The sequence below is a fragment of the Atractosteus spatula genome, chromosome 4, assembly GCF_055471065.1.
Source record: "Atractosteus spatula isolate fAtrSpa1 chromosome 4, fAtrSpa1.hap1, whole genome shotgun sequence".
Taxonomy (NCBI): domain Eukaryota; kingdom Metazoa; phylum Chordata; class Actinopteri; order Semionotiformes; family Lepisosteidae; genus Atractosteus; species Atractosteus spatula.
This window is the reverse complement of record NC_142709.1, coordinates 1,810,112-1,953,274: the sequence shown is the minus strand read 5'-3', so window position 1 is coordinate 1,953,274 and position 143,163 is coordinate 1,810,112. Positions and strand designations below refer to the sequence as shown.

At 40.3% G+C, this 143,163-nt stretch overlaps 1 protein-coding gene across 1 annotated transcript; it reads right to left on the bottom strand.

Moving 5' to 3' along the window:
- Window positions 1–21,472: 21,472 nt before the first annotated feature.
- On the bottom strand, window positions 21,473–128,027 carry igsf3 (immunoglobulin superfamily, member 3). The gene is made up of 9 exons (XM_088913438.1): window positions 126,396–128,027; window positions 108,705–109,082; window positions 70,124–70,537; window positions 66,357–66,743; window positions 62,914–63,315; window positions 58,340–58,744; window positions 28,117–28,524; window positions 26,026–26,448; window positions 21,473–25,340 (listed from the first exon to the last, which is right to left on the bottom strand). Exons 1-9 carry the CDS (start codon window positions 126,451–126,453, stop codon window positions 25,090–25,092), a joined length of 3,126 nt encoding a protein of 1,041 aa, XP_088769564.1. The 5' UTR covers window positions 126,454–128,027; the 3' UTR covers window positions 21,473–25,089.
- Between the last annotated feature and the right edge of the window lie 15,136 nt (window positions 128,028–143,163).

The window sequence follows — 143,163 nt, the reverse complement described above, 5'->3', positions numbered from 1 at the left end:
TTCTGGAGATGGACGCAGGAAGCGGGTCTCCACACAGCTGTCCAGAAATCTGGTGCTTTTTGCTCCCGAGTGGGGCGCCTCTTTGTCTCAGAGCTTTGTTGGACGGGAATGTTTACAATTAAAAATCGAGTTTAACCATCGTGTCTTTTACAAATCTACACAAGCACCAGAAAAGCATTCAAACTACCAGGAGCTGTGAGGGTGCAAAGCTAAAAACTAAGTAACCATAACCCACAGTGGCTCTGTGGCTCAGGATCTGCGCCTGTGGCTGGTAGATTGCTGGTTCAAATCCTGCAGCTGGCAGAGGAATCCTACTCCATTGGGCCCCTGAGCAAGGCCCTTAACCCCAACTGCTCCAGGGGCGCTGTACAATAGCTGACCCTGCGCTCTGACCCCTAGTTTCTCTCCCTGCCTGTGTGTCTCATGGAGAGCAAGCTGGGGTCTGTGAAAATACAAATTCCTATTGCAAGAAATTGTATATGGCCAATAAAGTGATCTTACCCACTAACTCTATGGTTTAAGAAATCCATTGTCAGTATAAATCATGAAATGAATATTCAGTGACTGACATTTCGGTTGACATTTTGACTGGAGGATTTAAATAGCATTCAGAAGCAGCCAGGAAAATGGCACAATACATTCCATGTTAGTAAATATTAAATTTTGCATTTAGGTAAGATAAATATGGGATTATTACACCGTGGGAGATGCAGAATTAGAAAGCACACAGTGGGGAAAAAGGATTTAAGGTGTGAGGGAGACTCGTCACTCACAGCACGTAATAATCTAGCAGAATGAACAGTCCAGTCTCGGCTGTGGCAACATTGGGAACAACAGGCTGGAGACGGCTCACAGGCTCCCTGAGAGTCTTACTGCCCTTTTCATTCCAGCAGGGGGTGCTGTCACAGAGCAGGGAAAGCTAGGGAGGAAGAGACAGAGAGAGCACTGGTCTCTCCAGGTCTCAATGCCCTGCTCGACAACCCTGCACGGGATGACCAATCTGTCAACTACCCGAAGTAGTGTCTTGGGATCCGCTGTCCCACAGCCTTCGCCTGCCTGGAGAAGGAATCACGGACAGTCTCGGCACGCTCTTGCTGTCTGGTGCATGCAGGATTCTGGGTAGTCCGCACCGACTCTCTGTCTGGAGTCCGTTTTCGGTTCCCTTGCGGCCCTCTCTGGAAGGTGCACGCATGACAGCGGTACCTGGCAGCTCACAGCCCATAAGGGGCCTCCAGCCGCGTTGTCCCGTGTGACTCAGGGTGCTGGCAGATGTCCTCGGTGGGGCTCAGGCAGCAGGGTCCCATGGCTTGTGTAAGTGGTGCTGTACGTCAGCCCTCTGTCAGTCCAGTGCTCTGCGTTGTCTCTGGCTTCTGTGGGAGGAGAACTGTGCGAGGCTCGACCTCTGGGACGATAAAGGCCACCTCATCTGTATCCCAGCTACTCTGCATCAGCTCTGTCTGGGCAGCAGTCGTTCCACTGTGTTCCTAGTTCTGTCTGTCACCCGTGGTGGAGCATCTCATGGCTAACACCAATTTAACAAATGCTTCGGTTTTCTCATGCTCAAGGTGATGACCTACAGGCTTGCTGACAGTTTTATAGTCCTCTTCATTAAAGTGGGGCATGTTTGTCACCGAACAGGTACAGGTAGGAAGACAGGGAGAGTGCCGTACTCCTCTGGACTCGGAGGAGGGGAAAGAGAGAGCAGGGAGAGTGGATGGCTGTGGGAAAGGATGAACCTTGGGTACGAGATCACATGGGAAATTCTGCACTCATTTCTGGAATCCACGTTACAAAATAAATCAAGACACCTTGGAGAAAGTTCAAAGAAAAACAAGAGTCATTTTGGATTTACAGAGAGGAGTTTATTCTTTTTCTGTGTCGATACAAGACATTGGTCTGTACTAGGATTGGAAAATACTTTTTGCACAGAAATCAGTGGTTCCTTTTAACTCACATCATTGACGTCATTGTTTCCTGCTACTAAGGTGGTCTGTAAAAGGGGAATCCACAGTGCAGGTTCTTGACAGGAGCAGAGGTCTTGTAGGAGTGACCTTTAGAACTACACACTACATGCAGTTTGTGCCATTCAGCTTCTTTCTTTTCTTCCCAGTGCACACAGCCCAGGAAGCATGGTTAGCTTTGTATTAAATAAGACATCCTCAAAACCCAACAAAAGCTATTTGCTTATTCATAGTCTCTCACTATGTGGTGTTCTATAATAATAATACCAACAGGCAAACAAGGTGGCCAGCTATATCCACTGGACAATGTGCAAGCATCTGGGGGTACCAGTGCCTCACAGTGCTCTATGAGCACGTACCCGAAAAGGTTGTCAACACCACCGATATCACCATCATGTGGGACGTGCCTATAGTCACAGACTGAAAAATACCAGTGAACCGTCCTGACATTGTGCTGCATGAGAAGAAAGCGAAAACAGGCCTGCTGATCGATATCGCCATTCCAGACGACTCGAACATCATGATGAAAGAAATTGAGAAGCTGAGTAAATACAAGGACTTGGAAATTGAGATCAGCAGGATGTGGAATGTGAAGCCGAGAGCTGTGCCAGTCATAGTTGGAGCACTAGGGACACTCAAAAAGGGATTTGATCATAACCTTTTGTTGCTCCCAGGCCCTCCATCAGCAGGCGAAGTGCAGAAGATCGCACTAATGGGCACTGCACACATGCTTCATGAGGTGCTGGAGTGAATCACTTCGATCTCTTGTTGAGATCTGGATTTACAAGATACTGCCAAAAAATATCCAGTGAGAGGAAGAAGACATTATAATAATAACAACAACAATAATAATAATACAAAATAATAATAATAATAAAGGAATTAACTCCTTGATTATATCACATCATGCTACATATACATGTGTTATTTTACATGTACATGCATGTAATACATCAAACATGATATACTGTACATGTAAGATACAGAAATGCATTACTGCATACAGTACGTACAGCCTTACCATTTAACAGTAGGAGGGACTTTCTAGATGAATATTTTGGTGCAAATATAAAGAATTAACATCATGTTTCCTGAATCTCAGTTCTTCTTTGCTGTGCGTAACAACCACTTACTGTACATTACTTAACTTTCTCAAGATCTCTGAAAGGCTATTTTAATATGTTAACTACAGTGGATGTTATCTGGATAGAAATTTCCTTTACTTGAAAGGCTTGAACTTGAACTAAATTGAAGGAAAAATGTTTCAAGCATTATTGAGAATGAGATAAACCAAATGAATGAATTTACCTGTTGCATTTCTGTTTAATAACGTATCACTGCATCTGTAAAAAAATGATATTATTTTAAAAACATCGGGAGCACTTAAATTAACTAGGGATAAGATACATTTTTTTTAATCCTCATTTTGTAATGGATCTTTAAAAGACTGGATTATGTCAGTTGCTTAAAGCTAGAAGTTAAACATACATATAATAAGATATGCATATATTGTATATTAAATTCCTTTTCCAATATATGCCCCTGTTATACAAGCACTGCAGATATAGGTTTGTAATTTTTACGTACAACTAAGAATTAGGCTTAGAAGTCATTGTGCTGATGGTGCAGATAATTCTGTAGACTGTAAACCAATTATGTGATAATTGACCTGAGCATTACCAACTAGTCTTCACACATAGCTATTGGCATAATGAGCTTGTATTCTTAATGAGGATAAAAGAAGATACAGTATTTTAATTTACAGAAGATCATTGTTCTTTTCTAAATTAACAGCTCTAGGTGGTCTTTTTCTAAATTAACAGCTGTAGGATATTATACCATAACTTTACCTTTACATTTTTATCTTAATAATAAAGGTTTGAACTCATAATATTGCTTAATGCTTTGAACATTGAGAAATACAAAAATGACTGCAAATGCAATGTTCTCTGTAGTGTCTTTAAACGTTTTCTACCTGATGAGTACGACTGTGATCTAATTTATAATGGCACATGCAGTGAGTGAAGCTGATACATGTGAATCTGTCCATGACTGTAAACATAATGTGATTAATTTCTTTTTATCTGTAATCATAAAAATCAAGTGGTAATAAATCCAAAATTAAATTGTAAGCTATACCGAGCATCAAAATAACCTTATCACTGTTGATACTTGCATTTTCTTTAAAAAAAAAAATAAAGTGTATAATTCCAGACTGACCTTAATGTGCATAATCAAGTGACTTTTCCTGTTGCAAGAATACTAAATCACCTCATTAGTGAGAAAGGTGTTTGGGAAAGCTAATGAAGCGGTTGACACGACACTAGGTGGAGGTCAAGGAAGAAGAGCACAGAAATGAGATGAGATGTCTGGTGTATTGAGAGAACAACAGCTCAGTACACTGGGGGCTGAACAGTGGCCAATTGCCAAACAGTAGTTCATGGATCTGAAACTATTAAAATTGGGCCTTTTTATTTATTTATTCTTCAATAAATCATTATATGAATATGAAAAGCTGAAACCTACTCAGTAGCTGTGACAGCTTACAAGCTGTATGGATATAGTATGTATCAAATATTGTACATCCCATTTTGCTTCAGTACGTGCTATTTGTTCCACATTCTGTAAGACCTTGTAACACAAGCATAGCTTCAGCAAGAATACAAAAGTGAATGGATTACAGAATTAAACTGGTATGCACAACATTTTAAGACAAGAAAATAAGCAAGGGGCAAGCACCCACCACCCTAATTTCACAATGTAAAATTGGTGACGCAGTGGTGCCACCGCCCTCCTGCTCCCTGGTCCCGGATTGAACTCCAGACTGGGGTGTGCTCTGTGTGGACATTACATGCTCTCCCCGTCTCTGCGTCAGCCTTCTCCAAAAGTCAAAAGTCATGCTGTCCAGGTTAGCGCCTCTAAACGGCCGTCCCTGTGAGTTCATGTGCACCCCGAGATGCAGTTCCGAGGGTTTAGCAAGGGGTCAGGTTCAGGGTCACAGGGACCCTCCAAGGATAAGGCAGTTCTTGTAAATAGATGGATGGTAATATTGTTACAAATGGGGGTTACAACAATGGTGAAAATCAGGAACTGACAAAGCGGCTTAGTTAGTAACTAAAATAATCGTAACTCCAGGAATATACCCTAGAGGTTGGTATAAATACAGGCACACACCTTCTCTGTTCTCTGACACAGATTTCAAGAAAAGAGTAATAATTCAGGCACACCTGGTTAAACAAATATTCATTAACAATGACAATACAAGCACTACAGGCAACAGAAACATACAGCGCAACAGTTGCTCTGTGTTTACAGTATGTACAGACAGGGTGTTTCAGAAACCCAAGTCTAGACCACCCAGAAAACCACCCCAGACTGCCACCAAGTGTTCGACTCTTAAACAACGCTAACAGAAGCCAAAGGAAGATACAGTCTTCTGTTAAACCTCTCTCTCTGCAAATGTAGATGTCACAAAATAAATGGGAGCCTATTTCCCTGTCCTAAAAATGCACCCACCAAGCAGGAAACCAAAGTTCCCTAAAAACATGGCACAAAAGGCAAGCTCTCTTTAGCAAGGTTCACATACTGTACTTAGCTCCAGTTGGACCCTTGGGAAATATCATTATTACCTATTGTGTTTAGATTGTACCAGATACAGTTTAATACAATTCAAAATATTACACTGCATTCATTTTCCACAACAAATGTACAATATCTACAGAATCTTATTTATAGGTTTTGGACCTATTCTTTGCTGACCCTGTACTTCATAACTATCTTTATGTTTCTATCCTAAATATGACAGAATACATGTCTACTCACTTCTTTGCTTGGTTTGATTCCCAGTGAAATAGCGAGTCCCAGTGAGTCTCGTTATTCTACCTGCTCTGTAGCTGTTGCCACACTATTAGCCAGATGACTAATTCATCTAATTGGAGGCAATATGCCTCACCCACCTTCCCTTCTCCACTGTCTCAGAGATCTACAGTAGTTCAATATAAACTGGAAAAAAATAAATGTATATTCCTGATATATTTTGCAGGAAACCCTTTTTAAGCTACAGTATATTGACTGTCTCAAACCCCCATTACATCAATAACGACTGTTTCCTTAGTATAATCAGAACAGCCAGAACATACAGATCTGCATCCATGATATGATATGATTTGATATGACTCTCTCAAAGTCGTTGTTTCTCTTGTGTCTCTTTGGGACTTCCTTTTCCTTTAATGTTATGTTTTCTATATCATGTTAGAATTGCATGTTTTCATGCTGCCTATTTTGTGTATGAATAGAAAATGTAAAGGAACTAATGGGATCTCTGTGCAATTTCAGCTCCAAGCTGGTTAACAAAGCAGTGGGCAGGATCCCCAATTAAAGCCAGTGAGAGATGCATTTGCCTCTTCTGACTGCTAGATTGCAACAGATAATTGCAATATACAGAGCCTGGCAGCTTCATCAGGAGGATAGACAGTTACTTATTTTGCTCTGGACAAACTACATGTTGCCAGAATTAACATGAGATAAAAATGAGCCAATTTTTTGGAATATAGCCCCAAGCAATGTCCTGAAATATGTTTATTTTTTATTAACTATATACCTCTAACAGTTCTCACCTATGCCACCTTATTACCAGCCTTATTCCAGCTATGTAAACAGTGAAGAGAAGAAAGGAACCAAGTCCATCCATTCTTATAAAAAAAGGGTCATAGAAACTGTTCTGCCTCTGAATGTGCTAACCTGGGTTTTATGATCCTGTTCTCGGAAAGGAATTCTTTAATGACTCATGAGTTTAATTAGAGAAACAATTGGTAAGGTTTCCCACACTAGTAGTGACTGGTGTAGAGTAGGTAGATAATACTACATCCTCCTGTAGTTGAAGATGATAAATTAGTATAACGGGCAGCACAGTGGTGGAGAGGTTAGAGTTGCTGCGTCACAGCCCTCAGGCTCTGTATTCAGTTCTGGACCTGGCCTGCCCTGAGCAGTATGTTCACCCTGTCTTTACAGGTATGTTGGTTTTTGCCAGGTGCTCTGATTTCCTCCCACAATCCAAAGACATACTTCCTCCCCCCTCTACCCCAGCAACACTGGCCCTGGTGTGAGTGTGTATACCTGTGCCTTTATTACTGCAAATGACATATTTTGTGTTCTTAAAATCAGATACAACACAACAATACATTTCACTGTTATGTAAATGAGCAGGGTAATGGCTGAGAATGCCATTTTGTTTAGTAATTATTTTATAAATAACATATGATATGATGCTTAACTTAGAAAGCATTTAAAAATCTAATTTAATTAGCTAGGTTAAATGGATAAGAGTATCTTTAAGTTGTTACCCAGTCATTTATCATCAAGAGTTGTATTTAATATCAACAGTTGTTGCCTGCAGGCACGTAATGAATTTAACAGTGACCTCTGTGCCCAAAGGCTTTTTTTCTACAGACTGTGTCACGTGTGAATGTCTTCTTTAGAGATACTGTACCAAGTTTGTTTGCAAAGCGTTTATTTAAAATCCCAAAGCACTGCAGAGATAAATATAACTAGGAGAAACTTACACACATGGAAGAAGTTTGCAGGCAATAAACAAACATACTTTGATCTCATCTTTGAAAGTGGTAATGTGTGAATCACACACAAATATGTGTAAAATATCAAAACCTCTGAAACTGGTGTTTTTTAAAGATAATCTCCTGAATAAACAAGGTTGGAACCTAAGTATAGCTCTGTACCTTTAAAAACAGAATTATAATCAGAATTATACAGTATATGACGTTCTATACTCTAGAACTTCAACTTTGGATTTTAAGAAATTATTTTTATCATTTTAGTTGGAGGCAAAATACCAAAACATGCTTTGAAAAGGGAGAAGATAGGAAACCTTTCAAAACTTACTGGCCAAAATGTTCAAAACACTTGAAGTATTGTTTCTGAAGATTTCTGCATATGAATTAAACCTTACTGCTGCCATTGCCCTAATCAAATCTCCAGGTCCAGGCCCTGGAACGGCTGTACTGCGAGGTTAGGTTTGTGTGATGGGAAGATCGAAATACTGTAATAAATGGGATATTGTATATGAAACAAACTGCCAAGACTGACACTGTTACTTATTTTAATTCCCTGGGTCACACTCCTTTGACATAATGAGTTTGTTGGGTAGAGTGAGGATGCAGGAGCATGGTATCTTTTTACTGTCTGGTTTTGCTGAGCCTGTTGTTGACATTAGAGGTGATCTGCAACCACTAAGAAGGGCAGAACTGAGATCAATGACACTCAAAGCTCCAGTTGGAAAGAAATGCAATACTGTAAACTAATGAGCAGAACATTTTGCTATTTGAGCTTCTACACGGAATGTGGTTTAGGCAGCAGTTCTGTATCTTATCAAGGAACAAAGGTGATGTAGACTGTCTCCTAACAGGCTTTAGACTAGCTAAGTCAACAGTGTAGAAAAAAAATAGCCCCGTGTACCTGAAGATTCCTATGAACAGAGGTGGAGTATCCAATATTTCTTTTTATGTTTATGAATCTAAGTGCTTTATATGATAACCCCTAACCTTTGTCAAGTAAAGCTGTGCTAGTCACATACTTTGATGTCTGGACGGTGACAACACTGAGAGTTAAAATTTAATTTAAAACACAAATTCAGTTTATATGGAATTAATAAGGAAACGGAGATGCAGGGTACAGTAGATGTGCTTCGCTGAACAGATTGAATGTTTTGCTTCATTAATTTCGCTAACTTCTCCACCCCCAATCACAGTTTTCAATTACGGAAATTGATCATGGCTGCGCCAGTTCATTGTGCTCTTACCTTCTAATTCACAGAGCATCTACAAGTTAATGAACACTGATAAGATGTTTGAATGAATCAATCCTACAGGCAATAACAGCTGAGGCTGCCACAGAATTCAGAATAGCAATGAGCGAAGAAGTGAAGTGCCATTTTAAATTTCAGAGCGTTGTCAGAAAGCCACTGATTCCTGGTGAGGGTGGTGGCACCCTGGAGCCCGTTCCTGAAACACAAGACGTGGGGCGCTCAGACACGAGAAGAACATGCAAACTCCACATGGAAGGTTCTCCTGTCAGGTGCTACACCCACGACCCAAGAGCTGTGGGCCTTAATGCCATGACCCGCTGCCAATATTTAAATATATACAGTACATCAAAACAAATCTCAGTAATGCAGTATAATACATACTGTACATTTAATACAAACACAGACATATATAATAGTCACAGAAGCTGACCTCTTGTTCTCCTTATTGGCATGTTAATTAAATCAGGTTTTCATTATCCAACACTCTCATTAAGCCCCCAGTGAGAAGCATACAACACATCAGGCACTTCAAAAGAACATTTTGGAATTCATGTTAAGCACCACAACAGGCATTTTGGTGGGAAAGGATTCAGTAAGTTCAGTTGTCCTGGTTCATGCCATCATTATTTTAATTATGTAAGCATGGGGAAAAGAAGAACATTTTAATAATGTGACACATTATATTTCTATTTGTCCCTTGGCTAAAACCCTGAAATTTGCTAAACTGAAAATGTAAAATCCATATGGAAAAAGATATAACAAACTCTGAACGGTAATTTTTCTCATGGTACAGTTTCAGCAGCTCTGTATGATTTTTTCACCATCCTGTCTACCCTTTTAAGTGTTTCTTAGGGCAAATTAAGCTCGCATGCCTTTATGAGATTTTTGTCTGAGCAAGTGTAATAAGTGTTCATTACTTGAACTGGGTAATTGGACTGAAATGTGAGGATCAGTGTAGCCGAGATGTAAAGGGAGCTTGGAATTAACAAAAGGTGTGTACCCAGAAGCCCTCTGTAGGCAGATAAAAGGCTCATTATGCTCCTGGATTAAGGCTGGCATGAGTGGCTCATAATAGTTCTCTCCCAGTTTCAGATACAGTAACAGACTATGTTCCAGGATTAGCGGACATTAAATTAAATTAATCATGCATTTGGAAAAACTTCAATGCTTTTAAAGAGGTTGCATAAAGTATGGACATACGATTTACAGCAGATGTTTGAATCAATCATACTAGGGAATCCTTTGAAAAATTTTATCGGGTGTGAAGCCTTTTTTCCCAGGCCTGCGTACAATAAAATAAAACTAAAATACACCTCATCTCTCAGCCATTGTGTTTAAAATATGAAGAATTAAATAATATCTTTCAATTAATTGATCTGTGGTGTGAGAATTAATAGAAGAGACATTTTCACGAAATGCTAAACATCCTGTTGGCACAGTGGCCAGCCCTGCTGCCTCACAGCGCTGGGGCCCTGGACCCCCAGTTCCTGGAGTGCTGTCTGTGGGGAGTTCGTATGTTCTCCCCAAGTCTGTCTGGGTGCTCCACATATCTCCCAGAGTCCACAGACACACCAGTGGGCTAACCGGCTTCTGGGAAGATCAGCGCCGTGAGTGTGTGTGTGTTTGTGTCTGTATACCGTGTGTGAGTACCCTGTGATGGACTAGTCCCAGCCAGCTTGAACCCTGCCTTAAGCCTATGACTTGCCAGGAGCAGCTCTGGCTCCCCCATAATTGATTGAAGGGGTTAGAAAATGGATGGATGTGTAATATCTGTTTTGCAGGAAGAGAAAAACACATCAGTGCAATTTGAGTGAAGTGCAGATACTGTATATAGTGCAGAGATGAACACTTGCCTGTAGGTCTAACTCAGATACGTCTGATTGGCTTGTGCAGTAGAACTCAGTAGAACTGAGAATATAACCTTCTAAATTACATGGATAATTCAATTAGTCCAGCTCTTAATTATAATCTTTCTGAAAGAATCATAAAGAAAATCATAACAGATACATGTCTCTTGGAGACAATTAAAATGTTTAGGAGCTTTGATGTTTTTACCTGTTGTGTAGCTTATTACAAGAATAAATGTAACAATACCTTTTAACATCGGAGCCGCTAGCTAAATTGATGGTTTCACTGAGCGTTCCGATGTTCTCTTCAATTAAGGAAAACAATTTCCATCCTGTAATTACCCCCAGTAAATGTGGGTTTTCTCACAGACAGGGGGGTGGTAAAAAACATGGTTGAAGGTTTTTGAACTGCATCCCCAAGACATTTTTCCTACACTTATATTTTTGTTTGATGTTGTACTGCACTTTTAAGGCAGGAGAATATTCTATCCCGGTATGGTTTGGTACTGACTTTTCAGTAGCTTTTAATCACTTCCATTTTCCATTTATTCATCACTAAACTGTATATTTTTAAAACACACCAGAAAAACCACAAGCAACTGTCAGTATTTTAAAAGCAAATAAACCCTTGGGAATTATGCACTATGTTCTAATATGCACTAACCATAGTAATGGAAATGTTATACATAAAAACATTTGTTTTTCAAATTGATTGAAATCCAATCAATTGACTGTGCTAATGCATACTTTTGATTGACTAGAAAATTGTTTTCATTCTTTTTTCAAAACTAAATTAGACTTGCATCAGGTCTCCTCATAATCTTACCAGTTCCAGACTAAAAACGATCAGTCCTTCCAGGCTGTCAGTGCAAGACAGTGCAGGACAGTGCAGGGCAGTGCAGGGCAGTCCATTAGGCCTGAGAACATACAGTATCTGGTCACTGGTCTCTGGGACGACTGCTGAGCAATAATATCTTTTTTTTCACATGGTGACCGAATTGTGCACTGTACTCTATTTGTCTTACATTGTACACATTGTACAATTTTAAAACCACTTCCCTTAATTTAATTTCTGTGCTTTTAACTAAGACCTGTGAAAGCTAAATAGGTTTAGAATTTCTGCAATCTAGCAGGGATCTGGGGTCTCTTTAAATCATCAAAAGTTTAAGATTAGTAGAGGAGTTTCCTAACATTTTATTTGCTTTCCCACATTGCCTAGAGAAGATGTGAATGATGTATCAACGTAAAGTCCTACTGTATGTCTTTTTCAAAAGTAGCCCCTTTAAGTTCCACGTCTACTCTTTTGAATGATGGAAACTCTTGGCTAGTTTCCAGATCACTGAGATAAATTAAGAAGAACAGTCTTCTTAGTGTCACGTCCACCAGCAACCGTATTCTATCCTGCAAGCGGCCTCTCGCTAATCAGGCCACAGCTACGGGTCATTCCAGCAAGCGCCAGCGCGCTGATCAATTCTCCAACTACGACACCACACTAATGACCGCACCCTCCGCTTGCCGGGATATTTAAACCCTCACTACTCTCAGGTCGGCACTCGGTACTACACTCTTTCTAGGAGCTCCTACCTCGCTGTTTGTTCTTTGCTGAGAAATTCTCTTCCTGACTGAACCTCTGGCCTTCGATACTCGACCTTGGTCCCTCGACCTCGACTTCAGCCCAGCGTCTCGGAAAAGTAGCCATCGAACTCTTCTCCCTTTTACCCTTTTCTCTGACCCTCCAGGTCTCTCAGAATAATGCACAGGGCCCATCCTGTCCCCCGTGGACACAGCATTCGTAACACTTAGTGGAGATCCTTGAGGATCTCTAATTACATCACCCAAACTCGAACACTCACCCCTCTTCACACTGCTTTCTATTTTTCTAGAGAATTAATGAACTGCAAACTTTTGTTAGTGGTTCTTTCCTGGTTTTAATTGATTTAATTAATACAACACTGTGCTTTGATCAAATACTTTGCTCAAGTTGCTTTCCAAATGTCAGACACACTAGTGTATTGTGTCTTTATATCACACCATTCATCTCTGTCATGAATGACATACAGTATAAATAGGACTTGTCAGGTTTGGTTTCATTTTCAGGTAACCTCCTCCATTTTTAGCCATATTTACAGCTTTGCAGATCTCTCTGTGACCTAATTAAAGAAAAAGGAGGCAACACTGCCTGTTTTAGGAACAAATGATCAGAGTCACCGGCCGGCCACATTCCATTCACATTACAAACAGACGAAACCAGCACTTCAATCCAGACATGAACCTAAGAGGTCCCAGCTTCATAATTATCAACTTTTAGTGTTTCTAATTATCAAACTAATTTGTCTCACAGCACGTTAACAAGGGTATCACGTAATCAAAATCAAACACTGAAGACTTCCAGCTCTACATTATGCAAATGCAGATTTTACCCTGAGGACACTTCTGCCTTATTTGCAAAACTGTTCCCAAGAACTCACTGACTTTCATTTCCAGCTATGACTTAACAAGTGCTTCCTCGTGTACGAAACCCCATTAGTGAATAATAGGAAGACAAGAAGCAGTGAATGAGTATCGATTGCAGGACTGTGGACTGTCTATGTCCAGTAGTCTCTGTTCTTCCCTAGGTGACAGCACTGTGGAAAGACAGGCTGGAGAAGGAGGAGGGGCTCAGTCAGGTTTCTTGCCGGATTGCTTACAGAAGGGTCTACCAGCCACTGCAGGAAGATGGGTAAAAGAGAGACAGAGGGAGAGCAAAAAAGCAAGAATAGAGACCTCCCCAGCGTTGAATAGGAGAGAAAGAGGGAAGAGTTGTTAGGGAGGAGGGGCAGAGGTCAGGACACAGACCACCTCCGGGGTTGCAGGGCACTGCGGTACAGTTACAACCCATGGCTGAAACCACGGAAATCTCCCACTGTTCCCCACAAACCTGCCTCCTGTCCTGCTAGTGTAGGGGGCGATGTGGAGCAGCGGGCAGGGTCCTGGACTTGCGGGTTCAAATCCCAGGCGAGATGCTGCTGTAGTACGCTTGACCAGGGTACTTAACTTTTACCAGTAAAATACCCAGCTGTGTAAAAGGATGCAGCTACAAGAGGGTAAAAAGAGGGTAAAAAAATTAATATAGAAATACGTATAAATATATTTACTGGATATACAGTATAATATACTGTAGGTGTCATGTCAATGGGGCCTAATGGTACCTTGGCTCTATGTAAAATTACTTATATAGTACTTACTTATAACCTTGATTTTTTTATGTCTGGCTGAGAAAAAAAAAGAGTTTTAAGAAATTGTTGAATTGAAAAGAACTTTCAGAGCACCAGCCATCACAGGTATTTATTATTTATGAAAGAACAAAATGAAAGAGGTGTTTTGATGCAGGTTTCAAGAGGAAGCAAAGGAAACCCACTTCTCAGATGTACTTGCTCAGACTTGCCTGATGGCTTACTGGTTATAACAAAAACAGTTTTCGAATTCCCAGTCTACCACTGCTGACAGTTTTTTACTTCGCTTTTATAAAGTTCCACTGCTTTTAGTTCATAAAACATTAAAGAGAGACGAAAAGATATTTCCATATAAAAACAACTTCTGGAAAGCAGTAAGAATCTATTAAAATATTCTGCTGCTTAAATCTTCATTCAATAAATATACATATTTGCTACAAAAATCTTACAGTTATTTTGAGCAGGCCAATATTACACACTTGAGATGATACTTGTAACCCAAACTAGTTGTGAGTTGTGAGGTAGTCATGAAAATACCACTGATTCACTTTTGGTTGCCTTTTGGTGAAAACTGCACAATATACGAATGTTTATGAGTTACTGTGAGTAGTTTTCATGCCTTTTAGGTAGTAGAAATACAAAGACTGTGTTTACCTGTTTACAAGAGCTCATATATTATACAAGAGATTCAGAGTGCTGGTGTGCTTGACTATGAATTTAACATCAAAGGAAAGTGGTATATATCGTAGAGGAGTTTAGTGAAAGCATAAAAGATAAAAGCATTGAAGTATCAAATCTACAACATTTTGCAAGACCAGATTTTTACATGTGAACAGGATCTGTTTATAAAGCCCATCTATTTTTAAATGATAGATTTGAACTAGAACTCAGTCTGACAAAGATAATGTGAAGTCATTTACTACTGCCAATTGTATAGTAAAGCTTTAAATGCAAACGTTCACAGATTACAGTGATCATTACCTTTGCATGTTAAGGCAACACATTGCAGCCAACTTTCATATACTGTAGCACCATACAAAACTAGTAGTAATCATCACCATCAATGAACACCTAGCTTTGGATCCGTAGTCGTGTACAGTATCTGTAACCAAGAGAAACAGAAGTTGTTTAATGCAGGCCACCTTCACAAAGAAGTCCAGCAGAGACTAAGAAAATTTTAGGATGATCTAAAATTGCATTACAAAGTTACCTGTGCCTAACATAAAATATCTATCGCAGCAAATTTGGTGGGTTTGAAAAGTTTGTGGGCACTTGAGGAACATGGGATTTGGGATCCCAGTGTTTCATTTTTGATCCAGAGCCTGGAATGAACGGCACTTGTCTTGCCCCCCTGGGCAGTTTCCATCTCTGTGTCCCACAGCTCTGGAATTCTTTGAGTGACTGTAGAAACACAGTGGATATGAGGGTTATACCACCAAGATTTAACCGAACCCAGTGTGTTGCAAAATCGGCTTTCCTGAGCTACTGGAACCAGACCTTGTCATGGAACAAAGTCAACCAGGAGGCCTGGGCTGGTTGTAAGGGAAGGTGATTTTGCTTATCAAGCAGACCTCAAGCTTGTATTGTGCTAGAATGACGCAGTGATATTTAATTAACAGCAGATGTCACTCGTTGCAAAAACATGAGGACAATAAGCATTTTTATTGAAGATCTTCCCTTCTATCACGGGTGTTTTTTTGCAGGGACTATATAAAGTCAGTGTTAATTAACAGCCCAGAGACCAAGCCCCACATGAGACGGCCCGACACTAAAATTAAACAGGTTAAAATGTAGGCAGTTCAATATGTTAGCAGTAATGGGAATGGTAATGAGAAATCAAAGCCCCTTTAAGTTTCAAGCTTAATTTGTTACAGCCAATCAGTGCTTATATTTAGCGCTGAATCTTATATTAATATTGACACTACTTTTCTTGATCTAATGTGCATTTGCTAGATGTAATTTTGCACTCTCTATGTGGAGTTATTTTATACTTCACTTACAACAGTGAAAAAGCTCTAGCTATCAGTATAATACACTGTTTGTGCAAACAAGGCTAAGCATGCCGTTCTTGGGCAGAGTGGAGACCTCAGTGATGGAATCGCAAAGCTTTCGTCATCAGTTTTGATAACAGTACAACTGGGGCCCAGAGAGAAGACTCAAGCATTCAAACAGCTACAGTCTGATTACCCATCACATCATTTTAGTTTTACTAAACGGAATTGGGTCCCCTGAAACGTTATATAAATAATGTTCCTGTTTTTACACCGCCATCTACTGTAGTTGTTAACCGGTGGAAATACAAAAAGTTTATGTCTAAAGTTCATTTTTTTTCTTTGAGTTTAATATGAAAAATTAGTCATCTATTTTGGGTGCTTTCTGCGTAAAATGGTTCATCTCTGATTTTGTTTCAATATAGCAAATGCCTTTTTTCCAGGTTCTGGTGACCTTTTCTAAAATGACTAAACACATGGTTCACCTTTTAAATTACTGTACTTTAATATGATTAAAATCCTATTGTTACTACTACTGCCATGTCTACTAATATTATTTTTGATATCATTTTTTGTCCTAATTCACTTTTACTTTGTGCTCTATTTTTCTTTTAATGTTAAAATACGAAAATAATTGTCATATTGTTTGCAATTTCAGGTGAGAAGATATGCCAGATTTCTTGACACATTCAATGCTAAGTCTGCCTTTAAATAGCAACGTTTTTCTCCCAAGTAGCTGCATTTTAGTGAAAATTTTTAGATAGGAATCCCAGGAGATCTGTCTTGTGTTTCAATGACATCTGTGGAGATAGCATCAGTTCACTTAGAGATGGTGTTTGAATATGAGCACAAAATAAAATTTCCAGAAACTCCTAAAATGTAAAGAAAACAGAATACTTAATGGTCACTAATAGAGTCTTTTACGTGGTAATTATTAGTCAGTCTCCAAAAACACAGTGAAGGGGAAGGTTATGGCGAAGTATTTGAATTAATGTTAGACGCAATCAGAGAAAGAAGCTTGTCTGATCTCAGAATCCCATCTGTTTCTCGTGACTTCAATACGCCAGTAAGCTGTGGGATTTCTTTAATTACCTAAGCAAGACATTTTTCTGCATTTCACCTGCGTAGTTTAGAGATGATCAACTAGATCTGTAGGGTGCAATAGCTACTATACCACTTGAAAGATATGTTCATTATGATCTATCAGTTCTGTCAAATAATTGTAACTATGTTTTTTTAATAATGTAACATGTTTATACCTTAAAAAGGGCAGATGATTTTATTATGACCTACTTGGAGCTTCTAGGAAGATTTTGATTAAGTCTGAGATTTTGAGCTCATAACAGCTAATCCTGCAGAATGGAGAAATAAACTGCACTTGTAAGCAGCACTGAAAGAGGTTGAGAAAAAGTCCGTTCTTGTGTTGATCCATACGTCATTACAGGACAAAGCACGACCTTGCCTACAGATGAGACCATTGTTAGAATCTATCCTTCTAGAAATGGTTTTCAGTGTAATTTTTCAGCATCACTGGATTGTTCCTGGTGTTTAATTTTATTTTCCAAGCTCACTCACTCTTCCAATAAATGGGCATTATTAAGAGATCTATACACGTCGCCCAACAGGCATGTCTGTCGAAAATGAGTCCCACTCATTGCTTCTTTACCTGTCAAACGTGTCAGATCTCATCATCATGAAGATGGCTGAAGTCGTGTGTAAACTGAGCTGAGCAAGTGGAAGGTCAATGCATTTAGTTTTCATTCACCCATTTGAAAAGCTAGATTAAAAAATTCAGACTTTCATGTAAAGGGTTGGAACTCAAAATAACAAGAAAAGTCAGGCCTTTGTGCTCCCATGACCAACCTTTTGAACAAGCTAAAACAACACCTATACAATTTGTGATTCATTCTGCTTTGCATGGAAAGAAAACTTCCAATACCGACTGAACTGTGTGATGTTAGTATTCATCATGATTTATAGCAAACAGTATTCCATGCCGACTGTTCAGCTGGCTTGTGACAGACCTTCATGCTGATTCAGATGCCTGACACACTCAGTAGCGTGGGGTCAAATTATAATTAAAGTAGGAGTTGAATTCATTTTTCTTCATCCAGTTTCTAACCTCTTTGTCCAATTCAGAGACGCACTGGTACTGGAGCCTATCCTGACAAGCGATGGTTTGCAGGGCGCGGTACACCCTCGACAGAAAGCCAGCCCATCGCAGGGCACACACACACACACATGGGACAGAGACACCAGGGGCATTTTTGCCAGAAGCCAATTAACCTCCAGTATGTCTTTGCACTGTGGGAGGACAGAACACAGGGCTCTAGTGCTGCGAGGGACCAATGCTAACCACTGTGCCACCTTACTGCCACATTTTCTCTAGGATTGTATCGAAATAGTCAAACCACCAACTATAAAGACCCACCAAATCTACAAATCTCTGGTTTCATTTAATTGAATTCACTGATCCCAGCGAATGAACTGCTGTTTAGGTGAACTGTTCAGAAGAAAAAGTGCAAGGAATTTCATTTCACAGAATTTTACTCATGAGGAGGTCAAACCGTAATCTAACTGCATATAAATATCTCACCTCCAGAGGCTCCAACCACTCCTGCAGCTGCTCCCTGGCTCATTCCTCGCAAAACAAGGGTGGTGGGGGGGGAGTTCGAACATCCAGGTCCTTACAGTTAGGCTGACCTTAAGAGCCAGGCAAGTGAAGTCAATTAATTAGAGTTCGGCTGAATGACTGGTTTTCATTCTGCAGTTCTTATACTGCACAGACATAAAATTGAAAGGAAAAAAATCCTGTTAAAAACATGTACATTAGCTAATCATCTTTATATTCACTGAATATTCTTTAATATTAGAAAGAACCAACCAACCCATTTTGCTTTCTGGGAGGTCTGAGATCACAGTACACAATACGTGTAACTGTCAAATAGAAGATTTATACAGTATTTATTTTTGCCATCTTACAAAACGCTTTTTCTGCTAACTCATAAATCAATTCCTTGTGCATATACTTACTATTTGAAAGGAAAACCTAACTGACTAATATTTTAAGTGCACTATGCCAGAGAACATGTAAAGTGCGTTAATATCTCAATCTGAACCCAAAATACTTGAGACAAGAGAATGACATAAACCTTGTCTACTTTTTGTAAATTGGAGTCAGACTTTGTTGATCTCACCTTTACAGGAAGAATGATTTTATCATGCAACATTTTCACTTTAGGAACAAAACCTTCACCACAAATATTACCTGGTGCACAAAAAAATTAAAATGATTAAAATGCATAGACCTAATGGATTTACTACTCCTGTTGATAATAATTGCTTGAAATTGTATAACACTTTTTATCCCCCTTGATAAAAGAACAAAGCACAGAAGATATGCCCTAGTTCATCTTACACTGAAGTACAGGATGCTCCTGGGTGAAAAACACAGTTTAGCAAGGATACTGGGATTAACACCCCTACTCTTTCAGAAGCACCATGGGATCTTTGACGATTACGTAGGAGGGAACCTCCCACAGCACAGTGTCACCTTATTAGTGCATTACTGTAGCTTCCAAACAATGGTTCAGGGTGAAGGGTGACACCTACAGGTGAATCATATATTCAGTCACGGAGACAAAATCAATTGAGACTCATTTTACAGCAAGCCACAACGAAACACAACTTTTAGACGTAACATTATTAAACAATTAGAAGTCTTATTTAGCATACAGTATGTTGTACAGTGATGTGAAAATGAAAATACACCCTCTTAAGATTCTATGGTTTTACTATACATATTAAGACATATCTGACCTTCTCCTAATACTCACCAAGTCCTTAAAGTGCAAGTAACCTCATGTGACAAATAACACACACAAATTTTACTTTGCCATTATTAATTAAACAAAAACAAAATCAGCCAGCATTCTGAAGCCTTACTGCTCCCATATCAGTTACGGAGGCAATTAGAATCAGGTGCTACTAAACAAGTGATCATCAGGAACTGCTTCCATCTGTATATAAAACCAGAAACGTTGTCAGCTTGGTCTGCAGAATTCAAGAGTGTGGTAACATCATGCCTAGGTCAGTAGATATCTGTGACAGTCTCAGAGAAAGAATCATTGCTGCTCATCAGTCTGGGAAGGCTTATACAGCCATTTCCAAACAATATGAAGTCCATTATCCCACAGTGAGAAAGATCATTTACAAATGGAGAGAGTTCAAGATTTTTGCCCAGGATCTACCCAGGAGTGGGCGCCCCAGCAAATTCAACCTCCAGATCGCTAAGAACCCCAAAGCTACACCCAGGGATCCACAGACCTCTGTCAGTATGGTAAACATTAGAGCTCATGGCTCTCCCGTGAGGAAAAGACTGAACCAGAGCGGCTGTCATGGAAGGGTAGCCAGGAGAACCCCCCCTCTCCAAAAGGAACATTACTACACAGCTTAGGTTTGGAGAACAGCACTTGAATGAACCGCATGACTACTGGAACGATGATCTCTGGACTGATGAGGCCAATATGGGGTTGTTGGGCCATAATACAACATGACACGTGTCAGCACAAGAGCCTCATGCCCTCCATCACGCAGGGTGGTGGAGGGGTGGTGATTTGGGCCTGCACCGAGTCCACCATGAATCCCTCTCTATACCAACGCATCCAAGAAAATGTGAGACCACCTATCCGACAGCTAAAGCTTAGCTGAAAGCGGATTCTGCAACAGGACACGGCAGTAAATCTACAACTGAATGGCTGAAAAAGAATTGCCGTGTCAGAGTAGGCCTCAAACCCATTGAGATTCTGTAGCGCAACCTAAAGACAGCTGTGCGTAAACGAATGTCCTCAAACATCACCGAGCTGGAGCAGTTCGGTAGGAGGAGGTGCCCAGAACTCCTCCCAGGCGAGCGTGAGACTGACAAACTCTTACAGGAAGCGTTTGCTTCAAATTATTGCTGCTAAAGCGGGATCCACACGTTACTGGACTGTGTGGTGCTGTGTTCGTTGGCTGAATTTTGTTCAGTAAATAATGACAAAGTAAAATGTGTTGTGTGTCACCTGCCACATGAGGTTAGATTTACCCACTGTTGTGTGAGGAGTAGAGATGTCCTTACTTTTGCAGGTCACCGTATTTAAATGAAATTCAAATGACCTACACAGTTAAGAAGCTAAGAGATTCTAATATACTAAATACTTTTCCATACCTCCTTTTCTTTATTAGGGAAAAATATAGAAAAGATATCTTAGATATCTAAAATAGCAGAGATGTCTCAGTCTCATGTTGTTCTCCTTCAGATGAGATGTTAAACAGTGATCCTGACTACTTTGGTAAGAGCAGGACTGTTGACCTGGTATGCTGCCTAAATTCTGCCTAAGATTTTCACACTCTGCCCCTCCAACAATTCTCTGTGAATTTAATAGGTGAAGTATTTTCTCATGGCTTGGCGGTGGATGAAATGTGTCTCTTCAGTTCATAAAGTGTTTCAGGATCCTTTGGCAAGAAAAGTGCTTTAGAATTGCAAGGAATTGTTAGTTATTGACTAAGCAGTATTACCAGACATGTAGATCCAGCATGCAGAGGGAATAGATTAAAAAATCACCCTCTGAATTAAAAAACAAATGGGAAAAGAAGACAAATCTTTAATAAACAATGAACATTTATTCAAGCTGTCAACTGCAAGAGGTGGACAGAATAAAACCATGAACCAGTGCAAGGTACATGCTAAACAGCAGAATTCAAACTACAGCTGTGAGAAGGAAAGACACTGCTCTCACACAGCAGAGAAATGCACTGCCCAGGGCGTGTGGAGGCCACATCGCAATCTCTGTTATTTCCAACATAGTCCAATAGTACAACAGCAGAAGTAAAGACTTAAACTTGAAACACAATGAGTGCCCAAAATACCTGAAATATCAAGTTAAAATCATTAAAAATTAAATAAGGAATGCATATGGATGTGCACTGTATACTGTATAGAAAGGAGGCAGTGACTTCCAGGACCTGGCCATACAGTACAGTATAATCATCTTATTTGATGCAGGCATTTAAAAAAAGATAATATTAGGGTTATGGAAATAAAAACACATTCAAAAAGTCAAAACCTTTCTTGTACAAATTTTGGATGAGAGGAACTGCTGGCTGAATTACTTGCAGCCTCACTATGGAGTTGCAGCTAGCTCGGTTAGCGAAACGAAACACAGCATATTAAAAATGTTTGTATGTTTGTACAGTAAGCGATGAAAAAATCTCAGATTGCCCCACCCCCAATCTGCCTGTGAAAGCACTTGCTACAACGAAAATAAAAATAAAGCAAAATACAAAATATTCCGACGTACTTTTCTTTTAGTTCAGTGCACTATGTTTGAACAAATCATGTTTAAAAAAATAAAAATACAACATGTAAATAAGCAGCACTGGCTTCACCGAATGCACACCACTACTGTTTTTACAGCCATTTTCAAGCCAGTACCTACTACAGAGAACACAATCCAGAGCATTATTTTAAGTAGAATGTAAAAATCACGAAACATCCAAGATGTTCCTGCTATCATGCATATACATTTTGAAACAAGTTAGAAAGGAAGAAAAATAAAGCTGACTGGAATCGCCTAAAAAATAAACCCCTCACACAAAGGGTTCAAAGTTCGACTTATCCTATTTTGAAATCAATCTTATTCTGTTCTTCTAAGGAACCTACATCCATAGGGTCACGTGTCACATGAATGACCCAACCATTTACGTCACCGAATTCCATACAAGCTGTGTTAGTCTAGACGACAAATCCACTGGGTACATTTGGTGTTGATGGCACAATTAGTCTGCTTCACTTCGTGAAAAAGAAGATAACATCAACTGTAAGATCCTGCAGCGGAATCCACTTCTTTGTAGCTGTAATATATAAAGCTTCCACACATTTAACTAGGTATCACACTTAATAAATACAATAAAAAATAAAAATTCTGACCAAATGTACATTATCACACTGTCTAAAGAGCAAACTTATTGGCATGGTTTCCAACACAATGCAGAACATTCGTTTACCCGGCCCTCACCAGAAAGCACAGAGGCTGGTTCTAACCTCGTGACGCTAAACTGAGAGGAGGACCGGATGATGACAAACTCCAGCGTTGCCAGACAACGTGTGCCAACTGGTGCTCAGCTAATGACTGTGCTTTCTCACAAAACTTAGCAGAAATATTGCGAAATATCTTGCTCAACTACAGATGAAATGGTTAACTTGAAGTTTTGATAAAACAATCTCCTTAGCTCCTAGCAAAAAAAAAACCATCCAATATATCTGACCTTGTGCTTGTTTCAAACCTAAATTCCAGGTTTTTGATGTCTGTCACTAGAATGTCTTTGCATTACACATTGCTTTGAAAACGCAGCTCTATTCCTCTGAAGAGCACACATCCCTGTAGATGAGTAGGTGGATTAACAAAAACCTCTTTGTGCATGCCAGCACACAAACCTTTTCATGCAGGTGATAACATCTCAGTTGTCTGAATCAGAACCTTAACCTGCTGTATGCCGGTTTCAAATGGCCATCAACTTAGAAGTTCCGCCCCGCTGCGCAGCTTGAAGTTTTTAGTGATACAGTTGTTCCTGTATGTATCATTTAAGGCATACTGCATGAAGTCATTCTTACAGCTAATCAAACCAAAGAAAAGGAAATAACAGATGCCGCGCCCTTTAAAAAAGTTTGGATTATTAATACTTACTCACTTACCATTTTGTTTTTTTCAGGGCTTGTGATGTTGATACCCCAAATCCCTAGTGTACTAGAAACGTTTCTCTTTTCCTCCTCAGTATCATATAAGCACACAGAGAGAATTTGGACCCTTTCTAATGTCTATCTAGAGTGAAGTAGGCAAGTCTACAACTAGGACAGGTACGCCAGTTTTTGGCACTAAAATGTCCCAAATGGGCAACATTTAGTTTTTAGTTTCTGCGTATGTTCAGAAAAAATGATCACTGAATCTCGCTTGATTTAATTCACAATTTAAATTCAATTACACTGTCAGGTGAATCAGCACTGCGATCACACTGCGTTGATTGCCATGAGCTGAAACATTTGTTCTCTTCAAGCTGCACAGATTAATACAACTACAGGTTCACAAGAAAGATCCGCCTTACGTTCACCGATACCCATAATGTTTCAGAAATATACAGGATCAGCGGTCGATAAAATTGCCAGGGAACCCGATAAAAAGTCTGTCCGAGCCCCTTTTCTCTTCTGAACTTCCTGCAAATTTCTGAGGAAGCACACGAGGGATTTCAAAGATTTTTTAATTCAGAAAAGTCTCTGCTTTTTCAAATCCCACTCTCAGCTCAGGAGTTTCATGTCATACCCATGTGATAAAAATGTTCAGTCTGGCACAAAAAGGACAATATCGACACCCTCAGCTCCTTTTGCTTTTAGAAGCTTTAGCTTCAGAAAGATGTTTTTGCTCATCTGTAGACCCATAACATTAAGCCAGTGCAGACCTCAGATTATACTTGGAGTCGGTACAGTTTCACATGTTCAAAGGAAGCATGGTTTCTTTGGCACTGGAAACAGGTCATGTTTTTGCTGAAGTTCTTTTTTTCCAATATTAGCCGCCAAGTCCTTCTAAACTGTTTTAATGTCACTTCAGTGCCAGTCCAAGTTGGTGTGGAGGCCACCACCACTCTATTTCAGTGCCATTTCTTTCCTGCTAACAGGCGTGCAGTGGAAGACCACTGCTTTCCCACTGACAGATCACTTTTCCACTCGTGTCTGTGTCCAGATGATGATTTACAGTGGCACATTCTAGTGGTCGTTAGTGGAGAACAAATTAAATAATCAATGATATGTACAATGCACAAAACGATCACCGAAACAATGACAAGCAATCAAAAGGAAACCAGACATAAAACCACACTGACACTTAACAGCAATGAAAAGAATGCAAAGACGATGATTTGGCAAGTGTCACCTGTCCCATGTATTTTCTCGTTGTGTTAATGAAAGGTGCCTGATTTGAAAGCAATGGGGATGCAAGACCTCTCAGGGTGCAGTAACGCTGTGGGAATTCTGGGGAAGTAGGCGTTTGGCTTGTTTGGCATGACAATGCTTCTAATTTCTAACCGGCGCGGCCTCACTGACAGGTCACAGGAATGGACGGGAGACGTTGAGCGTTGAGACACTGGAGAGCAGTTGCAGCCAGCGACTGCAGCCCAAGGTTATTCTCATGGTCCACGAACGAACGCGTCTTCCAAAGGCCCCCCGCTGTCTTACTCCACAGAGCCTGGGTGGAGGCTGAGCGTGGGAGGATCCAGGCAGGTCGGGGAGTAGTTGATGTGCGGCTCTTTGATCCAGAGCAGCGGAGCGCCGTTTTTGCCCTCCGAGTTCTTGCTGGAGTTGCGGGCCTTGTAGCGCACCAGGAGAATGGTGATGAGGAGGATCCCGAAAATGGGAAACGGGTAAAAGAAGACGAAGTAGAAGAGAGAATCATTGGAACAGATGACCGACTGCAGAGACGTACCTGCGAAGTATTGAAGAACAGAAACGTTAGACAAGGTACACGACTGCAGAGCAAAGAGTAAAACACAGTAAAACAGGGGAAGAGCATTTAAGGACCGGGTTTAGAGTTTATATAATAAAGATAAGAACGTAAAGGTCTTGCTGGAGGAAGCGCTGTTCAGTTTTCTGATATATATTTTTACAAATCTAAAAAATAATTCTTGTTGTGATAATATAAGTCATTTAAAAGTATCGAACAGGGAGCTTGAATAAGCAGATAACTGTCATTGTCCTCACAGGTTTTCATTAAACCAAATGCCATCATAGAAATCTCTGGCCACATCAGTATTCCAGTAATCACAGAGACCAGCCTATTTTCAGCTATTTTCAACACGGTTTTATAACGAGAATGACAAACAGGACAATAAGGCAAACCCTTAAGGACAGCACAGAAGACAACAACGAATTTCTTTAGCACTCCTGGCTATGCAACCACTGTCCGGATTTAAACAACGCACTCAGTGAAAGACTAAAACATGGCTCTTCTACTTCAACATGATTTATACAAGAGTTCTTGAATCGGAAGCCCTCAGGGGCTCATTCTTCCTCGCATTTTGTTGTGAAAGACAGAAATGCAGCAGGGCCGTTCCCTGCAGACCCAGTCTCACAGCCACGGGGTCCAGCTTGCGGGGCAGCGACCAGCTCACCTCGCTCGCGCACGTCGACCAGGGTCGCTCCGGAGTTGTTGGTGGCCAGGCGGTACCAGGCGTTCCTGGGGTTGAGCAGCCACTCCTCCACGTGGCAGTAGTAGCTGCCCGAGTCGGCCAGGCCGGCGCGCTGCACCGTCAGGCTGTACAGCTCCGCGGAGGGCCGCTCGAACTGCAGCCGGGAGCCGGGCCCGGAGCCCTCGGAGGGGCTGCAGTTGCCGTTGCCGAAGACGGCGTCGTGGCCGATGGAGAAGATGCACTCGGGCCCCTCGCCGGCGCCGGCCTTCGCCCGGAGGACGTACCAGGAGACGGAGAAGCGGGAGTCCTTGCTGGACTGGGAGGGGATGCTGCAGCCCAGGCGGAAGGCCTCCGTCTCCACGACGGTCAGGTTGGACTCGGACTCCTCCACCTGCAGCCGGATGTCTGGGGGCACAGAGGAAAAGGTGGAAAAATCAGCCTGAACTGAGTTTTGGCAGCGAAACTCCCACACAACATGGCGCCTGTTTCTACCCACCTGAACGGCTTTGAATAAATGAAAATGTGAAGACAACACATCTTTACAATCATTATAATGGGAACTATCGGAAAATAGGATCTGGAGATTGCTTTCCACTTTAATATCTATTTCTAACCAATGTGCAATTTCACTTCCTTTGTACACAGATTGCCAATCTTGAACACCCTGTTCCTTTGCACCTCCGCATTTGCTCATGGGAGTTAAAAATCCTACTGAATATACAAAAATGGATTATGAAGGATCTGAAAAAGTATTTAAAATACATTTGTGTCTCTAAAACTTAATATACCCCTTTTTTTCCCCAAAGACAAATATGGCCCTTTTTATTTTTTACACTCATGAGCAATAAACGAAGAAGGGGAAACCGATAAATATGCATATATTGAATGAGATATTCTGTGTTAAGCTTCTTGATATAATTAGCTTTCTTGAATTAAATGAGGCTTCAGAAGCAGCCGGTTGTCAACTACAGTACTTATTAAAACCAAATAATTTCTTCCACATAACGCAGAGCAAAAGAAATATAATTCCTCGCTTCACATCTATGGTACTGTGTCTGTTATCTCGCAATGTTTTAGCAAATCTCCTCACTGCATGTTAATTACACTGAATTAGAACATGTAACATAATTGCATAACAGACGGCTGCAAAGGCCATTTCAGATTTTCCAAAAATGAAAAGATCAATTTCTACATCTGCAAAAAAATAAATAAACGAACCTCTGAATCTGTGAACTGTGAACTGGAGAAGCCCAAACACAACGTACAGCACCAGTTCTCAGCCCAGAGGAGAGATGTGTCAGAAGCATGATAAGGACAACAGGTCAGGTCCTGTTCTGTTATTCATGTGATTCCCTGTTGTGCCCATGTAGCAGCAATGAGATAATCAGAGGTCCTTCTATGAATGGTACTGCACAGAGGAACCTGTATTCCCAACAGGCTGGTGCACAGACAAGAGCTTGCTTAGCAGCGCAGGTTCATACACCAGTGAAATGCTGTAAAAGACCAGCAACATAAAGGCAACATTTTGGAAGCTATACAGTATTACAACACTTTGTTGTCACAGAGTCCATGTATCTCTCACTAACAGTTAAAGGTTAAAGCAGTACTAGTTAGAGCAGCCAAAATACTCTCCAAAATGGTTTAGAGAAATACTGTTTTTTTAGAGCTATGGAAGTGGGAATTACTTTTAAATTTCTTTTTATTATTTTGGCAGACACTGCTCCCTCTGAACACAGCTCGCTCCGGTTTTGGATCCAGGGCTGTAATCATAACTCCACACTGAGGCCAACTTTATATGCGTGATCATGTGCTTCTAAACCCTGCCTGCAAACAGTGTTTTATGCCTGTAGATGTTGTGAATTGTAGTTGTTAATGGTGCAGAAACTAATTCCATTTCATCTTGCCCCTTTTCTCAATAACAAAACTAACGTCACGGTCTCAGAGGTCGGCAGAATCGATTTGTGCCCCGAGATACTAGTTCAGTTATCCAGGAGCTGTCCGGCTTTTTTATTAAACCAAGGCCGCGTGGTTCTTTGCCAGGCTGTCCGCTCGAGGCTCGGCCCAGACTCCTACCTGGCTGCTTCACCAGCACCTCGGTGAACCCCGACGTCTCCTCGGCGAGCTGGTACCAGACGTTATTGGGGTCCAGCTGCCACTCGTGCACCCGGCAGTAGTAGGTGCCGCTGTCGCTCAGCTCGGCCTGGTGCAGCGTGAGGCTGTAGAGCTGTGGTGAGAGGCGCTCTGACTGCACGCGGCTCTTCAGCCGCTCCTCCTCCGCGTACGTCCCGTACTCGAACGCCGAGTTGTGGTTGATCTTGAGCAGGAGCTCGGCGTCCGGCTCGCCCGCCTTCCTGGCGTACCACAGCACAGTGTACTGAGACTCGGGGCTCGTCCGCGCGGTGATGGAGCAGTTCAGGCGGACGCGGCTGTCCTCCAGGAGCTCCAGGTTCTGGTCCAGCTTGCTGACGCGCAGTTTGCTCACTGCCGAGCAAGACACAGACACATCGATCAGCTCAGCAAAGTCTGAAAAGACACCTGGCTGGCTGGCCTTGGACCTCTGAAGGCAGGGCGCTCCACACACATTAAAATACAAGGAAGGACCGACCCTGCCTGTCCGTTTACGAGCCTGTGGGATCACAGTACCCAGTGAGCAGGACAGTAAACTGAAACCTGCAACCAGCAACCTGTCTGGTCTACTTTTCAGACTGAAAAAAAAATCAAATCTCATGAAAATAAGTTATTATATTTTACGGATGCAAAAAATCCAATTTTCCAGATGTTCTGACACTTGCTGCACTAATCCCAGCGGGACGGCGCCTTTAGTTCCACCGATGGCTCACACTCGACCACAGCACAGCCTGCAGATAGGAGAGCGACAGAGACGCGTTTTCACACCGTGGGGCTGAGGGAGGAAGCTTATTTTAAAAAAGAACCCTCAGGCAGGCACATGCATCATCACACTCCAGGATAACTTTCTTTGTGAAAGAGGCAGTGCAGAGTGACTGAAGCTGACAGCACATTGCGATACTGAATTAATCGAAATGAAAACAGAAAGAAACAATGGTAAAATAAACCGCATAGAATACTTCATTTAAAAAATCCAAACAAAACAGGTTATGCCGTGCATAGCAACCCTCTCAACCTCTATGTCCTTCAGACACGTATTTCGAAGCTTCAGCAGTTTTGAAATGGAAAAGCTTGGTTGCTCTGCCTTGGAACAGTAACCAGTACAACACATCTTTAGATATCTGTCTGCCGCAGAGAGTGACAGGAGCCGAGCCCAGACACAAGTTTGTGAAAAGGCCCCGTGTATCTTCTCTACTCTTCTTCGAGGATAATTATTTTAAGTTTCAACTTTCTAGTTCTTCATCGTTTCTTTTGGGTCAGAGATAGTTATTCTGGTCCCTGAGACAGAGCATCAAAATTACACCCAGTTCCATTCTACTAATATCTCTTAAATAATTTGTCTTCAAAAACACAACACTACAGAGGTATTTTACAGACTGGTTCAATGTTTTCCCATCAGAAAAAAAAAACGTGGCCTCACAAACCTATTTTATTTCCTATGGGTGATAGTGTTATTCTGTGGAAAAATCTCAAAAGACAAGATCTGTCTTCCATTTAACAAATCTCTGTACAATCTTCAAAGGTCAAAATAATCGATCACAACTCAACCACTCTGTAAATACTGCGAAAGTTAAAAAAATGAAAAACTGCACAGAAAAAACAATAGGTATGAGGGATAGTTAAAAGGTGCAGTTTTATAAAGCACCATGCTTGTGCTATGTTAGCATGGTCATAAACTGGTAACAAAAACTAAAAAAAGAAGCAAAGAATTTCTACATGACTGACATGATCAGACTAACACACAAGTCTCATGACACAAATGAGAGGAAGGAGTGGTACCGTGTGTGGAAGACTGTAAGTGTGGGAGGTGAGGCTCGGAGAACATTCACACATGAACACTCACCAGTGCAAATAAAAGGCCCAGCTTGCTTCTCGCCTTCACTGTTTGAACTCTACGTGCAACACTGATACACAGAAAAGAAAATGTTGACTCTACTGAGCTTTAACTAATTTCAAGAGTCCATTCTCTTACAGCCAGGAGGAGTCCTGGTTTGTTTCCTCCGCATGAAACCGCAAACACAGAGTAGTAAAAAGTAGTAAAACAATAACCAAGCTGGTGTTCTTTCACAGCAGTTACTGTACCAGTCAACGTACAGCTCTTACTCGCCAGGAACAACCAATCCAAACCCTTTCATACAATGAATTCACTAGACCAATGTGAGAACGGACACACTCTTTTTCACTTAACCCATTACTCGACAGGAGTGAACATTTACATGAAGGCGAGGGTGAGCTAATCAGCAGTCTCGCTTTGGCGCCCTCTTGTGGCCACCCTGTTGACATTGCAGTCCTCCTGGGGGGGGGGGGGGGGGCAATCTCCCACATTTCTAATGTTACAAAATTATTTACCCCACAGGGATACCCGTTTGACACTACAATAAATAACTACTGTGTGAAAAACAAGGATAACCGCCGAAAACATTCAATCTCTTTGCAGAGGAAAAGGCCCCAGTGCTACAGCAGTATTTATAAGGAGGCCTGTCCAGAAACACTGTGCTGAGGTCACTTAGTGGGCCCTGCATCATGCCAGTGATCATCATAATGTTCACTGACGCATTTATTCACATGTTCAGTTTTCTTCTGTCTCCTTAAGCCTATGCATTTCAAACTGGATGCCATTCTGTCAGCGGAAGGGAAAGACGTGAAATAACAGAGAACTGAGGAATGGAAATCTTGTCTGCCGAACTCCGAATTAAGCAGTTTTGTGCCACGGAGTGACACGCTCCCTGGTGATGCCGGAAGCCAAAGGCTTCTGGTTGGAAATTGCTTGTTCATTTTCATTAGCACCCTATTCCCATAGGAACAGCAAAATGCTCCGTCACCTTGGATACAACAGCAATTATATACAGTACGTCTGAGATAAAAATAATCAGGGAGACACAACTCTTTTCGACATAATCCCATTAATGTCTCTGTGCAAAGAATACACACACACACACACACACACACACAACAAAGCTGCACAAAGAGATTTAGGAGCTGCTTTTGTGGGGCACTAATTACATTTGATCACAACAAATGACCTAAGTGGGGACGTCTCTAGAGAGAAGCCGGTTTGCACGTACACCTATTGTGCCAGAGTGAAGCGCATTCTTTTCCTGGGTGACCTTTAGAATCAACAGGGGCGAAAAGGCTTTTCAAACCGTCACAAAAAAAAAAAATGTTCTGGATCCTGTCAGAAAATTGGCCTCCGGGGTTGAAGGATTAAGAAGAAGAACACACAGATAAAAAATTAACCTTGAAGATTCTGGCGTTTTTCATGTCTGCGAGGTTTCCAAGGTTACTCAATTTTCTCAGCTAACAGCGATATTTGCACCTGCGTATTTGGCTCTGCATGCCTGCAAGTCTGTAAAAAGACCAAATGACAAATACAGGAGATTCCTCCATGGTAAGAAGAGAAGCAATGAAATAAGACCAATTAAACTGCCATGCAGATTTCCAAACCTCTGAGTGCTTGCTGCTAAAAACAGAAACAAATTAAGCTACACTTTCCAGAGCAAAAGCTGCAATCACATGTTCTCCAGTTAAGTGGATTTGAAAATGGATCATTTTTTAATACAAACGAATGGGTGTTTTAATACTAAACAAGACATTTCTAATTAATAAGTAGTTTGGTTAAAGTAAAATCTCTCTTTATGAAATACAGCTCATTTATTTTTGCACAGAGCAGTTAATTGCTGTGTAATCTGTACTATTGAGATAAAGCTATGCTCTATAATTTTTATAGATTTGTGCAAGTATGCATATACTGTACATTCAGATACATTAATATGCACTCAGATACCAGTTTTGTGATTTGTGGATCTAAGCCAAGGAAATGTTATTGATTATGTATGTGTATCATTAAAAATCAAGCTCACAAAGTGCTGTCTTGGTTTTTGAAAACAAAACAATTTTCAAATTAGATTGTTCTTTCTAATAAGTCCTAAATTTGACAGCATGACAGTCAAAACACCAATTTGTGGCTGGTTTGAAGAAATAATGCTATAGCATGGCTAATTCCTTTATTTTTTCAATTATCTTCTCAAACAGGTTGCTAAAAGATTACAATGAACTGAATTCCTTTGAACTGACTGGCAAATTTCTTCCACCCACTTCACTGTGTTACTACAGACCAATGCTAACCACAAAATGACAAACCGACGAGTTTCTATTTGGTAAAAACTACTTTATTCTTTGCCTTTCCCACCCCCTGCTTGGATCAACAAATGCCTGCTATAAATCACCACTATAACTCATGAGCAGGCTCAGTCCCATCCTGTTTCCTGATCCACAGAGAACCTGCACACCTGGGAAGCTCATGCAGACTGGGAGGACTGAGCCTAATCCACCAAGCACTGGGTCCAGGTCAACTGGCATAACTTTCAGGTGATGAATATCATAAAAATTATAATATTAATTCTTTACACTTATACGGCACTTTTCTGGACACTCCACTGAAAGTGCTTTACAGGTAATGGGGATCCCCTCCACCACCACCAGTGTGTACCCCCACCTGGATGATGCGATAGCAGCCATAGTACACCAGTACACTCCCCACACACCAGCTCTCAGGGGGGAGGATAGAAGAGTGATGAAGTCAGTTGAGATGGGGATTATTAGGAGGCCATGACTGGTTAGGGCCATTGGGAAATCTGGACAGGACACCTGGGTAACACCTCTATGCTTTTCGAGAAATACCCTGGGATTTTTAATGACTACAGAGAGTCAGGAACTTGGTTTTATGTCTCATTCGAGGGATGGCGTCTTTTTACAGTACAGTGTCCCCGTCACTAAAATAAGATTAGGTAAGATAAGATAAGCTATAGTGGGGCATTAGGACCCACACAAACCGCAGGGTGAGCGCCCCCTGCTGGCCCCACTAACACCTCTTCCAGCAGCAACCTTAGTTTTTCATAGGAGGTCTCCCATCCAGGTACTGGCCAGGCTGACACCTGCTGAGCTCCAGTGGGCTGCCAGCTGTGAGCTGCAGGGTGGTATGTCTATGAAGAGAAGCTCAGCAGGGTTTCCTGTCTGTGCTCCTGGGAGAGCAGATGCCAGATGTCTTGTCTGTGAATCATGAAGACCAGACTTGTGCTTAAGGAGCAATTTATAATCTGAGAAAATTTTCTTTTAAGCAAGATGTTCAGGAATTGCTGTACTACCTTCAGACTAATCTGTAGCACTGGCTAGCGGTGTTCTAAATGTCCACAACATTTAAGACATGTTCTCCATAGTCACAGGAGATCAATCCTGCTCAGTAAAAAAACCTCAATTTACAAATTAGCTTCCAGAAAGACACAGTGCCAATGGCTATGAAAGAAATTAAACTATTCTTTAGAAGATAATCATTTTATTTATGAACAGACAGAGTTCTCAATTTGTATGTTCTTAATTAGACCTCTTGTTATCCAATTTGTAGAACTCCTGAAAACAATTCATTAAAAGAATGAATTAAGATCATAGTGGCACAATGAAGACTCAAGGTATGCATTGCATAATACACATTGCATTAATCTCTGCAAAATGTTTTTGTTTACACGCATGCTTAGAAATGCTAAAAAGGCAGCCCTGAAAAAGAAATCTGAAAGGCTGAGGAAGACAAGTGCAGAGATATATGGATTTCTGCAGTGTCAGGAGACTGGAAATCACTCCTGTGAACAGGCTGTGCAGAACAGCAAGCCTCCATTAAGAAAATCATTTATAAGCTGTAGGTATAAATGTGCTTGTTACTAAAGAAAAAAATGCAATATTATTTATACCATAAAATATTAAAGCTGTTGGTAATAAAATAGTACAGCCTTTGGAGAGCTGTCAGTCAACAGAACATGAAGAAGCAAGTGACACATATAAACATAATAGAGAAAGGTATTAGCATACAGTATGTCAAGCATGTTTATTACCATGCAGGTTAAAGGAACCGACATGAAACATGCAACATTCATCTCACAGTAACTCGCCCACTCCACACAGTACCTCAGCACCTCTTTCAAACTTTTGACTGGCCAATACATCTTTCTTTTTTCTAAATTGCTTGATACGGACAATTTCACAAACCTAATAGTGTTTTCAATTTGATTCACCTAAACAGTTGCTCCTCTCACAACTTTTTATTCATGAGTAGAATTTTTGTCCTTGCAGTATCTAGAAGATGGAAATACAAACAAAAATGCCAGTGACTCTTTCTTGTTTCTACTGTATATTAACTTTAGTAGCTAATACGCAGAGTTTAATTTTTTTCCAAACCTTTAAAGGATAAACCTAAAATTTTGATAGAGATTAGTAATCCTATTAGCTTTAGTACAGTGTATAAACAAGTCCTCTTTCTCCTTAGAAAAGAGACAGAGCTCTACACAGGCACTGGACTCCAATGAATCATACACAAGTGAGATGACTCTCCATCCTCAGAGGGTGAAGTGCCCACACACAGCTCTTTATTTTATGATAATCTGAATTTGCCATGTGATAATTTATTTTTACAAGCCTATTCAGGTGAGTCAGTTCAATGAATCAAAAGCAGTAACTCAAAGGCAGTCTTTGGTCCTCACAAAGAAAGTGAAGACAGAAGATGAGAGCCAGTTCGTCTGTAAGACATATCTACAAGAGAATGTCTGAATGAAACAGCTGCTCTAATGAGTCTGACCACTACACTCATAAAATACCAAACTCATTTGCTGTGTGCTTACTACAAACACGATGTAAAACATGGAAAAAACAATCTAAAATAAAGTGCTGCCAAGGCTGTAATATTTATAATCCTTGAAAGATACTTTACCTGACATAACACAGACTCTTAAAAAAACAATTACACTCTAACCAGTATTTAAGAGTATATAACTCCTTTTCTGCTCTGAGCTATGTGTATGCCACAGTAGTAATATGCTGAACTTCACAATGAACCAAATGCAGAGCTAAACATGGCAGTGATGGCTTTATTGTGCTTAGGATAATACAATAATTCTTTTAATTATTAATAATTATTAAGAGTACAAATGTCATTTCTCTTTAAATATATTCTCTCTGTCAAACTATGGCTACAATCGGATAAAAAACACACATGACAAAGTGCTCTAAATTTGTATTCTGTTCCAGATTTGTGGGGTAAATAATGATCCACAGCCAGAACCGGGCTGGCGAGAGAAGACTTTGTGAGAAGATGTAGCCTTTAGAAAATGTATCCCTTATAGCCATTCTAGGGGCTTTTGGAATATAATATCTATGCTAATGAACTGAATTCATCTTTGATTCATTTGTGTCAGTGGAAGAATCACATCTAAGTTCAATAATATAATTAAGTCTGGTAATTACCTCTATCTGTTCACAGAGCAGGCACTGCCAGGGCCTAATTAGTCCTCCAGGTGCAGGGAGACTAAACGGACAGACAACTTTCTGCCTGCCTTAAAACTGTGAAAGCGAACACTTCTGTAAGGGACACTTTAGCAGATCAGCTGAAGAGAGGACAGTAAATGAGAACAGAAATAATAGTTTGCAAAGCTGAGATACTGAGTTACACATATTTGATGAAGTATGCTGAAGAGCTGGCGAGTGCGTGGAGGACTGAGCACTGGTGGGTGGCACTCTGCAGAGCTGACCTGGGCTCCATCATCAATGGTGATTAACCACACAATTGTTAAATAATCAGACCCCACAGAAAATCAACCCACAGCTGTTCAGCACCGTCTTGACTTTGATCGCATATTTCATACTGTTTTTATACGATTTATCATGAGAGCAAGATTTTTAGAGTTGAACCGGGCATGCTGCCTAATTTAGGATAAATCCAGTTCTGTTTGCCAATGCTGGGCCACTGCAGGGATGTGCAAGTGTCCGTTTGGAACGCATTACTGTGTAAACACCTGTGTATCAGGATCTCTTTTTCTTCACTGTGTGATGTCTGATCTTGAAATCCTCCCTTTCTGAGCCTCAGATTGCAATCAGGTTTCACATAGTGAGCGTATACCTAAATCACATCTTGTACACTTCCTGTTCCCATTGCATTCAATAGTTTTTGTGAACCATTGCATCAATGCACAAATTGTTTCATGATTTTTTAAAACAATTTGTCAATGCAATTCAATTGTTCTAACAGCAACCATCCATTCGGTTTCTAGCTGCTCCATCCAATTCAGGGTCATGGGGGAAGTGGTCTCTACCCTGGCAAGCAACGGGCACAAGGCAGGACACTCCCTGGATGGGACACCAGCGCATCGCAGGGCGGACACAAGGACACGCAAACACACGTGCGCACTCTCATGTCAGGGCTCAGCTTTACCAGAAGCACATCTCTGGACTGTGGAAGGAAACCCACGCGAACATGGGGAGAGCATGCAAACTCCACGCAGACAGCACCCCAGGAACTGAGCTCAGGGCCCCAGCACTGCGAAGCAGCAATGCTGACCACCACACCACCGTGCCGCCCCTGACGGCAACCAATTAGGATTATTTCCTTCCAAGCGCTTAGAACGACACCAGTGCTTAGAGGCTTAATGCTAAAGCACCTTAATGGACATGAGTGCCAAACCACTTGGTATCTCCATCCTCTTACACATTCATGAAGAGGCTTAAAACAAACTTGCGTTATAAAATCAAGGTTTCTAACAGCATAGTTCCCCTGGGACTGTGTACAGATGAGTGAATTACAGTATGTGAAGTAATTATTGCATGCTTGCCTGGAATCCATTGCAGACTTACTATATTTCCTTTAAGATGGGACACCTGAATTGACAACACAGGCTCTGATTGATCTAAGAGACAGAATGAAAGTGCTGACATCAATGCTTCAGTAACAGTAGCATGCTGTGTATGAAGGAGTATCTGAGTCGCAGATGCTCTGAACAGGGATAATATCTCTTTATTAGTCTTCCATGGCAAATTGACTCATGGTTCATTATTTGTGTTAATTTATTTTGTGAAAGTTGGAGTATTTTAGCTAATGGGATTAAACTCCAAAATCTGCATTAGCTTGGGGGTTTTTAATATATTTACGATCTATCTGCAGAGCCTAAAATTGAGACTTTGTCACTTTGTAAAAGCTTTCAAATCATTCTTCAAAGGGTACGTGGCACTAGAACACAAAAAGCATTGTAACCCAGATACTGTCCAATGCGTATTATTTAACAACTTCTTTAATGACAATTAAAAGAAAAGTTAGGGTCATATAATATTGGTCAGTATTTAAATGAAACAAAAAAGAAAACTTAACTCTCAGTTATTAAATTGTACTTTTCAAAATGTTTATATTCATTTTAGTTAATATTTGTAGAAATTATCTTGCAGTAACACATGCGTATACACATATGCAAGCCATAGAATCATGACGAGTTATATTTATTTACTTTAGTTGTCGCAGTTATATTAAGGCAAAGGTAGTGGATCAACCTCTTAACCTATAAAACCTATAAAAAAAACATTTTACAAATTGCATTATGGTGTAGTTTATGAGAATCACATTGAAAAATGGTAGTATTTCAATGCTGTTTTGTTGATTTATGTTGTTTTAATTATCTGCAAATAAATCCAATCCTTCAGCTATAAAGCTATTTCTGTTATAGGTAATGCTGCAAGGAGAGATGAAGTAAGGCAATACGCTTGTTTGTTATAGTGCAAGCTTGTCTATCTTATCTTATAGAGAGACAAACTACAGCTACGTAATACAGATAAATTCTGAACAGCTTGAAACAGCATTGGTAAATAGAATATTTAAAATTCTTCTCATCTCTTCAATAGTGAATCTCTGTGCTCAGAGTTCAACAACTGCTGCATTACTTTTCCTAGAAAACATATCTCACATTTCGATGGGGGGGGGGTGCTCTGATGAGAGGGGATCAATGATTAATTCCACTCTTCCTGGAGATAGGCTTCCTGAGAAAGGGTCTGTGCATCAACTATGGACAAGCTTGAAGCCCAAGCTATCAATTACGATAAGGAATTAAAGTAATCGCAATGTCATTAAACATACTGCCCTTCTTCGCTACCCAGGCTTGCTAGCATTGCAAGGTCTGAAGCTCCAAGATCTGTAAGTGCTGTTACAATCCAGTCGATTGTTTAAAAGGACATCTGCATTGACATTAAAATAAATAAAGCACTCACTCAGTAATGGAAAGTTAAACTAATTAAAACATAATATACAAATTATTTGTAGCTTATCAGATTCCATTAAAACTTTCCTTTGCCTTTTATACAGACTTTCTTTTTGTGTGCCTTTGACTTCACACAGCATTTCTGCCGTTTGACTTACAGGGGTAATTACTGCCTTTCCACTCGCCTTAAATTACTCATTTGTCAGCCGGGGAAGGAGTTAGTGTTCAATTTCATTACGCACTTGCCCAGCTCAATAAAGACAGGCTCTGAGAAGACAGCTTAATATCATACCACGCCGTCAGGAATCCTGCCTGCCACACTGAAGTCTCCCCATGTATGACAATGGGTAAAGATAACAGAAATATTACAGTCAGAACAGGTTCAAGCGAGCAGACAGGCTGAAAAGCAGGAAGAAAGAAGAAAAGGCACAACACTTAGGTTGTTAGGCTGTAGGAGCACACCTTAAGAAGGTTGTGTCATCTCTGATCTGACTCCTTTCATTGTCTGTCTGTTGGATACAGTATGTAGCCGGCGTGTCTAAACACGTTTTCTTCCCTGAGCTCAACAACGGTACACATGAAGACATGACAACGACAGGGGGACACAGATCTAGCAGCTGGTCATGGCGAATTGCAGCAGGAAACAGCTTCTCGGGTTTCAAAGCAGAGAAACCAATAAAGGAATATGCAGCTCTCACTTGAACATATTGCATTTCCAAACTTTCATTAATCTCAGAGGTGGCAGAGCCATTAAACTACGCACCAATCTAGTGCTTATTACTGCAGATATTAAATTGTCTCCAGGAGATAGGATGGCAAATCTCTCAGTGAGGTCTGGGGAATTGTAAGCGTGTTTGTAGTTATTACATTTCTAAAAAAAAAGCCAGAAACAAATCAAAAACAAGCGCATAGGAAAATAAAGACATGAGGTAGCAGCCGTTGCTAGACAAAATACTGTCTGCTTTGTCATAAACATCAATTACAAATAAGCTACATGACAGAACTGTGTTTAATAATGTTAACCATTTCCATTGTGAGTACTTTTCAAGGTATTTTAGCATTACCAATCAGAAAAACTAACCCAACCGATTCAGGCCTCTTGTTAAACACTATTTTAGTGTTTTTGAAACACGCAAAAATGAAAAGTTTCAGAATGTGGCAATGCTACACTCATTACAGTTGCAAACAGTTAGATTACATTTTTTTGCACATGAAGAAATACTCCCACAAAATCAAAATGACAGTTATTAATATTAAGTGGAAGAGGAAATATGGAATTGCTTCAAATCAGAAAAATACAAGAACTGTTCTTTCTCACCGTTGAAAAGGCAAGCTTACATAATTATTATATAATTATATCTATTTATATCATTATATCATCCATATCATGTCATTACTGCTGAAGGAACAGATCTCCAGCGCTCGTAGTTGTTTGAAAGCTTAAAACCCATAGCTTTCTGGCATGAGAAGGATTTAAGCCCACTTTATAGATGCAGTACACTACGCCTCCCATCTCTGAACCAGGAAGAATGTGTGGGATTTGAGATGCTGTGTTGCTTTCTCTTGACAATCGTGAAAGAAGCTGGTTTCTAAGTGGTGTGTAAACTCTGTCAAAGCCTACCTGATGAAATTTGTGGATTCAAGAAACTTTTCCAAATTAAAAAAAAAATCTGGCAACCTAGAAACCTCTGGAAATCTAGCAAACTAAATTTTCGGAGCTTTACTTTTTTTGCTCGTTTTCAAACTCTCAGTCATGTTGACTACCCAATCCCATAGAAACAATTCAAGATTTTTTTAAAAAATATTTACAATTAATTGGCCAGAACAGATATTTAAAAAATTTACAAAGCATAACACCCCAACTAAAAAGGTTTACAAAAGAATCCTTGTCTTCTCACATGGGAAGAAATCAAAACAAATAATTTCTTAGACATTTCTGATAATCCAACAAATGTACAACCTTTTATAAACAAGTTTTCATCTATTTTTTAGCCTGTTACAACAGATTTTTTATTTCTGTAATTTTTAAGTGTAAGCTTGCATATATACTTCTCTGAGGTCTTTTTGCCCTGATAGAAGTACAGAACCAGTGGGTGGATTCTGCTTGGATTCAGCTTTTGGCTCTGTGCCTAAAAAGCCACTGGGTCTGTTGTTCTACACAAACAAGCAGCCACACAATTTCCACGCAGTCGTTGTGCTTAAAAACATAAACATCATAAACTAAAGATTTTTAGCTACTAGCAAGTAATGTCAAAACCTTGTGTTTAAATTCCTTTCCTCGTATCCTTTCTGAAAGTTCTAAACGGTTGGAACAATAATATTGGGAGGGGTGTGTGTGCGTGGGCGTGCGTGTGTGAGAGGGGGCAATGAGTGACAGTTTCTCTCTGAGATCTGGATCAAATACAGTAGCTACTAACTACCAAACAAGTTAGGTGGGTCAAACTCACTAAATGATGTCAGACACTTCTCAACAAAAGTACTTAAATTCTTCAATCCTCCAATTCCAGTCAAAAACCCATCATCAGTAATGCTATTTTCAGTTCCATCCCACAACACCCAATTAGACACGAGCCTTGAACTCTGCCAACACTTAAGGGGCTGATGAAAGCCATCCAACGTATAAAGAGGCACAATCCCACAGGAGGTGATGGAATCCCTTCTGAAAGTGTTAAGCTCGTAGGGCAAGAACTAACACTACGGGAGCTAATCTCGGATCGTTTCAAGGATTTTCAAGAAAGGGAGTGCGCCCCACTGCAATGTATGGGGAACCAGAGTTTTACAAAATGTTCTCATTGTGCTTGTTTTAGGCTGTGAGGTAGCGGGAGGTGGCGTTGAGAGAAAGAGCTGAGTCTGTGAGTGAGGAAGGGTGAACTGGGCACCCCAGTGCCAGGTGATTAATGGGTGTGTGAGCAGAGCAGCCTGGAAGTGGGAGGACTGTGCAGTCTTCCCTGAGAGGGAAACCATGGAGAAGAACTAGAATCCCAGAGGGGATCCAAAGGAACAGGACAGACCATGTAACATGAGAGACTAGGGCAGGGGCAAGCTGGCAGTGTTGACACGTACACTAGGTGCTGTGGAGTGTGTGCCAGCTTTGTCATGTGGGCCTATGACATGTGTGAAGGCCGATCTTTTTATTAACTTGATTCAAAATGTCCACCTCTGCTTTTAATTTGCCATCAGCCCACTCTGTACTGTAGGTTCTTCAGTCAGTTCATTCAAAGCGATTTTTTTTTAATGCTACCTCTCATTCAAGATGCACACATTCCATGATTATCCAGAACAGGGTCACAGGGGAGCCAGAGCCTCTCACAGCAGGCACAGGACTGCATATTCTCTGGACGGGACGGGACGCCAGTCCATCACAGAGCGTAACACACACACGCATGCATACACAGGCACTCACGGCACACGCACGGGCACACGCACGGGCACCAGGGGCCATTTTCCCAGATGCCAATTATTCCAGCAGCATGTCTTTTGACTGTGGGATGAAACTGGAGCACCTGGAGGAAACATACAAACTCCAGCCCACGCAGAGAACACCCCAGGACCTGAAACCAGGGCCCCGGTGCTGTGAGGCAGCAATGTGTCACTGTGCTGCCGACTCCAACTCCAATGTAGGGATATTAATTACTTTCAAAAAATAGTTTTCCCCTGTCTAAAAATTACAGCTTTGACAAAGAGCCCTTTCTCAGTGGTAAGCACGAATTCCCCATTGTGAAACAGGCTTGTTGCTGGGAGAATATCAATGGTTTAACTGTGCTACGGAAGAGAATATTGATAAAAATGATCAATCACCCCAGAGGAAGTGACAGGCATCTCTGGGATTAAAGAAAATGATCAGGATGTAGAGAAAAATGTTGGAGAAACTCAGAGCTGTAATCAGCGACAAGGGCAAAGTACTTACATGGTTCATCATGTTTCATGAGGAATAAAGCAACAGCAAAATGAGAAAACTAGCAAGAGAGCCGAGGCTCGTTAAAAGAAATGAGTTTCAAGTCTGAAGTCTCTAGTCCGCAGTTTAAAAGGATTTCAACTGTGTTGTGAAAATGGGGTCAACCATCTGTGTGTGGTGATAAAAAGTTTTGTTTTAGCATGATATAACACAGTACATGTGCGTGTAAAATTAGCAACTTGATCATTTTAAAGCTATTTCTATGTGAGAAAAAGAAAGAAAATGTAAATTTTCAAATTCCTTGTATTTATCTAGTAATTAAAGTGCTTTACAAAAGGGAGGGACCCACTACAGGAACAATCACAGGGACAGGCGACAGCCATTGTGCGTCAACAGCCCTACTGAACAGCAGATCAAGCAGAGAAGCAGAACCTGCTTCACCAGTTGACTCAAGGAGGGACATTAGGTGGGTCAGAGCATCTGAGCCCAGAGTGTAATTCAGTCTGGACCCTGGGGTTCCACCAGAGAGTCTTTAATTTAACTGTACAGGTACTGTATGCAGTTTAATGTCTCACTTGAAAATTGGATCCTCCTACAGCCTCCGTCACCATAAAGGGGCGCTGGTCTGGAAATTCTGGTCAAGAAGGAAGAGTGCCACCTACTGGTCTACCAGCACTATGCACTGCAGCAGGTGTCCTCTGGACATTTCCCATCTTAATAATAATAATAATAATAATTGCTTACACTTATATAGTGCTTTTCTGGACACTCCACTCAAAATGCTTTACAAGTATTGGGGATCCCCCCCACCACCAGTCTGCAGCCCCACCTGGATGATGTGACAGCAGCCATAGTGCGCCAGTACACTCACCACACATCAGCTATCAGTGGGGAGGAGAGCAGAGTAATGAAGCCAATTCATAGATGGGGATTATTAGAAGGCCATGATTGGTAAGGGTCAACAGGAAATTTGGCCAGGACACCGGGGTAACACCCCTACTCTTTTCAAGAAACGCTCGGGGATTTTTAATGACCACAGAGAGTCAGGACCTCAGTTTTATGTCTCGTCCGAAGGACGGCGCCTGTTTACAGTATAGTGTCACTACACTGGGGCATTAGGACCCACGTGGTCCGCAGGGTGAGTACCCCCTGCTGGCCCCACTAACACCTCTTCCAGCAGCAACCTTAGTTTTTCCCAGGAGGTCTCCCATCCAGGTACTGACCAGGCTCACACCTGCTGAGCTTCAGTGGGTTGCCAGTTGTGAGTTGCAGAGTGATATGGCTGCATATCGTATATCTTGTTACTATGACCAGGCCCATCTTTGTTTGGCTGCTGAGAGCTCTCTTGAGGCTATAGGGTTGGTGCAATAGATATTGGCAAATCCCGAGAGAATGAATTAAACAAAGAAAATCTTCATGCCTATATTAATATAGAGCTGATCAATTGCTGACCCATACTACCAGGCGTAGGGCTACAAGCAAGCTGCAATTGTGAGTTGAAATAGTTCATGCAATGCACAGTTGATCAGCACATGCACAAAGGCTTAGAAACCACTCAGTTTAAGTGGATTACAGCAGGAGGATACCAGATCTTCAAGAGAGACTGAATCGATTAAAGCCACTTGCCACCTGCTCTGTATCACCATCTCTGAATGAACAACAAACTTGAATCAGTGTCATGGCTATGTACCATCGGGAATGACACTGGTCAGCTGTTCAGGCTATTGAGTTAAACCCACCTCATTCTGTGATTTTTTTCTCTAGACTTGGCACTTCTGTTTTGAACAGAAACTTTATGAACAAACTAATAACTAACACACAGTCAGACTTGCCTAGAAAATTCTGCTGCTAACTTTAGCTCAAGGATTTTTCTGAAATTAATGCAAATGATGATCGAGTAACCAGGTGAAAATTTAATATCACAAACAACCTCTGAACAGCCAAGAAGCAAAGAATCCAATAACAGCTAATAGACGGACAATTCACAAGCTTGCAGACTCGGCAGCAAGCACTGCGCTTGATAACGGGAAGATGGTTTAGAAGAGGAGACTGAGCAAAACTATTTCAACAGCATCTATCCATCCATTTCGTAACCAGTTTAACCAGTCCATCGCAGGGCACAAAGACATGCACAGTCACACCACAAACCAATTAACCTACTAACATGGCTTTTGACCGTGGGAGAACACTGGAAGAAACCCACCTGAATATGGGAAGAACAGAAATACTCACTGCAGCACTCCAGGAATCAAACCCAGGGCACTCAGGGCTCCAGCAATACTGACCACGGTGCCACCATGCCAGCCTATCTGAACAGCAACCTTGATAATGTACATATTGCAGGACAACCACTGGCACAGCTGGGTACCTCTGGGGTACGCTCCACGTCCAGAAGTGGCAGGGCTTGAGTGAACTTACTGTAGCAGGAACTGACCACGAAGCGGATGTGATACAGAAAGCCTTGCAGCATGGCAGTAGTGATGCTGTCACTCCTGAAGTGATTACTCATCTGGGGGGGACTCTAATAGCTCTATCAGACACAATGGAAGAAGATCTTATAGAAACAGAATAACAATAATACTCAACAAAGGAATGGCTAAGTTGAATACGGGAAAACAATAAAACGATTGACAAGTAAGTTTTATTTTGAGCTGACCATAAAATTGCAATGTTTCTGTAGTAAAGCGTTTACACTAGAGAATTGAATAGCTTTCAGAAGGCTTTCACATTCATTTTCATTTCATTTCCTAATACTGATTTGAAGCTGGAGGAATATGAGGAAACATTTATTCAGTGAAATACACGTAGGTGTTTAAACATCAGTAGGTGTAGACATTCATTAAGTTTGCTTCAGATTTTTTATATACAATACTAAAAATGATGCATGTTTACATGATCAGTGTAATAGTTTAAATTACTATTAATAGTGTAAAATAGTGTAAAAGTCAAGATTCACTTGTCTTCAGCAGATGGTTAATCGACAGCATGAACAGCTCTACATGTCTGTCTTCTACCAGTCTGAGCTGACTGTTGCTGAGCTGATTACAATAAACACGGTCCTGACAACCCATTCCATCTTATTCTGTCAAAGCTGACTGATGCAAAAACAGCTTTTTAGCTCACTGATACCTCACTGTAGAATTATCATTCTGTTAAAAGTGAGAACTTAATATACCAGGAGGCTAGAAAAAAAGAGTATAAATAATTTTTTATTAACTACTGTACAATATAAGCTGAAACATTTCAGGTGGACAAGTCTAGTACTTCTAGTCTCATGTCATTAAAGTTTTATCTATTTTTTTTATCTACAGAGAAACTTTACTTTTCTTTTAATTACAGTACTTCATATTCGCTCCCAGGGACCAGTTCATGTCTAAAATAAAGATAATTATCTGTCCTCTGGATTAGACAACAGTGAAGTTAATTCTTTATAGTGTCTCATAATCCCTCATCAGGAGCTGTGAAACACATAGCAAGCCTTAGACTACAGGATGGGTGAGTGATGTTCAAGGAGGCCTTTTCCCTCCAGGACAGAGAGTATAAGAGGAGTTTTCCAACAGCTGTAACCTCAAAGACGTCTCTTGCTTTCTTTTTCTCCCTTTTCTTTCCCTCTCCCTGCTTCACAATATTAATTTTTTAAAGACTTTTTGACTATACATGCATATTACATATTTACTTTTTAAAGATCTAGAATCCTAGTTCTAAAACAGGGTAAACGAAGTGCAGGAACAGGCAGTGACTGGTAACTGAAGTAAATGTAAGTTCAAGAAAGCTTCTCACAGTACCTAGTCTGATGAGAGATAAATACAACAAATGATACTGAGGCCAGTTTTGTTTTCCCCAGAAGTATATTTTCCACAGCGTATCCGTAAAAACCACCTTGTTCCCTTAATTTCCAAACAACCCTTTAAATAAACAGGAAAACAACTGTAGCACACTGCAATGACAGAATGTTCTGTTTCCCTGCGAATGTGGAGGATTTGACTTCACGTCTTACTGCACCCGCGACCGAAGATACGAAAAGTGAAGTGAACTGTGCCGCGTTTTGCCAGTCACAGCCGAATCAAAATACTGCAAGGTAGAAGGCAAGAATGTCCACGTCCACGTTCTCCGGACGTCTAGGTGCAAACTAATTACATTCAGTGGGGTTCCCTCCTGACCTTCAGGGGCCGGGACAGCCTGGGGTCACCACCCCTACGCCGGCTTGGTACATGCAATCGCTCCCAGTGAGCTCCCATTCAGCAAGACAGGCGGCTGAGGGGCAGGAGCTTCACCGGCCAGCGAGGGCAGAATGACTGGAATAGCCTCCTGTCATGGCTGCGCACAAAGGCATCACAGATGAGTCCTTACGCTCAAGCCACAGGGGGCAGGCAGAGAGGTACCGCAAGATACGGGGAGAGATACCTTCCATACTGTGTCACACAGGTGGTTTGGAGGTGGAACTGAGGTGGTGTGGGCTGCAGTACAGTTTGGGTGGAAATCACGGTGTTTATCGATGGCTCCTTGACCACACGACTCAGTTAAAGGGGAACTGCAGCGATATTTTCATATTTCGGGTTAGAAAGAATCGGCCTTGATGAGCGCACTTCAAACCGCAATCACAGTAAAATGTACACAGTAACTTGTAAAACCTCCAATTTACACCACAGAATAGATTAAATTTCCAGGGATGTGCAGCGCCATGTTCTGCAATTCAGAACAAGGCAACACCAAGACTTCTGTTGACATGTGTGGCCCTATGACACTGTAAACAAGCAGGTTTTTGAATACAGCTCTTTTAATCCAAGAGAAATATTGCTCTTGATTTTTAGATGGTTTTGCGGAAAAATACTACTTACTTGTTAACTCTGCATGCAGATCATGCTGGAACATGTCTGTAGTGAAATGTCTGCTGCACAACCTGTACTTGTTTGCTCGTGCATCACATTACATTAATCATTATGGAAACTAGTGAGCAGGAAGGGCCGCATCATGTCGCAATTCGTGGGAACTCAAAAGCGAGTTTGCGACAGCATGGTGACATAGTACTTATATATAGTATATTAGCAGTTCACGATTTTGTGCTTAATTCGAAATTCGTACATTTTTTCTATAACTTCAATGAATTTAGATTGTTAACAAAATTTAATAGCCAGTCTGAGAAACTGGGACTGCAGTTCCTCTATAAGACACCGTTTGAGAGAAATACGTTTTACTTGAAGGTGCTGAGAACGTGTGTCTGACTTTTCTGGCATCGCACAGCTGTTGACCTGGCACGTAGACTGCGTGTTTCCCTGCTCTGGCTTTGCCAGCATTTGATCAGAGGGTTGGTCAGAGCCTTGACACAGCGCCACTCCCTGGATAGAGGGGAACTACGCTACACCAAAATGCCAGGTCCATTACCCAAATCTCTGTACTTTCTAGATTTCAGGCGGGGTAAGATCATTTCTGGAATGGGCTGTTGCCCAGGAACCCAACAGAGCTCTTCTGAGAGAAATCGTGCGCATAATGTGTACACTTGCTGAACTCTTCTTGGCGAGAAAATATTATTACTGAGAAAGATAGAGGGAATCAAAGAGAAATAACGACAGTGCTACATCAGGTGTTCATATTATTAGAAGCACATTGAGGATATATGAGATGGAGGTGTTCATGGGATACAAATGTGCTCCTTTGGTAATAATCCCCTCTGATCTGATAGCAGTTTGAACATTAATGTGTCATATGTGCACCAGGGTTATTTACAATCCATGCTGCTGATTAAAACTTAAATCAACATGTATTTTATTCTCATTTGGCAAAATTTGACATGATGTGTTTTAATGGCCCCCAGAATATACTGTAGTTTTTGGATTATTTACAAAATCAAGTATCCAAAATCAAAAATAAGAAGTACAGATTGAGTCTTATGAAGTGAAGCCAACAGTGTCCCCCTTCAGTTGAAAGATAAAAAGGTTACATTCTGGAAGCAAGGAAATTTGAAAGGTCCATCTCCATTCTAACACTGAAGGCCATACACTAGATACAATTTATCATAACTAGAGACACTACGATACACTGCTAGCCAGATATACTAAACACCAATAGTGTGACACAAATTCCTTTTCCATGCTTGTAAACATCAGAAAAACACACTGAGTACATTAGAAGAAGACAAAAAGATCACTAGCTTCTAATAGGAGTGTTCATAAATTTTGCAAGCAGTGTTAAATTCTTCACTCCTTTGCATATTTCAACAAATGATACACTGTACAGAGAAAGAAAACCTTTTTTATGTTAATGTACACCTTGGACCAATCTAATGAGTACACACATTTTCCTCTCCTGAATTCCCCTTCATCCACTATGACAGAACATGATAAATATCTTGGTCTGTGGGCTCAGATGTGCTTCTCTGGCCCTCATTACTGTTACCACGGAGATTAGGCCTTTTCTTTTCTAAATCTCAGCCACAGAGTTAATTTGGGAAATCACTTCATAAATATTGAGCAGCTATCTCTGGTATCATTATTTAATGTATTTCAATGATATAACAGGCATGCTGAAAATTAGCCTTTATATTCTTAATTTTACCCATTTGCAAAAAGTGAGCAAGCCATAAGAGGCTTTAAAAGAATACACTGATCAGCATGTTGTTAAGTCTGCCCTTGTTACCACCTCTAAAATATTTTTAGAGTATTTCTGCAGTTGACCCAGCTGGAAATACTAATTTAGTGATATATGTACTGTGTGCCAATTTTATTGTTAAAAGTCATGAATATGTCTTTTCTCAAGTATTAGATACTAAAATGAATACTAAAATGAAATAATTTAAAACAGTAGTCTTGGAAGCAAATGTTGTAGCTGTCTACTTTTGTGTATGGGGTGGACATCGGAGTAAACATACAATAGATGTAAGCAATACATAGGACTCCAGAGTGAAAATATGATTGAAGAGGGAAAAGAATACTCTTTGCATACGTAGTATTTAATTTTGAACTACATCTTGTAATTTAGCAGTTCATACAGTAAGTCAGGTCATACACCCAGAATAAGGGTGAATGTTGAGCAAATAAGAGTGAAAACGTTTAAATTTAAAACTTACTGCTAAGACATAAAGCCAGGTGTTACATTCAGATCTGCAGAAGAGTAGAACAAGGTGCTTTAGTGGGGGTACTGTTGCCAACCGACGCAGGCCGCGCGCAGAACAAACAAACTTCAGTTGAAGATTAAAGAAGGGTGTCACAGAGATCTTGAGGAGACCTTAATTGAGTTCAATGAATTTGGCTCCCGCTTCGCTGCAGACGAATGTGAAGATCTGTGTGCGTGACAGGCTCTTGCTAAAAAAATCACTCCAGTAAAACACAAGGAAGCTCCAGGCAAATCATCTGATGAGATGAAAAGGAAGATGAGTAGACGCGAGCTGACGCAGTCCTTGTGAACTTGTGCAGCGCGAGAGTCACGGGGGCTTGGGAAAACTGCAAGAAGAGAATTTCTCCCAGGAGCAGCAAATGAAACAGAAGATGGTGGAAGTATAAAGCAACAGGCTGCACTATTCTGCGCTACGCTGCCTTTGAACGCAAAATCAGCCCCATTTATTTGTTGCTGCCTCTTCTGACATCCTCTTTGTTGAACTGTACTGAAAGGTTTCTACTCTTTTTTCTGTTGTCCTTGCAGCTGTTAATCAGTGAAAACTAGAGAAGGGCAAAACCGATTTCTTTAAAATCTAGTGACTTATTCTGCATCAATTACTTTAATTTACAGTAGCAATAAGAACAAGACATACTCGGTCTCAGATCAGTAATCTCTTACAGCATCAATTGTAAAACATAGACAACAGTCTAACATAAATATTTCCCTTCCTTCCTTATTCCTTGAGCAAACACCTATTATATAAATATGTGTTTACCTATTAACCTATTTATCTATATACATTGCCTTACAAAAGTATTCAGACACTAGCACAATTTTCACATTTTGTTGCTTTAATTACTGCGGTCTACTGTGAAGTAGCAATTGATATCCGTTATATATACAACCAACGCTACAAATTCAAAAACAAAATGTAAATAATTAACATTAAAGAAAAAATGGAAAAGACATGGTTGCATAAGTGTTCAAACCCACTGCTTGTGGCAGTGCTTAATTAATTTAAGTACAACCTTAATTAACCTTAATTAGCTACACAATTAGTTGAGTGACCTCTTTTTGTCTACAATAATAGTGGTTCACATAATTCCACACATCTACTGTATGTAAAATACAACTGTCTCTGTAAGTCGGGCAGTGAATTTCAAGCAAAGATTCAACCTTTCAGACTAAGGAGCTTTCAAAACAACTCAGGGAAAAAGCTGTTGAAAGCCATCAACCCTTACTAAGGTTTATTGTGCTGCCCAGACACTGGCAGGGTAGTGTGAGGCCAACACCGACTTTGAAAAAGTCAGAGTTCAGTGGCTGAGATGGGAGGAAATGTCCATGAGTCAAAGCTGGTCTGTATGGCGGAGTGGCAGGAAAGAAACCATTACTGAAAGAAAACTCCAACTCTGCATGGCACTTACAACAAAGTATATGAGTGATATGAGAGTCATGAGGCAAAACTGTGTTTTGTGGTCAGATAAGATGGAACTGGAACATTCTGGTCTAAGTGCAAAAAGATACATCAACTTCAAACAACCAAAGTTGACAGCACACCACCCAACACTATTCCTAACGTCACGCATGGTGTACGGTGCTGGCAGCATTAGGCTACGGGGTTGCTTCTCATCAGCAGGGGCCGAGACGTTTGCCAAAACCGACAGGAACACAGATGGGGCAAAGTGCAGGCAGATCTTAGAGGAAAATGTGCTTTGGTCTCTTAAAGACCTAAAATGGGAATGAAAACTCACCTTTCAGCAGGAGAATGACCCAAAGCACAAGGTGAAAGTCACACTGAGTGGCGAAAGAATACTGCTGTCTGTAAGCAGTCTCCAAGCAAGTTGAGAGAGCTTGCACACATCTGCCACGAAGAATGAGCAAAATGTGTCCTGAGTTATTGTGCGAAGTTAGCAGAGACTTACCCAATAAGATTTGTAGCTGTAATTGCTGCCAAAGGTGCTTCAACTAAATATTGAGTTCAAGGGTCACTTACTGCAAAGTATCTTATCCTCAGAAGACTTCAGTTTCAGGCCTCAGGTTTTGATTAAAATATTAAGTCTAAATGATGCATATATAGTACATTTTTCATAATTTCACAAAATGGGACACCAAAGAAAGGATCTACATACTTTTGAAAGGCACTGTACCCATTTTACCACCCTGGTACTAATTATCATAGTATATTTAATTACTCATTAAATAAGTAATAGCACGTTTCTTACAATTGCATCAACAGCTCTACAGTATATACTGTATATACAGCACAGTGTGTGTCAGGGGAACAGAATGGGAACAAAATTAAGCAACAGAAGTTACAGTGCTTGGAGCTCAGAAGTGAAGGTCTGGAAAACCATCAAGCTACTAATACTATGCACCCAGTATTATTTTCTAAATAAATTCTCTGTTCTTTGTTTTCGTTTTTTTCAGAATGGTTCTTTTGTAAAGGTACTCTATTATACCGTAGTGCTTTCAGTTCCTTTTTGCTTAAAAAAAAGCCTTCAACATAATTTCTTCTTTTAAAACAATTACAATGTATAATGAATGTTTATATTATTATTAACTAGTAGATTTTACAACTTCGTTATTATCTATCACGTCTACGAGATGAGATTCTTTCGGGATGTGTTTATTAACTCCAGAAAACAAGCCCCTCGTGTTGAAATATATCTGAAATTACTGTTCTTCTAAAAAGATCAGAGTGCCACATATTTATTCAAGACTGCTCTATGATAATGACAAACCCGATGGTTCTTGGCCAGTCTATTATATAAAGTGCACGCCCACTGCCTTACATTGAGGGCTGAGGGTTTTTCCTCACTTCATTGTTCCCAGCCAAGGGACAGACAGAGCTATTTGTCAGGTTCAACTTGGTAGGCAGCAGAAAGAAAAAGGTGGCGGTATCTGGGTCATTGGAGGTGGCAAGCGTGTGGCAGATTCTCTTGCCATCAGCCTCGGGGACAGGGAAAGTGAGCCGCACATCAGGAAAGTTAACAGCGGCCCGCAGATTGTGAAGAATGAGAAGTCGATTCCCAGACTGATCTCGATAGGGGATACAGGCCTTTGCTGCACCTGGAGGAAGATATAATGCTGATCTATCAAAACTCGAGAGAGCGTGAGGGATTTATCGTTTTAATTCTTCAAACAAATCACTTTGTTTGGGCAATTAAAAAGACAAATCCCTCATGCTCTAGCAGATATTGCGCTTCCAAAAAGTAACAAATATAACTCTTGTCTACCCCAAGCCAGTGTGTGCAGCTGTCCAGAACTTCAGCAGTTTATCATGAAAGTTCATGTCTCCTCAGAATATGAAATACTTGACTTGGAGCAATAGCACCTGGGCTATCCACAAGGCCAGACACCCCATTCATTAAAAAATACGGTTCATATTCCGTGTTCATGAGAAAACGCTTATACAGAACACAGAATATACACATATACACACAGAATTCACATATACAGAATATAAACTGAATACTACACATACATAGCATACAAATGAAAGATATCTTCTGCTGAAACAGAGTTCTCAGTGACACAGATAATAACTGCAACTTTGTAGGGTAGATTAAAAATTATTCTGAATTTATTCAATTGTGTTTAAGGAAAATAAAGTAAAAGGCATTTGTGTATGACCAATAGTTAATTAGGAACAAGTAATAGGTTTATTCCATGCTGAAAAAAAGAAGAAAGAACACAACGTTTCGGCCGTGGAGCCTTCTTCAGGAGTTCACACCTGAAGAAGGCTCCACGGCCGAAACGTTGCGTTCTCTTTCTTCTTTTTTTCAGCATGGAATAAACCTATTACTTGTTCCTTTGCAGCCTACGCATGCTGACGCAGCTACCCTCCTGAACTACAATAGTTAAACTATTTGACATAGGTATGGATATGAACTATGCAAGCAAAACAGTATATGCATTACTGTCACTGTATAAAAAGCAATTATATTTAAACCACATTTTCAATTCAAAGAAAGGTTTGTATATAGGATGCTGTCATGTGCTTCACATCAGATTTGTTCAGTGGGTATCAAGTTTTTAAAATAATTTCCATGGAAGGCTAATTTATAGAGAATTACAAATGAAGAATTATAAGCAATTGTAAAGAACCGTGCAAAGTACTGCATAATCATGGCCACTAATTAGATGAATAAATTAAGTTTTGATTTATTGTAGAAAAAACATTTTGGATTTTATTTTAGTTTGTAATAGTGACCGTAAGGTTTTCTAAACACACTGAACAAGGTCTACTGACGCTGTAGTTGTTGATAAAGACGCTGATAAACTGCTGCCATAACACACTGTGTAGGCTTCACGCTTTATGAAGAGACAACAAATATCTACACTAGGGGAGGCTCTCAGGCTGTCAGAGTGCAAGGCTCTCCCGCGTGGCCTGTATCCCAGTAACAGGAAGGGACGGACCAGAAAATCTGAAAACGAAAAGGCTGCTTGATTCTCTCTGTTTTACTTGTACAGATCACCGACGAACAGAACACTCAGCAGAAACGTTGTCAATTGCTCCATTGACAATGTGTGAGGAACTTACACTTACTGCAATGCACTGTGCACAAGATCCACCACTGTGTGCAGGAAAACCAGGGAGCATTGAATGTTATAAGGAATACAGACAGATTCATTTGCACTAGTGAACTTTGAACAATTACACTGGCCAATAACATTCCGAAGGGACTGTCTCATTTCTGAAGACTACATAGAAAACTGAACAAAAATGAATGCAACTGAAGTTATTCCACCTGCATTATTATTGTATTAATATTGCATTAAAACTCCAGAGATGCAATAAAGCACAGGTCAAAAGGCAATTAATGAGGGGCTGCTGAAATTAGTTTAACAGCTGTGCATCTAAACAAAGCTGCTTAAACCACAATGCAATTCAGCTTGTGCCTTTTCCAATTAGATTATTAACTGACTCTTCTGTTTAGTTTACTGACTGTTATATGAAAGGAACAAAAGAAACAAAAGGTGGTTTTGAATGTGTGGTGAAGTGTTATACAGAGTACGCATTCAAACAGACCTTAGAAGTGTGAACTTGCATCAGGCGGGTTGCATTAAGTGGTTATTTTAAAAAAAGTATTGCAAATTTTCCCTCTACAATGAATACTTTTTTACTCTACAATGAATAAGATTCATTTAGAGTACAAGGCTGGCCTGAAGTGTTCTTCGGGAAATGCCCAGCTAGCATGACATCTCAAACTGGATAACAGAAATTGTTTTGGAACTGGAGATCATGGGATTGATATTTCGGCCTGTCTCACACAAAGTCCAAGGTTGCTGTTTATCGTCATAGCGAGTTGGCCAGAGACAGGAGCTCAGTTTCAAAGCTCCACTTGAAAAAGACAATTGTAATGGCAGCTGTAGAAGTCAATTCAGGATTGGCATATAAAAGCCTTCTGAATCTTTAACGCACTGAGCTCCCAGAAACTCAGTCCTGAGCTGCAGCCAATTCTAGAGTTAGACTTAACTTCTTCCCAGCACCTGCTGTAAGCATATGAATTTTCACTACAAAGACAGACAGTACAGCAAGCCAGCTCAGAGGAGTATTCAGTCATATTCAAAGATTTGGCACTACTTGACTTTAATCAGTTTGGGGCAGAAAACTGAAATACAATACATCCTTGTCTTTAAAGGCAGAACACATACAGTACAAGTTCATTGTTTTTCCGATATACAGCATTCTGGTAGTCTGACGTCTCATTTGTGTTGTCCCAACATCTGAATTTTCTGTTCTGTATCTAGTATGAGCAAAGACCTCATAGAAATTATTTTGTTTTTCATTTTCGTCAAGAACACAAAACACAAGATAATGATTACCGACTTGATTAAGACAATGCAATAAGAGTTTGAATAACAGAAATTTCAGAAAATTCATTTACCTGCCTTTTGACTTTTGAAAATTCCATCATAAGTGCCCTGAATTTCTTTCTACTAATTTCATTAACTGTTTTCCATAGTTATTACAGTAAGAAATCCACTGAAAAACAAGCGTTAAATAATGCTTCTCAAAACTGATCATGACACGTGGTATTTAGCATGCTCTACTCCTCTAACAGCATTTTCCCCTACAGGGTACTCAAGAGCATCTCCATCACACCTCCTCATACTTGGCTTTGAGCTTTTCTAACTTGTGTCTGACGGTCTACTAAATGTAATAGAAAAAAGAAAAAAATAATTCCACAAATAAGAAGAGAGATTATAGACAAAATACAACCTATTATAACCTTTTTCCAACCATTTGGAAACGCCAAAGAGAGACGGTCACTTTTCTGGCAAACTGTAAGGGCATTGATACCAGGTAACACTTTCCTTTTAAATTACACCTTGGAGTTCACTGAAAATCACTTCAAGACATTAACATGGTCGTTAATCTGCAGGAGAGTTCAATACAACAGGCCAAAACGAGTCACCGCCGATGATCTCTTTTATTGCTGAACTGCGCAGAGCTGGTAGCGTTATCTTGTCCCGGAGGCTTCTCCCGGCTGTCCCGAGGGGCCGGATTAAATGAGCTCTCCCTCACTCTCCCCTAATTACTCCGCTCATGTTGGGAAGTGTATCAGTACAGAGGGAATATATTACCGGCTCATTGTCTCCACTCAATGCCATTAGGAGGAAATGAAGTCAGACGCAGCAGCCCTGGTCTGGCCTACGCGGTGGCTCTTGACAGCTCGACAGCAATTAATGAACAAGAAAGGAGGGGGCAGCAGGCGGAAGCATCAGATGAGGAATAAGGAAGGAGAAGGGCGTAGGGCGAATATGAAACAACATAAAAAACGCAGTTAAACTGCACACAGAGTCATATACCAAAAGCACGTACAGGGCGCGGTAGCTGGGAAAATAAGAGAGACGAGGGGCGGTCATGTGACCCTTCCCGCGCTCCGAGTTGTTCGGCAGGTAAGTGAATGTAAAATTTCTCGCTGCTTCTCGAAGGGACCCAGCGTTCGGGTCTCAACCACTCTGCTGGGAAGCCAGTTCCAGACCTCTATAGCTCTGCTATGAGCAAAACAGACTGAGCCCATCGATACTCTTATGTTCTAGTGTACTTGAATCAAACCTCTACATTTCCTTTATTGTAGCCTGAATAGATTAATGGTTCATAACTGGGCTGCATATGACAGTTCCCCGAGACCAGGAAAGACTATTGAAATCTTTCTAAAACGCATATCATTTTTGCAGTCTGGTGGCCAAAAGGGACCACAATACTCCTACGAGGTGTTACTAGTGTATTGTTAAGCTTGAGCATAACTTCTCTAGATTTAAATTCCAACTTTTGCTAAAAACAGAAATGATCCATCTGCTTTAATACTGGATGGGATAAGGACAAAGAAGAATCTGTATACACACATAGAAAGCCCTTTCATGTTGCATTTGCATGCAGCTGTGAATCACTCATGCATTACATGTAAAGTACTGCATGTTCCTACAATCTGTGTGGACGGATAACTGATAATTGTATTTGTCATGTGTCTATCCAATCTGTGATTTTGTAACTCCCTCGTCATTATTTCTGTCTGCCCCTCCCTCTAGTTCTGTATCATCTGCAGATTTAACTAGTCAGCTTTCTAGACAGAATTTAAAATCCTCGATACAGATCAGGAAGGGCAGCATGCCTGACTCAGACCCTGGGTGTGGTGAAGATCACTGCTTACATGTGCTAAGTAGAGGTTGTGACCCTTAGGATGAAGCACCGTTTCCCGATAACCATCGTTCAGGTCTTAAAGCCTGACGTGATGGGGCACGTTCAGCCTTATTACGGCAAAGAAGCAGGCCAGATTCACACCCTGTGAGCTCAGTTGTGTTTTTTTTTACCGGTTCACATTAACATAAAAAATACAATTTTCTTTATTTATAACAGACTGCCCTTTCCCATTGGCATGACCTACTGTAGGCTTGTATTAAAGCAAAACTTCAACCCATTTGCTAATCACAAACTTTAAATCAAGCTCTTCCATTGTTTGTTTGAGGTTTCCCCTTCTTTACCTTTTTATTTTCCCTTCATTTACTGGAGTCATTAAGCACTGGGTCTGTAATGTGATTGACAAGTGGGCCTCTGTTTGTTGTAATATTGGCCTAATTTAATCACAATAACTATACCTCCTTCATGAGCGGGACAGGGCTTTTCAAGAGGTTAATACTACCAATCACGTTTCTCAGGAGTGCTTAAAATGGGAAAAGATGCATTTTTCCATAGTGGGTTTTTAATAGAAAATATGATCATTTGTTGCATTAAATGTTTTAGTGTACTTCCATTCCTCATATGAGACCCTTACATTTGACTGCAAAATATGTGCACTGTTGCTAATGTCCATCTTCCTGGAGACAACAGTTAAAGATCACCTCTTACAGCCAACAAAGGTGCTTCACTACTTGAGTGGGATGAATTAGCTATTTTAGTCAGATCATTGCCTCGTTTTTCCCCCTCTTCATGATCAATTCAGAGATTATTACAGTATTTTGAAGCGTAGCACACAAAAAAAGGCATGAGCATTCAATTTTATTTAAAAAAAACTTTGAACACTCACTCTAAATTAAAAGAGTAACTCACATTTTATACACGCCGTCTTGTGAACAGGTATTTCAAGCTGTAAGCCACAATAGAAAATGTACAAAAGTACAATAAAGGGATTGTGAAAATATATGAGTGCACATCCATTACTTAAAGAAACAGGAATGCGCAATGTGAATTTCTCAGTTAAATACACGCTAAATAACAATTATGTGGCTTCATTGTTGACACTCTTCTGTCAACAGCCTCAATCTCATTAAATTCTGATATTATGTGCACAGGGCACTGACGGATTTGGGCCCCAACAGGAACAATCAAAATTGCAAAATAAAAAAAAAGAACAGAAAGTCATAACCAAAGAATACACAGCATTTGGGCTTCTGTTTTCTTTTTAATCTTCTGATCTGTTCAGAATCGTGTCATCATTTTTCAAAGGCCTATGTCAAATCAAACTGCTGTTACAGAATAACATGTTTCGTGAGGCACCTTGGTCTCTTGCCTGGGGTATCAAGCAATCACCACTGTGACCTTATCCACTGAAGAGAACCAGCCAACTCCAAGTCCTTATGTCTTTAAATGCATCCTAGGCGTAACTCCTGAACTTACCAGGCTTCATCACCGTGATGCCCAGCGGGTTGGAGGTGCGGTTGGTCACTCTGGCCCAGGTGCCGTCGTAGTTCTTCCTCCACAGCTCGGCGGAGCACTGGTACGTGCCCGACTCCCGCCTGCTGGCCCGGCTCACGCCAAGGCGGAAGTTGCTGCTGGAGGCCGACTTGTCGATGGTGGTTCTGGTGCCGAAACCGGACAGCTGCCCCCCCCACTGCAGGGTGCCGTCGCGGGTGAAGGTGACCAGGTCGCGGAACTCGGTGCCGTTGGCGGGCTGGAAGCGCCAGGTCACGGAGACCGGCACCAGGCGGTTGTACCGGGGCTTGACGATGCACTGCAGGTCAAAGGAATCGTTGTAGGTCACGCTTGGAGTCCGAGAAGAGGCCACGATGGAGAACATGGATTCTGCGGGTTTAAGAGAACAAAATCGCAGTGTTAGTACTCCGATGCGGTAGTCACCGCACTTCCACCCCGTTCGGCATGACCACCGGGAAAAGCCTGGAGTCTGGGAAAAGCTTATTAACCACTTTATAAGGTAAACTTCTTTCAAGGAAGACTCAAATTATCCGTTGTCTCCTTAAAAAGCTGCCATGAAAAACACAACAGATTTTATAAAGATACTTCCAGCACATTCCCTGAGAATTTAAAATGTAGTTAAAATTTTAAAATAATAATTTACACTAATTCCTTGGAGCCACTTGTCATTAAGCGATTAAGACAGATTATCCCTCCAATGATTTCTGGCTCTGAAGCATCATCTTAAGATGCTCTAAGAGATAAGTCAGGGATTCATTAGAACTTCAGCAGTTCTTCTGTTCATCCATATTCACTCATTTGTCTTAATGATGCTGAAAAATCTGATTTACTACAAGCTTTCTCTTGGGAGTATGCTGGCAGTGTACACTGGAGGAAAAGGCTGTTTTATTTTGGCTCTTTAGGCTATGTAGCCTACTAACACAAAAGCATCTTGCTTTTCTATATTTTGCATTGTGTGCATAGACATTTGGAAAAAATACAAATGTAATTAATTTGTATTTGTAAAAGCATGAATACAAAAAAAAATTTATGAGATTACAGAAACTTGTATACTAAAAATTTTAAACAAATACAGGTTATGATGTCTTGCTGCTGTATATGTTGTGGAATATAGGTACACCCGGCTTTCATATTCTAGGCTTTCATATATTCTATATTCATATTTCATATCTGATGGCTCAGATTTTGGCAGCTTCTGTTTGGAGCACAGATCTATTCAAGCACGAATCTCTTCACTTTTCCTCATGAGAATATCCCAGGCTGAGGCTGAAGGGTGTAAAGATGTTACCGATCTTCTCTACGAAAATCCTTTGCTACATTTTCAGTTTACAAAGGGGCAATAACAGGGGCAAGGTGACCTAAAGCACACAAACCAATTCATTCATCACACAGCAAAATACCTAAGCAGATTAAGAGAACCATTAGTTTAGCAGCCAGTTGCAATTTGTTAATCTCTTCCGACAGTAGATGTCTTTATTTTAATTGCTATCAGTCTTGAATACAGATAACTTATTCTGCCTAAAATAAAAACAGTATATTGCACAGGAAGAGAGAAAAAGAGAGAAAGGAAACGAGAAGAAACAGAAAGCACAGAAAGATGCCATTAAGTAAAACCTGTTGGTAAATGTGATGCTTGTGTCAGATTTCTTGTGACATTTTTGTTTTCTATAAAGATGATTCTCCATTAAATGTTCAGCACATTTATTATTATTATTATTATTATTATTATTATTATTATTAATATTATTAATATTATTATTATCATCTACAGCCATTAACTAGAAACTTTCATGTCTGACCTAAAAATACTTTTTTATAAACCCAATAGTTTTTCAAATTGTAGTCTGAAGTACAGGGAGATTTTGACTGCAGCCTCTGTTGCCAGTGACCCTTGGAAAAGCACCTTTTGCAAACCTGAGAAAGAATCTTAATGCACCCAACTCAGCCGCTGGCTTTGTCAAATGGCTTCAAGTCCTGCTATTAAACAACAAAGAAGGTGAGGACTGAAAGCTCTGTGCTACTTCTGCGAGGCCCCTGGTGCTTTAATATAATCCACAACTCAAGCACCAAAGAGGCCGCCACAAACAGTGGCATGTGTGTTTCTCCCTTAATTGGACACTCATCCTGTAGCCTAAACTGAACGAGCTGCAATAGCTCCTGCATTGAATTTTCTTTTGACACCCAGTTAAGGACAGTGAACTGTACTGTATGTTCTCTAGCTGGCTTGCAGGAATTCATGAAGCTGGACTAGAAATGTATTCAGAGCTCCACACTCTTCCCTGTCCTCATCCTGCCTTCTTTGTGAAGCCATCTGAGGTCTGTGATGTAAACCAGGTGGAGACAGGATTTCTGACACAAACAACGTGAACTTAAAATAACGTGCTACAAAACACTTGGGGCATTCACTTTTCGGCTCCTGCTTGCAAGCTGCTTCTCTATAAATTTCAAACAGTACTCTGTCGTTCCATGACTTCGAAACTCATTTTCTTTGCTTTTATACAGGCACGGTAAGAAATACAGCTACTTCTGCAAGGTGGGATGGGAAAATGTGGTGCTCAATCAAATTATTTAATGGGGTTTAATTTGAAAACAGGAAAAACACAAGATCTAGCCCCAAACAAATATTCAGCCATGGCTATAATTTTAGTTAGGTTTGTGCTTATTTTCATGTGTTCTTTAGGTGTTTAGGCCTGATAGGAACACAGCAATTAGCAAGTAGAATGCATTTGGAAACACGGATTTCTTGCTATATGATGAGAGAACAAGTAACTAGCTTGCTGCTGCAACCCTGGTTCCACTGGGGGGAATAATAGCTGAAGTTCTCAGATCTGATAGAGAAAGAGGATTCCTGTGTATAATTCAAGCCAAGTTCCTGACAGGGTTTAGGATTTTCTTGAACTGCCTTCTGACAAAATAAATGATTTCAGCAGTACTCCTGCCCATTGCACACTTTCATCAAGTGAGCACTGACACTTTGTTCAAAGGCTCTGTAGTCCAGCCTGGGAGGGAATATGCACAGAACATTCTGTTCTCCTCAAAATAAAAAACGTCTTAACGCCAACACGTGGGGCTTCTGACACCCACAAAATCCCACACTGAGCTATTTCTAAATGAGCTTGTCAACAAAGTGATTAGGACTGCATCTGCTCACTCCATGTGTCCGTTCTTCCAGTTCAGGGTCATGGGGGAGCCGGGAGCCGCAGCCTATCCCGGCAAATCACGGGCACAGGGAAGGGCAGACACATCCTGGACGGGACACCGGAAGACTACATTACGCTTTTAGACTGTGGGCGGAAACCAGAGCACCCAGAGGAAACCCATGCAAACTCCACACAGACAGCACCCCAGGTGCAGAATTGAACCCTGGACCTGAGCTAAGAGGCAGCAATGCTAACCACGGTGCCCCTGCTGTATCCAATAGGTTTAGTCTTCTGACCTCTTCCAGACTTCCCTTCATTAGAAATCTAGCCTTGTCTGAAGACATGTTCATTACAGACTCTGATACATCAAACATATTAAACGGCAAGGTTTAGATATAAAGTGATTACACCTGTTCAAGTCTCTTTTCTCCAACTGATAAGACCTGCATGAACGACACAAATCTGTTAAAATACTGCAGCATATACAGCTGTAAGTCTGTCACTATGTAAAAAATGAAAGCAGTGAATGCAGTTGGAGCAGGCTGTATATACACTATTATTTTTCTGATAATTTATTTAAAAGGGCACTTGTAATGCTATGCAGTTTATGAAAAAAGAAGCCCTAATATACGCAGCAGCTCAGAATTTTGTAAAGCTGAGCCTCTAGAGACATTTGCCTGTAGTAAATATAAAAAAAGTTCATGTTTGGCATGACACAAATAAAAATGGGCTCAATCCTAAAAATAACAGGATGGAGCTTTATCCATCTTTTTTTTTTGTTTAATGTAATCTTAGAATACAATTGAGAAAAAAAGACCCCAGGGACATGAGTGCACTTACCAGCATAAAGAATTTTAAATTACCTGCAGTGAAAGAGAAGTGCTTCTAAACTGCTGTACATAACATACTTGTTAATGAGCTGCTGTGCGTTTTAGAAGACTGGGGTGCCCATTCCTCACTGAAGGAGGTATTAATAGGCATCCCAGTGTGCCGGGTGTGAACGAGCCACAGAGCATTCACATGAGACCACAATTTAAGGAACAGACAGGAAATCATTTCACAACCGTTACAGACCCTTGCTGTGCACATCTACATATTGGTTTTAATGCTGATCTCACGGTGAAACTGAATATATACGTAGACACTGTCCACAGAACTGCCACAACAGCTCAGCAGGGCTGAGAGTGAGAGCGTGTCGGGGTGTGAACTGAGGTGCTCTCTCACAAAGGCAGCAGGCAGCGCTTGTCCTCCACGCTGCTTTCCGTGGCTGGAGCCTATTCTGAGAGGCAAAGGAAGGACTCTTAAACAGTTGCAGGGGATTATTGGAGCAGCTCTCGCAAGGGTGAAATGTGAACGAGCAATGAACGAGAAAAACTAAACATCTGGAAAAGAACTTACCGACCGCAGTGACGGTTACAAGCTTCCCGGCCGACTTCTCTCCAATCTTCTCCCAGGAGCCGTCGGGCCTGGTAACCCACTCCGCCACACCGCACTTGTACTGGCCCTCGTCCTTGGGAAGGGTGTTGTAAACCGAGAGGGTGAAGGTGTCTGGCCGCACCCTCTCGACCCGGATCTCGCCGTAGCTGCTGCGCTCGCGGTATGACGGCCCCAGCCGAACGGTGCCGATCTGGTCCACGGCCGCGATGTCCTGCGTGGAGCCCTGCTTGTCCACCAGCTGCCAGGAGAAGGACAGGCTCCCCTCCTTGTCCAAGGTGGACCGCACAGAGCAGGTGAAGTGAATGGCGTCTCCTTCTATTACATTGGTGGAGTTGCTGGACACGGAGACAGTGATGTTACTTCCTGTGGAAGCAATGAAAGCGAAAGGGGGATCTTTACTTCATTTAAAAACCGCAGATACACGTGCGCTGATAAGTCCTTGTAAATAAGGGGGTGTGCTGGCTTAAATTCGAGACATTTTGGTGTGCAACTGCTAAGTGTTTAACACTAATTTTTGTGATCATTCATTCAGGTGTTTTAATGTCCACTCAGAAAACATGCATTTCCACATTTAGTTCACATCTAAAACAAATTGATCAGTAAATCAATTGTTATGCACTGTGATGAATAAACATTTTTGTACCAACCTAAGGTTAAAAACAAAAGACATTTATCTAATTGATTTTAAGCTTAGCTAGAACTACTATAAGCTCTACTATAAAATCACATTAGAAAATAAAAGTTAAACAGCCAAGATGAAATGCTCATTTGTCAGATTACAAACGGCTGAAGCAGTTTAAGGCGGAACAGGCAAATAATGAGACAAGAATTTGAAATATGGACCTGAAAGCAAATAACAGTAATAAACGTTTGACTAAAAGCAGAAATTTAGATTTAGATTTATTAATTCAAACTTTCTTGGCCAAAAAATATGATCTGGGTTCCCTCAGCATTTTAAATAATTTCAAGCAGTGGTTATACTTTCTAGACAAATGCCAAGTTAAAGACAAAAAAAATGACATTGATTTTACTGGATGTGACAGCTACTTATTTTCAAATTGTGTATCCTCTTTCTTAAAGCAGAGCATAAGGTAGTAGGTAGTCAATGATACAAACAGATGTTACGTGATTTGTAAACAGCAGCCACTGTATCATGTTGTCATTTCTGTTATTGCAATTCATTCAATATTACTTCCAACTCCAATTATCTGTTTTAGAGGAAGTGTGTTACAAGCTCATCACTAAAAAACCTCAATAATTTATTTTCTAATTGCTTCACCAGATATATCATTAATATTGTTAGAATTCAATACGTACAGTACATCTTTCCTGAATGTCATGAAAAATGAAAGGTTGTCAAACATCGTCTTAAAGAGCCTGCTTTCAAAATGTATACACATTTAGGATTTGTTTTTTAAACATAATTATGGGTGAATCTGAGCAATTCTGTAAGATGGATTGATAAAAAACGTCACAATTTGCACAAGAAAAGAAGTCACAACTGCTGGGGAATACACTAACCTTCATGCTTCCACTGTAAAATTTCCTTCCTCTTTAATATTAGTTTCTGAGTCTGGAACCAAATTATCTTTCAAAAACATGTAGCCTATGTTCATAACACTTATGTGATAAAACTGATTTAAAACCAACATTTCCCTCCCTATACAGTATCAATGTGAGAAACAGAGGCAGAGAAGGCCAGACTTTCACACAAAGAAGGGAATATTGGGACTTTATCACTCTGTCACAAGACAGTGTTATGAAAGACCAGCAAAAAACATGACTAAAAACTATGGAAAATAATGGAAAATGCCACAGCCAGAAATGTTACAGCATAAATATTAGCTTCAATGAAAATGGTAGTTTGAAACATCAATGAAAGCCTAGATGAGTAGCCCTGATTCCATGCTTACCCTTAATGTTCTGTAAAGCACTTTTGTTTAAACATTCTCAGAAGCTACATGACCTTTTGAGTGCCTTAGTAATTATCATATTTTGCCCAATGAGAGAATGTTTATAAAAATGTGAAAATGTCGAACAGGGAATTTCTACTGATCAAACCTTAAGTGTTCTACCTGCAGTGCGATGTGTTCACAGACTCCCGGCCGGTGTCGGGATTAAGTGTGGGATATCAGATGAGATGACATTAATTTGATGCTCATCGAGATGCTTTAACCCAGGTCAGGTCCTATAATTTAACCTTCAAGCCTGACCGTTCACTTCCCACTGAACCAGAATACATTAATCCAGTCCAGGGATTTGCTGCAAAGTACAAATAACAGCCTAGAGGAACGGCCGTATTATAGCATTCATTTTCATGCATACTTAATTAAATTGTATTCACCTGCAACAAAAACATCTGATACTAGTAAAAAATAAAACTGGCTATGAGAATAAACTATATACATACAACTATATGAATTAACATATTATTAAAGACATATAACACATTTTCATATTTATGCAAATGTATTAATTAATTGTTCATCATTCCCCCATGCACCTATGTTTTGCTGTATAAATGTACCTATTAGCAAGTCAACTAACAATCTCTAATCTAGACCTGGATCCAGTTGGAGATTTGAATAACTTAAAAAGCCATAGCCATAGCAATTAAAAAGTATTGCATTTAACAATGTAGAGTAATCGATGTTGATAACGTATATTCATAAAGGAATTTGGCAGCGCTAAATTATATTTTTTTTTCTCTAAAGATTTTAAGGTATAATTTAATATCACAGATCATTTGACGAGATTTGCTGTGCTTTTCTTTTTCTTCTCTTTCTTTATCGTTCTGTGCAAGCTCAGTGATACTGTACTGCTCTTTTAGTCCCTCAGAAAGGGCTCAGAAACAAAACGATAATGCAATTTTCATGATGATTCATTTTGCATTAATAAAACAAAAATGAATGAAAACTGAACATTTAAAAATCATCAGATATTTCAATCCTTAATATCTTCCTAAGGCCAAGTGCATTAAAACAGATCAAGAAACAACATTCATCTCGATGCCACCATGCACAAGCTACGTCAAAGCTGCACCTCCGTACGTGAAGAGAACAACAGGTTAATGATTGTTGATGATGCATTGTGGAGCGGCGGCTCTGTGGCTCAGGATCTGCGCCTGTGGCTGGAAGGTTGCTGGTTCGTATCCCGCGGCCGGCAGAGGAATCCTACTCTGTTGGGCCCCTGAGCAAGGCCCTTAACCCTAACTGCTCCAGGGGCGCTGTACAATGTGCTGACCCCAAGCTTCTCTCTCTGTCTGTGTGCCTGTGTGCCTCATGAAGAGCAAGCTGGGGTATGTGAAGACACATTCCTAATAAAGTGATCTGATGTTATGTTATCTCTAGGTGGAAATCGACGCCCCTGACCCCGGGTCAGCTGTCTCCGGCAGTGTTACTCACTCAGGGGCTGGACGGAGATCTGGACGTTCCTCGACCGCTTGCTCTTGTCGATGAAGTCCCCAGTGGCCGTCTTCTCCCTCTCGGTCACCCGGCAGATGTACTTCCCGCTGTCCTCCGGCTGCAGCCGCTGGATCTTCAGCAGGTAGACGGAGTCGCTGTCCTTCCGCACGGTCAACTGGCCCGCCGCTTCGCGCTGGACGTAGTCTCCGCTGAGCACGGGGACAGCATTGGGCCCCACCACAGCCACGGGAGAGCTGCTGAACACCCACGACACGGAGAAGAAGCGGTCGGGGACGCTCTGCGCGTCGATGTTGCACCGCAGCTCCAGGGGTTCCCCCGCGGTGTAGGCGCGCCTCTCCGTGTTGAGCTGAATGCTGAAATCCTTGTCTATGGGGAGGAAGACAGACAGACAGTCTGCATCAGGAATTCCACAGGATGAAGAGGAGTGTTTTTCCGATTCTGTGGGAAAGGTCTCATTTACTTTTGTACTGCAATTAAAGACAATCACTGGGTGTGACCGTGGCCAACCAGGTCAGCCCATCGCCCACACACAGTCCCTCAGAAACCCAATTCTGGTGAAATCACAGTCAAGCACATGGCCTCACTGGAAGCCCTAGAATGGACTGCTAATCCTGACATGAGATAAAACTGTTCTCTTACTTATTAATAAAATCAACATTTGTGTTGGAAAATCGCATCAGTTAAGCCTGAAGACTACTCATACCAAAAGTTTGGGGATTTGTAAATTTGTGTTCGGGGAAGGATGCAATAAAAAGCAGACCTTTGCTCATGTGATTGCTGCCACTCATTCATCCATTGCAGAGCAATCAGTGAAGTCATTCAGACTCAGACATGACCAGTCCAGACCCATTATCTCTTATGGAAAGTATGACAATGACGGATCACTGAAACATGGTTGGGGGACTCAAAGAGTTTCTGTTGCAAATATTGTGGCATTATCACCGGTTCCTGGAAACATCAGGTTTCAAGATTAACTACATAGGGCAGACCCTAGTACAGACCCTCTGGAGCTATTCAACGTCAATCACACGAGCTGGTCTCTCGCCTGGTTACTGCCAGTAAGGCAGGGGTTCAGCAAAAGATTCAAGAATCAGAGTTAAACCAATGCTGAGGAAGAAACCGACATTTGCACCCAAAAGAAGTTCAGCAATATAGTTCTCTCTGGAAAGACTGCGTCCAGCATATTCAGGGCATCACACGGGGTGCTGCCAATCACCGGCATCCCACACAAAATGAACATCACTGCTAATATTGCGCTTATTTCCTGGCCCGGCTCCGCAGAGCAATCTGTGACAAATGATTGACTCGGGGCGCTCTGCCGCTGCACAGCAATCCACCCGTTCACAAGGTCAGGTCCGTTTCGACACCTTGAATCCGCGCTGCGCGATACACGCTTTCATCAATCCAGCCGCCAGGGATGAACGGTTAAGTGCACAGTCAGAAAAGTCATTTTACCAGGGAATTGCTAGCTTGAAGGGCAAAATCACTTAGCATGTTGAAGAGCAGAGAATGCTGAGAAAGAAGTAGAGAGTTCGTTATGTTTCTTCTGTATATCTGAGGTGAAAACTTTCAAAAAGTCTTGTGTGTCTGAAGACATGTGTCTGGATATATATCTACAGTGTATGCATCTATAAATATATAAGGAGACATAAGAAGACCAAACTGAGTGTTGTTTACCTGTATGGCAACCCATTATTTGGAAAAACATGTTTTATATTCATTTTCCAATTTATGTCATATCGGTAATATTATAGAAAAACTAAATCTAATGAGGATGGAGATGAAATAAGATTAAATAAAAATATTAGGCTTTAGCCAGTGAGAGCTTTCCAGTTCTGGATCATTTTGCAGACTTTATAGATTCAGAGTAACCACGGCTATGTCTGCATTCAAACATCAAGCGTTCATAAACCTTTAAAAATAAAATAAAACTACATTCCATTTCTCCCATACTAATCTGTATGAGATTAGCCTATTGTTTACATTTAATAAGTATCATTTTTATGATACTTCCATAACTGAGTCATTAAAGATGTCTCTGATTAATATTTAAAATCTGATCTATCAGGTCTTTTCTCAATAGGATAAATTATCACCAAAGCACGATCAGACTAATAATTTTAATCTTTGAAAAAAACTTCACTGGTCTGTTTTAAAAGTAACATTAAAGAGGACAATAGAGAGCACAGACATCTCTGTGAAATGTGCGCATATGTACTAAAACTTAAAAAGGCAAATGTTCTGAACAATTTAACTTCCTTCAATTGTTCACTATGACCCATCTTGCTGTGATATAAGAATTGCTCCTTCACTGTCAGTTCCATTTGATCTTTAATACTTGACAAATGTGACATTTCAATTGTTTTGTCAAAAACATCTATGAAAGAAATCTAATTCAAAATCTCTCAAACTCATAGAAGAGATCGAAAGTTAAATGGAAAAGAGAGAAAGACTTGTAACCACAAAATACATTTTTAGCATGGTACAAATGTCACACTTAAACAAAAATACATTTTTCAGAGTGTATGGAGACTCAAGACTAAACACTCACATATTCAGTTTGGATTTTGTCTGGGTATTTGAAAGCAATGCAAATATTTTTTTACTGGAAGTATTCTGAATACCTTATGAATTTTAATTTACGTAACACTGCAAAATAGCAATGCTTTCTTATTCAAAATTTGACATTTTTCTAATACCTTACCTTTATTCAAAGAACCAGCTTTTACCAAATAGTAGTGTTTTTTTTTCTTAATATAACAAGGATTTGATATATTGATATAAGTCCTGAGAATAGTTTAAAGTAAATCACCATAATCTGCATTCTGTGTAACTCGAAATCATATGTGAAGCAAATGTCCTTGAAAGTTTCCAAAGACTCAAACTGTTCTCAAGAGAGTAATGTCTAATAAAGCACGGAATTAATACAGACCTCCAACTTGAGATTCTCAAGAATATTTGATAAGAAATGTCACAGCAAATTCTCATCAAATGCGGATGAGTAGCACAGTTAAGTTCTGCAAAGTAATTACACTGCTGTCATAGCAAGAGATTCGCAAAGCTGTATTTTAGCCGTGAGAAAATCTTAAGACTGGTCTTGTTTAGACATGTTGATCAAGAGCTCTTTTAAGCAAAAAGTAACACTAATGCAACACTGGAACCAGAATCTGTTTGATCTCCTACTGTGATAACTTTTGCTGTAAATAAACGTAAATTGGTCAAAACAGGTTTCTAAACCCATCTTGCACGAAGATGAATAATTTTGTATTTATACTGATATTCAGTACTTGTTTACACGGATTTTCACTTGGAGCAGCCTTCGAAGTCCCGGCTGATCCCAAATCATTTTGTAATGCCTTTTCTGCTTTTAGAGCATTTACCGATCTACACCTTTTAGGCAAATAAGAAAGAACTGTTGGCCTTGAACAAACCTGAGCAAAACAGTCATGGTATCCCCTAATTACCTCCGGTCAAAAAGAGCCCCATTTCTCTCCTCTTATTGTAAATCCCCACTAACCAGATCTCCATACACGGACAGGGATTCTCACAACTTCAGAAAACACCAGCAGGTTCTGTATTACTCCGTGGCAGCAAAGATAATTAAGACGAGAGATGTCTTAGAAATGTAGAATACATCTGGAACATTTTAAACTCAAGCTAACCATTTACATCTTCTGTCATGCAATACCTATCCCTACCAGTTACCTCATTACGGCCGCCCTTTCAGAGATAAGGCTCATACACACCTGTAGGCTGCACGTTGACGACTGTTTTCTCCGACTTCTTTCTAGTCATGGCGAACCAGGATCTGTCGGGATCCTGGATCCACTCAGCTGCCTCACAGTAGATCTCCCCCTGGTCTGCGGGCTGCAGCTTGTAGATGCTCAATCTGTAGGCCGTGCTGCTGGTCTTGTCCAGCCTCACGTCTCCGGAAGAGAACCGCTGCTTGTAGGGGCTCCCAGAGCGCAGCACGAAGTCCTTGGAGAGGGTGACAACGTCCTGGAGGGCGCTCTGCTCGGAGGTGCGCAGGAACCAGGCCACGGAGACATGGCTGTGCTGAGAGGTCTGCTTGGACACCTCACAGGTCAGCTGCAGGGAGTCCCCCTCCACTTTGTTAACAGTCTGGGCCGCAGACATGACACTCAGGGTGTCTGGAATGACTGCAAGACAAAAGTCAAAGAACTGCGCTTAAGATGCTGAAAATACCCTCTCCGCTGCTCACATCATGTTGGAATACCACCAGCTGATCTCATGCCACATCAAACTGACAATTCACATGGCAGCGTTACATAAAAATGGTATTGATGCTACCGCAGTATGTTGAACAAGTATTATAACATACAACAGCTAATTTTGGCTGAGTAGAACTGTCCTTTGAAAATGATGTAAAACAAGACCTTGAAATTTGCTTGACAACACGACTTCAGTCCAGATGCTCTGGCTCATGTTTACATTAGTCACCTCTCTTAACACGGAGAGAAACAGCTCAGAACATAGACACCTTTTCTTATCTTTTTTTTTCCAATTTTTTTAGCTATTTCAGACAACAGTAAACAGATCACAATTGTTAGCTTTGGCCCGAAGAGTTGGGTTGCAGCAGGGATGCAGAAAGACGGCCTTCAAGCAGTATTTAAACCATTTTAGGAAGTGATGTCAAGGAGGATTACAAGTACCAGTCGTGAAGAGAAACTTGGTTGCTGTTCTTCCTCCAAAACTTTTGTTTAAAACATTTAAATGAATGCAAAACATGAAGCATTTTCAAAGACGCTGAAGATCTTTGCTCTGAAACCCTCATCTTTGACTCAGATCCCTGATTGTATAATCTTGTCAAAAACAATCTGGTCTGACTCATGCCCGACTCAATGACAAGCATTGTGGAAGAAAATTCAGGCATTGCATAATCGCTCAAAGCAACCTGTGATGTCAGGCTCATCACTGGGCTTTGGCTTCATGCCAACCATCTATACAAATGCAGCTGCAGGTGTGCGAGAGCAAAATGAAAAAAAATTACAGTGGAGCTCAAATTTCCTAACTTAACTATTCTTTCAACTGGACTTTACCTTTATAAAAGGTACAAACCTGCAGGTTTTAATAATTGTGCCTCAACATTTAAGAAAGTCTAGAAAAAAACAAAGCAAAAAAATACAGATTATATACTGGATTTTAATCCTTTGGAACCACTGCTTATAAGGGACTAATTGTGGTTTGAAACCTTAAACAATCATCTACGCAAGAGATCGCAAAGGATGGTAAGAGGAAACAATGTATATTCTTCCAAATCCAAATATTTGAATACACTCCACACTAACAAAGGCAGAATGAACAGCAGTTGCCAATGACGAACAAAATAAAGCAAACTGACTGTGTTTTTATAGCAAAGAAATACCTGTAAATGTACAATATTATCAAAAGCCAGACTGCTACCATGATAAAACACAGATTCAAAGACCAAAAGAAATAAGAAGATCCAACTGGGCACTAAGGAAATAAAGTTAACTTTCACACCAAAAAAAATTTTGGCAATATATCACACATTACTCACTCTAGACTGTCTGAAGGGAGTGACTATAAATGACTGTCATGTCTCATGACAGTCTGACTACTTTTTTGTAGAAGATGACAAAAACAGGGTGATGCCACAGGCAATAATTTGACTTTACATCCATCATGACCATCATGACCACAGCATTTCCAGTTTTCAGTTATGGACAGTTTTCAACAATCTTCTAAGACTCATCCATGGTCACATGCAAGCTCTGTCCTTTCATTCATTTAAAAGGAAACTAAAAATGACTCCCTAGCTTCTCCTCAACAACCCAGCATTATAAAGCAGGGTTCTCACCATGGGAGAAGCTGTTCATTTTAAAGTAATTTTAAAGGTTAACATGCCCAGTCAATCAAGCTCTCCTGCAGCTCACAGGACACAGGAATGGGAAACCTTTCTTAACAGTGTTGGGACATCAAAGAGAAAACGTCATTAGAAGCAAAAATACTCATCTAGATGAGTTTTATCTTTAGGGAGAATATCCATGGTTTAGAAATGCAGTGGGGTATTTACATGAAACAGACTTCTCCATTGAGCTCATTATCACTTTTTTGCCATTGATAAAGTTCTGCTGACAAAAGCAGACCTTAGCCCTTTTATTATTTACCAAAGCTTCAGTCAAGAGATTAACTGCGTGCCTTACACTGGACTACACCCACACTTGTGTCAGTGGGATGTACTGACATCCTAACAGCTACTCAGCAGCTCTCTGTGCAGATCTTCAGATTTCCATACCACTTGGTAAAACAAGATCAGAGCAGCTGCTCAACAGCAGACTGCGGTGTGGTGCGTACGGGAAGGGGGTTTAATGGTCAAAACCAGTGACTGTACTGCTGATAACACCAGCCAGTCTTCCCATAAGAGGAACTGCAGAGATCTGCACAGCTTCCTTTTTCACAACAAGCTCATGAAAACCTACCCCTGGGAAAATGATAATGTTACACTAGTATGTAGAATAAACTGCACATTAATACCACACTCCCTTTTCTGTAATTACTGTGCTGAAAGAAATTATGGAAACAAACATGCTATCTATACAGAATTCACATATAATCCTTAAACCCATTTGTTTAATATACAAAATCCAATATCACAAACCTTAAAAAAGATAAAAACAATATGTTGTATAAGGCATTAGTATTTTATATGTGAGCCTGCGCTTTGTACAGAACACAAGCGTTGTGTTCATGTTCCTATTCAGTTTATCTGTTTATGACTGTGGAATGCTGTTCAAGGTATCCGGTAGTATTTTCTAGAAATTCACACAGTTTTTACTTGCTGTTTGTCTTTATACTTGTATCTTCATGTACTCTCAGTGATGTTAATACCAACACCTTTAATGCAGGAGGAGCTGTCTGTGTGAAACGTTCCACTGGGGTCTTTTATGGAACAGTGTGATGGAAGAGAATCTGCCTGAATCCGCCAGCCTACAGGACCGCAGACATTTCTCGTCTTCATTGTAGCTAGTGCACATTCACCATGAAAACGCTCCCCAGTCCACCCTTCCAACAAACTGTTATTGACTAAAACATTTCAAACTCAGACTCATCTGTAAAGAGCGACAGTACAGCCACTACATTAGAGAGAGGACAAGAATAGAAAGTGGCAGGGCCTGTGTTATAGGAGAATAAGCATTAAACAAATGTACAGGAAGGGAGAGACTTTTTTTTTCTTAGATCTTCACAAAGAGCCCATGAAACCCTAGTCTTTGTCACTGGCAGGAAGTGAAATATCACACCTACACTTTCGACTTCAGGGGAACACGGCGATCCTGCCAGACCTGGGGGTTTCAGCTTCTCTGTGCACAGGACTGGAAAAACCTGTGCTTTCATGTGTCTGTGCTGTGGAAAACACTTGGATGTATTAGAGCAAATACAGTTAAAATTAATCTCCTGTTAGGGGAGGCGAACATACTGTAGTCCTTAAGATAAAAAATCTTAAAATCAAGAGTAAGAACCTGAATAGCATCTGATTAGAATTTCAGATTTACAGAACCATGAGCAGGAGAATGTTGAAATACAGATGGAATGTCCCCCATCAAACTTTAAATAGATGCAGTCACACTCGGCTTTCTCAGGAACCACAGCATTTGTCTCAACACTTTCAGTCTGCTGGTCTTACTCAAGTGCCAGAAAGAGCCACTGGAGGTCAGTGGCAGATACAGCCTGAAAAAAGCATTGTCCTTCCCGCTGCAGGTCCACACCATTGGAGGCCAGGACAGCTGGGCCACAAGACGCTCTCCGCCCCACTGCTGGAGCGTCACCTGCGCCACAGAAACATCTCGCAGGCATATGGCTCACGACAGGTTTGAAGTCCCTTCCCAATTCCTTCCAGAGAGTTTCCTGCACACGACAGCAGCCCTCCCAGAGGGAGGATACCAGATACTTCATCGCCCAGTATTCACAATGACTGGAGTGTGTTTCATTGCCATACACGATACTTGATGCCATACACGAGCGAACATATTCCGAGACCAGGGAGGCCACAAAACAAAGTCTGTAGACCAGCCGTTTTCAACTGGCATGCCAAAAGAACTACCTAAGGGTGCCGTGAGTGTCTGCACAAAGTTTTCAAATCAATCTAAAATCAACACATTGCTCCATCTAAAACAATGTACAATGCATCTGGAATTGCAACTCATAAAATAAGACACACAAGGCATGAAAATTAAATTAAGGGATTGTTCTTTTGAATTCTAAAACATGAACATTTTAAACGCAAAGGGGGGGTAAAATGAAAATAACATGATAGTTTTTACTGGCCATAAAAAGCAAGCATATGCTGTCAAATCTTCCCTTACTCGTTAGTCAATATTTCCAGTGGGAGAGATTCCTTGAAGGTAGAAGAGCTCTCCCTGGAGACAGCAGCTCCAAGTGCAACACCGACGTTTCCTCTGCGGCTCGGAAGCTGCCACATCTCAGCCGAAACTGCACGCACACATCTCCTCACACAGGACTAATCCAATTGCAAAGGCTCTTGCTGGAACTAAAGCCTCATTTGAAGCAAGCTGCAGATTCTCAATAGATGCGGACAACAGCAAAAATAGCTTATGGTGCTTAAAATTTCAGAAGGCAAATACTGCGGTTTTATTAATATTCGAAAATAAAAACACTTATGACAGAACATGAACTGGTGGAATTTTGCCAGCGAACATACCGGCAGTGAATTCAGAAGGGTCCCTTGTGATGTTTCTAGACATACCCCGACCTAATTGATGGAAATGAGATGTCTCTTGACAGAGACGACAGTTTCAAGTTATCTAATTGAGTGAGAATCATTCCATTACATGAAAGGGAGTGCTGAATTATCAGCCTCAAAGATATTTTTACTGCTTGAACATACTGTGGAGATGGAGAGGGAGACAGATGGCTGGAAATTGTTTTGTGCTGTGTAGAGTTCGCACTAGATTGGCATTCATAGTTACTGTGTGAAATATTGTGCTGTTGGGCTGCTGAAGTAGCTGTTCACAATAAAATAAAAATTATGACTATTAGGTTATACTATTTTTATCATAAACGCAGTGGTGATATTCTTTTTTCTATCTTGAATGACAAGTCAGAAATAAGAAACTATCAGTTGGATGGCTTTTGGACATTTGTTTTTAGGTAGCTTATTAAAATTAGAAAACTTTACGAGCATCTCTTGAAAGTCATTTGCACTGAAAGTACAGCTACAAAATTGTCAGCTTTCCTTAAAATCTACCATCCACCCAAAACACTACACTAAGGAAAAACCTGAGGTAATATTCAATTCTATAAGCCTGTATTGAAAACAACATCCCATGATACATCTTGAATTCTCACTGTTCATTTACCTTCAACATATTTATCCATGTTCAGCTACAACAAAGCTGAATACATTATATTGTGCAGCCCTATTAGATACAATTTCAGATGTTCTCTCTGCTACTTTTAATAATAATAATAAAATAATAATTATAATTATAAACTTTATTTTATATAGCGCCCTTAAAGGTGGTTTCTCAAAGCGCTTTACAGGATGACAACAACAATAAATAAGAATACACAAGATAAAACACAATTACAATATATAGGGGAGACAGTGGATGGTGGTACTAAGTAAAGCAAAGGGGTGAAGAACAGAACCAGTTAAGTAAAGGCTCTTCTAAAGAATAAGTTTTTGAGTCTGGATTTGAAGGAGTTTAGAGAAGGTGACTCTCTGATATCCTTGGGGAGAGAGTTTCAGAGCTTGGGGGCATAACAGGAGAAGGCCCTGTCACCCATACAATGTAGACGGGCTTGGGGGACAGTAAGGAGGGCAGAATTTGAAGAGCGAAGGTTGCGAGGTGGGGAGTAGGGAGATAATAGCTCAGACAGGTACTGAGGTGCCAAGCCATGCAGAGTCTTGTAGGTGAGCATGAGGATTTTTAAGGTCTGAGAGATCCCAACAACTGTATGGATTCAATATAACTATGTTATACATAACTTTATTTTCAACGTAATGTCCTGTATTTTTAAGAGGAAAGATACACAATTAGCAAAATTAGCACGTGGCCATAGTCACCTTGCTATTGTTTTCATTCATAGGCTATAATCCCATCAGCTACGGGATGTTAAGGATAAAACACAGCAGCACTTACTTGCTATTCCAGAAGACACTGTATCCTTATATCTGGAAAGCCTTGCACCTCTCATTGTCATAAAAACATTTCAATATTTCTCACGCACACCCAGGCACAGTCGTGTGGTTTCAATCGGGCATGGAGCTGCTGTAGGTCTTTTTGGGCTCCCAAAATTAAATAATAATAATAATAAAATAATAATAATCCCTTACACTTCTGTGCTTTTCTGAAATGTTGTTCTTAGAATAAAAAATGACTAATACAGACAGTTTTACAGTTTTCTCTAACACACCCTTCCCTAAACAAAGCACACAACAAACAAAAAAACACTCTTGTCCTCTGCCTCTTTTTCTTCATTTTTTCTCTACCTAATCTAATCGTTAAGTTTTGATTGTGCAAGACATCCTAAAAAAAATTAAAGTGGCCACTGCCTGATCTTTATAAAGCATATCAACATCTCACCAATGTTTTAGTTTAGTTTATGTTTTTATTCTATGATCACATTCCTCAACTTCTTTTTACAAAAACTTGAAGTGCACTCTGGGTGCAGTAAAAAATGCGGGACAAGGGAGTAACTAACGCTATGAATCAAATATTTTTCTTCTTGCCATTACTTCCTTCACTGTTAAAGGTTTAGTACTCGGTATGCAATTCCTTTCAGTCTAAATGCGAGTCATTTAAAATTAATAAATAAGTCAACATAAAACCAATGCTAATAGGAGAAAATTACAGAGTCGTCATTCTCCCCAGCCACATGTTCTTCATGTGACGAGTGTTTCCAGCAGACTGCGGTGGGAAAGCAGCCTTTTACTTACTACTTCAGGTATTTACCTGTCTGCCCTGCGTGGAGAACATACAGGAGATTTTTAAAACATTTAAATCCAAGCCATAACATCAATAGCAAGACCTCTTCAAGGCCAATCAACATTTTCACTACATTCTTAAATACACGGTCTGTTGATTTGCTTTATGCGAGTCTCCAGATTTATTTTAATGATCTTTGTAACGAAACACATTTGGAAAACAAGGTTCCTTATGCAGAAGTCAAAAGACCTTAACTCTGAGTAAAAGATAACTTTTGAGGAACTTGTTTTTATTTTTGCGTTTAACATCAAATGGATCAAAACTACATTTTCTCAAATGTTGAGACTTCCTGTAGGAGAATGCTGAGAAGTAAAGGAATCGTTGATGTTTGTGAACGACTGCGTTCGTATGTTGGCCGCAGCTCGGCTCTGTCCCTAGAGGGATTCGCTCATGGTCTGTCGCAGGCTCGGCGCAAACACAGCATTGCTTCCTAGAGAGCAGCGAACTTCACTGAGCCAGCAGACCAGGACCCACAGATCTCCACACAGCTGCACAGAGCGTCGGAGTGTCACAGAGCGCCACAGAGCGCTGTACTGCCCAGGTTTTAAGGGGGTGGTGTGACTTCTGTACAATGCTCAGAGTACTGACCCCTGTTACATTTAGAAAAGCCTACATTGGTGAAACCTACCATAAATGTTCACTTTGGGAACCTTTCATAAGTTTTATTCCATATGGCCTCAGCTAAATGGCCTTGAAACTGAGATACACTTCACCTCACTACAACAAAATCAGACTTAAAACTTAAAATAACACTTGACGACATGTATGCCCTTTTCCAGAAGATTCAGTTTTCTGTGTTTAGGTCTTTAAATTATTGGCATCTTTTTCCATGAAGTAACAAGGACCATGGCAGGAATTAAAGGCCTAGAAGCAGACTTCATACATTTGGACAATATAATCTCTCACAAAATGCACTTACAGTAACACAAAAGCTGTTCTGCTTTGACAAAATACCAAGCACAATGGTATTCAGTCAGTAGCATGCAGTAGTCTCATTGCCCTATTGTTCAGCTTAATATTTCAGTGAGTGCCAATGAAATTACACAAAAGGTACTTTATTGAGAGATACAAAGACTCTCAATTGATTTTTGCAGAGTTAATTCTCAAGGGGATATTTTTAAAAATCAATGACCACTGCTACACACTTTGTAGGCATGAACCCTTATTCTACTTTCAACAAACAACTATGGCAATAAACTACGATTCAATTACAATAAATTACTAATTTAGCTTATTAGAGGCATTGATGAACTCAGGCAGGAAATTACTGAAAAGAAAATATATTAGGACAGAATGCTACCTTTTAATCACTCTTATGTCGTAAACTTTAGTCTCTTAAGTTACAATTAAAGTCACTGTTATTCTGGCATGTGTGTAAAACAGTACTGTGAATAGAGTTAGGACATGCTTTAGTTTAATTTCTGACTAATATCATCACATGCCAATAGAAATATGAAAAATACTACAAGCACACAAAAAGATGCCACCTTTAAAGGTGCTACATATTTATTATAAAGAATGAAAATGTTTATAAATTGTTAAAATTTAACGTTAAATGAAAAAAGAAATATGAGAGATTCCAGAGTAACTTCAGATTGGAAATTTTTCTATATCCAAAAAATTTTGAGTGGTGGTCAACAATCACAAACTGATACAGGCAGAAAAGTGAAAACTAAAAAAATATTAGTTCATAGTCAACTAAAAAAATATTAGTTCATAGTCTTCACTGTATCCCAAGAGACAAAATATCCATAATGACTTCAAAGAAAGTTTGAAAAGGGTGGGGGACAACACTTACAAAGCATTGAAACAAAAGTACATTTTTTTCTTTGCGAGCAAATAATCTGAAGTTAAGATTGATGGGTTATACTCTGCAATAAACTCAACTGAAAAAAGCATAGACGCCTGGAATATCGACAGAAAACATGTCACATGAAGAAAATGGTGACAGGACAATAGCAAGAACACAACAGCAGGAGTTCAGTGGCGACCTACATTTTACTGATGTGCCAGGGTGGGATATAGCGAGGCACTCATGGGACATGCAAGAACCTCCATCACTGTCATTCACAAGGCAAGAAGAACCCTTCAGATTAAAAAAAATCTATAAGTATGATCCAGCTAAACTGACAGGGAACAGTTCTCACATGCTCCCAAAGACAACACCATAGTACACTTAATATTACACACTTTTCCCCCAAGAAGCTTAATGAAAAAAAAACTTTCGGTTTTCAAAGCTCATCTGTCCTTTTTAAACATCAATACCTCCTCTTGAGCCGAGATGAAGATAAAAGGAGAGCATCTCAATGTTCAGCAAGTGGCTAATCAATTCCCTCGTTCCATTTAAGCTATCCTGAAGCGTTGGTCTCAGCACGGAGTCAGCGCCATTATGTGTTAAAGAATCAGGTATTCTTAATGAGGTTTTGGTAGAACAAGAAGCTGTACCGTGTGAAATTTACTTGGAGCATTTGTAACAGTGACAAAGAAGAGGTAATGGTCCCAAAGGCATGGCAAATCTGTCGGCACAGTGGTTTTATTACAGAAGCATCCACTGCCAGCTCAATTTATAATGGACTCTCTTGTGCGGAAACATGTATTATACACTTCATGACGACCCCTACAGTGGGAGAAATATGCACCGATTTTGTAGGTTTCATTCAGGTGAATATGATTTCCATGCGATGCGAGTCTTGGATTAACTATACATCACAGTATTATCAAAGTGCAGTTTAGCTGGAACACGTCATGCTCATCGTTTAAAATGAGCCTCCAAGAAGTCAAGTACTGGAAAAGACCCAGCTCCACACATCTCTTATTTTGATGTATGAGGCAAATTGCAAAAGATTTTTTTGGGGGTCTGAGCAAAACGTTCCACATCCCTGAAGACAACCATTATAATCCCCTTTTAAACACATCGTTCAAAACTTCTGTATACCATTTACTTACTTCATGCGTTGCAGTCAGTCTCCAGTAAAATCTAATGTGCCTCCGGCACACTTTTTTCCCCCACAACGAAGAAATGGGTCTTTTGCAGAAGCACACACAGAGCTTCTATCACTCAATCATGCGTTCTGCGGAATATCTAATGAAACTCATTTTTAGAAGAAATGCTTCCAAATTCAGATTTCAATTCTTTGGAGCAGCATGTGTTCTTGCCTTTAGAAATAAGCTGTAAACCTTTTTACAAAATTGTAGCTGCACCACAAAAATCACTCCGCAAACAAAACTTTTGAAGATTAATAATTTTTTTCCTGCTCTTTAAAAGTCACATTTTTTTTCAATTTTCAGCCAAATATGCATTATTAAAAAATATACAAAAGACAAGAAATGTTGAGCAAAAATAGGTTCTACATGGAACAGTAGAAGAGTCCCTCCTCAGATTGGTATTGGTTACTTTTACCTGTTGTTAAATTCCACTGCTCATATTGTATATCCAAACTGTGAGCCAAAGGGGTTAAGAAAATTAAGAAAATTTAGAAAATTCTGATTTATTTTACACCCTTCATCACACAGATGTATATGATTCTTATATTTAATAAATGTCATGATTTTTATACAACGTTAAATCTGCTAAATGAAACCCATTTCTCCCAACACTGTTACAGAATAGTTCCTGATTTGTGAATATATATATCTATTTCTTTTGTCACATCAGTCATGCCAAGGTTTTACAAAAAAGTAAAAATTGTTTGCTATAAAAACTTTTAAAAAAGCTCTAATTTTTTTTTCATATCAAATTTCCAGAGACTTCCCACAGAAGATATAAAGTAATTACTGCATTAAGACAAAGGCTTAATTAGTTGCACTTACCATATTTGAAAATGGTGAAATCCTGGAATAATGACAGTGATCAGTCCTCTGAGAACTGCATATACTTGCTTTACTGTGGAACATCAGTTGCACTTTAATTTTTCTCATCAGCTTCATTTTTAGACAAGGGGTCTTGGGGATAGACTGGTATAAAAGATAGTGTAATGGAGTCTCTCTAACTATAAATAACCAAACTTCTGTTCATTATAACTGGTCTCTTTTATCAAGTCAAATGAGTTACGGGAGGGTGAGTTAAGATTTCCAGTTTGGAAAGTCAAGATACCGTTAACTTTGATCTCAAAATAAAGAGTGTGACATTAACATCAACGTCTTTTAATGGAAAAATCCTGATCCTTAATCATCTTTTGGCCCTTCTACCTCCACATTTATCTACCCATAAAATGTTAATAAGAGACACAAAATTAACAGGGCTCTACATCTGTAAATTGTATAATGTAATATAGTTATAATGTTTTGAAAAAGAAATTTCTGCAGCTAATCAGTAAACTGAAAAGATGACTACATTCATCTAACTGTCCAGGTATTTTATGCCTCTTCAAATACGCATTTTACCATAGAGTAAAAAAAGACTGGGCAGTCAGAAAGCAGTCTCAACCAGGCGCTCTGAGACTTTCATGGCTGATCATGTCCAACAGCAGATCTGTTGATAATGCTTCCTCCCAGGACTCCTGGTCCTGCATGTGAATTTAGGGACCTTCTCAGGGGGCTCTGAGCAAAAAGATTCTGTAATAACTGAAGCATTGAATTTTGCGACATCAACAGCTCAATTTCACTGCATTGGTGTTTCTGTCAAATTTCTCTCAGCTGAGGGATTAAAACAAAATGCAGGGCTATTTGTGGGTAATGGGATAACCTCTAACAGTATATATACAGTATGATCCGATATTTTTTAATAAAGGACTATATAACTATAGACTATTTCATTGAAAAGAAAAAATGCAGGGCACAGGTTGTAGTCTAAGCTCTATCAATATTGATTATGAAGGAGCGAATAAAACACTGTTTTTGAATGCTAGTCAGTATGAAACACTATGTATTTTCCACAGACAACATGATATACAATTAGAATTTAATTATTTCTTCTAGATCTTTTCATAGGAAACATTACATGACTCTTCAAAAGATTTTTCAGACATTAATCGACGTGATCAAAGGGATTTATATCAGGGTAAAAAAAGGTTAAAGCATTCTTGACTATATCCAATAATGAAACCATTATTTCATTATCATACAAAATTCCCATTTTTGATGGGAAAACCACTATGAACCATCCAGGTCAATGGGAGGAAAACATAAAATGATATAGGGATCAGACAAATACATGAATGAGTTGTGGAAGTGTTTGTTGTCAATTAAACTAAATCTGCTTTAAAATAAAATTTGTTAAGCATGTTTTTTTCCTATTATTGATGTACTGTTTCACAGCTTATCAAGATGCACAACACATCTTTAGTGTGAATTTTCAAACTATGGAAAAATGTTAAAATTTATCTGAAATCAACTATGAATTACTATACATGCAAAATTCACCAAAATTCCATCTCACAAAATCAACTGCTCAAAGTGTTTTTTATTCATGTTGTTGCACTTTCTGTTGGATTCCAGTTTATGTTGCATTCTGTAAGGGAAGAGGCTGACAGAAGGAGCCTTTTGTGAGCTTTGCTTATCAACAGAGGAGCTCACTTCCCACGAGAACTCCTTCATCTTAATCTCAGGGCTTTCATGCCTTCTGGGAATGCTTTAGTGCTTTGGAGCTGGCAAGCATTTTCTCTAAAGCAGCCACACATAAATCTTCTGTACAACATTATCGGGAACACAGCACAGTTTCTCTTCCACTTGGCTGTATCTGTTGGGTAGGTAGACAATAATTGGAGCCGCCATCATTAAAGTATGAGTCTCAGTGTATGAAAAAGGCAGTGAACATCCTTGAATACGTGATATATCAAGTGCCTGCTAATGTGACAGGGGACCTCATGGCCCATATTGTACTTCAAAAAGGGCTAAGACAGGCCTAATTCTACCACAACACAACTAGTTGTGGAATCATGCCTCACGCCCATTATACAGCTGTGACAGCTTATAAAGTATCATCAATAACATTACATCATTTAAACTTTTACACTCAAAACCTGACCATGGGCATCCACCTGTAAATGTGTTTGGATAATTCTTGTGAAAGACATCAGACATGGACTTATTCTGCCTTGGCTGATGTATGAGGCTTCATTTGATCTGTTGAGCCTAGCTGTGATGCAATAGCCCTTCAGATGCAGGAGATAAGCCTAATTAACTATCGGGAATATGGCGCAGATACACAAGAAGAAACACTGCTAGTTACCAGTTATCTTTGCTTGGACACATAGAAAGCCATTTCTGTCAACCACCTGAAGAAGGCTCCACAGCCGAAATGTTGTGTTTCTTTTCTTCTCTTTTCAGCATCAAATAAACCTTCACCTGTTACTTTCTGTCAAACAACACAGTCAGATGATTTCAGATGTTCCTATTCCACCTTTACACCAGTGCTACACGCTCCACAGCATCCTATCGTCCATCTTAAAATTCTCCTAAACTCTGCCTTCTCCTTCATTTTCAACCTTCCTTCTAACTCACCTGATGACCCTGAAATCCATTTCCTCCTCCAAAACTGGCGGCATCCACAAGCCCTTCTACACCACATCCCCTCCCTACTGCACTTTATTTACACACCGTAACTCACAACTTCCCAGTGCAAAACAAATGGTAAGACAGTCTAAAAAGTAATCACAAATGAAAATATGTATTTTCAGTGTGTATATAAAGGTAAAATAAACTCAGATTTAACATGTCGATTTCAGGATGTTAGGCCATAAAATGTGTTACTTTGGAAGAGTGTGTAGACCTTCTATTGGATCTGTATACAGGTGAATGTAATAAGAAAATTAAAGCAAGCATTTTACAGAAAGTATACCCATATATTAGTCATTTGCATCACATAAAACAAACATGTTTATTAGTCATCATTATTATAAAACAATAGTGCTCGTACATAAACTGGGGATTAAACCTGCAACTTTAAGGTTGCCTGTAAGAAATGGTGGCTGAAAAAAACAAGGCACTGTACATCTACACAACAGAGAAAAGAGAACTGCTTCTTTCCGTGCCCAGCGAATTTGGTGAACTGCATCCCTGTGCTGGAGGCCATAGCAGTGATCTGTCTGTAGGTGGGTCTTGGCAAACAGATACATGTACGCAGCTGAAAGGCAAATAAATACTTTTATTTATATAGTGTGAGGAACTTTAAACCTATGTGGGCTCTAACTATACTTTTTCTCAAACATCCTCTTTTTAAATTTCTCCAGAAATCTTTTAAAAACCCAAACACTCTTTACTAACAAAACTTACAAACCTCCTAACAAAATGCTGGGAGCTCTCTCCCCCCCAGCTCTGGTGCAGCCCATATCGGGAGCTCTCTCTTTCTCCTCCCTCTCTGGTGCAGCCCGTATCGGGAGCTCTCTCTCTCTCCTCCCCTCTGGTGCAGCCCGTATCGGGAGCTCTCTCTCTCTCTCCTCCCCTCTGGTGCAGCCCGTATCGGGAGCTCTCTCTCTCTCTCCTCCCCTCTGGTGCAGCCCGTATCGGGAGCTCTCTCTCTCTCTCCTCCCCTCTGGTGCAGCCCGTATCGGGAGCTCTCTCTCTCTCTCCTCCCCTCTGGTGCAGCCCGTATCGGGAGCTCTCTCTCTCTCCTCCCCTCTGGTGCAGCCCGTATCGGGAGCTCTCTCTCTCTCTCCTCCCCTCTGGTGCAGCCCGTATCGGGAGCTCTCTCTCTCTCTCCCCCAGCTCTGGTGCAGCCCGTATCGGGAGCTCTCTCTCTCTCCACCCTCTCTGGTGCAGCCCGTATCGGGAGCTCTCTCTCTCTCCTCCCCTCTGGTGCAGCCCGTATCGGGAGCTCTCTCTCTCTCTCCTCCCCTCTGGTGCAGCCCGTATTGGGAGCTCTCTCTCTCTCCTCCCCTCTGGTGCAGCCCGTATCGGGAGCTCTCTCTCTCTCCTCCCCTCTGGTGCAGCCCGTATCGGGAGCTCTCTCTCTCTCCCCCAGCTCTGGTGCAGCCCGTATCGGGAGCTCTCTCTCTCTCCTCCCCTCTGGTGCAGCCCGTATCGGGAGCTCTCCCTCTCTCCCCCAGCTCTGGTGCAGCCCGTATCGGGAGCTCTCTCTCTCTCCTCCCCTCTGGTGCAGCCCGTATCGGGAGCTCTCTCTCTCTCTCCTCCCCTCTGGTGCAGCCCGTATCGGGAGCTCTCTCTCTCTCCTCCCCTCTGGTGCAGCCCGTATCGGGAGCTCTCTCTCTCTCCTCCCCTCTGGTGCAGCCCGTATCGGGAGCTCTCTCTCTCTCCTCACCTCTGGTGCAGCCCGTATCGGGAGCTCTCTCTCTCTCTCCTCCCCTCTGGTGCAGCCCGTATCGGGAGCTCTCTTTCTCTCCTCCCCTCTGGTGCAGCCCGTATCGGGAGCTCTCTCTTTCTCTCCTCCCCTCTGGTGCAGCCCGTATCGGGAGCTCTCTCTCTCCTCCCCTCTGGTGCAGCCCGTATCAGGAGCTCTCTCTCTCTCCTCCCCTCTGGTGCAGCCCGTATCGGGAGCTCTCTCTCTCTCTCCTCCCTCTCTGGTGCAGCCCGTATCGGGAGCTCTCTCTCTCTCTCCTCCCTCTCTGGTGCAGCCCGTATCGGGAGCTCTCTCTCCTTGGATTACAGAGATTGACAGCTACTGGAAGCCTCCGATTCCTCCTTTTGAAAAATCATCTGACCAGTTGTCTTCCTTCAATTGGTCATTGACCCAGTGCAAAATGCACTCACTGATATGATTTCCGAGACTAATCTCCAGCTTCAACTATATTTTCTTGTTTACTGATTTTTTTCCACAGATATTTTGATGAAGGAGAAGAAAACATATCATCTGTCTCTACAAAGGGAGTCAAAAGAAAAAAAAACTTAAAAGCATATGACATCTTTTGCAGCTTTTAAGCATTACAGCTTTCCCCCAAATTGCTATGCTCTTCATTTAACTTCTAGTTACAAATAATGACCACAGTGCTTTTAATGTTTTAGTAACTTGACTAATGAATGTGAGCCATATGAAGTTATAATTAAGCGAAGTGGTCTGATATACAAAACAGATGATGGCCTAAATGTACAGAATCAAATGTCTCTGTGAAAGTAAGCACAAAACCATGTTTCTCAAGTAAAACTGCAAAACCATGCCAATCTGGGCACGTTAAGCGAAAGCCTGCATTCTTATGCTGGTCAGTCAGCCAGTTTAAGGAGTCAGCGACCAAGATATTTTTCCTGATTCAGGCAAAGCAGCAGTCGGACCTGCCACAAGGTTCCATTAAATAATTAAGAGAATGGGAATGATCGAGTAACACAAGTCTGCTTTAAATCACTTCTCAATTTCAGACAATGAAGCTAATTGGCCGAATACCATCCTCTGTAACAGTCCTTTGTAATGATTCTTACTGGAAACACTCATCCAACATTTCCATTAATTACATTTCCATGGTGATCAAGACTATATTTTATTAATATCTCAAGGTGATGAATCCCTAGCTATTTGACTGATTCTGCATTTGTGTATTAAAAATAAGTCTGAAGCTATGAGGATGTATTCTACATTCATGTTCTGCAATAGTATTGTACTGTCGATGCAGTGCAGGATTGGACTATAATGTGCTATAGTGTATTCACTTAATTATATTAGTCTATAGCAAGGGCTCTGCACTCCAGCATATTCAGTATAAAAGGACAACATACCTACATGGGTTTAGAGATCTCTTTATGCAGCTTCCAAGATTCTGTTTGGTACATTGCAGTCCGTAAGTATTTGGACAGTGACACATTTTTTGTTGTTTGGGCTCTGTACTCCAGCACATTGGATTTGAAACAAAACAATGACCATGAAGTAAGAGTGCAGAATGTCAGCTTTAATTCGAGGGTATTTACGTCTAGATTGGGTGATCCATAGTCCTCCCATAATCCATCAACCACACACTCACCTTCCCCCAATTCAGACCCCTAGACATTAGGTGGAGTTTAACTGGTTTATTGTTTGCCTGAAACAATTCAAAAACAAAGACTGGAGTAAATTACAGATTCTTGATTATTATCAGGTAATTTGTCATAGACTGTTCCTGTATGTAAAAGCCTCAAGCTAATCATTAAACATGATATGGAAGAACCTATAAAATTGATCCCTTTTGATGAGATAAAAGCAAATACTTGTGAAGTGAAATCTAAATGGTATGGGATTCTTCTAAAAAGCTACTTTCTGTTTGCTGCATAAAGCATCGGTATTCAACTTGCCCAATAAACAGTATCTGACAAGAGAAAAATATCTTCTATAAATTGAAGAACACAGTTCACCTTAGAATAAAGTTCTGTAAAACAGAACAGAATAAAATAGCAGTAAAATAGTGACAAGACTAAAGGAACAATTATGCCATTGCTTTCTCTAAGAAAGTAGGGCACAGTTTAAAAATCAAATCAGTTTTTTTATTAACTTGTGATATTCTTTGCAATCTTAAATTATCTTACCCCATCTGTTTGTAGCCATTATTAATGTATCACATCAACACAGCAGGCTGATGTGATCTAGACCTCTTTCACAGTGAAAAAATGAGATGCATTTAAGCTCACCTGAGCTAAAGACTATCTTATTCTCCATTAGTTCTGATTACTACTACTATTTCAAAATCCAGGCAAGGCAATTAAAGGGAAAGTAAAGTCTAAATTCAAGGAAAAGATTGAAAATAATCACACAATCAAAGGAATCAGTGGTTAGTCAGCAGTGCCGGGGCCTCGGGTTCAGTTCCAGTTCCAGGCTTGGTGTGCTGGCCGTGCAGAATTCGTATGGTCTCCTGTGTTCACGTGGGTTCCCTCCCAAAGTCCAAAGACATACGGATAGGTTAATTGGCTTCTGGGAAAACTGTCCCTGGTGTGAGTGTGTGCGTGTCTGTGTGTGTGTCTGCGCCTGCCCTGTGACAGACTGGCATCCTGTCCAGGTGTGTGTGTGTGTGTGTGTGTGTGTGTGTGTGTGTCCTGTGACGGACTGGCGTCCTGTCCAGGGTGTGTGTGTGTGTGTCCTGTGACGGACTGGCGTCCTGTCCAGGGTGTGTGTGTGTGTGTGTCCTGTGACGGACTGGCGTCCTGTCCAGGGTGTGTGTGTGTGTGTGTCCTGTGACGGACTGGCGTCCTGTCCAGGGTGTGTGTGTGTGTGTCCTGTGACGGACTGGCGTCCTGTCCAGGGTGTGTGTGTGTGTCCTGTGACGGACTGGCGTCCTGTCCAGTGTGTGTGTGTCCTGTGATGGACTGGTGTTCTGTCCATGGTGTATCCTGCCTGCCTGAATTAGCTTCGGTGCCCAACAACCTGTGCTGGATAAAGCAGCTGGAAAATGGATGGATGAATAAAGGAAAACTACTACAGATCTAATTAATGACTTCGGTGCAACAGTGAAATGTTACCTAACAGCGCATCAATTATAGTGTCATGCCACAATGTCACTGCTTGGCAGGCAAACCGTCAAAAAATGATCACTATGCTCTTCAAGAGCGAATCCCTTCTCAAAAAGTAAACTGCGTGTGTACTTAAAAGGCCTCCTTTATACAAACATAAATCATGATTATGATTAACTGAAGACTAATTGTAATTAGCAATGCTTCACAATAATTAATCTTTTATGACACGTTGCTCTGAAGCACAGGGACACTGGAGAAAAGACTCAAGAACTGAACTTGTTTAAAGTTGTTAAAAAATGAAAACCTATCAAGGCGGGGGACAAGTGCGAGAATGAGTGGGTGTGAATACCAGAGCCTTGTCAAAACCTCCAAGGACTTGTTGCGTGGTGGACAGGAAAAATGCCCAGTTACCCAACACTAATGCTTCATAGCCTGTGTTAAACTAAAAATATGAGTGTCTATATCTGGAGCGAGTATTCTGAACAGTGAAAAAAGGTGCATCGATAGCACAGATTCTGTTCTCACTGCCGAGACGCTACTCAATAACGAGGTGAATCCACATGGAAAATGTTTTTTACTTAAACTGAAATGTCCTCTGTATTATTTACCTATGCTGCCTCCCAGGGAGATTCAGCATTAATTCAGCCTTGGCAGCTGGTGCTCAAGCTGGCAGAGGTCAACCCCAGGCGCATGCTAGACGTGCTCTATTGTACAGACTGGCTCAGTCTCCGGGGCTGCCCCTCAGGGAGGAGATTTTGCATGCCAGAAACGGGGACACCTACGCAGGGAAGTGGACTCTTGAGCTACTATACCTCCAGGTTCTGGAAAATAGCGAGAAATACAGGTGCCCTCCCCCAGCACTCTTGACTATTTGATTTTAGATCTAATGCCCAGCTAATGCCAGCTTCCATACACTTCCACCACTTTACAAATCTAGACATGCAATTATTCTGCTGTTTGAACTGATAGTTGCGTGTCGATGCGTCACTTAAATCAGACAGACAGACAGCGAGTGAGTCGTCGGATATTGATGTCGAACAGCATCACTTCATTCTTTTTTTCCCCATCCTGGGCCCCTGCTACTTTTTGTAAAATATTACAACTCAATTTGTTTTAATTAGTACTGTTTTAAGAAATAAATGGATTCTCTACAATTACCTTCTTTCGCTATGATTAATATACACTATGTCATATCTTAGGTCTCATATCTCAAATTACTTCCTTAGCCTAATGGGAAATTTTTGATTAATGATTTTACGATCCCTTTCAATGAATGAATGCATCCTTTTTGTAAAAGGAAAAGTTGCTGTACTTTGTTCTGCAAAACATTTTACCCATATGGTCACTAAAGTAAATTTAAACATATCACGTTCAACATCACTATGACAATATGTACTCAAAGCTCTTCGGTTATTTTGAACCTTTTAACATCCAGCTGAATCCCAAACCAGATCTGTCAGGTAGGTACCCACAAGGCTAATGTCTCCGATTCGGTCACAGAGAGCAGGAGGTGTCTGCGAGTTTCTGGAAAAGCCTTACAAAGCACCTTAGGATGGTGCAGACGACTCAGTCAATAGGCTGCTTTTGTCTCATGTCATGAGCAATTGATTGTGCAAATGCATAATTTGATGAGAAAAATCAAATGAAAATGACATTCCCAATACATCTGGGAGAGAGGAAAATACTTAAGGGAACATTTCATGAAAGTGCTGGAATAATGTTCTTCCCACCATGTAATAATTCCTTTGGAGTACAAGTAAAAAGTAGTCTGTGGGGAAATAAATCACTTGTATTATTCTGAAACAAAAGCTACAAAGCTTCAAATCAACTGTTTTAATCAAAACTTTAAAATGCTAAAAAAAAGTGCCAAATACTTGCTCGGTTAGAGTTGATACTGCAGCACTGAAAAATGGGCATCCTAGATTCTAGTAATTAACCATCAGTAGTAAAAAAAAAATGTTTCTGAGGTATCTGATGGGTTTACAGTGTTCAATATGCAATTTTACAGCATCTGTAATTATGAAGTGAAAAACCAAAACAGACCTGTTTCAAAGTCACAGACCAACTTGTACACGCACAGAAGAAAGTAGTCTAGAGAACATTTTAATTTAAGTTGTGTGGGACAGCGCATTCAAAAACATACAGTATCCTGCCAGTTTCACGTGAAACCTCTCCACCGAGAACAGATAACACTCGCAGATGAAAGAACACAAACCACTGTGCTCCTCAAAGGAAGAGAACGGCCTTCATGGAGAAAATTAAATAATTTGACCATTTCTGAGCAAAAGCGGTTTCTTTAGGGGCTACAAAGATTTAGTCTATAATTGAAAGCCTGAAATTATGGATGACAGAATATTGTTCTAAAACACTCCCCTGAATGGCCATTTCTGTCATCTTAGATTATACTGTGTCCAACCTGCTGTAATCTTCACAGCATGGCTCCTAATGTCTGTGAATGAAGCAGAAACGCCCTTCCACTTAGCACAGGGGGAACCAGATGATCAGAACTCTTAACCCAACTCATCTCTGCTCACACTTCATTGATTTGTACCTAGAGACCCCAGCTTGTTTCTGCTTTTTTATTTCAATGTTATAGTTAAAGTGATTTCTAGACACGTGGTAGTTTCATTAGTAGTAGTGCTAACAGTGGTAATGTAGATAATACATTTGACATAAATTTGCACATATCTTTCATTATTGTAACACACTTCATTGGTTTTCTGCAATTCCGGTTAATTACCAGCTATCACTGACTACTACTAACACCTGGGATTATTTAAAGGATGTGTTCTGCTGAACATACCTTTAAAACAGTAGTTCCATTAGATAGTGTGCTTCCACTTACCAATAATGCCTGTTGAAAGGAGTGACAATGATAATAAAAAAGTTCAGATGACAAGATTACACAGTACTGAGTCGGCCCAGCTAGAATTAAACTGGTTTGGAGTTGCTAGAAGGGGAATGAGAAGGGTTCTGCTCTTACAAAAGTGAATCAGTCCTAGTACTGTGCCCCTTCCCAGGAAGAAATATTCAAATTCCTATGTTTACCTATACAGATATCTCAGACCCCTGTAGTAAAAGAGTAATTGCTAATTTTATTTTAAAATTGTATTAATTATTTATACAGTTTACCCACAGAGTACCTCTGTTTGGTTTGGTCAGAATAATGAAAGCCATGTAATACAAACTACAATATTACAATCAAGATGTAAAATGCCAGCACACACCTAGGGTATATGGCCGTTCAAGCTCAGATGGGTTTAGCAGAGTGCAGGTCAAAGCAGGTACTTTGAAGAAGCAAGCCCCACTAATAACATAACACTTTTCTGCTGGTTAAGATGACCTTGCAAAGTCTTAATTGCTTCAGTGCCGTAGTTAAATGAGTGTAAAGAGTATGCCGCATACATCATGCTGTTAAAAAACGAAGCCTACAAATTAAATGTCTCGCCCTCAGGAGACGTCAGTTCCACTGGGTAAGCATCCAGCAGCAGTAATCAAAGTCACCTTAGCCCACAGCACTGCTACCAAGATGATCTAGTCAACAGCTGAAAACGTTCTATCCGCATTTGCAACAGAACAGTCCCCTCTGTCAGTCATGGGCAATACATTTCTTTTACTCAGGATATAAAAAGCTCTTGTTCTTCTTTTACTCTTCTTTTACTCAGGATATAAAAAGTCTTGTTCTTGCGGCTAATAAAACAGAAAGGACAAGCAATACCCAAGAAGAGTTTGTGAAGCTGCTGTTTTGCCTTCACAGAGAAGAACTCAACAGAAGATTTTCAAGAGCAGCTTGAGGCAGGGCAGCTAGTCACCTGCGGGGGAGTGTGATTATGTGAACGCAGAAGCGATTTCCCAGTCCTGCTAATATTAATGCTGCAGTTAAAAATGCACACGGTTGAAGCAGCCGGAGGAGAAAGAACAAAAGGAATTTGTCTCTCGCTGGGCGACAACTGTTCCATTGTTTGGTGCTGTCAAAGGTGTCCCAAACACCCTGTATTACATGAACGGCACTTCACAGCTCGGGCGAAAATGCTGAGGAAAAGAAAGTGGCAGCAGGAAGATAATGTCTCTGAGCTTCAGCAGAGAAAAGAGAGCAACCAGAAGGCAGCTCTGCCACCTTTCAACAGTACCACAGTACAGTCAGGGGCCTCTGGACAGCTGCCTGCTCAGCACTGAACACCACTGTGCCGTTGTTGGCTTATGAAAGATATAAGGTGTTTAAAAGTGCTAAAAAGAACAATGTTAAAACATGTATTGTTCCTATCATTATAGTCTGGGGATAATGTTTCTCTGCAACTGGCTAATGGCATATCAGAAATCTTTTAAACATGTGAATGTGTTACACAACTTTGCAGTTTATTCATTGTACCCATACGATTCTATTTTTTAAATTAAAGATGTTTCTTTAAAGACTATTAGACTCCAAAAACTTAAGCACATTGTTTAAGCATTTAATTAAGCACGATTGTCTTCCTCAACAAAATAATAATAAGTTTACTATTACTATTAGTAATATTAAATCAGATTCCCTTGTTTAATATTATTTGGAGGGTGCGTTATTAAAGTCTGCTGATACTGATTAGCCTAAGGTTTCATGCCATTCTGAAGTTTTCTATAGTCTAAAAGCCAAGCCTACAAAACACTATTTAATTAAATTCCTATCAGCTGAAAAAATTCTTTAGCAGCAGGGTCTTTTTTAGCTGTACAGGGACCTGAATGCAGCTCTTTCCAGGATTTCACTAACCCTTCTGTGAGCCTTTTCCTTCACCACGCTGTCAAGAGGAGGACTTAACTTTCTCTTCCTGCTCCTCTCCCTCAAGCTGCCTTTCACCCATCAGCTCTAGAAAGTACGGGTTCTTACTACCTGCATGTACTCACGCTGATTTCCTCCACATGCATTAGCTTGTGGTAGTTGCCTCTCTGCTCCCCAATTTATTGCTCCTAAAACTGACCCCTGTGGCACCACACTACTATACCTAAAGCTTGTAAAAGGAGATGCTTCTGAATGCGTTAGACGGACTGATTATCTACAAGCCAGATCTTGAGAAATGACAAAACCGTCTTTGTTGCCTTATTGGAATCATGAAACCTTTTTTTTAATTCATTTTCCTGGCATAAAGTAGCCCTTTGAAACTCGGTATTGGCACCACAGTTTCACTTGATTAAAAGTTCAATGATCCTGGCGATGCTCAATGGGAATAATAGTATCCCCATTACCAACAGCACTGAGATTATCGATAATGTTTCAGCTGCGACACTAAAGGCTGGCGAGGAAGATTTAGTGGTTTTCTTTTGACAGACTTCATTTATTTCCCCCACAGATCCAAGAAGTGCTAGCTACTGTATTAACTCCTCGCTGCTTGAGTTCAGATTTGTGAATCTCCTCCGTTTCTCATTGCTAACGTTTTTAACCATCCACCTCTCGCACAAGCCCGACGGATGTTTAAAATCCAGCCACCCAGCCGAGGAGCAGATCGAGAGCTTCTCCATGAACACTGTGAAAGCTGCCAGACCGGAGCTCAGGGCTCTGTGGGAACACTGTACTGTAGGACTGAAGGTCCTGCTCAACAGCTGTCCGGACATAAGAAGGTATTTTATTATTTATCGCGTTTCCCCACATGTACAATTAGATGAAAAAACAGCTATTTTCCACACAATCCGCATGATTCTGACAGACAGTATATAACACTTCTCTCTTCCTTCATGTCATGAATTTTCACCCCGAGTATAAATCATTATCTTTTGATTGCCTTGCATCCTGTTCAATTTCCCAGCTGGACATTAACATGAGAAAAAAAAAACTAATGCAAACCTTTTAATGTCAACTCAAGCAAAAGCTACCATGTTTGCTTTTTAACTAAAGCAAACCACCCCCCAAAAAACAAAACAATCTGAGCTCAGCTGTTGGTTACTTCCTAGACTCTGCACAGTTTATGAACAACAATTTAATAACTGAAGCTCAACAGAGCAGAACTCCAGGGGAGGTGTTGCTTTAATGAAGAAAAAACATAAAAGTAATACTTCAAGAAACTCTAATTCTCTCAGAATTAAGACGATAAGTTTATGAGACAGTCAAAACATCTCTATGACACAACTGAATCTGCCAGTACATGGTCTGCATTACCATGGTCTCTGTGGAAATCTTGCAATGGGTTGCCTTGGCATTTTTTGAAGTTTTTTTCTGTATCTGTTATGTTGCTTCACCCTTTGATTTTCAGATAAAAGTTCCCATAATCAATCAAGTACAAGCTTATTTTCTTATTATTTTGAAAGAGGTACAGTATACAGCTTTTATGTTTATTCCATGCAGAATACCTCTTACACCTGAAGAAGGCTTCACGGCCGAAACGTTGTGTTTTCTCTCTTCCCTTTTCAGCATGGAATAAACCTATTACTTGTTCCTTTGCAGACTACACATGCGGATGCAGCTCCCCACCTGAACAGCTTTTATGTTACTTGACTGGAGAAAAATGACGGGGCTGTGAATTGCAAGTACTTGCCGCCCAGAGCCACCCCTTCTGATACGTCTTCAAGCAAAGCAGCAGCTGTCCCACCAACTTCAATGACAAAGTTTCTTCTATTGCCCACAACACAATCTCCCATTGAGATCCCGAGAAATACAAGGAGAAAAGTACAGAAGAATGGAAAATCATTCTTCTATGTTCTCTGCTTCCTTGGTGAAGAAACAACATAAAGAAAATAAACACCGCAGAGCTCGACACAAACGAGGTGAACATCTAGATCCCTGGTCCCTGGGAATCTACGACTTGAATTATTTTAAAATAAACTTAGTTTTATCTTCATTATTTGCTAGTTCCCTACTTTAACTCAAGGTTTCTAAACTCTAAAAATCCATGAGTGCAGAGGTTTGAAGGTTAATACATTCTTATCTTTTTCCGCAGACGTAAAGCCGAGTAAAGACTACAAAAACTTCAAAACACTGGTGTTATCCAAACCTAGGCACCCTGAATTCCCGTTCCTATTTGGCAATAACACTCTCTTAATGCCTTCTCTGAAGCAGAGCTTACCCACTAGGAGTTTAATAGCCAGGGAAAAAAAGAGGAATATTGTCACGCACAAATTAGAATTAAAAGGAAAACTTAGTTTTCTCTTTTTTTTTACTAACATGCTCTTCTAACAGGTTATTCTTCAGATCTGAAATACTGAAGTGCACAGAGAAGCGCAATAGTAATTTACCAGATAATGTTCATTTCCAATATCACCAGCTTCTTTTCTATTAAACTTAATAAACATTTATTTAATTCTTTGAAAATGACAAGTTAAACAGCTTATATAAATATATCATAGATTTATTTATACTGTACATGTGAGTGTTGAATCACTAGGTTCTTGCATTTAAGCTATTTTGGTAGTAACAGCCCTGCATGGATGTTTGTTATTTTTATACCATTTAATTAGAACACCTCCGCAATGCTGCTTCTTTAAGCCATTAATTGAAACTGCAAGTAAAACATGTAGGCAAAAATACATGTATTCTTTAATTCATATATCTTTTTAACGTGTAAATAACTCTGATGAGTTGATTTAATTCACTTGATTTAAAACCTTTATGGACAATATGCAATAGAAACATCATCACTGTCATCTACAGGATGGGAGGCTCAGTGAATATAGCAAACAGACACTGGTAAGTCACTTACATACAGTACGATAGGTACAATACGAGAAGATGGTGCTGTTTTCATAAACACAGATGACTGAATGGGGAACAAAAGTCCGGCTGTAGATTTATTAAGGGAATAAAAAGATTCCCTTAATAAATAAAATAAATAAAATATATTCTGCTACAAAAATCCCATCATGCGTCTTCAAAATATACCAATTTGCATGCTATTAATACTTTTTTGCAGTTCAGATATATTAGAAAACAATACACACTTCTTTTAATATTCATATTCTTTCATAAAGTTCAGCTGTAGTTTTCACAAGCATACTTCATTCATACACACACTCATGAAGTGTTTCATAACCTAGTGAGCTAAATTGCACACAGAATTCTTCACGAGATCTAACATCATATAATAATAATAATTATTAATAATAAAATAATTCTGTCATACCTTCTCATGACTAGAATGCAACACTGTTCAACACTGAAACCGGACATTTTATGGAACGAATGACAAAACACCTCATTCAGGTGCTGAGGATTCTTCCTTAAAGTTGATTTTTAATTTTATTTATATATTTTATTTTTTTCCCGTACATTGGAAAAGGTCACAATCGTGATTCAGCCTTACAGCCTTCACTGGGGTTAAAGTTTGGATCCACGGTTATCTTGAGTATGTTTCAATATTTAAAACCTTCTCTCACACAAAATGCCACATGCCAGACAAATTCATTACAGAGACACACTGCTCCTTTAAAGGTCAGACGTCCCTCTGTTTTCTCTGTGGAGCGCGTACACATGGTGATAATGCACCAAGAGGCTTCCAGTGGTTTAAATTGCTTTCCTGAGCTGTATCCGTGGGTGCACTTAAATGCATTAGTGGTTGGTTTAGCTGCCCACTTTGGGGGTATGTCAGAAACGCAGACTTCCTTTTCAGTGCCTCTCCCCTGAGACTCTGCTCCAGACAAGCCTTTGGCTGCGCATCATGTCAGAGACAGCACTAACACAGAGCGAGAGACACACAATTTCATTGTCTGCACCAACACAACACAAACCCCCAGCCCCACCTCCTGCACCAGCCCAGCAACCCCAAATGGATGTTGTCCAGACTACCAGAGTGACAGGAGAATTTAATTTGGACTGCAGGAATCATTATAAAGGCTGCATAATGGCTCAGCATGTCCTGTGCTGGAAATCTAACAAAAGACAGCAGTTACGAATGTCTTCTTCTTCGTCAAGGAGATTGGAAAAAGTAATCTGATGTAATATAAGATTAACAGTGCCCCAGGTAGACCTGTTTTCAGCCTGTTAGTGAACAAAAATTAATGAAGAACAAGGATCTACATGAAAGAGCAGTGTTGCAAAGCACACCGGTTAACAGGAAAATACGTTTTTGTCATCTGGACAAGCTGGTGTTTCTAAATTGGCACGTTTTGTTGAAGAAATGCTGTATATAAACTGTAACTGCACGTTATTATAATATGATGACTTTGCATCTTTTACAACAGTTGGAGAATTTGCACGTTAAGGATCTGCTGACACAGGAAAAGTTAAGGCCCAGTGATCGTGAAAAAAAGGCAATGAATAAAATATGAGTGCGAATTAATATAAAGCAAACATGGACAGATGCAGTAGGAGATGTGTATTTATACAGAGCAGTCGGTTCATGAAAGAGTTTGTCAAGAAATATTGGATATTGGAGATACTAGTTTAGTATGATGACAGAATACAAAGTTATTGTATTAGTAATAAGCACGAGCACAGCTGACCAAAAGCTGGCTTTTCAGCCATGAAAATTTAATATGTACCATCAGCATCAGGAATGTGATACTCTAGGAACATTCCTGAAAGCAACAGGTGAAAACCACAAAGCAGGGCATTTCTTTGAAAAATAGTAATATTTTTACATACCCCAGAATCTTGAAGATCATCTAGTAACAAAATGTACTTTTATAGAAAAACAGCATCAAAACTATTCCTTCTAAAGTGCCAATAGGCTACAGGTCTTCGTTCAGCAAAGGTAGTTCGAAACAGCAGAAGAGCATGTGTCGTTTATTTTTTAAAAGGAAGTCTGATTTGACCTCATAATCGAAGTTGACATTAAACTTTATGTTGTACCTCTCACCAAACCAGATCTTTAACTCTGGTGGTCAGCAACGGTAATGATGATCTCGGCTGAACTCTACTTGGAGGAACCTGTCAACATGCCGGTGTAGCTGCCTCTTTTAAAGCCCTGCTCATCTGTGAGGCAGACCAGTGTGCGTCTGGTCTTGTTGGCGGGCTGTTTTTTGAGCTCATGAGGGGTTTACGTTGCTCCAGCCAGTCTACTAGCTTGCGTGTAAATAGAGTGCCATTCCTGAAGGGGCGGCATCACCCAGACAAATTATGCTGCGACAAAGCCACAGATTCCTGCAAAGTTGACCACAAAACTAAGTTTCCCAGGAAAGCCTGGGAATAAAGCACAGCTTTAATTGACACTCTAGACCACACCCTGGTGACTCTGTGCTGCATTCGCTTAACAAACAAATATTAAGCTTTGCTGAAGGATGGACCTTTAGGGCTGGTGTGCAATTTGCGGTGCCTGTCATCGTATTGCAGCCCTCAGCAAAACACAGAGACAAGGAGAAATCATTGCTGCCAGCACAACTATAAGCATCCATCAGTTTTCTAGCTGCTTCTTCCAATTTAGGGTCGCCGGGGAACAGAGCAAGGCAGGCTACACCCCGGATGGGACGCCAGTCCTTCACAGGGCACACACAGATCAGGGCCATTTTTCCCAGAATCCAATAAAACTACCAGCATGAAACCTCCATGAAGACTGAGCCCAGGGCCCCGGCGCTGTGAGGCAGCAATGCTGACCACTGAACCGACACCAGCTGGCTTCCAAGTGCTCTAAATGCACTACCAAGTTTAATCTGATTCAACCTTAAAGGGAAAATTAGTGAGCAAAAATCAAAATGCACTGTTCAGAATGCACTGGGTCACTCTACAATAATATGCCCCAAAACACCTCTAGAATGCCTCATCGCCAGTCTCATCCAGATGTCCACGAGGAGAGGCACTTGTATCGACGGGTTGAGACGCGTGCCCAGGGCAGCGTGGGCGGGCACACTCTGGTGTTGCGAAAGCAACAGGGGAACAGGGTCTCTTGCAGAGTTCCAGGTGGCGAATTTCCACATTCAAAAGTCTGATCCTCTCCATCCTGGATGGCTAACGACCGAGCAGCTTGTTTGCTGGCTGATTTTTTTGAGCTAATGAGGTCTTAGAAGTGCTCCAACCACTATACTAACCTGATTGCAAACAGACTGTCAAAGTCATCTTTGCCTTGGGCTATTTTAGACAGCGTTTTTAGTGGGCTTATTGTTGGGGGCCACATCAAAATGCTGTCCCTTTGATTCCCACTTCCATATCCATTATAAAATTAGTACATTCAAAACCTTTAGAAAACTTCATTCGAAATGGCAGCTGAACTATATACAGGTCTAGAAGAGCTAACTATTACATTATTATTATTAAAGTGCTTGTTATGCTATATTATGTGTTTATCAGCAAGCACGTTATCATTACCAGGATGATACCAACAACCGTATTAAAGCAAGGATACATGAAAATTATTTTGGTCTTTGGTATCTTGTGGCAGAGTGAAACAAGAAACTTGTTCAGTAGAAGGTTAAATAACTACATTACCTATCCCACAAGATTCAGATGGTACCGAATGCAGAATGAACGCCAGCTACAGGAGTGCATTCAGCAGAGCCATTTTGAAACAAATGAAAAGAAAAAGGGAAATAATATAAAAGTTTCTTTGTAAATATTGGCATCCGTGCTAAATCCTTGACTGTGCACCGCTGGGCGTTTGGACACCTTTTGCCAGTTACCAGCCTGTCTCCATCTGGCGTCTGACAGCTCAGCAGCTTATGCACAGTTTCCACTCATTTCTTTAAAATGATCTCTCACCCCAGCTGAATATCTCTGTGACAAATTAAGCCTCCCTTCAGGAAACTTCAAGCATACCTCAAGCTATAAATATCAATACCTCACCAAAGATGGAAATAAATCCTCTTATTCATTAATTGGGAAACTGTCAAGACAAATTCAAAACTGGATTGCATAGAATAGTAGGAAAAAAAATCTACCTTGTGAAAAATATCCAAGCAGATAGTGCTTCGAAAAGATTTGAAAGGGAGAGATACCAATGTTCTCAATCTGGCACTTCGACTGGAAGAGCACAAATCATTTCCTTAGAGAAATTCCTGCCTAGAGAAACCAAGTGATACTTATGAGGGACATGGTTATACCGGATGATCTACAGAATACAAACTAATGGCACAAATACAGCTCTAAAGTGTTTCAGCCGGTATATAAGCGTGCACTAAAACACGGCAGAACTGTAACATCTTTCAGCTCACTGTTAGGTTCATCTATTCACCTGGTTCAGTATGTTACAAGGCAACATGTCTGTAGAAACTGTGGGGCTCCCCTCCCTCTTTCACATTCATTTCTTGTCCCCACTGGGGTATGAAATGACACTTCTAACACGCGTGGCAAGAGATGGCTGCTCATGAATACAAAGTGCCTACAACAGGAGCACACAGCCTCCCTGTGTGACTGGATTCAAGTCACACGGCAGCCGCGCCGGGGCTTGATGAACGAGAGACAGGACATGCGCTAGGAACGCTCCTGTAGGGATATCGAAAGGAGAAGTTGCAAGAGAATTCAGAGGCCTAGGCTCCAATAAATGTACATGTGATCATCCCTGAAATGGTCAACAGTGCATATTGATCCTGAGAGGATGACCAGACTGCCAACACAGCGGGGCGCCGCGCACGGCCCGCTGCCGGGGCTGCAGTCCTCAGATGTCTCAGGTGATCACTCACAGCGCAACAGCACTGGGCTGCACAGCTGCCACATGCACGAATGAAGACGCCCCTGGACACTGGCAACAGTGAGTGCACTCTGATCAAGCCCCATGAGTATAAACGAAACCCTGAAAGGTTTTCCAAGTGGCATGTAAGAGGGAGTGGTACTGTTGCGATGTTGGCAACATCATGCTATGCGGGGCTGTAGCTGGGCTGTCGTCATTACCTGCAAGCTCACCAGAAGACACTATTCTCACAAGGTTGTGAAACCTGCGCTCCACCCGCTGTTTCAGCAGCATTATCTCTTGATCTCTCAACGTGACACTGCTTGCCCCTGCACAGCAAGCGTTGCCCAAGACTTTCGGCTTCAGATTCGTAAGCAGTGCCGCGCACTGTTCCACTGAATCACCTTAACCAACTCATATAACCAACTTCGTGCTCCTTATGTTACTGAAACATATCTGAACATCATCATTTTGCTTTTCTCCCCTTAAGGAACATAAAAAGAGTGTGTAATTTACCTCAGTTCTTCAAGAAAAACCCGACAACTGTAAACTGCTATAGCTCAGTATGCAGAAAATGTTAAAATGTTAACTTGTGTTAATTAAATTATATCCCGACTAAAATCTTTGCAACTAGTATTTTTGTTTATTCTTCACAAATCTTTCTCCCGTCAGTGACATTTGACTGATTCCCTCAGGGGTTCCCTCAGTTTTACAGTGTCTATTGTTTCAGGAAACTGATATGTGTCATATGTTACCACTTGTGCCCAATAATCCGGTTTTCTCTTAAGCTGTGCGAGGCAGTGAGTGGGACAGCCACACCCCCTCTTGTTCACTCTGGCACTCCTCCAGCCAGCTGCTCAGGGCACCTGGCATCTCCCCTGACAAGTGTTTCTGAACCCTCGACGGAAATACATCATTCAGAACTTGACCGGCAAGGACCACTTGCTTGGCCGATCATCCATCTTTCAGTGGGAAGGCAGCCGGAGTTATTACACGGCTTGTCTGATTTAGAGAGCCGTCTCTGACACGCAAGACATTCCGAGATGTCAACAGGCCCTGGGCCTGCTCAGATTAACAGGGGGATCTGAACGAGTCACATCTGTTCAGCCATCCCCACCCCACCCTGACCAACTGTGCATTTCACATGCTAATAGATCTGCTGCTCAAGGATATTTACCATTGGCAACCTATGCTCCCGTTTAAGCAAGGCACAGATTCAGTGTTGCCCATAGGGTATGGCCAAGGTCCAACGGCAGAGAAACGGCCCATTCTCCTCTCGAGCACTCACACGTTCTGGCAGCAACAAACAGCCAGAGGCCATCTGGGATGTTTAGGACAGTGCATTACGAACACAGACTGTCATCTGGAGACACATACCATCTGTGAGGCAGACCTGTTTTCTTAACTGAAAACAAATATCCAAAGATTATCTAATACTGTATAATTCTTAAATGCAGATGTTGGTCAATTAAGACCTTTAACCCACTATCCCTAGTAAATCGCTAATGGAAGCTGTATAGTTTTAGCTTTTTGTATTTACAATCTATCATTTATCTGCGGTACTTTTTTAATTTGGAGTTTCAGTAAGGTATGCTTTATTTATTTATTTTTTAGTTCACCATATCTTAGAGGGTCTTTGGATACAATTGATGGTTTCCTTGATTGTTTCTTAAAGAACCACATATTCACAGTAATCTAAAATTAAGGAGAACTGTGGTATTTTTTTACAAAAGAGCCTTGCTGAAAAAAAGAGTCACTCAAAGCAAAAATAAAATCTTGATCTATACATGAAAACAATAAAAGCAGCAGGAGAGAGACACACTGGATACAATACTTGTAAATTATTTAAGTTTAGGGAAAACTTAAAATGAAATTAGAATGAACATTTAATGGAATACAGAATTAAGCAAATTAAACTATATAGCAGAAATTAAAAGTACAGCACAATGTTCAGTTTCTAACTCCGCAGAAAAGACACTGTAATTTACTTAATAAATTTTTCTACTTGATGATCACATTCTTTGAAAATAATTTAATGTCCACTTCACCAGTTAGCACAGATAGTTTACCTGGACTCTGTCTGTGTTAATTTGTGTTCTGAAGATGAGAAAGAATCCAGAAAAATAGGAGATTTATTTTATCCCACTAAATGAAGCCAAAAGCTGACGTGTGTCTGCCAACGGTTAACACACGGCTGTACCACATAAAAAAAGACTCAGTGGAATCTCCCAGTTCTCCCAGCTCCTGGTGCACATAGCATAGATATCAGCATGCCACACAAGTGAGGGGAAAAAACTGCAAAGATAGGGGTGTAAATTAAAATAATCTGGATGGGGTTCAGAAAAAGAAGAATGTGCATCAAGTTTAACTCTCTGTTAGGAGCAGCAACATATCTCATCAAATACATAAAACTTTTATAACGATAAATAAAGGCATAGCCCTCACTTTAAGCATCCCAGCTACATTTTATTACACATAATCCTGCTAGCCGAGCTGTAGTCTTAGATATGGTTTGTAAAATCAGTGACATGCCAAAGCAACTTAACTGAAGCAAAGCAGAACACTGAAAAAGAGAAGGCAGACTGCTTCTGCACTTTAAAACATTTATCCAGTGACAACAAGAGATTTCCATATTTTTTCCATCACAAACCATACTGGAATTTTTTTGGCCAGGTCTATAAAATGCCTTACTTAGATACTGAAGGGAACAAAAAATAATAACAGACATTTAGATAAATGTTGCTGCATCAAACTCAAGCTTGTCTCACTAAATGTATCCAAAGAGATTACACTCAGTGACCTCCATTTCATAAAGTATCAAATGTGAAGCACAACTAATTGAGAAAGAGTTTACAAGTGCAGCTTACATCTACCATTCAGTGCCTAACAATGAACCATGTGCCTTTACATGCTACTTCATACAGTAGTGCAATAGATGAACACATGGTTTGTCATTAATTTAATTAAAATTGCAAATTGTTAGAATATTTTGCACAAGCCCCCGGAATGAAAGGTTAAGAGTTCAAGCCTCTCATTATATGATTTGAACTGAAGCATTCTTTAATGTTGCAAGGCTTTTCGAGAAATCCCAACAGCCAAGGAGTGATTAAGATCTGTTTTTTTGTTACTGCCGTACAGATCAGTTGGAGAGCTGCCAAACAGGAGAAAATGGCTGACAATTTTAATTCTTGTCTGTTACAAATGGAAAGCAAATCATAACAGCCCAAGAGGGAAAGAAGACACAATACCACTTCACACAGTAAGCAGGAGTCGTGCCAGGAAAACTAAATTCCATGCTGTAGATAATGCAACAACTAATATGGTAAAATTGTGCTGATCATGTCAGTCCTCTTTGGTTCTCTTAGAAATGGCTAAAAAGCTGAAATATAAGATATGACCGGCAAAGGAACAAACAGCCCGACATCACCCGTTGCAAAACAAGAAAAAACAAACACGTCGTGTTACATTAAGGGAGGAAAAAGACAGGTTTTTCAACTTGGTAATAGCTAAACTTACAGTATATTAATATAAAAATATATTTACATACTATAACATACTATATATGAACTGATGTTTAATGGAAGGCTGAAGCAGGGAATAAATTATACAGACTATTTTCAACAACGAAAAAAAACTATTAATTGCACTGCAATAGCTAATTTGCTAACCTACTTAAAAGATTTTTTTCTTGTGTATTTATACCTTGTCATTTTCAGTTTCTGCTGTATTAGCAAAGGATTCACAATAAATTAATTTCTTATTCAGCCTGTTTATGCAATAATTTGAAAATATCTACACCCATTAGCAATTTCAATAATATATGCAACAGTAATCTCTTTAATATGGTTTATCTTTTCACTGCTATAGAGCAGAAAACCATTACAGATTCCAAATTGGTTCTGAAAGCATGATTTGTATTTTACAATGTTAAAATTGTTTCACTTTTCTTATTGTATACTTTTCCAGTTGGAACACAGCAAATGAATTACTATTTACTACAGATTCAATCAGGAACTTGAAAAATATATGTAGGAACATATACATATATTTACAGTCTCCTGTCTTGTAGGTAGTGTTTAATTACCATAATATTAAAAAAATATGTTCTAAATTGCACATTTACCTCTGAACTACATTCAAATATTATTAGGTTGCAAATTTGTTGTGATGTGAGAACATCATGGTTTGTTTTTAAAGCTTTGCTTATGGAAAAGCCTTCAGCACAGAAATCTCCCTTGATTTCTGAATATCAAGCTGGACCAAAGCTATGTGCTATTTTGCAACAAGAATGCACTGCTCTGTGTCTAAGGATCTGCACCTGTGGCTGGAAGTATATGGCCAATAACTCATCTTATAATAAAACAAGTTCACTTTTTTACAGTGCAAGACTAAGACTCAAAACCTTGGTTGAAATCTGGCAACAGGACTCACCCAGGCAGGTTTCCATTCATGTTCCATGTAACAAAACAAAAAGAAAACACTGCTTTGCTGGTGCACATTTCACATTGCTCAGGTGTTTTCAGCCTGTTGGTAATCTATATACTATAAACTTAAAAGGCATACACAGATTTTCCAGATGGACACTTTTTAGGGCTGTCTTTTTGTCCCGAGCAAAAACAGAGAAAAGAAAAATGTATTTAGGAAGTCTGCACCTGCAAAAGAAATCTTCAAGCCACATTAAAGCTGAAGCAAGTGGACGCCCATGAAGCCAGAGCAAGCCAGTACAGCAGTGCTTTTGTAGAACTACAAAGTACAGAGTATAGAGTATTTACTTCATCACTCCTTGTTTATCTTTCTGAAAATCTTGGAACCTTGAGCAGACAGCATTCTGCTTGTTCTTACCAGTTCCTTGCAATTTATTTCCAGGCACAGAAACTAAAAATCTATCTAGATGTGCCTCTGCAGTTTTTGCAGACATACGAAAAAGGGAGGAATTATAGCAGGAGTATCCAAGAACTCAAATCAGTTGATCAAAATGGCTGTGAAACGGCAGCTGTAATTTCAGAAGCAAAGTATATGAAACAACGTTTTCTTGTATGTCTAAAGCAGGTAAACATGGAAACAATAGGAAACTCAGATATTGTTACAGCACGATGAAACACCAGAACCGGCTTACACTGTAGAGAGCAATATTTCCCTTCAGTACCTCTCTCTTTAATGCTAAACCAGAGGATAGCAAATTCAGTTTCATTACCATTGTCTCATATTTTTAGTATCAATACTGTAACCTTTTGCTAAATAACGAGTCTCAGAGGTGCAGATTTTAAGACATTTTTGGGATTTTCACTTGAATAAACTGAAAATGAAAATGTTATCTAGAAAGAAAAATGCTTTAGACATTGCTTCAGCCATTTATAATAAAGTGAAAAGAGGATTCTGAATGAATACTAAATAATTATATGATGAAAACCAATATGTATGGATTACACAAATGGGTGAAAAAGTCAGATTATTTTGTAATCGAGCATTTGGCAACATGCTGGATGAAGGCTGGAGAGTGACAATATCTCCACCTCACAGCCAAAAGGAAAATGTTACTCATATTGAAAAATGGCCTTCAATGCACACCATGCTATGGCCCTCTTTAAACAAACCTCATCACTAAAACTAAAAATCTATGCAGATGTGAGTTTTAGTGGCTGTGACAAAATTATTTTAAAAACAACAAATAAAAACAATTAATATTTTAAAAATAATAATAATAAAACACCCCCACCCAGGAGTAAACAGTCATATCTGAGTACTTTGTAGAATTTCTCTGCTCAGATTTCAGGTTCTTCGAGCTAAATTGATTTTATACCTCTTAAACCACATTTTCACTACATGCCTGTATGAAAGACATTGACACAGTGCTCGGCCATGAAAACGGAGAATAAAAATGAATGGATTTCTAAATCAATTTACGTCTGGATTTAGACAGCGCATGTTTGAATTCTAAACTACATCCCCTAAAACGAATGAATCATTTTATCTGCGGAGAACAAACGATGAAAACAGCATACTAAGTGACAGTCCTCATTAGCTACAAAACAGCAGAAAAACTATGTTAATACCCCATAAGGTAATGCAGGGGATAATATTTTACATAATTCTTGGGCTGCTGAAGTCCAAAACCAAGACTAAAACCAAACTGGGCACACAGTCAGGAGCACGTCCATGAATGAGAATGGCAGAGGGGTCAAAGTGCTACCAGCTTCAAGCGGAAAAGCAAGTTAATCTCCCATAAGAGCCTGAGGCGATACGAGACGGGAACTGAAGAGCATCTTCAAGGTGGCAATTACATACACGGTCACAAGCGCTGTTAAAGGTCAATCTGGAAAAACACCAAATGGCACTTAAAATTGGATCAAACTTCAAATAGCCTTGTCACCAATATAATAAACTTTCAAAATCCAAAAGGTGTGCAAAATAACCTGTATTCACACATATAACCTGTAAACACACGATTACATGATTCCTGTTTCTTTCAAAAGGTATTTTTCTCTTCCCCTAACAAAATTGTAACAGTACATTCGACACTACACAGGTGTTAGTCATTAAGTGAGGAAAGCATTTTTCAAGCATTATTAATATTTTGCAATGAGGAAATATATTACATGCTTCTCAAAAGTTTAGGGAAGTGGTGTAATGTGGTACAGTATGTTCACCATATGCTTAACATTTCTTTCCTGTTTCAAACCACGCAAACGCATTGTCTGCAAGATGTGTGCAGCTGCTGTGAGGGAGGACTTATCACTTGTATCGCATTACTGGACAAGAAAATCAGGTCAAGAGGTTGGAAACACAGCAGGTCACTGTATGCTCTTCCTCACCTGTTCACATCAACACTTCTCTCTCCCACTCGATACTTCCAGAATCGCAGCAAAGGGCTCCACACCCCATTCTTACCGTCCGGATCTCTCCACATCATATCGAACCAGGAACTGTAAACCTATCCGGCAGTTCCCATCTGTCCAAATTTGAGTTGGAAATGAACCAAACTGGTAAAGGTTTGTAACCTTACAATACAAAATTCCAAATCTGCAGCTTAAATCGGTCAACTGCGTAAAAAAATGGGGTACAATCAACCCCTCTCTTCGTAGTCAAAGTTCAGCCTGGAGTTTTTTTAAATGCTCAGTAAATGCACTCTGCTGATCTCTAAATAGACGGGAAGCTTCTGTTCAAAACCAGGCACCCGGAGGCAACCAGATAATATCTAATATGTCAAGCTAAGCTGTCCCATTTACATCTGTGCAATTCTGAGGATGCCAAAGGAGTCTCATGGAGGAAGGATGTGCTGTGTTCTACACAAATTTCTTAAACCTGAGCTTGTGAAACAAAATATTTTGGCTAGATCTAAAATTCTAACAATTTTAGCTAAGCAACCAATTGAAAAACATTCTGGGTAACTCTTAGAACAACAGGTTTTCTACAACCGGGATTCAGGTTTAAAACGGATTTAGTTCTGGAGTAAAAGTCAAAGAAAAAGTAAAAAGGTTTGCAGCAGTGGGGACAGCAAACTGGGCAAGAGAGTCTCCGAAAACCTTTTGAGCGTTTCTTACCAGTGACGTTGGTCTGAGCGCTGTATATGCCGAGGTACTCTGCGTCGGTATTGGGAGTGTAGCACTCGAACACGCCCTCGTCCTTCAGCTCCAGCTTGGTGATGTGAAGCAGCACAGAGTCGCCACTCAGCCTCTCGATGTAGATCTCCTTGTTCTGCACCCGCTGGGCATAGACCGCGTACGCGTACTTCTCCTCGTTGGTGCTGACGATCTTGATCTCCTGCAGGGGGGCCGAGTGCCGATACATGGACCACTCGAAGTGCTGCTCCACGCCTTCCGTGTAGCCCGTGACATTGCACCAGATGGTGATGTGGGAGCCCTCCGTGCGGTACAGGGGGCCGCTCTGCACCGACACCACCCGCCTCGCCGAGCTCGCACCTGCGGGGAGGAAAGAGAGGGGCAATTTACTCACCCACAGTCAAACTACACCTTCGTCATGAGTGCGTATTTCAGCAGCTTGCACAGACGGCAAGAAAACAGAGCTGGAAAAGGCCACCTGAATGCAGACAAACAGTCTGTGGGCAAAAGGCACTGTTCAGAAACCGAAATACCAGTTTAACCACAATGAGAACACAGAACTGTTAAGGTGCTGATCCCTTTTTAGGGCTCAAAAGCACTATGTGACGTCAATTCCCAAACTTTCAAAAGAAATCCTTATGATTATAAAAAAAAGACATTGTTGCGTCTTTAAAAGCAAGTGTGTTGTATCAGCTGTTCATCTGGTCAGGTGTTCCTTGTTGGATGCTAAAACAGTAACAGACATGGCAGGATATTTAATGTAATTTCCTGAGCAATTTAGCTGTCTCATCTGGCGAGTGTCAAAGTTACCAAAGTACCGAAATGAATTGCCCCTTGAAGCAGCAATTTCTGTCTTGTACAATTAGTCCTCTGCTAGTGCATTTAGATAAGAATTTCAATTGAACGTGAGTATCTGTTCAATACGATATGAAATGCTATATAAAGCAGCAGACACCTGACATGATTCCAGAAAAGGACTGCTTCTTCTAATATTCTCTTTCGGGGGTTGTAACTTTTTTTTCTATGTCCGACATCCCTAGAGTGCACCATCCTTCTCTTTACTGTGTTCAGTTACGTCCTTCCATCTGTCTGAAAATCAGCTCAAAACAGATGTCAGGTTGTCTCTGTAATCTGCTCTGTCTCCTGGCAGACAAAATCCAATTTATTTATTTGGATGGAAATATTTACACAATATCTAGGGCACAGCACATGAAATTCCATACCATCCAAAGACCCAAAAACATCCTTTTGACAGAAGCAGCCACAATATAGTCAGTCACACATCTGTACTAAAGATACACTTCCAGCTATACAAATGCCTGACATCAGAGTTGCATATTCACAGATAGGAGTATCTATTTCATTCGCATCTCTGCCATACTTCTCTGCCAGGAGGGGGAAAATAACATTTTAGGGCAAAGCAATGCTTCTGTAGTCCTCAATTACTATTCCTGTTTGTTTGTGGATTCAGGAAAGCCACAAAGATGACCGAAAAAAAAAAATCTTCACCAAAACAAAAATCTACATTAGTTAGCAAACATTCTGAATTGTTATTTTTAAAAAAACCTAGGTTAAAGCAGACGGCAGAAATCGGTTAAACAAATACAATGCAAAGTTATACATGGATTAGAACGCAAAGTTTAGTTTTTCCCCTACACAACATGAGAACCATTTTTGTGTCCTTGGTGCAAAAAAGCAAAACCAAAGACATACCTATTTCCATTACTTAGAAACATTTTAAAACTGGAAATTGTGCCATCACGAAAAGTAGCTTTAGATAAACACTCTGTGGCAACTACTGCATCTTAGAGCATATTTTTTCACTAAATAATATTGCAGGCATCGCACAACAGTATATGAAGTGTAGAGTATCTAATACCGCTTTCCTAAGGTCTCAAAGCGTACTTCTTTGTTCCGAACACAAATGCACGTGTGACGTAGGACTTAACCCCTCCTGTGCATCAGCTTAACAACTCGAAACAAGCCGAGGAATGCTATGAGACTCTATGTTGCACCAGGGACATAATGATAGCTGTGGCCTAATGTGAAGTCAAACCAAAGCATCCATTAGCCATTAGAGCTCAACAGTGGGCATAGTGCTACGATGAATCAAAGACGCTGTGCTCAGCAATATGGCCAGGAAAATGGGAGACACTTAGTATGTGTCAGCAGGAAATCTTGGAACCATGTTAATAAAACCTGGTCTATCCAATGTATTTTACAAAAATGCTGCATTGATTGTTTGGGGTTCCCATAACTATACCCCCATATGGATCCAATGTTAATACAATGTAAAAAGGAACAAGTAATAGGTTTATTCCATGCTGAAAAGAGAAGAAAGAAAACACAAGGTGTGTCCGTGGAGCCTTCTTCAGGTGTGAGCAATGTAAGAAGTACTTATTCTACAACTGCTGTGCCAACCTTACACTTTGTTTGAAACAAACCCTTCTAGCTTCTAGCTCATCATATCTAGGCGTTTCATTAAAATGTTTATAGTCTCACTCTTCAACAACTGACATTTTAATGACTTAAATAATTCAATACAGTAACTTCAATAACTCACATTTCAATAACTGAAATGTTAAATACAATATAAAACCAATTATACAGGTTACAGAAAATTCTAATTATACCAAAAAAACCTTCAAGCACTGTAGGAGAGACTAAACGTGCAACATCTTAGCTCTACATTCTTACCTTTCCAGGTCTACTAATGCACAGCTACGAATACTGACAGGAATTATATTACTGCTTTTAGCCAGTAACAACAATAAATTTGTTTTTTCTGATATACTACTCCTCTTGAGTCCTAACCTGCTTTAAAATATTTTATTAAAATCATTTACCACAATTTAAAAAATAACCAAATCAATTTCCTACACTTCTTTTTCAAATCTAGCGATACATCTATTGCACTGGACATGCAGTACCACGAATTCCCCGTCTCTCCTCTGCTGAGTACGAACGAGCGACACCTACCTTGTACCTGCGGTCCAGAATGTTATTAGAACTACGAGAACTGGCCAAAAGAAGAAACATCTGACCAGGAGTCACCGAGATGCAGTTGTGACAGAAACACTGTCCTTTCACCAGACAGACACTTCTGAGATGCTAGGGATGTATGGCCGGATTATAACACCAGACGTTTTAGAAATTTAAGGCTTTACTGGGAAACCAGTCCCTTAAACAATTTGGAGACAATCTTCACAAACACTTTCTTGCATGTTGAGGCTCTGAAAAGGAGCTGTTGGCTTTATTTAAAATTACACAACAGCCACGAAGGACAGGCCCACTTGTGCGTCTGTTGGCTCCTAACAGACTCTCATACTTATTCATGAGATTGCATTTTTCAGTGACATCTTGTCCTTTTGTTCCTTGCAGATTCTTTTTTTTTTAAATATTAAACGCTAACCTTCATCTTCTGGAATAAAAAAGGTCCTTGTTTTCCCTGAGAACTGCATTCTGTTCTGTAAATTAAAAAAAACACTAGATGTGCACTCCCCTTGACCTTTAATCAGCACTGTGGAAAAGTGACAAAGCCCAGCGGGTTTAAAGGCTTTGTACCTGCAAATCATCACTTTCTCAACACTCACGGGTACGGGATCGTGTTGACCACCTGAGCAGGGGATTTTTCCTATTAGGGACTCCAGATGTAAATCCCTATACCCCGTCATGCAGATATAGCTGTCAGGATAATTCCGGACTGGTTGGAGCACTAAACTGATCAAAGCTCATGTGTTCTATGCAGATACAAGCGTTTTTTTAAGGACTGTGTGGGCAATCCGCTGCCGTCACTGGCTGTGAATGAATCGCTCTAACCCGTCAGGCTACTGTTTGCTCTGTGATTTTTATGCCAGTAAACTGGAAAGGTGGGGCTGGGGGTCTTAGTGCAGAGGTAACTGCATTTCATTTTACTTTGCCATCGAGGAAATATTTGCTTTTTGTCCGGCTTTGTTTCTGGGAGATTCCGGTAATTACGACTCTAAAAACTGGAGAACAAGGATGGCTTTTAGTCACTAATAAAAACATATTCCAGTATACTTTGAAGGTTTAAAATGAAAGGTTCCACAATTTCAAGGAGCTTCACTGACTATAAAATGCCATGGTGCTGTGATATTACAGAATGCTGATCAATGTTAAATTTCCCACACTTTAAAAATGTTAAGCTGTGTTTCTCTGTGAGAGAGAAACAGGGAGAAGTAATGTGGGCCACAATTTTTACATTTTATTACTGGGGAAATCCACAGACGTAACATTTAAGTATTTGCATCTAATACCTCTGCTGACTAACTGAGCTGAAGGATAATCAAGGCAAGACAGCACTCCAGTAAAACAGGAAACAGATAAGGCGGCTCTGAACAGTTCATAAGAGATCTCACTAGGGCTAATGCCAACCAGAAGCAATTATGAATCACTAGTTCATGAGAGCGTGGTGACTCAGCTGGAGAGAAGTCTGGTAAAGAAACTGAAGGTAACCCACTACTAGTTCCCACTACCAGAAGACACGTTTCTGGTAGAAACACGTTACAGACCTGTTTAGACAGCAGCCACACAGGAGTACAACATTTTAAACAAACCTACGTGTTCAACTTAAAAGTTTAATGAGAATACAAACACCTTACTTTACTGTATATTTTTAAGTTCATACTATATTTGGTACTTCATTATTATAAATCTAAAGCTTTAAAACTTTTTTTCATGAAGTTTTTATGAATACAAAGAGCAGTAATTCTCTATAAGGCACACAGTTATGTTCACCCAGTGGGTAAGAAAGGGTAGTTTCTGACTTCGGTAAAACTCGGGTTGCGTAAAGACTTGTGGAAATGAACCTTTCCATAACCCGGGGAGAGGGTGTGTGTTTAGTGAGAATGCAACTGCTAGAAGAATGGCTTAGCTCTTTGAAAACAGAGGTAAATAACTGCATATCTTTCTCTTCTTAGAGTTACACCCAAAGTACCATACTCAACAGCCAATTACCTGTCCTTTTAAGAGGCTGGAACAGCCCTTTCTAATAAATAGAAAGACAAAGGGAGGGAGCAGAACTACTTGCAGAAAAAAACAAAAGCTGAGGGGAACGCCTTTTCCCCAGCACAGCCTATTGCTACACATCTGTGTGAAGTGACACTGGCCATCCCTGAACTCTGACAGGTCTGCAAGGTTTGACAGGGAAAGATGTGACAGACCTGAAACCCCAGTCTCCAGAAATGCGGAGATCATACCAGAGATGTGTCCTCTGACAGAAAAGAGGTGGCTCCTTCCTTTCCAGGAACCAGACTTCTTTCTTGGTGAATAGGCAGGTGTAGCACAAGCTGTTCTGGCTGTGTACAGGAGTGCTGCACTCTTCAAACACCAACAGGTACTTACAAAAATAAATGGGAACTGCTTTTCAATAGCTTTTCACCTAAAGCACAGCACTTTCCAGGGCAGGACAGTAATATTGCACTACAGTTTGTTCAGAGTGTGCTTTCTGATACACTATCCCATTTCGAATGTTATTTGATGTCAAATCAGGTAATACAATTCTGAAAACTCCACTCTTAAAAAGATTAATTAAAAATTAATTAGCACACTGGACCTCAGATATTAGAAATCCTAGCAAACAGACTCTTTGCTGTAAATTTAAATGCTGTAAATCAATTATATTATATACAATATCAATTTAAATGCTTAAATATCATTATTAATGGTCCAACAACATTCTAGTGTAATTTATAATTGCCTCTTCATTTCGCTACACATTAAAGAATGCGTCACTGAAAAACTCACCTGGCAGTGTTCATGTATTTATAAGCAATACCTCTCCTTAGTGCTACAGGAGAGGGCACTTGCACAAACAGCTGAATTTACTTGGGAGAGTCAGAGCAGCGCAATTACAAGTGGATCAGGCTCTAGCAGCGAGGCAGCTGAAAACAGAAGGAATTAACCCTCATGAAAATAAATGAAGGAAAGATTACAAACAAAAGCAGGCCATTTGGCCCATGCATGCCCTTTTAATGTGACAAACATTTCTTCTGGACACCCAGGCTGCACAAACCTCACCACAGCCTATTCATTAATTATCTCTAGCTACTGCTGGGTGCTCTCAAGCATGGCATTAGCGCTGGGTATACTCTCCTCCTCCAAAAGGGTAAACTGTGCCATTTCTCACAGGCTTTAAAACTGAATTTCTATCAAAGGCTTACACGTCTCTCTGCCCCCATTGTTCACGCTGAATATGAAAGAATTCGTGCACACGTCGGCTTCCATTTGCAGAGATCTAAACCTTTTCAGTGAGGATTTACAGTCTGGAATGACTTCAAAGGAGCGAACATCCTGAGCGGCTGTAAAGCCTGTCAGTGAAATTAGAATCCTCTGCCTGGGCTGTTGCACTGCTACTCATTCCGCCTGCCTGATGTACTATCGGCCCATAATAAAGAACTAATTCCGTCAATGACCACTGCAATCAGATGATCCGAGTCTAAAACCTCTAATAAGAGTATTCTTCTGCCTATATTGTACGTATATTCAAGTGAGTATTGATACAGATGATGCTAGTCCATAAATTTACCCCAGTTCCAACCAAAGATTCTCCCAAAAAAGAAGCTTAAAAAAACCTGGAAGAAATGTTACATTCTTCCCTGAGTTTCTATGTCCACAGCTGATATTACTAAATCCATTCAAGGTGAGGGGCCTGTTTTGAATACGGTATGTGCAATATGAAAGGCCATGGCTGCACTATTATACATGATTAATGACTACATCTGCAGCTTTACAAACAAAACTGCTTCACCCCACATTGCTAACCAATTTCAAAGCAGTACCACACATTGTTGACTAAGCAATGTTGTTAAACATTGTTTTGTATTATGGTATTGTACTGTTGTGGTGTTTTATTACATTTATCATATATGTTAGGTTTTGAGACAAATTCTCTTAGGGGCCATAAAAGTTAATTCATTTCAACTGTTGATTAATTAATGTTTTAGGCCAGCCCTTTGATTTTGCATTAATATAAATTTTAAGGTGTGATAAAAAAAATCATTTTGACTGTGAACTGTAATGCATTATGAAACAAAGCGAAAAAGGATCTTGGGCCGTTTTCTCTTTTTTCTTCTACATTTTACTAACGCAACTCTCGACGGTCCAAAACCCTAGTGCAAGAGATTTTCCTTCGAAAAAGTGCGATTGCATACTATCTGTTGCAAATATTGATGGTTTTGATGTACAGAAATCTGGTTAATTAATGGAATCTTAAATTCCCAGAATTTCAAGGATTAACGTTGCTTCGCTTCATTTTTTTAAAATCAACTAGACTTGATGCAAATACATGAGATTTTCAGACCAAGGCATGAGACCGCGAGATTCCCTCGCAGAGCGCAGATCTTGAGACGTTTGCGATTATGTATCATCATGGCTGCTGGCTGGCAGATGATCTTGAAATGTATCACAATGAAACAGTAATTCGGTGTGGATTCTAGTGTACACTGTATACAACTGCGGTTAACCTGTACTGCTTCAATTTTACCACCTATATCCCACAGTAGAAACAAAGTTTCCAAACTATTCTAAAAGTCGGCACAGCTCAGCAGTCAAGGGTATATAGATGCACTGGTGTCTCGCGTCACCGCAGGAAACCGTTGCTTTAATCTATCAGATTACAGAATCAACCGGCATGTTTACACACTCGACCAAAAAAAAAGTTAACTCCAGCTGTCTGGAAGTCCTAAAGAGGATTATTCATTGCAAAAGAGCTAATCCTATCAGGGGCAGAACACATCTTATCTAAAGCAAACACTGCCACGAATTCATTAACACCTGAATCGATTACCATAGTCCTCTGGCATAATCTCAAAAGCTACTTTTACTGCACCTGTGGAGGTGGAGGTGGCTTCAAAATCTAATGTCAAAGGGTTTGAAAAGGCATACATAAAAACATACAGCTTCTTGATGCCTGTTTTATATCGAAAGTGAACGTTCATAATATGAATCAGACCCTACGTTTGGAATTTCAGGTGGTAAGGAAACAGCCGACACTGTCCATGTACGATAAACAAGATTAACCACATCAATTAATTCTAGGAGCAAGAATGATGACAAAACCTGTAAAATGTCAATGCGATTTTATGTGCGAGCACTTCTCAACAAACTAAAATGTCCCAATTTGCCTGGTAAACTTAAAACTGTAGATGAAAATGTGTTGCATTTTTGGAATCCAATTCCAATACTGTGAGAGGACTGAGGATATAGCCGTGGTCCTGTGCTCTGTATTTGGAAAAACAGGCCCTGTAAGCTTTTCCTCAAGCGGCTCTGCAGGACAGGAAGGATTCAATTTCGAGCAGTATCTGCATTCAGAAGTTCTGGTGGGCATGGAGATTTATCTCTTATCTCCCTTGTCGAGGGTTCAATTCTGACCTGGGTCTTCAGTGTAGGACTGGCATATTCTGCCAGTGTCTGCAAAAGTTTTCACAGTGTCCTCCGGCATCATAAAAACCTTTTACAAACCATCCAGCCCATTTGATGAGTCAAGGTTCATTGATCCGAAGGTTCCATCCAGCAATTTGTCTTCATTGCTTTAATTGGTAGCCTATACTTATTTTTGTATATTGCTTCATTTCTGTCACTGAAACAAACTTGTTTTTATTTGGAAAAAATGGTTAAGGCTTCAGGAAAACATTATGAATTTGGATTGCTCAGCCAAGATCACATCATTTTAAGCTATTAACTGTTTTTACCTCAAGCAATTACAGATTATCTAAAAACGTACACATTATTAATAAAACCTAGTCAGTAGTGTTTTGCCAAACTCATTTCACATTACTTTGAAATTGATACAAATGGCTTTCATTCGTGTAGCCTTAACTTTATGTCATTAGAGACACTATAGTAACATTTTCAGCTATTAGTAACTATATTGAGTATTAGTTTTGCATGGGTAGTGAGGAGCATGCGGGGTTTTCCTAGAGTGTGGAGTTTTTCTTCTTAAACTAAGGAAGCTTAAACCCCTGACAAGCCTTATTGCAGAACCACCACCGGTTACATTCCTGATTTTTGTAAACGCGAATATGAAGTCAAAGATTTCCAGGCTTCCATCTTGATTGGAACTTCACTGACTCAGCTGCTACCACCAGACTTAGTATCATACTCTTCACACTTATCACTTTCCACAAATTCATTTCCACTCAATTTCACAAATGGGCCATTTTCCCCGGGCCTCTGTGCTGAGTACAGAGAGTAGACAGGACACTAGGCCATCAAGTATCTGCTCAGGCTACAGAAATCTTACAGCTAGGGACGAGTTTTTCTAGAAACCATCGTGTTTAACATCACCACATTGCCTGGAAGAGATGAACAAGCTGCTCCTGTAAGATGAAACAGAGGATTTGGGTCTTTGAGTGGGTGGACGTTTATGATATTTATATTCCAATGGAGGGCTGGGCTGATTTTAAAAATTGTTTTTACAGACCACGGGGGAGGATACAGCAGTGGTCTAGTGGTACAGTCTTAAGTATGAAAAACAAATTAAGGGTTGCAACCAAACTCACAAGGAATTAGGGACATAATCATTCATCTGAAAACAGTACACAACAAAGGGTGACGACAATAGTTTCTCAATTTTCATGCTCTTTAACAACCACCAATTATAATAATCCCAAAGAGAAGAGATTTTGCTTCAGCTAAAGGATACAGCTTAAAATAACTCCAAAAATAAATGGTCATAATCACCACTAGTTTGCACGCCTGCCATTGAGTCAACATAATGTTTTATTTAATATTCTGTAAAAAAAACAAACACACACTTCTTTTAATTAACAATTAACTGTTCCCAGTCGGAACTGCCAATTTGTAATGTTTACGACAGCAAGCGTACTTGCACAGGAGAGATGAAGTGAACATTGACACACATGCTGCCAGCAACATACTCTTGTTAGGCCATCTGCTTCTTATTGTTATAGCTGACCCACATTGCCACGACAGCCAGAGATCACATAAGAAGATAAGATTCTCATTGGTAGCACTGCAAGGTTACTGGTGCATCACAATACACAGGGGTCACTTGTTAAATGGAATAACAATAACCTGCAGACACAAGGCCACACAACATGTCACACAAATGCAGAAACCCAGAGGCTATTAGCTATTGTCTTTGCCCGGATTCAAGACGGTGATGTCTGCACTACAGAGCTCATCCTGTGTTTCCAAAGTTGGAATCATTTGAGAACATGCCGTATTTTGTAAAACTGTATATTGCTGGATAAGAAGCCATAAAAGAGAATGAAAAACTAGTTTTGTCTAGCACATCCTACTTATTTCATTATGTTTGCAATACAGCAGGAACGTGTAACACAAGCACTCAGCACATCCTCTTTCAGCTACAGAACATGCTTCATATTTGACTGGAACCATTTGTATACACTTCTGCTTGCTGTACACTAATGAGTATATTCATTACATGTCTAAATGCATTGCTTACAAAAGGGCAATCAAGAGGCTATTATATCTAGTGTAGAATGTATTTCCATTTTAGAATGTGGATGGCATTTTCCTCAAAAAGAACTTTAAAATTCTCATTCTTCCACACAGAGCACATTACCTAAAAATGTCAGGCTAAATGTATTTTAAAATTATATTTGAAATGAAATGGTAATTTCCTTCTCCTTTAAGCCATGCTTTTAAAAATTAAAATAATTTTACTGGTACAGTGTGTCCCACACGTTATGCATTTTACTTGTGGTTATTAAATAATTGTACCCTCCTGACTCGATAGAATTTCAGATATGTACTCTATTATTTGCCTTTTTTTCCCACTGCATATAGCTTTCCATTTGATCCATTTTTAACAAGAGTCTGTTTTTCACTATGGACCTATGACTGTTGCCATCACAGCCCAGCATATTTTAACTGTGAAACCGAGTCTTAAAAGCATTTTAAGAACTAATGTATCAAAGGTTGCAACCCAAACCCACATAAATGTTCTTTAAAAAAAAAGTTAACGTTGGCTCACCTTCATCTAAATATAAACGGTGAAAGTGTAGAAATCAGACTAGTTTAGCTAAAACAAGATATTGCAGCGCACTCATTTTCAGGGCAGTTCAGTAGCAGTGGGGTGGATCTGCGCCTGTGGCTGGAAGGTTGCCAGTTCGTATCCTGCGGCCGGCAGAGGAATCCTACTCCATTGGGCCCCTGAGCAAGGCCCTTCACCCCAACTGCTCCAGGGGCGCCGTATAAATGCCCTGCACTCTGACCCCCAGCTTCTCTCCCTGTCTGTGTGTCTCATGGAGAGCAAGTTGGGGTGTGTGAAAATACACATTCCTAATACAAGAAATTGTATATGGCCAATAAAGTGATCTTATCTTAGATTCAAAATGCCGTCCTTCTGCGTAGGTGAAAGCTGAAAGTTTGTGCACAGATTAATACAACACCTTTGTGCCTCCAGAGCAAATGATGGACATTACTGAACACTTCGAGGGCAACACCATCACCTCAATCTGCCGTGCTTTGTTTTTGGAATTTAAATTATTAAAATCCTCCCCCATAACACCGTCAGCGCACAGTTAACCATCTGTGATTTTACGCCTCTGTTGTGAAACTTTGTGTGAAGCAGAGTTGATGGTTTACATGCCAAACGGGGCCTGTGGGAGAGAGGCTGAACTTCACTGCTCGCTGTTCCAACGTGGCAGACAAGCCCAAGACTGGCTGTCTGGCTTCCGATTTGCCTCGCTACCTTGCGCATGCATTAGGTCAGCATCCTGCACCTCATTGCGCTGACTCGTGAATTATTCACAGGCTTTCCAGAATCTTCATTTTCCATTATTAACAGACAGGTGTTTAAAAATTCAGCGTCTAGAACCCATTTCAATCACTTTGTCCATCCATGTCCTTCACGCGCTCCAGCGTGGGATGGAGACGCCAGCGGAGACGTGTGACCCCCCCCCTCCCCTCCCAGCAGGCAGCAGCACACAGAGTGGAAGGTCTAGGCTCTGGCCTGAAGGATACACGTCCTTGTGGCATCATTATCCGGTCTGGATAACGGGCTTTCCCAGTGGGCGCACACAACAGTCATAGGATCTCCCCGCGTGGAAGCACCTGACTTGCGTGTCTCTCTCCACTCATCATACCTGACCAAGGGGATTATAACAAATACTCCAGCAGGGCTTTTCAAATTATGTTAATATGTGGCACCAAATTAAAAATGTATTTTATTTAGAAAGAAATCACACTTGTAATAACTCTATAGGTTTCTCCTTTTTCAGAATTGCGTATCTGAGGAAACTGATTAAATCCTGCTCAGCAAGATTGCAACTGTGTTATTTGGTACAGTACTGTAAAGCATTCTGTAATGCTGAATCGACGCGCTGCACATACTGTGAGCTGTGATTCACCATGGACCAATCAACAGTATGAAAATAAAAACAAAGTCACCTTTTTCAATGAGTCCAGCTCAGATGCACACCAAACACTACCCCCTCTTCTCCTTCCCCATGATAAAAGTGCTAGTAAAACTTGATAATCTCAAACTTTATTAAACACTAATTTACTTCCAAAATATAGGTTACAGTGTGTTCTACTGTTACTTACCAAAAGAAGGAAAGAACGCAATGGCAGCACAGACTAAACACTGTTGTTTTTTAACAGAAGGAAAAAATAAACAATACTGCTTTGCTGAACTGCAATAAAGAAATTAAATGAGAGGGAGCTTGCACAAACATTTGTCTAATCCAGGTTTTGTTCAATGATACTAGCACCTCCAGCTGTATTAAAACAGAGTACATTCTTAATTCCCAGGGAGCCAAGCTACAGTCTTGTTATTCAAGCATTCACCTGTCTATTTAATGAGGACAAAGTAATAGATCAAGTTCCTCACATGAAATAAATAACTGACTCTCTGTCTCGGGCACAGCTAACAGAGGTGCCACTTATTAGGCTTACTGATGGAAAGAGGGGGGGAAACAATCTTGAAAAGATTAACGGAAAATCAAAACCTTCCTGGTCCCCAACTCTAAAATTGCTAACGCTTCATGCGGTTAACACTGCCTCTGGAACGAGTCTGAACTCACGTTAAATTAAACTGCGGCAATGGGAAAAAGAAACCAAGCATCCGAAGAAAAAAAATACAACTCAGATCAATTACTGTTCATCCCCGAGTGAGTAACGGAAAAGTACTCAAATTTACTGACATTTAATCTTCTTGCCAACACTGGCTGTAGCATTCGTCGTAAGCATATTGTAAATGTAAAATAAGGTACAACTGGATTATCAAGGAGTTAATATATTAAAGTTCAAGGATGTTGTTACTATGAATCTTTAAATATTTATTTTAAATGTTCATGTAAAAATCAGCAACTGTATTCACCAAATACTATAGGCTGGACTGTTATCTAGAGCAATGTCTGCTACACAAATATTTTAATTTACAGACTCCTGATGGTCTGGTTTACAGTTGCTTCAAACGTCACATGTCTATGTTTTTTTTTAAAGTAAATGGGAATTAAGTGTATGACTGCACACTGTGAAAATGAAAGGCTGTTATCGCGTCAGTGACTTCTGAGCATGTCTCTACTTTAAATGAGAACATTATCGTTATGCCATTAGGAGGGAAACAAGGTAAAAGGGAGAAATAATATCATCCAATATGACCACACAATAGTTTGTAAACAACAAATACTATAAACAAAAAATACTATTTGTTATTTCCCTATAAATTCTAAAAAAAACGGCTCCATATTAAATGAAAACTGCAATAAGGAACAGAACAAACACACAGAGAAATCAGATATATCAACTGCACCTAAAATTTTAAGTGATTGGAATTTGAAAATATGGGAAACTAATTATAATCTGATCTGTTATTCCCAGACCTGCTTTACAGAAGAACATCTCCGCTCAGAGAACATGATCGTTTTGAACAAACAACACACCCTATTTTAAGTAAATATTGAATTATTAATATTCAAAACATTTCAAAGCAGTGAAAGGGAGTGTCTGACTTAAATGTTGCTAAAAAACAATGATATTCCTACATTAAAAACAAGTCCCTATACCCCAATGTACAACTGCTTTTAAGACGTGTCCACCCCCAATCATAGAAAAACGTAAGTAAAAGAAGACAATACTCAACCTATACAGCTAGTAAAGCAGCAGACTGGAAAATCTTTAGTTTAAATAGCTGGTTGTGATTTTCCATGTTCAACTGCAGATGATAAGAGTCTCCCCTAAGGTATAAACATTGCTTACACTCTGTTTCTTAGGAATTAATTGCAATTCAAAATGTACTGTACAACCAAAGTATCCAAGACAAGGAGTGTTTCTTGTCTCATTGATTTTCATTAGTTTGTTTGTGAGCCAAGGGATTCTGAAGAAGAGACAACTGAGGCAATGCCAGTAAAATCAAATGATGAACACTGAAAATAAATTCACTCTGTATTTGGAAAACACAGAAGAACAACGTGGAGGTAGTACAATAATCTTAGCTCCCCCAACATTTCCCCCATGGGATCCTGAAGAAATTATGGTGGGTTTACTCTGACCTGCCTGGGTTTCTAAAATCTTCAGCGAGAACACCTTTGGGCAGTTTACCAAAATGTAATGCACTTGTCAAACCTTGAACAACCATGGGAAAAATGGTTCAATTGACAGACTGTTTATTAGGTGAATGAAAGTACCAGTACAGCCAGAACATATACAAGTATTGCCCTGCCAAAATCCTGCTTTAAGTCTGCACAATGTCAAGATATACTGTAAAGTACAGTGGAAAGTTTCCCCAAGAGAACTCCTCAGATCCACCCCCGGCCTTCACTGCACAGAGCACTGTTTGACAGGACCCGATAAACAGAATTTACCAGCTGCCCACTGTACATCTCTGCAACCAAGGCAAAAGGGGTCAACAAGCAGTAACCTAGGCGTACAGTCTTCCATGCATGGAAGAAATATTTTTTTTTAAAGAGCGTGGCACTAAAAATACTTTCTAAGCCAGCTGGCATTCCAAACTTCACCACGTCACAATGGTGAGAAGAGGAGATGTCTGCTAATGTAGTAGTGTCTCCAGAAATGGGAATCAAGCCTTGGTCATCACCGGTATACTGCACAGTCATTACAGACTGGTGGGCTTTTTTGCGAGGTTTAAACGCTACAGAGAAAGTTGCATGATAATGGGAGGCCTAAAAAATGTTTCCAAAATATACCAGCCATTTTCCTGAGTTCTCTTAATAATAGACTATCACCCAATTTTACTGCAGAGATAAAACAAATTCAAAATATTTGAAACATTAATGAAATGTTAACGTTCAGATAAAGGGAATCAATATATGCAGATGCACCTTTTTTTAAAATATAGCAAAGCATCTTTGTTGTTCTGAATAAAGAAGTTAATTCTACTCAAATCAGGAATTTAAACCAAAAATGTATTCCACTGTTTAAAGGATTGCATACACTGTACAATGCTGAAGCACTAAGATGCCAACAAACAGATAATTAAAATGTTATGATTTTTAAAAATGAAAAGGCATTAAAAGGAGAAGAATGATGAGATGAAATGGACAAGACAGTCCCAGTGTCTGCTGCTGCATAGTACTGTCACTGAAACATCGTGTGATGCACTTAAAGACCGTGTGCAATCTTTATGATCAGAAATTCAGCATTAGTATTTCCCTGAAAAAAAAACCTTCAGAAATCATTGGCTCCTACAGCTGGGATACTGTCCTAGAAATAAAGAATCTTCTCCCTCACTCGTATCCTCCTGCTGTTATTATGCAACACCTACTGAAACACAAATCTGGCTACTATTTCCACTGCTGCCCAGCTCTTGAGTTTGCAAACAATGGCGCCAAACGGAGTTAAATTTCCATCTGCTGGAAAAATCCACAGGGGGTTAAGATGGGAACATTGCCAAAGCCTGCCAACGAAGACTCTCATCCGATACAAATGTTGAACCACTTGTGACAAAATCAATTCTATTTCTTGGGATAGGAAGAGCAATGCCTTAAAAGTAATTGAAAGGCAGTAATTCCTTTCTAAGTATGTCTGAGACACGCCAGGATAAAAGAAACAGTATTAAATGTGAGTGTGCCAGGTATGGGGATTCCAGAGTAGTTTGCTCTAAAATGCTGTAAAACCCCTTATGTATATTTGCTGGGTTATGAGAGAAAGGGTAATTGAACTGTTTGGATCTCAACAGTGACATCTACAGAAAAAAGATTTATAATCTGCTACACGGACACTCATAAGTGATAATGGTTAATCATACAGGCCCATGACTTGCTTTGTCACAGAACTTTAATTGGGTCAGCATGAAGAACGTTTGCAAGCAATCTTTAAAAATTAATTGCACAGGAGCCCTGCAAACGTTGATTTTTTAACAAACCTGCTGGATGCCCGCGTGAGGACTGTGATGTACTGTGATTAATATATGAGCAAAGAGTAAAGAAAATAGTAACTGCTAACAAGATAGGATTACTAATGAGTGTTGTACAGTATATCCATCAATGCTTTTTTACATTACAGCAATACTATTATTAGTAAGAGTCACGTTTTAGAAAGGAAAAATCTATATTGCTCTTAACCCTCTTCTAAATAAGAGAATCGTCCACTCCTTGGGCAATCCAATCCTATGAAATATTTTTCACTTTACTGTGTCAGATTAAAAGAATGCTGATTTTCTCTGCCTTCTTTTCCCCCCAAACAGTATTATGTAAACTAAAATAAATTAAGGAGTTACAACATCAATGTTCTAATTTTTTTCTGTTTTTACCTTCAGCTTTTCAACTAAGCGACAAAACCAATCCACTTTTTTTCTTTTGCGAATTTGTCCCGATAAAACACTAAAACCAGAGACGTTACAGAGAATGGTTATAAAAGCGCATTTCCACTAAAATACAAATTCCGTGTTGCACAACTGCAAGTAGTGAACAGACAGGTGTGCCCAGTATTGAGAAAGTAGGGCACCGCTCGTGCGTCTTTTCACACGGCGACAGCCAAAAATAAATGTGTATTTAATCAGAAGTGAGCCGATCTCAACTGACACAAACAGACTGTAAGAATTCCGTTTATCAGTGCGCCCCTTTGTCGCAAATCGCAGAACTGTCGATCAGTACAGCTTTTTAACTGGCGCATAATATAATATCTAAAATGCAACTTCCACATTCTTAAAATAACCTTACTCCGGCAGTAACAACAATAGAAAATCACAATGGATGCATCTACCTATTCAAAATGATATACGACTAGCGTTAAAATGAGGATTAGATTGTATCGCTAAAATGTATTTCCCCCCTCTCCGTGGCTCCGAGTTGCAGTCCTACATGACGGGTGACTCAGTGATCAAGACACGGCTTCTCCCACGCTTGGTCCCAGGGAGTGCCCACGGCACAGGAGGAGTGGCGGCCGAGCCCTCTCCAGGGGCGAATTCCCACAGGCAGCGAGCGACCCGTCAGCCCACCGCCTCCGAGGTCTTGGCCAAACACCACCGGCGAGCATCGCAACTCTTCAAACGTCAAGATACCGCAGGTCCCCGCCACCTCGGGCAACATTTGCTCAACACCCCCCCAAAAAAAAATCCTGAAAGCTTAATCCTGGAAGTATAGGAGCAACATACGAAAATATCGATCATGACCCCTTAAAGTCAAACAGACATAAGATTACGGGGGCTGCATGCTTGTAACATGAAATAGACAATACTCCAAACATGGAAAATACACTTACCAAGTAAAATACATGCGATGACAGCGGCAATTAAACCCACACTCTTGATCGCTGCCATTGAGTCCGTGGACGCCGCACTTAATCCTTCTCGACAGTGTATCACGGTCAGATATACTGTTCAGTTAACTTCCTTTTAAAAAAAAAAACAGATTTCCAGTATAAAAAGATTGCCCAGGAATGAGTCTGTTCAGACCACAGCCCCTGGTCTAATTTAATAACTTTACATCTATCACAGACATGTATTACGGGCAACGGGGGGGGGGAAAAAAACCCAATCTCCAAATCAAGAGATCAGTGAATTGCAATGTATCGGTGGCTTCAAGAGAGCGCTTTCCGAAGCTTCACAACGCCGGAATAAATCACAATCACACGTCAGCTGTCAGTTTCCACAACATCGAGACTAAATTTGTAATGGTGCCTCCAAAACGCGGCTGTCCCGTCCGCCGTCCACGGACCCCGCTGTGAAGTGTCCGGCTGACTCCGGAACGCCGTGTGGGGTGTGTGCGCGTCTGCTGGGATGAGTAAGGTGAGAGAGCTGTGGAAAACAGATCAGCACAGGGCAGCGCCACACACCACGGACTTCAGGCAGCGGCGTGAGGTGGTCATCGGTGCCTCGGCTCGTAATCCTTTTATTTAAGAAGGAGCTTTGCTTAATACGGCACAAAGGGATGTTTCCCGAGATAACTTTAGAGCTCTCAACCCCGTGGGCAGAACAGCGGAGAATGGTTAGTGACGATGCGTCGTTTTGATGACACTTCGCAGCTGAAAGAGCTCTTGTCACAAGCGAAACGCGTTAACCACAAAGAATAGTCGTGGGCAGGCAGTCCTGCTCAAAACGATCTCGTCCCCGGCTATTTCAAGTACCTCTCTCCGGACGGGGTGCGCGGAACGAGGATATGAAAGGACAAAATCAGGGCGAAGTAAACTTCTGCCACTGCCCAAGGGAATCGGGCTGTAAATCCGCCAACACGCATCTGTCGTTGAAATGGGGGGGGAAACTCTACATCCTTCTCACAACAAAAAGACTGGTAGCGATTTCTAAACGGTTAGTTTTAAAAAAAAAAAACAACTGTCCGTTTAAAAGAAAACTCAGATTTTCCCGGGGAGCTTCCTTTCCAGTCTTTGAAGGAAGTGCGCTGGAATAAATCCCACGGACAGGCACGTCAGGTGGCGAGCGCTTTCCCTGACAGGACTTGGACACGTTTGATACTGCGTCCACACAGTGAACCCCTCACGGAGATAGCCCCTGGTCGCGTCCTTTCCGGCTTTCGTTTCCACTGGTCCGAGTCCACTACCCCCTCGGAGGTTCCGGCGTCAGCAAGAAGAGCGCAACATCCCCCGGATCAGCGCCTTGCAGGTCCCAGCTCCTTTCCTCCTTTTGCACTTCACTTCGCCTCACTTTCTCTTTCCCACATCTGCTGGTAAGGTCACTGGAGTAACAGGGCAGCCTCTTGGCTTCCTCTACCCCCCCCGGCCAGTACAGCAGCGGTACCTGTGCGGGCACTGAGAGCGCATGTGTGCGCCTGGCTTTGTTCAAGGTGCTCCACCGGGAAGCGAGTCAAGCCTTCCTCTTTCTGCGGCGCTCTTTGTTTCCCCCGTGTTTGCGAGAAGATCAGCATTCATTCCCATTTCGAAAAGTCCTCTTCCTTTCTTCCTCCCCAAGACCCACCTCCCGGAGCCGGCTGGGCTGGTGCCGACACGGAGGCGGAGTTTACTTCAATTCCTTCCCAATTGGACGGGAGGCAGGTCTCCTTTTTAAATTACAGCTCCGGACAAAGTCTCTCCTGGTTTGAATTGATTGCTTTTTTTGCGTTTCAACTCATAGAAAAGAAAAAACCCAAAACATGAACAGTGTGACAGTAAGGATAAAAGGGAAGTCACGCAGTTACAGTTTTTAAACGATACGTTTCTTATACTTTATAAAAGTCGCAGGACACGAATGTCTGTTTTCAATTGTTTCTCCTCCGAACAGTGTAGTCTGTGTTGCAGCCTGTTTAAAATGTCTGCCGACGTGTGAGCTGCATTTTCTCAGGTGTAGCTGAATCTGCCGATCATCGACATTTGGCGAGGTTTAATGGGAGGATATGATAACAAAAGGACACGACCAAACGCAGAACCGTTCGTATATTTCTAGCACTGCAAATCAGTTGATGATCCCAGTTACTATCCGGAACCAACCCACTCTCTCCAATTACCGGCCTGCGATCAGCATGTATTATACACAATATGTATATATCATACTTCACAAAGGAACCGTTTAAAATGAACTTTTTGGGGGAAAAAGCAACATTACTTTTTATTTAAGTATGAACTTCTATCTCTTCGTAGTGGTGACCTTTGTTATCTGTTGTATTGATAACCCTTTGATATCTGGAGAATTTATTTTAATTTTCTCAATTATTTATTGCTCTCTAATGTTGTCCGCGGTTTTTAAAGTACCACTTAAACTGGAGTAAAAATAACTCCCTCCGTCGAAGACACGTGGCCGTCGAGGTAGCTGGCTGTACTATGGTATATCATCTGAGGGTTTCCAGCCGTTAGTAATGCTTGACGTGTTGCAAACTCAGTTATGCCTTTTAAATGTGTAAAATAATTGTCTGCTATTAGTGCGAGTAACAGATCACTGACAATTTAGAAATACCTTGCCTGTATTTTAACTACACAATAGTGGGTCGTCTTTGGAACCAAAAGTCCACTGTAAATCGTACTGTATTAGAGAAAGTAAAATGACATAGCAGTAACCCAGCATGTGGAATATCCCATGTTTTCAGAGGATAGGAAAGTACTGCCAGACAGCACATCTCTGAAGGCAATATCAGACTTGGGTAGAGTGTAAATTCTGACAGTCTCGAAGGATTGCTAGCACCTCAAAAAATCAGGAAGCATAATTCAGACTTCAAGAAGCTACATTACCAAAGAGACAGATGGCAGATTTCACTTTTTGTGAAAAAAAAACAGACAGTCAAATCTGATAGAGCTCAACATGCTCTCAAACAATGGAAGGGAAGATACAGGTGCCTTGTGTCCATGACAACCAGGCGCCAGGAGCTGCAGAAAGAGGGCACTCAATGTAGAGTGACAGTCTGCAAACCACTGGTGTCTGCGAGAAGCTGCAGTGTCAGCCTGCAGCTGTGGTGTGAATGAAGAGGTTGGCCGAACAGTGCGAGGTGTGGTACAGTATGTGTGTCGCCAGCATGGTGACAGGTACTGCGATTTTACAGGCACCAGGACCCTTCTGCTCCACAGTTTGATGGATCCCTCAGAGCCACCAGCGCACCCACAGACCTGCTCAAGGCAGGTAGATGCCACAGTAATTATTCTAACGTGCTTCTTGTAACAACCCTGAGGTATCACAGTACACACACGCCGTAAAACAAACAAGCAATTTGACAACCAATAGACAGAGCCAAAATAAAGTTTTGTAGAGCAGTCCCTGAGGAGGGGAGAGCCCTGTATCTCTCCACCGTGCTCCAATGAAAATAAAACATCATCCTGGCACGCCTCCTTCTGCCGCTCAAAAAATAGGAAGAAAACTCCTTGTAATCCTCTGGCTATCTCGCTAGCTTCTTCCTTTGTGGTGAGAGCACCAGAGAAATATGTTCCACTGGGCGTCTCTTAGCCTGGCCCCTGACCTCCACGTGCCTCCACTGTCCTCCACTGATGTCCACTGTCCTCCACTGATGTCCAATGGGTTCCACTGACTTCCACTGTGCTCCACTAATGTCCACTGTCCTCCACTGTCTTCCACTCACCTCTACTGGCCTCCACTGATGTCCACTGACCTCCACCTACCTCCACTGTCCTCCACTGTCCTTCACTGACCTCCAGTGGCCATGGCTTGTGTATGTTACACCTGCATCCTGCATCCTGCATCCTGCATCCTGGCCGAGGATGTCCAGTGGCGGTCATGAGGCACAGGCAGACGGAAACCAGTGGGCTCTGCTTGAGGTACCGCTGGCATGAAGATGACAAGGTGTCACGGTGCACTGGTCCCTCCCTCCTTTGTCTCTCCCCTCTGTCCCTCTGTCCCAGATCCAGTCTCAGCCTGCTCAGCACCCCCACACCGTCTAGTGTGTCTCCTCCGACTGTGTGGCACATGATGGGTGTCCGGGCCTGTCTGGGATGATTGCTGCCTGCGGTACTGTATGCACTACAGGGCTGGCATCCCTTAAGGGGAGAGGGAATCAGATACAAGAGAGAAAAAAAAACATACTATATCTGACAAAAGCATTGGTCATTATATGCAAAAAACCCAGGTAAACACAGCCTCCAAGTCAAGGCCCTGCTCCTTCTTTCATCACCCTGTGATGAATACCATTTTACAAATACTGTAGAATGAGATGTAAATGAAGAGATTTAATCCCATGTTTAAGAAACAGAATGAGTTGAGGAGAGTAACAACAACATTTATGAACTTGTAGTCCCATCCGTTCCTCCAGGTGAAGTACAATATGTTGTTTTTTTTTAATTTTCCTCTGCTGAACAGATGGTGTCATTGGAGCAAATTATACACAGGCAAAACACAAGCGGTAGAGTCGCAAAATTCTGTTAGGAGGAGAAGAGCAACACGATGAGGTTAATTTTAAAATATTTTTAGACAGTTTAGATGTTTACGTAACCAAAATTAATATAACGGAAATCAAAAATTGAATGTTGAACACAGAGATGTATGATGTGAAAATACTTGTTTTGTAGGAGAACGCAATAAGTTCTCAATAGCTTGTACAAGATTAAGACAAAGCATGGGAAGCTACATAAAGACACGTAATTTATAAAATGGAAGAACACTAAATTCCATCCAGGCAGGATAAGGGTTAAGGTAAATACCGCGCTGAAGATAGAGAGAATGTCAGATTGTCTTACTTTATTTTCAAACAAAAATGCATTGTATGACTTCCAGTGGTGGCTCAAGATGAGAGGGTGAGGCTTCTTTATGGACATTTTCCCCTTTAAGACACATATTTGCTCCGTAAGATATCCATCCACTCCTTTTCTAACTGCTTTATCTAATTCAGGGTTGCCTGGGAGCTGGAGCCTATTCAGGCAATCAACAGGCGCAAGGCAGGATAGACCCTGGACAGGACGCCAGTCCATTACAGGACACACACACACCAGGGCCAGTTCCCCCAGAAGCCAATTAAGCTACAGTCTTTGGACTGCTGAGGAAACCAAAGCACCTGGAAGAACTCACACAAACACAGGGAGAACAAACAACCTTCACACAAAAAGCTCCTTAGGTCCAGAATTTAACCCCGCGCTGTGAGGCAGCAATGCAAACCACTACGGCTCTGTGCCACCTGTGTAAGAGATCACTTACTCATCCCTTTTAAACATCTGTTAACTGGGAGATAAGACTCCTCACAATTCAGGGCTCCATTCATTCAGTTTTAAAATTGTTTTCCCTATTGTTTGTTGGAAAACACATCTTTTAAACATTAATTTATGAAATCAGACTATAATATGATGGAGTGAATGTGAATGTATTAGCTCTTGTAGTATTCTGTGAAGGATATTAATTTCATATTGCAGCAGTATAGTTTCCAAGTTGTATGCAACTGGAAATGAAATCTGTGTTATGAAACTTTGACATCCTTTCATGTTCTGTAGGGATCAAAATTAGTATTTCTAAAACTCCTTTATTAGAAACTTATTTACATTTATTTTTGTCTGCCGTTATGGCTAACAGCCTGCAGTGCGGATCACTAATTAGACTGCTTAAAATGCACCAAAGGATTCTATACAGCTCTTCAGAAGTTCCTTTTCTTTGTGTCAGTGGGCTGCTGTACCTCTGATGGCTACTCAGTTCTGAAGTATATTTGCATATAGTAATGTTATGTTTACAACTGTGGAAATAAAGAACCTCATGAAATAACTTATGTACTAATGTAGATTCAAACCTTAGAGAGCATTATGTGTTATAAAATTGTGCTTTGTAACACCTCAATGACATTCAGTAATACAACAATACAATACAGTAGATTATTACAGAAGATTTCAGAGTCTAAACCAGTATTATTATCATCACTGATTCAATACTTGAGACAGGACCAGTTACCCATGATCATGTCATCATCTGTCTTCATCAGAACTTTACAAGAAAGACATAAATACTAATTTAGTTATAGTATTCACTACTGCATTCTAAAGATATCCAAGGTAATTAATTACTCTTGGCTGTTGCCTAGTTCTGGAGAATAGAGGTGATTATGTCACAAATAATTAATGCAACATAAAATGCAATTTCTCTACATTGTAAATGAACTAAACTCTTAGTCCTTCATTACAATATATGAGGCTTAAACATTCAAAGGGAGTTTAAAAAACATGGAAGAAACCTGCAAGCCTGAATTTCTTTGGGGAGGAGTGTCTATCTCATTCATTTATGTAAGACAATCACATTTTGTACAATGAACTATCACATGCAAATGTTACACAGTGCAATTAGCAGACTGATATCAGAAAGATATACCTCTATTAGAGACACATCATAGAATGCATTGTTTCATGTATATGCACACATGTGCACCTCTTGAAAAACAGTAGGTGGAATTGTTTTACCATTAATATGTACAATAAATGAATGGCACAGTGTTGCAATTGGTAGCATTTCTGGGGCCCTGGGGTCAGTTCCTGGGCCAATATCTCCCTGTGTGTCTGTGGGGGTTTCCTCCCACAGTCCAAAGACACACTGGTGGGTTAATGGGCTGCTGGGGAAACTGGCCCTGGTGTGAGCGTGTGTGTGTGTCTGTCCAGGGTTGGTGGTGTCCTGTCCAGGGTGTGTCACGTCACCTGTGACCCTGTACTGGATAAAGTGGTTAGAAAGGGGATGGATGTACAAGAAATAAGCGAAATCATATATACAGTATGTACAATAAATAAGTGACTGTCTTACATGAGCAGAATGCCTCAGGACTCCATAGGCTGTTACAAACATAAGGCTACAAATTGTTCATCGGTGTTCTCCAAGATGGCAATACTGTGTATATATATACATCTATAATACAAAGGAACAAGTAACAGGTTTATTCCATGCTGAAAAGAGAAGAAAGAAAACACAACGTTTTCTTCAGGTGTCACCTATATGTAACACAATATGTGCCTGAGAAACAGGAATATGGCAAACGTTAGTAATTTTAGCTAACTTCTTCAAACACCCATTTGTTTAAAAAAAGGCCATTTCTAACAAACATGCCAATTACGGTGCCTCATTAGGAGAACTCCTGCAGAGATAAATACATATCTCTCAACCCCTGTGCGAAAGGGGATGTGATACAATGAACATAAGACGTAGTGGTGTAGATAATATGGTATATGTGGAAATAGCTAACTAACCAACAGGCTTCAATATTCAGCTGCTGGGCCCCACATTATGTTTCTGCCAGCAAAATGTGTTAATGTCACTCAATTACTATCGCTAACACAAGTACCTACGTCTTTTGACTGAAATCCCATCCGGTAGATGGGATTTGTGATTTGCATGATGTTACTGAAATATAGCTACCGCCAAAACTATGAAACTGCCTTCTGCATGAAATGTAGAGGTGCTTATTTTTTGGGACCAGTTTGCAGAGGCTTTCATAATAAATAAGATCTTGGTTTTATTTAACTTTTAATTAAACTAACAATATGCTCAGTTGGGTATTTTAAATTGGTTTTAGCCTATATACCATTGACTTGAAAGATTCCTGAAAAGTGCTTCTGGTAACTTGAAATCTGCACCTTTTAGGGAACAGAAACCAATTAAAAAGCTTCATGTAAGGATCCCATTAAGTAAACGAGAGATGAGTTACTGTATAATCAGAAACCGACAACACTGCAGATTCAAAATTCAGGTTTCAGAGCCTCAGCTTTCAGACTCTCATCTTGTTAGTTTATTATTTTATGATCTTCCCTGTAGTCATCTCCCTACTGGCCTTTAGAAATCAAATTTTAAATGATTTAACGTACGAAATTCTGTGCAATAACATCACATTTAAAAAACACCATTTAATATGCCCATTAATTAAACTGCAGTACGAATGTAATTATCACAGAGAAAGCACATTGACTTTCTTTGTACCAGGAAAAGTGTTATTTAAAAAGAGATCTTTAAAATGTAAATGTGTGCCATGCACTCCATCATCTGACTCTGCATTATCCACATAATAAATGCCACACAAGGGAGATGGGCAAACCAGACTAACAGAGAGGCAGGGGCTTTATCAATACAGAACAGTCAATCAGCATAAACCTAGAGTAGTTCAGTATCAGTATTATTATGATGCCTTCTTCCCAGCTTCATGGCTTGACATAACAGTTTCCTCCAGAGGTTTCCACAAAACTAATGCAAAACCTGACACCCGCTTTTCACATTTCCTTAGTCTAGAGGGACTGTAAATTCCTATGGTTTTTGGCAGACTAATTATTAAATTGGAAAGCTTTTAATCAAATTATTATTAAATGCAACTGTCACCACTTTTCAGTGAGAATGAAACAGGCTTGTGTTTTTGAGCTTGACCATCTGTGATTAAAAAACATGTCTTTTTCTGTATCAGGGACACATCTTATACCTACCATACATACCCACTATATACCTTATGTTTAATCGGAAACAGGACAGCATTTCTTTGTCACATTTCAGGAACTAATTGACCTAATTGGCAAGTAACCATTACAAAATCACCCAATCCCCCCACCACACACACAAAAATAATGAGAAAACAGACCACAAGAGACCTATTCCTTCTCCTCATACAGCACTCCTCGGTTATTGTTTGGTTTGTAAATGGTATTTAATGGGAAGCAATAGCCGAATGGCTGAGTTATAAAAAGCCTTTTTCCTGGGAAGTGTGATTATACATTATCTGCTGCCTTGGAAGTTTTTGACTAAGTGTGTGCACGGGGGGGTGGTGCAGCACAAACGAGGGAGTTTAAGGGCTTTCTAAAAAGGAAAAGGCTAAGGGGTGAATAATTCTGGCAGATAAAAACCTCTGTCTGATACAAACCAAGAGAAAGACCTCCTTTCCTCCTCTAAGATGACAAAATCACATCAGTACGTTTGCAGGGGCAATTTGTGCTCGGATATTACAAAGCAGAAAACCGAAGAATTGTCCAGCAGAGAACTGATAAAGACTTAGAAAGATAAAGAAGATTACATACTATACATCTTTCAAAAATCATTATTTTGTTATCTTATAAGGCTTTAATACAAATATATTTACAGATTCAGGTGGGTAGCTGCGTCAGCATGCGTAGGCTGCAAAGGAACAAGTAATAGGTTTATTCCATGCTGAAAAAAAGAAGAAAGAGAACACAACGTTTCGGCCGTGGAGCCTTCTTCAGGTGTGGCTAAGGGGTGAATAATTCTGGCAGATAAAAACCTCTGTCTGATACAAACCAAGAGAATGACCTCCTTTCCTCCTCTTCACACCTGAAGAAGGCTCCACGGCCGAAACGTTGTGTTCTCTTTCTTCTTTTTTTCAGCATGGAATAAACCTATTACTTGTATATTTACAGATGCTAATCCGGTGACAAAGTTTACTATACTGAACTTTGAATACTCTTGGAACTGATTACAAAGCACTGAAATGCAAGTGCAAATCATCAGTATGGCATATTTACAAACCAAAAAGTAATACACGATTATAAAACACTACTTTAATGGTGTATATTAGAATATGTTTTGTTTTACAATCCTTATACTAGATACAGGATGAAACAGTTTTGCATTATGATTTTCATTATTTTTTGTTTGTTGCTTTTTGATAAAAGCTTCCATTGTTTTACAAAGCATTTTAAGTCATGTGCTCTTCTTTAGTATAGTGTACTTTTCCTTTCCATCTTAAAAATGTTAGAAACATTTGAAAATGGGATCTCTGCACGCCACATATATATGATCACTGTAAGATTACCTCAGACCCTTTGCACATCAAAATCTTTTCAGAAGTTTGTCAGTGTAATGGTTTCTCACATTAATAGCTATCTCTGTCATTCTAATGATGCCTGTCACATTGTTTCCTAAATGTTTATCGCAAACGTTTTACTGTAGGTTGAATTAAACGTTATGGGATCTATGGAACATTGATGCATGTTAACGAAAGCCGCTGCAAGGCCTATGTAAGTTGATTTGTGTAAAGAATTGGACCCCTTATTCAATCATACTAGTTTGTATGATTGTCTTTTGAGAAAGACACATCTATTGTCATTGTAGTTCAGGTGGGTAGCTGTGTCAGCATGCGTAGGCTGCAAAGGAAAAGTAAGGTTTATTCCTGCTGAAAAGAGAAGAAAGGAGACACAACGTTTCGGCTGTGGAGCTTTCTTTGGTGTGAGAAAGACAGGGCAGACAGCAAAGATTATATAGCATAGGAGAACAAAAGCTGGGAGAGTGGAGGAGGAGGTAGCAAGGGAGAGGCAGAGTGTCCACTTAGATGATGCGAGGTTGAGAGAGGTGAGGAGAGGTGTGAAGTTGAAACCTACAAATGAATAGAAAGGATTAGAAGACAACGAGTCTGTCTTTGAGAGAAGGGGGAAGGTGTGATCCTAGTGTCAGGGTTCTTTTGGTTTTGAATGTCTTTCTTCAATAGGAGTTGAGAAACCCTTCTTTGAGAATGCAGATGGAGAGATCAGTGTAATCATGGCTGTTAGATTTGAAATGAGAAACTATGGGCTTGGAGAGATCTTTGATCCTCACAGCCCTCACACGTTCTCTGAAGCTGTCTCCGAGTCTCCTTCCTGTTTCCCCAGTGTAGATGGCTGGGATGCAAGAGATGCAGTAAATAAGGTTGCTGGAGGTACAGGATGTCATCTGAGTGATCTGGAATTGTCCAGAGGGGCCTTGAATGAGTGTGGTATTAGAAATATATTTTCAGGTGATGCAGCGAGTTCTGTTGCAGGGGAAAGTGCCTGGTGTGGATGGTTGCTGAGGGCGGTCAAGGGAGCTGTGAACAAGGTTATGCAGATTAGGTGGCTGGTGATATGACATGATGGGGTCAGAAAAAAGAGTACCAGTGGAGGGTCATCCTGTAAGATGGGAAAGTTGTTGTTACTGGTCCTGGGGATAGAAAGGGTGTAAGGGTGGTAGGGAAGCACTGAAGGAATGTGGTTGTTAGGCCAGGAGTTCCTGATCGAGTTGACGGTCTGAGTGCTGTTTTTGGCTTGGGAGAGGGCCCTGCCAAAAACATGGGTGGGGTATCCTCTGTTGATGATAAAAGAGCACATTTTGAGTGCTTGGGTTTGGGTTAGCAAGCATACACAGAATGAGTACCCAGTGTGTTATTAACATCACTTGCAGATGCTTATCAAGAGGTCTTGTATTCAGAGCTGTGGAATGATATTTCTATATTAATACAAAAGTCTTACTAATAACAAAGTCTTTTAAACAAGACGTTGATGGTACAAAGTTCATACTGAGTGTGTTGGTACAACTGTGTGAATTTTATGTTCAATCTCTGACTGTTGCTCTGGTTTTCTGTGTTTCTAGCATTAAAAAAAATCTTCATTTCAAAATGACAAATTACTCAGGGCAGTGGGCTGCATAGAGAATGAGGTTTAGGAATTTCTTATCACTGCTACATTAAGAACATGTCCTGTGCTGTCTAAAAACAAGATATTTAAAATGACAGTTAGCTGATGGCAGTTTGAAGTTGTGTTTCTCTAAAGGTATTTTCTGTAGAAAACGTTTCAAGTTCGCTCCTTGTGTATACATTTGCATGTTCATTAGCTGTACTGTATGTAAACTAAAATGCAGCCTTTTGAAAATAGTTTTTTTTCATTATTTTTTTTAAAAAAGGATGCAGCACTACACAGATATTAAAACAAGTGAAAAAGAAAAATGACCAGCAATTTTGTTTGAAAATGATATGTAATTTTTAAAAGGCTAAAATAACTCTTTTGGCAATTTCATCTACTTTATATATGCCTTAAATCCTTGTTTATTTTTAATGGACGTCCTGTGTTTTTGTGTTTTTTCAGGGTTTCATCATTATATAATACCAAATAAAATGTCTGACTTGCTGGTTTGCATAAATTTTGCTTCTAAGACATAAATTCATAATGGGTTCTATGTTTTCATGAAAAATGAGAATATTAGTAGAAATAGCCCATTCCGTATCTTTCTAACATATGACAATGAACATTTGTATAAGGTAGTATACCTACAGAGCGAGGATTCCAAAATCCTATTAATAACAATTTATACCTCATTGTCAGACTGATTTGATTTTTTAAAAATATAACAGGAAATGTCATCTTTCCTGTCAAATTGGCTTATGTAATGAGAGTGTAAGCCAAGTACTGAGCTATAAGACATATGGATTTTATTAGGAAGATACAGTGATTTTTTATTCTGTGATTGTATGTTGTTATGTAACTCTTGACATCACAATTTGAGAAGAGGAAGATTCCAAATGCTCCTTGAAAGCCTGTGTTCGTGGTCAGAGGTCCTGCAACAAACACATTTGTAGTAAATTTCTTGAATCAGTGAGTCAGTTTTATTAGTTCTGGCACCTCAAGACAGTACATGTTCTAATTTGCAGTGGGCTGTAAAATAACTAAGAAGAAGTATAGAGTGAAGGCAATGTGTTAAAACACATCACCAGCTTTTCTCATGTTAGAAACCATGCAGCGCTAAAGGCTTAATATTTCAGCTGCTGAAAAGCTTGACGTCAGTGGGATTGGGCAGATTGCTGGTTAACTTTCACCATGATGTCAGGATTCTCAGTCGCAGTGGGTATTTCACACTGATGCGACATCCTTCCACTTCCACAAAACGTTGAGTGCAGGATCATGAACCAGACACAGGCCAACAGTAGCAAAACTCTGGTAAAAGCTGCAAATAAAAAATAACTGTATTTGTAAGTTTGGCTGCTCACAGAGGATCTGTAATATTATCAGGCTACTTCCAGCATGACAACATGCTGAAATGCTATTAAAAATAAAAAATATTTTGGTGCAAATTAGTAGAGGCAAGTATCTGTCTTCTGGGTTAAGCTCAAAGAGACTTTCCTACTGCTCTACATTGTCCTTGCACCAGGTTAAGCTTAATCCAAAGGAAGAAAAAAACAAACAAACTGGCTCTTTTGTGCTGGCAGTAAAGCAGATAGGCAGTTTGTCACAATGGTAATAATTCCTGACTACTGAATGAGGGTAACTGCAATAGAACACCTCACAATTGTATAACAGCTCATTCTGTTGTCTTTTTTATAGAGCTTATTCTTTAGACTGAAAGCCTGATACGTGTACATTACTTAGCTGCAGCATTTCATGGTTAAATACCACCTTATTTCGAACAGTATGTTGGCTCTGGGGTGGCACAGTGGCGCAGTGGTTGGCACTGGTGGCTCACACAGCCCAGGACCCTGGAATTTGTATTGTTATCCCTGTGTTTGCTGGGGTTTCCTTTGGATGCACCAGTTTCCCCCCACAGTCCAAAGCCTTACAGGTAGGATAACTGGCTCCTGGGAAAGATTGCCCCTGGTGTGAGTGTCTGTGTCTGCACGTGCCCTGCGATGGACTGACGTCCCCTCCAGGGTGTACCCCGCCTTGTGCCCGTTGCTTTCCGGGACAGGCTCTGCCTCCCCTGCCTGACTGCACTTCATAAAGAGGGTAGAAAATGGATCGATAAGTAAGGATTTCAATTAGTCAATAATCCTGGTACAGTCAGGTCAAAGCATTGAACACAACCAATGAAAACACACCAACGTGAAGACTACATTACAAAATGAGTAACTTTCCATCTTATTTGTGGGGGGGAAGAGTTGATTTGAAGAAATATTAGTATTTTTCTCATTTTGGCTGACACACGGCACAGGGCTAGTATTTTTTAAATGTTGGGATGTATCTGACATGTGACATTTAACTGTACTTTTGCAATTTCAGACTAGGTCTAACATAAGCCAGCACATTTTTGATTCAAATTAAACTCCACGAACACATTTGTGTGAACTAAGCTTTGAGGTGGGAGAAATATATTTACATATATTACAAGATATCATGCAACAAAAACCCACATTGATTCTTGTCAGAAGTCACCTACTTTAGAAATCCCAACTTCTAGATTTCAGATTTTAAAGTAAGTTAATGTTCTGTCTTCATCGATTACCACACGTGAGATATCTTAAATTAGTAATGGGTTGTCATGCTCTAGGAATTATTAAAATGATCAATTTTTCTCTGTGGTAAGAGGTCCAAGGTAAAGAATCTGACGTTCTCAAACATGAAAGCCTCATTTTTGAGTGACTTAGCCTCAGCAAGAGAGTAAAAATGAAGATGTCAACAAAATAGGAAATCTTTCCAGTCAGAATGACTCACAAATGGCAGGTAGAACTAAGACATTTCTATACTGTGTTTGGTGACAGAAATGCCAAGCCCACAGCTAGTATTGGATAAGGGATTTGTGTAGTTTAGCTCAGCAGTAAATAAAATATATGGTATGTGTAATGCTGTTCTTTTTCAGTATTTTATACAGCAGTAGAAAGTGTCTCTAAGGACTCATTTTCACAGAAATTTCTGTTGAAAGTTTTTATTTTGTATCTGGACTAGCACAAAAGTACCAAACCATTTCCCTGGACAGACTTGATCTTCTTGGACTAGTCTAATAACATTGTCGTCAACACACATGGCAGATGAATACACTTACAATACAGCAGTCTCCTCTTCTCCTTTTGATTAATGTTTTCCTAATACTATTTTCAAACATATATAATTGCAGTAATATATTCAATCATAAAATTACAAAGCAATAAAAAGGTTAAATCAAACATTTGAACATTCTCCAGGTGTGAAGATATTAAAGAAGTATGATGGGGTTTGACTGCAGGTTCTCTGAGAGGCTAGAGATTGAGACTTCGTGGAAAATAGGGTCTTTGTAAAGCAAATCAGAAACAATATGTGCTTACTTTAATTCCCCATTATTATGAAACATAGCAGTTTACTTACTTAGCTGTGCTGCTTCTTTTTCTGACATATGGTTTTGTCTGTAAGTGATACAGCTGCTTGCTGAATAAGCTTGGCTTATACTACCTTCAGAGAAATGATCAACTTTGCTTGTGAGTTGTATAGCTGTAAAGCTTAATACAAATACTTGCCTGCAACCCGCTCTGAAGTTATAGTGAGTCATAAAAAGACCTAGGAGTCGAATGTCCTCCAATGCTTACTGGCAATCTGTGATGTAATGACCTTAGATATTCAGGTACAGATCATAATTGAATATAAAATATAATGGCAATGTAGTGATTCAATCAGGGCAAAAGGGAAAGAGAGAATTCTATAATGCTTTGTTGTATAAGCAGAACTCACTGCAGTGAGTCGTTGATGTATACAGAACATGTTTAAAGAAAGTTGGTTTTCAGGCTGAAAAAAAAAGAAATCAATACTGTGAGCAGGAGCAAGATTAATAGATTGTGATAAATATTTCAGTATGTCATTTGTAATGTAACTGGAATGACCTTTTGTAACAAGCCCTTGGCTAGGCTCTATCTTCATGAGAACAGCAAGCAGGCTGCTTGTCAGGAGTGCACAGTGAGGAGAGGAAACTAGGATGTAACTGAGGTTTCTTTTAAATGAATACTAAACATATCCTTTTCATAACAAAATGCAAATCATCCTAACAGCATTCAAGCAAGACACAGTACCCAATTCAAATCATTTAAACAGTCACTTCAATTTTAGAATGCATTAAAATCTGAAATACACAAATTAAAAATGAAAATTGAAAAAAGAAAAAAATCAATGTGACAAAAAAAGCAACAGTGGAAACCTGACAAACTCCTCCAGCTGGTATTTACTTCATCTGTCAAGACAGGTGTCACAGAGTTTCCTGGAGTCCAGAGGGATCTCAGCACATGGCTGATTCTTCTGTGTCCTCGTATCTGACACATCATTGTGCCATAATCCAAATGGCACCAACAGTGTTTCACACAGTTCCAGATCTTTTTAATGAGCTCAGCTTCTGTCCAGGGTCTGTCCATTCCAATCTGCTTTTCACATTTGTCCCATATTTGATCTTTTTAAATATTTTACCTGGAGATCAAACACGGCTCTCAAACCATTTGATTTTTTGACCACCTCGTGTGGGAGGTACTCAATCAGCACTGCATCAGTCTATTGGGATCACGGTTCAGGCAATGCAGACATCATGGAAAATCAAAGGATTACCAAACAGCCATTGGTTTGGATGTGATTTCTTCAAAATTTGAAAATCTTTGAATACAATGTTGGTAATCATGGCTTTTGAAGCTCTGTGTTGTGGCTGGGAACAGAGGTACACTGTATTAAAATGAAATAACCATATAAGCATGACAATGAAGACGTAACATTTGTTAACTTTTAATTTGTACCTTTAGGTATATACTATACCACCTTCTGAAATATGGGAACAGTCATTTCTATACAGCTCATTTGAAATCTTTGTTTTTTTAATTCAAAAACATATTATGTTCTTCCTAAGACATAAAATGTGACTTGTTAGATAAAATTATAAAATTAATGTGACACATTACAAGCTTTTGTCAGCATTTTGCTTGGTTATCTAAGATGTCTTAACATCTAGTATTACAGAAATCAAACTGGACACAACTACTGTTCACAGAGAAGACAAAAAGCAGGAAATAATAACTCTTAATAATGCTCTAAGGCTTAATGATGCTCAAGGAAGAGTTATACAAAAAACACGAGGTGGGAAAACCATGCTATCTCCACAACCTAGTTACTGTCACAGACATTACAAGGTCTTTAGGAAATACTTGCAATGTTTGGAATATGTTTAACAAAGGGATTCACATATACCACCTTC

Excerpts from the sequence above, each read along its gene's own strand:
- igsf3 (XM_088913438.1), bottom strand. The coding sequence starts at position 126,453 with ATGGCAGCGATCAAGAGTGTGGGTTTAATTGCCGCTGTCATCGCATGT. Across the intron at positions 63,316-66,356 it reads GATCTCCGTCCAGCCCCTGA|GAAGTAACATCACTGTCTCC; the intron begins GTGAGTAACACT and ends TTGCTTCCACAG. Across the intron at positions 58,745-62,913 it reads TGTAACCGTCACTGCGGTCG|AATCCATGTTCTCCATCGTG; the intron begins GTAAGTTCTTTT and ends TTAAACCCGCAG.